The 139,147-nt window shown below is 54.6% G+C and overlaps 5 protein-coding genes across 9 annotated transcripts in view; 3 read left to right on the top strand and 2 right to left on the bottom strand.

The window, feature by feature from the left end:
* Positions 1 to 11,136, top strand: part of HIP1 (huntingtin interacting protein 1) — a 135,592-nt gene extending 124,456 nt beyond the window's left edge. For all 5 annotated transcript variants that reach the window (XM_075564877.1, XM_075564876.1, XM_075564875.1 and 2 more), the window contains exons 26-32: positions 581 to 681; positions 940 to 1,045; positions 3,728 to 3,851; positions 4,235 to 4,296; positions 6,696 to 6,804; positions 7,391 to 7,470; positions 7,823 to 11,136. In XM_075564877.1, coding sequence (XP_075420992.1) covers positions 581 to 681; positions 940 to 1,045; positions 3,728 to 3,851; positions 4,235 to 4,296; positions 6,696 to 6,804; positions 7,391 to 7,443 — 555 coding nt within the window. In that variant the 3' untranslated portion in view covers positions 7,444 to 7,470; positions 7,823 to 11,136. The remainder of the gene's footprint in view (positions 1 to 580; positions 682 to 939; positions 1,046 to 3,727; positions 3,852 to 4,234; positions 4,297 to 6,695; positions 6,805 to 7,390; positions 7,471 to 7,822) is intronic.
* Positions 11,137 to 26,502: 15,366 nt separating this feature from the next.
* Positions 26,503 to 44,538, top strand: LOC142462716 (nuclear envelope pore membrane protein POM 121C-like). The gene is made up of 13 exons (XM_075564871.1): positions 26,503 to 27,096; positions 28,709 to 28,924; positions 29,544 to 29,702; positions 31,986 to 32,066; positions 33,278 to 33,449; positions 38,014 to 38,105; positions 39,007 to 39,080; positions 39,356 to 39,480; positions 39,616 to 39,718; positions 39,909 to 40,091; positions 41,079 to 42,704; positions 43,803 to 43,925; positions 44,227 to 44,538. The coding sequence occupies exons 1-13, from the start codon at positions 26,537 to 26,539 to the stop codon at positions 44,322 to 44,324; spliced, it is 3,612 nt and encodes a 1,203-aa protein (XP_075420986.1). The 5' UTR covers positions 26,503 to 26,536; the 3' UTR covers positions 44,325 to 44,538.
* Positions 44,539 to 45,390: 852 nt separating this feature from the next.
* NSUN5 (NOP2/Sun RNA methyltransferase 5) lies at positions 45,391 to 51,525 on the bottom strand. The gene is made up of 10 exons (XM_075564872.1): positions 51,408 to 51,525; positions 51,173 to 51,295; positions 50,243 to 50,417; positions 50,050 to 50,158; positions 48,193 to 48,331; positions 47,969 to 48,084; positions 46,923 to 47,101; positions 46,536 to 46,746; positions 46,282 to 46,422; positions 45,391 to 46,196 (listed from the first exon to the last, which is right to left on the bottom strand). The coding sequence occupies exons 1-10, from the start codon at positions 51,498 to 51,500 to the stop codon at positions 46,067 to 46,069; spliced, it is 1,416 nt and encodes a 471-aa protein (XP_075420987.1). The 5' UTR covers positions 51,501 to 51,525; the 3' UTR covers positions 45,391 to 46,066.
* An 8,384-nt stretch (positions 51,526 to 59,909) lies between these two features.
* TRIM50 (tripartite motif containing 50) lies at positions 59,910 to 69,161 on the bottom strand. The gene is made up of 6 exons (XM_075528138.1): positions 68,763 to 69,161; positions 65,100 to 65,195; positions 63,216 to 63,446; positions 63,087 to 63,109; positions 61,439 to 61,563; positions 59,910 to 60,505 (listed from the first exon to the last, which is right to left on the bottom strand). Exons 1-6 carry the CDS (start codon positions 69,159 to 69,161, stop codon positions 59,910 to 59,912), a joined length of 1,470 nt encoding a protein of 489 aa, XP_075384253.1.
* Positions 69,162 to 73,887: 4,726 nt separating this feature from the next.
* FKBP6 (FKBP prolyl isomerase family member 6 (inactive)) lies at positions 73,888 to 103,420 on the top strand. Its single transcript, XM_075528137.1, has 11 exons — positions 73,888 to 73,935; positions 74,197 to 74,314; positions 74,917 to 75,006; positions 77,788 to 77,990; positions 80,566 to 80,685; positions 82,628 to 82,822; positions 82,940 to 83,049; positions 84,803 to 84,892; positions 86,036 to 86,046; positions 90,098 to 90,198; positions 103,142 to 103,420. The coding sequence occupies exons 1-11, from the start codon at positions 73,888 to 73,890 to the stop codon at positions 103,418 to 103,420; spliced, it is 1,365 nt and encodes a 454-aa protein (XP_075384252.1).
* The last annotated feature ends 35,727 nt before the right edge of the window (positions 103,421 to 139,147 follow it).

The following is a 139,147-nucleotide window of genomic DNA, read 5'->3' as shown; positions in this document are numbered from 1 at the left end:
GCAGCTTCTCCGACTATCAGACCCTCTGGAAGCGGAAAAGCCCATTCTAAATCCGCATTAAAAATCTTTGGTTATTGTTGTTATTGCTGTGTCTAGTCACCGTACACTCAGCTCACTTGGCCAAGCAGAGAGAGGGGCCAGACTCCCTCCAGATCCCACGTGACCCGGATCCGCCCATCCCTTGAGCCCACAGTGTAGAAATGCCACCTTAGACATGTCATGGGTCTGAGGCCCGACCCCCCGGAGGCTCCCGTTCTCGTCTGACCACAGGAGCTAGTGGAGTTGGGCCTGGTTAGTGCTCGGATGAGAGGAAGCACTGTAGGCTGGTGTAGCGGGAACACACAGGGATTCACATCCATGTAACCCCTGCAAGGCCTCGGGGCATGTATTTTGTCATGTTTTCCCTCTGTAAAATGCAGTGTGAGCCGGAGGTTGAGATTCAGTTGTACAACCCCGGTGATACTGCCTCCGTACCTCTGAGGTGACCGCGCAGACCGCCTGAGACCGACGGAGCAGACCGAGTCTGTGAGGGCACCTGGCGGGTCGCAGGCCATCAGGAAAGTTCTTTCCACCTCTCTAGGGTACAGCATCCCCGAAAGAGTTTTACGCCAAGAACTCCCGGTGGACAGAAGGGCTTATCTCTGCCTCCAAAGCGGTGGGCTGGGGAGCCACCATGATGGTGTAAGTGTGACTTGGGCCCAAGGCTCCTGGTCCCCAGCCAGCCTGCAGTGATGCCACCACCACCACCACCCGCCCCCGACCCCAGGGGAGGACAGGAAAGCACTGTGCACACAAAGAGTCTTCAAAGGACCCTGGGTTTCCTGGGGCAGCACCCGGGCAGGACAGACGGACATCCCTCCCTTTTCAGCCAGTGGGCTAGAGGTGGGATGCAAAGGCCTTGAAGCTGTTGGTGATGCCTTGTCCTTTCCCGGCCCTCAGGGATGCCGCTGACCTGGCGGTCCAGGGCAAAGGGAAGTTTGAGGAGCTGATGGTGTGTTCCCATGAGATAGCTGCTAGCACCGCTCAGCTGGTGGCTGCATCCAAGGTAAGGACCCTCCTGGGGCCGACCCGTTCAGGCCGGTCGAGATGGGAGACTGCTGCACTTCGGAGCGGGTCCGCCAAACAAGGCGATTGGTTTATCCAGGGGCCAGCTACTAAAAATTCTGCCCCTCAAGGGTCCCACACTCTTTCCCCCTCCAAAGCCCTCCCATCTGTCTCCTCTGTCCATGTTACCCCCACGAGCCCCTCCTTGCTCCCCTCTCTGGCTGCTGGTTTCTGGTTGCCCATCACAGCTTTGGAGGTGAGCACACATCAGGAACACGTGAACCCAGTGAACGGAGTGTCCGGCCTGGCTCTGGAAGTTCAGTGGCCAATGTCTGCCCCTCCTCAAGACTCTCCCAATCACCCCCCACCCCCACCCCCACCCCCAGCTTCTCATGCAGAACCTGTAAGCTTGCTCCTCTTGGGAGCCCATCCCGTAAGCACTGCAGCAAGCCTTCTCCCCAGTCCTTATTGTGGGCCCCAATTCGCCCTCCATAGTTGAAACTGTTTAGCACCACGTGCTAATCAGTGACGGGAGACGCGTCCCTGCATCACAGCGTCCATCACAATCACCAAGATACACATTCAGAAACAGAAGGCGCCTAAGTGCTCGTGAGCGGGTGACCTGGTAAACCATAGGCGGTGCGGACATGCGACAGAGTAGCAGGCCGCCCGCGAAGCATGCTGATGAGTCCGCAAAGAGCGATGCGGCGACCTGGAGGACACACCACTGTGCGAACTAGGTCTCAAGCACACAGGGACACCACACATTGTCTGAGCCCCGCTTGCATGAGAAGACAAGAGCAAGCCTTCCAAACACTCAGGGGACGACTCCGATGTCTTTTCGCTCTGTTCTTCCATGAAACCATTGTATATTCACCGAGAGGGCAGTGTCCACTGGCGGTTGGTTCCTTGGTGGAGGGGCTGGAGAATCACTCCCCTGATCATCTATGCTTGTTAGTTTGGGTGTGGGGAAGAGGCGGCACCAGGTGGGGGTTTGATGAGCAAGCACACCCTGGCCAAAGTACATAATGCTACGAAGTGCCCCCCAGAGAAGGTTTGTGCTAGAGAATTTGAGTTTGGCAATATACCAGTGTTAACACCGAAAAGAAGCCAAGTGCATGGTCTCATAAGTACATACCTGGACAGGTATGTGTAGGAGTAGGTACGGGTACGTACTTAGGTGCTCACAGAAGGATCTGTATGTACGTCGTGTGTGTAGACACATGGGCGCACACACATAGTCCTAAAGCACGCGGTTACAGATACTTCTCAAGGCATAGCCAGACATCCCAGGAGATTGGTTTTCGGAGTTGGAAGACTCAAGACCTCAGTCTAATGGGACAACTCAGCCCACCAGAATGGTCTAGTTCCCAAAGTTCACATTCTGCATCCCAGTGAGGTGGCATGCCCAGGGTCAAAGGTGAGATTTGTATTGGTCTCCACTTGTCAGGAGACAGGGAAAGAAGGAAGTCAAGGGATCAGAGGAGAAGCTAATGTAGAGAGATAAGAACCTGCAGGAGCCACCGCTGTACCTGGAGACCAGAGGAACTAGCTGGTGCCCGGCTCCCCCTACCAGGGCTCCAGCCTGGGCCACCATGGATGGACCTTGATGACATGGGAGGAAATCCTTAACATGATTTGAAACTGGAGAACTTCCTGAGACTGCCGCCCTGAGGTTGACTTTAAACCAGTGGTCCTCAACCTTCCTAATGCCGTACCCTTTAATACAGTTCCTCATGTTGTGGAGACCCCCAACCATAAAATAATTTTCATTACTACTGCATAGCTGTCATTTTGCTACTGTGATGAATCGTCATGTAAATTATCTGATAGGCAGGATGAATTTTCATTGTTACAAATTGAACATCATTAAATCATAGTGATGAATCACAAGAACAATATGTAATTCTGTATTGTGAAATAATTTATAATGGCAAATAATTGAAATTTTGTCTCGAAGCATGGTGTAGCATGGGTAAGTCTTAATATAACAACAGTAAACTGCATTGCTACATTTTGCAACAACATGCTTAAAAAGCCAACTTCAGTGAGAAGGTCGATAGCTTCTTTCTCACCAGATCAGCACATCTGCATGTGGGCGAACCTGCCTGGAAACGGATAGAGGAGCGGTGTTTCGGTTCCTAAGAACTTGGGAAATATGTGTTTTCTGATGGTCTTAGGCGGTCACGACCCACAGGTTGAGAACCACTGCTTTAAACCTTAAAACAATCCCAAGATCCCCTTGTCATGACCGAAGAGAGTAGCCCCTGAAAGCTTCCACCTGCGCATGCGGCACTCTCATGAAGCCGTCTACAGGAAAGCAAAGGTGGACAGTTCTCTGCGGTGCACAGAGGAGTAGCTCGGAGCAGAACAACCCGGACTCGAGAGGATGTGCACACATTCATGCAGAAATTTGCCACATGGAAACCTCATTTTCTAAACCTTCACCGACAATGCATTATATGGATAATGTGTGTATACTTTTATACATTTTAAGATATATATCGCAGTTTGGGGCCACACCGGGAATAAGGCAGGAGCTGACTATCAGCAGCCATTGTGGAAAAGTTGATTGGTGACGACGGTGGGCCACGCCGTGTCAGGAGCCGTCAGACCAGCCTCGTTGATGTCGCCCTGGCTGCACTCCATGTTGTGTGACCCGGAACCTGCTTTGTCCCGACAGGTGAAAGCCGACAAGGACAGCCCAAACCTCGCCCAGCTGCAGCAGGCCTCCCGGGGCGTGAACCAGGCCACTGCCGGGGTCGTGGCCTCAACCATTTCTGGCAAATCACAGATTGAGGAGACAGGTAGCCTTTCTGAAGCCAGGCTTCTCCTGGCCCACCCTATGTCGCTGTCCCAGTTCTCCCCCTCCCTGGCCCCTGTGCCCACCGCCTTGTTTCTAAAGCCTTTATTTTCCTCTCTCTTCTCCACCTCGATGCGTGCTTTCTTACAAGGGGGGATGCCACGTGAGTATGCTGCCTGTCCCCCTGTACCGCCCGGCCCTCGGCTAGCTTTTCCCTGGGGAGATGCGCTGCTGGCTACGCCGTAGCTGCACCTTCCTCAATGTCCTTCACGTGATGTGATCGGCAAAGGGCCCCAGCAAGCGTCTCAGCAGGGCATCGGCATTGGCCATCTCCGACAAGAGCCGGCCAAGGGCGTTAGGTGACAGTTTCCTCACTTCTCATTGCAGACAGTATGGACTTCTCCAGCCTGACGCTGACCCAGATCAAGCGCCAAGAGATGGATTCCCAGGTAGGCCCTGCATCTGTCAGTTCTAGTCTAGCCCTCTCGAGCGTGCTTTGAACGTTGACCGTGGAAGATTGTTCTCATGGAGGGGAGAAGCGCAGGTACACCTGCTAGCCCACGAAGGTGTATGTGTGTTGCTGGAAGAAACCGTGGAGGTGGAGAATGAGGATCAGTAACGATCAGACTCGTTAGCCCCCTGCCCATTGGCTTTGCCCCGGTGTTCCTGTAAATGCCATCACACATCGCCTCATTTTTAGAAACACAAAGGACAGCATGTCACTTTCCTGCTTAAAACCTCCGAATGGGTCCTGTGTGAGTCCAGGTGGACTAGAGCTACAAAATCATTAGGCACTCATATGTGCGTAAGAAAGAGCTTTATGTACAAGAGCAATTGAATATTGAGAAACCATCCCAGCCTAGTCCAGAGCAAGTCCATAAGTCCGATATCAGCCCATATGTCCGATACCAGTCTATAAAGCCCTCTTCAGATTTACTAAACACATGCAATGACACCGAATGCAGGAAGATCACAGGCCAGTGGGTGGAAAGTCTCGTGGATCCAGTGACTGTGGAAGCATCTCAGTGTGGACAGTGGTCTCCACGTGGCTCCTTCAACTCCAGGGCTCTAGCGTAGCTCCATGCGTCTCCTCAGCTGCAATGGCTCCCAGGGAGTGAGCACAGAGAGAGAGGGTGTCTCCCGCCTCCAGGGAGGAAGACAGAAGTTCCCAGGAGCCCCAGGAGAAGGCCCTGTCCACACAGAGGCCTCATTGGCTATGACCTGATTGACAGCATAGACTCCACCCCTTCACTCTGAATCCTCAAATTGACAATAGATTATGTAACTAACACAGGTCCTGTGCCCCCTCTGCTCCCTGGCCTGTGGGCTCTGGGTGAAATGATCCCGGCCCAGTTCTCCGTTTTCCCCTCAGGACCTTCTCCCACGCCAGCCATCCAGGACTTTGGCTCTCCCCGCGCCTCACACTCACTCCCGCGTCACCACCCTTGCTCCCACGGTGCCGCCTTCCTGGAATTGTCATTCCCCGCGGGGCCCACTGAACTGGCTGCTTGTAGTTGGCTAGGTGGCGGCTCAGATGTCCCTTCCCCTGAGTCACCTTTGCTGACCACCCTTCATGGTGTCTCGGGCTGCTGTGTCGTCTTCCTGACGACCGGCTCGTCCCTCGTTCACACGTGTGTCATTTCCCTGTGTGGGGGAACAGGGAAGGATCTTAGCCTGGCCACCTGTGAGAGCGCCTAGCTAGAGGACGGGTGCTCAGCAAATCACTCTTGACTTGACCGTGAACGGGGATCACGGAGATCCGACCTTTCTCTGGAGCTTCAGCAACAGACGTGGTACAGCAAAGGGCCCGGGCCTTTTCCCGTAGCAGTAATAACCCGCAGTCAAAGTGATACCTCAGAGATAAAGCACACACCTACCGCCACTGCCACCACCCACCGCCACCTCCACATCCACCTCTACCTCCACCACCACCTCCATCTCTACCTCCTCCACCTCCACCTTCACCTTTACCTCCACCTCCACCTTCACCTCTACCTCCACCACCACCTCCACCTCTACCTCCACCTTCACCTCTACCTCCTCTACCTCTACCTCCACCACCACCTCCACCTCTACCTCCACCACCACCTCCACCTCTACCTCCTCTACGTCCACCTTTACCTCTACCTTCTCCACCTCTACCTCCTCCACTGCCACCTCCTCCACCTTCACCTCTACCTCCACCTCCACCTCCACCATCTCCACCTCTACCTCCACCACCTCCACCTCTACCTCCTCTACCTCCAGCTTCACCTCTACCACTTCCACCACCTCCACCTCTACCTCCTCCACCTCCACCTCTACCTCCTCCACCTCCACTTCCTCCACCTCTACCTCCTCCAGCTCCACCTCTATTTACTCCATCTCCACCTTCACCTCTACCTCCTCGTCTACCTCCTCCACCTCTACCTTCACCTCTACCTCCACCACCTCCACCTCCACCTCCACCTCTACCTCTATCTCCTTCACCTCTACCTCCTCCACCTCCACCTTCACCTCTACCTCCTCCACCTCCATCTGGAGTTCTAGAGAACTGAGATTGAAGGAGAAGGAAACAGGTGCAGTAGGTTCCATGGTGGGGTGGGGGGGGTATTTATGAGGAGAGCACCAGGTAAGTCCTAGGCCCCGTGAGGCAGTGGGTCTGCAGAACAGCATCCGTTCCTAGCAGCGAGGCGCAGAAAAGAAGGGAAGGCCCCTGGGGTGAGCGCAAGGACAGAAGAGCATTGATGTGGACAGCTGGATCAGCCGTGGCAGCAGGATGGCGAGGCGGAAGCTGTGGAGGAGAGGGATGTCGTCAACATGGGAGAGTTCTCTGCTCAGAAGGGGCATCCATTTCCTCTCCCCACAGGTCAGGGTGCTGGAGCTAGAAACGAAATTGCAGAAGGAGCGTCAAAAACTGGGAGAGCTTCGGAAAAAACACTATGAGCTTGCTGGTGTCGCAGAGGGCTGGGAAGAAGGTGAGCCTTTGCAAGGGAGCCGCGGCTGCATGACGAGGGCATTCTCCCCATCCCCCCCACCCTGCTTTGTCAGAATAGGGAGGCCCCTACCTCTGCTCACGACGGGCCTTCTCTGGAGTTTGTCTAAGTCTAAACCAGAAGGGAGCCATTGAAAGCCATTCTCGTTGTGTTGAACATCAACCAGTAGGTTTTCTCCGCATTGCTCACTCTCAGCCATTTCCCCCCGAGGCCACTATAGCATCACATGGTGAAGGAGTAGTGGTCAGTGGCGACCTGGTACCTGGGCAGGTGTGTTTAGCCCTCCCCTGCCCTGTAGGGCTCCTCTGCATTGGCATCTGCTCGATGTTGGCGTTGGGTTTTCCAGTTTGGTCCCGACTAGCTGGTCTGTTTTCGATGAGCTTGACCAACTCTGGGAACCCGCCCTCGTCCCTTGTCTTTGGAAATAAAGATGAGTCCACCGTGGTGGAGACTAATGTATATCTAGAGCCCAGCACGGAGGCAGGTTTTTGTTTTGTTTTTATGGTGGGGAGGGGGCATGCATGCATGCAAGCAGGAAGTTGTATGAACCCAAATCCCTGCCTTCTAGGAGCAGAAGCCTCCCCCTCGACACTGCAAGAAGCGGTAGCCGAGAAAGAGTAGAGCCAGCCAACGCCCGTGTGTCACAGTGTGAGTCCTTGTCACCCATGGATGGGTTTCCCGTTCCCCAGCCACAGACTAAGCCAGCCCCTGACATTCCGGGTCCTCTGGGTGACCTCTGAGAGTCCTGACCCTTCCAATGACCACCTCCCTGCCATGACACCCTTTCTTCCTCGAACCCATTTGGTCCCTGCAGCCCCCTCGCAAGCCCTAGGAAGCAGGATCCCAGGCCACTAGGAAGGCCCTCTGTCCCAGCCCTGCCTGCCTGCCTCATTCTGCCCACACCAACCTCTGGGCCCGCCCCTGGTGGAGCCACCAAACAAGAGCTTGGGGAGGGAGGCGGGGGCGATCCTAGCCACGTTCTCTTCTCTTCCCTCCCCAGGCTTTTCAGTTCCTTCGTTTGCACAAACTCGCGAGCATCAGAGGGCTGGTGGATTCCAAGCTGAGACCCTCCCCTGGAAAGGTGCACAGGCTCAAGAGCAGCAGGCAGGCCCTGGCTGAGAAGGCCACGGCGGATCCCCCCCAACCCCCTTCCGGCACTCAGCCCCCTGGATTCCCGCTGCATCCTTATGGTGATTGGTTGGGACTTTTCTTTTTGGTTTGGTTTTTGATAGCCGACTCTTCCCCCAAAAGCACGCCCCCCCCCCACCTGGAGTGCTGAGTTTTCAGAGACCCCTGCACCCCAGCAGTTCACAGTCACGGTGCTGCCCTGCCATTCTCTTGGTGCTCCACGTCCACATCTACTCTGCGAGTCCTGCCAAGGGGGTCAGGGCCGGCCCAGGGCATCCCCCAGGGGTGGACAGAGCTGCCCTGTGGGACAAAAGGCAGAAGCCAGGCAGACCCTGGTTTAGAGCCTCTGTCTGCCTTCACCAGTGTGGGGGGGGGCGGGGAAAGCAGGGGCTATTTGCATTGCCCTGGTCTCTCGGGAACTCCTTGGGACCAGGCAGAAAAGCTAGCAGACACTGGAAAGGAGAGGTTGAGAATAGCAACATTAGTTCCCCGGCCGCTTCCTGTTGGCCTCCTCCCAGCACACCTGGCCCCAGCCCAATAAGGGGGAGCACTTCTGAGAAGGATTTCCAGAACCTTTCTCCAAATGCCTCTGCACAACCCCACCCCGCATTCTCTTGAACCAGAAGAAGACAGGTTCCATGTTCTACCTAATGAACAGGCCTAGAAGGTCAAGCTGACCTTCCTCCCCACACCTCCCGGGTCTGGCTTGGTCCTGCTCCTGCTTGGTTTCTTACTGATGCGCCCTCAGGGGAGATGCTCTGCGGATTAGCAGGATGCTGCGGCCGAGCTTGTCTTGCCACCGCAGTTTGGGCGCTCCAAGGGCAAGATGCCCGGGTGTCTGGATTGTTACAACCTGGGTCCCTAAGCGAACGTGTCAGGACACAAGCAGGGGGCAACCCCAGGCTCAGGCTCCGTTCAGCACAAGCTCCGGCTGTCTCCCCTGGACGGGAACCGAGGGCCAGATGAGTACAAGCCCCCTCGAGACGGCCAGATGACAGGCGGCACGTCCCTTCCCCACATTTAAGTGACCTTGCAATCTCGAGACCACCCCGTCGTCTTCCTTCTTCAGCGGTAGCAGCCCGCAGGGGGCCGGCACACACCTCCCAGGCAGGACCCGTCCCTGCTCCGGGCTCACCTGTCACATTTCACTACCCAACAGACGGTGAGCCTCCTGTCCGATCGATCACTGTGAACCCCACACACACTCACACACACTCCCTCCCTCCCTTTTCCGAAGCCAGCCCGCCTTCCGCCCATGCAGTTCTTAACAGCAAGCTCCAAACACCGTCTCCCAGATCCACAAAAGGCTGGACTTGGGAGGCATCTCTGCGGAGACTCAGGAGGAGGTGGGCCTCTGGCCCTGGCCTTGCCCCGCTCACTAGGGGCACAGGCGCTGCGTGTACGTCTCTGCCCCCGTGGTGCCGCTGAAATCCACCAGTGTGCTCTCGGTGCGGGCTCACCCTCGCCAAGGTGGTCTGTTCTCCCACCTGGGGTCCCAGCCTTTCCAAGGGCTGTGCTTCAGACCGCCAGCGGGGCGAGAAAGCTCATCTTTCTGGATCGGATCAGGATCCCTCGCTGGGCCGCTCCCTTCAAAACGAGGCCGCCATCTCCTCTAAAAACCCAGCACCAGCAGCCCCAGAGCAGCGGGGCCAGAGCCACGACACTCCCCGGTGCACAGTAGCTCCGTGAGCAGTCGGTCCACGTCCAGCCCCAGAGGCTTGAGCACCCTCGCTCGGTTCCCGAGTGCGCTTGTGCCTTGAGCGGATGATGGAAACTGGAACGGCCCCTCCAGGCGGCACAGAGCACCTCCACCATGAGCCCCGCAGCTGCTGGATGCTGGCTGCCCTGGTCTCTCAGTGCCAGCTCCGCCCCTCACCTTGGAGCATCACTGACTGACCCCATGCGTGATATGTGTCTCAGGCGAGGGTACGTGGGAAATGACAAGACGGCACCGACGGGAGAATGGCCTCAGATATAGGAAGCTGAGCCCCCTGCACCTGAGACTTTAATTTGGTGTAATGCAGGGCCCGAGATAGAGTAAGGAACCAGCCCGCCAAAAATGCCTGCGTGTATAGGATTCCCCCCACCCACCCCCGGATGCGCTTGGCAAGGGCGCATGCGCCAGGAGTTTAAACAAGACAGGGTTGGGTGGTCTGCTGAGCCCACTGCCCGGAGTGCTTGCCCTGCAGAGGAGCTCTGATCCCAGTGGCTGGGAAAACCCGGCGTCATCTGGAGTGTTGGTCCCTTCTCAGGATTTGTCCAGCTGCCCAGCCGGAGACTAGGGTCCCTACCAGGGCTCAAGGGACTGAGCCGTCTCCATCAGGTTAGCGTGCTTGAGCCTCTGGCTTGCCGCCACCCCCCACCCCGAGGAGCAGGTTTCAAGGCCACCCTCGGGCAGCACTCCATCCTTTGAGGGCAGCTCTGGTCTAGAGAGGTCTGCTGACTCCACTTTGCCCCGTCGGTCGTGATTGGCAAGTTTCTCAATACTCGACCGCCTTTCCAAAATCTCTGGAAAATCCTGTCTGCCAGTGGAAGAAAGCCTTGAATTAGTTCCAACGTTGAGCTTCCGAAAGCGAGGCAGCGTTTGCCTCCTCTGCACCACCCTTGGGTCCCCCAGGGGCCATGCCGTGTGTACCCCCGAGCACCTGCATCGTGAGCCCACCCACCACAAGCACCGCAAAGCCTGCTGGCCCTTGGCCGCCCCCCGTCTCCCAGGTCCACAGCAAACCGGGGCTCACCAGCCCCCAGGGGCCGACGGCCCTGCCTTGTCCCCCAGGGGCCCACGCAATGGGAACAGCGGGGTAGATGAAGCGGAACCAATCCTGAGCGGGGTTCCCCGGACACGTCTTTGCAGGTGACTCAACTACCTCAGGTGTGAAGGCCCTAAATTAAGCTGATTTCCCACCCACAGGGACAAACTGAGGCAGGGCAGTAACCTAATATTCTCAAAGTTATAACAACCCTCTGACCTTGAGGTTTGCAGGAGCAGCTGCCTATACCCATTTTAACCTTTACTCCACTTTGCCATGAGACTCGTCCCTAGGAGACGACTCCATTTCCCACAGAGTGCCTACCTGCCCAGGGCAGGTAGCCACCGGCTTTCTGTTTTATTACGGGATGAGGATCATTCTTTGTATAATAGAGCGCATCTGTGCTTTCAAGTTTTCAATAAATATATCCACCTGGCCACGGAGAGGCATGCTCACTAACAAGCCAAAGCAGCTTGGGGGGTGTGGGGGTGGGGGGCTGTGGAGTGAAGGGACCAGCAAAAAGCCGGCATTGGGGCCCGGAATCTGCCCTTCAGCACCGTGACTGGGAATTGGCCCCGAAGTTTTCTGGGCAGGTCAACTGCCGTCCAGTCTCAAACGCGTCGCATCAGGGAAGAGAAAACTAGGAGCGGGATCCTTAGGCCCAGGAGGCCGGAGAACCAGGAAAGGGGGCGTAGGCTGCAACTGCCAAGCACAAGGTGGACAGGGTGACACAGGAGATGGGGGTGCCCGCCGGCAGCTGGCTGGCTCGCTCCGGTCCCTGTAGCCTGATGCCAGGGTGTGAACCTGCTCCCTTTAATGCGCTGCTGAGAACAAATGGCCAGTGTTTGGTCACAGCTGTCTGCTCCAAGTCACTCCTGCGGTTCAAGTGGCAAGTTGGGTTCAGAAAGCCAAGGGGCATTTCAGTCTTGGACAGGCAGGAGTCTGTTGGCCTGGCCTGGCCAGCAAGGTCATCCATGAGAGTGGTCCTAGCTCAGACCCAATAGGGCCCATGGTTCCCCTTCTTCCCACACTCAGCATGACGCTGGGACTCCAGCCTCGGTCTTCCCGGGATCCTCTGGTCAGGCTGCCATTCTAAGAGGGACGTGTCCAGCTAGTGGACCGCACCCCCGGGAGGCGGGCACCAGACGGATGGGAGCTAGGGTTTCCATCACAGGCTCCCAAAGCGGGCAGTGGTTCTGACCCACAGCGACCCTGTACACAACAGAACAAAACACTGGGCCTGGACCGTCCTCCCGATTGTTGCTGCACTGTGTCAGTCCATCTCCTTGAGGCCTTCCTCCCTTGCTTCCTTGACACACCACCAAGCAGGATGTCCTTCTCCGGGGACTGGTCTCTCCTGACAACATGCTCAAAGTGTGCAAGACGAAGTCTCTCCATCCCTGCCCCTAAAGAGCACTCTGGTCAGACTTCTTCCCAAAATTATGTGGCCTACGGCCCCCTTTTCAAAGATAAGTGTTACTCAGTGCCCCTCACCCCGGCAATTTAAACGTGTGTGGCACCCCATAACCCTGGATCAAACGTATCTTTGCAGCCACCACACCCCGCACCCTGGACCATACCAGCACCCCCTCTGGTGGGGTCAGTATCTTCTACTTTGGGAATAAAAACCGGTTTCTATCAATGAGAAACATCCACTCCCATCAAATCTATTGTGACTCAGCCTATCTAGTTTTTTTTTTTCTCCCACAGAGCAAGTAATGGGTTCAAACTAGCAACCCAACGTTCTGCAGCCCAATGCATAACCCACTGCACCAGCAGGCCTCCTTATGTAAAGGAACAGCGTTGAAGTAGGCAGGATAGTGCGACGGTGTACTGGGTACAGTTGTGCTTTAGACTTGGCGAGCCTCCCCGTGGTCTCCACCTTGTCCTCCATCTCATGCGGCGCTGACTGGGTGGGCCTGTCCACCTTATTCCCGAATGATCAGGTGAGTGAGTTCTCTCCGCTGCCGCCTTAGTTAGCGACACACACTCCGTGCATCTCCTCGTTGTGCCGGCACAGCGAGTTTCACAGAAGCCCCCCTCCCAAATTGTGTTCATCTGTTCACCATTTGATGCCGAGCATCTTCTGGGCCTGATCCTGGGAACACCGGGGACAGCCAAGAACAGCCATAGTCCCATGCTCCTGGAGCTTGGAGGTCACTGGGGGAAACACGTCACCTGGAGGAAGCGGAAGCGGGAAGTGATGGCATGCCAGAGAAGCACATCCAGGGCTTACAGAAAGGTTTGCTTGGGAGTGAGGATGCAGAAGGCGGCGTGTTGCCTAGGCAATGTGGATGGGTGGGAAGCTCACTCCCCGGGAGCAGGGACTGCATGTGCAAAGGCCCTGCAATGGAAACCGAAGAGACCAGTGTCACTGGAGCCCAGGCAGAGAAGGGACCAGAGTGGAGTCTGGAGAAGGGGGGGGGGGGGACTGTTGAAGGACTCTGAGCAAAGGGGGTGATAAAATCAAGGTTTGCGTTTTGAAAAGGCCTTTCTAGCACGGGGTGGGACCAGAGCTCAGTAGAGCAGGAGGGGATATGGGGAAAGCAAGAAGGGACCCCGATCCTCCAGACAAAGCAGTGGCAGAAGAGATGGGGTGAAGCATTTGAAAGGTCACTTGGACAGGCCTTGACTTAGCAAGGGGCTCTGGAGGGGGCATGTCAAGGGCTCACAGGTTGTAGGGTTGGAAGGGTGGTATCAGCCCAAGAAACCCTCCCTTCGGCACAGGGAATCATTGAGTTGCCTTTGAGACAGCCAGGTGGAAATAAGGAGGTCCCTGGATTTCAGAGAAGTCCAAGGTGAGAATTGGATAGAAACGCTCACTGAGATGGCCAAGGAGAGTAACCTGTGAGAACAGGAAAGGGTCCAGAATGCACCTCGGAGCAAGTCCCCCTTGGAAAGGAGGAGGCTAAACATGCCCAGGACCCAGGACAGAGCAGTTTGAGGCGGGGAGGAAGCCCAGAAAATGCGAGGTGTGAGCACCCAGAGAAGATGGAGTGAGACACAAAACTGTGAAGCCCTGCTCTTTGGGATGCAGACTCTAAAGAGGTCATTCCAAAGTGGGCTGGCCCAGAAAGGCTGCAGAGTGTGAGGTCCAGCCTTAAAGCCGAGTGGGTCCTGAGGAGCGGTGCTGCGATTGAGGAGGAAAATAAGGGACAGCAGAGAAAGCATGCAAGGGCTCACCTCTTCCATGCACCCGGGAGCAAGAGAAAGAGCCCGCATGCGCATTCTCCAACAGGCTTATGTATATCTTGGGGCTAGCAAGTGTCATCAATCACAGTCAATCATGTATGTAACCAGGTGTCACCTTAGATCAGTGGTCCTCAACCTTCCTCACGCCGCGACCCTTTCATACAGTTCCTCATGTGGTGGTGACCCCCAACCATCACATTATTTTCATTGCTCCTTCTCTGCCATTTTGCTACTGTGATGAATCGGGTGACCCTGCGAAAGGGTCGTTCGACCACCAAAGGGGTCACGACCCACGGGTTGATAAGCACTGCCTTAGATGATCCTGGGGGAGTAGCCCGATACCAGCACTGGGGCAGGCAGAGGGGAGGCCACCACTTCTGAGTCGGAAGGACAATGTCTGTCCCTAGAGAAGGGTCTCCAGTCACTTCGTGACCAGCCATGTGCTTGTAAGGAATAATTTTTATAGAAGCACCATTAAGGGGTGGGCATGGGGAGGGTGATATTGTGGGGTATAATTTTTAGGAGGATGTGACGGATTCATCTCCAACTGACACATGGGAAGGCCTCCCTGCCCGAGTCTCAGCCCTCCAGACTCTCTCTTAGGAGCGTAGAGCATCTGTCCACTTACACTCTTCCCTGGCCTCAGCTTCCCCCCACATGGAAAGGGTGTTTTGAGTTATCCCCCAAAGGATGGATCTGAAGCCACCAGATGGTCGTCCTGGAAGAGGGCATGCTGCCAGGTAGGCGAAATGCTTCCAAAGGGATAAATACAGGCAGCAAGTGTAGAGACAAGCCTATAATCTGAAGCATAGACTTCCTGAGCAGAGCAACGGGAGATGAAGCATCAAAGGTCCCTTACCGCCAAGCTACAGAAATTGGGGGATGCTGAGCTACGTTTTGCTTGAGTTCCACACACAGTAAGGGGCACTTGCTGATCTTGGGAAGGGGAGGCGGAACCCTCTCTCACCCTCACTTCCTCACTGTGTTCAACGAGACTGGAGATCTTCCAGGTGCCCCGTATGACCCCCTTTCCTCTGCCTTCACCAATCGCAGATCAATGAAAGCATTCCTTCCCACTGTGCACCTGGCTGGCCTCTGAAGCCCTTTTCCTCCTTCCATGCGAGCTGTTTCCAGTTCCACCTCTGAACCCAAGAAGAGCTGGGAACACAGAAGGGCTGATTCTCAAGGAATTGGAAGAGTCGAAGTTAAAGCATCCAAGTCTCTCCCCCAATCTCTGAATCACCTCTAATTAAATATATTGCCCTACCCCCACCGCCAAGGGCCCGGTATTCAAAGTAAATTTTGGAAACAATTTTATTCAGTTTAATTCTACTCTCACTTTGTTTAGCATGAAAACTCATCTGTCTTCAGTATCCTTGTCATTTCCATTCCTACCTGTATAGAAGAGGCTGTAGGAAATAGGAAAGAGCAAGATACAGTCCTTTCTTTAAGGACCTTCTATCCCTGGAAGACATATGTACATTAAAAAAAAAACAAAACTGGATGGAGTCTGACTCATAACACCCCTATAGGGCAGGGTAGAACTGCCCCTGTGGGTTTCTGAGACTGTAACTCTTTGTGGAAGTAAAAAAGCCTCTTTTTCCCCAAGGAGCAGCTGGTGGTTTCGAACTGCTGACCTTTCGCTTAGCAGCCCAAGAAGAAACCCACTACACTACCAGGGCTCCACACACACACACACACACACACACACACACACACACACACATCAGGAAATGAAATATAAGCATGGATGAGAAATGAAGCAATCACCTGAGTAGGTCACAGCATCAGGGGAAGCTCTTTTTTTTTTTTTTCAAGATTGGACAAATAGAAATTTCCTTTCTCATAATTTAGAAGACAGTCCAGGAGCCCAGGTGCTCTCTCCCGGAGAAAAGAAAGCCTGCTCTCCCTGCTGACTCTGGTGGAGGCTCCTTGCCTCTGAGTCTCTGCCCCGGGACATCTCCAATTCTTGCTGCTGCTTTTTAAAGCTATGATTATTTGTTTTATTAAAAGATCCTATTTATTGGGGGCTCTTACAGCTAAATTATAACCCATACATCCATTGTATCAGGTCTATTTGTACCTACGTGGCCATCATCATTCTCCAAACCTTTCTGAAGCATTTTAGAGGAAGTGTAGAGACTCTAAAGTCACGAGGGATAGGGACTGGGTCAAAAGGGATCGCTACAACATCACAGAAACCTTTATTAAGCAAAAATATCAAAATGCGGAGCTCTTGTTTCATGGCGTACACTCCAGTCAGATCTGTACTCTTCACAAGGCGGTGTTTCCATCTCTTCCCCTAAAGAAGTCTTTCTTCAGTGGCATCAAGTAAAAAAGTTTGGGCATCTTCAAGACACCACATTGTGTTCTCTCACAAAGTTCATTGAGTTCAGGGTGAAAAAGGAAGTCTGGAGGGGCAAGATCAAGGTTAAAGGGCAGACGAGGTAGGGTTTGTCAAGGAAATTCTGGTAGGACGGCCCACATTACCCTTGAAGAAGAATGAGCAGGTACGTTATTGTGATGGGGAATTTCTCAGCGTGACTTACCTAGCCTTTGTCTCACCAACGCAGTTTCCAGATTTCTTAAGACTTCCTCATAATCGGTCCCCAGGGTCATTTACTGGTGTCCTTCTGGCAAATTCACCAAGCTTTCTGGTCCCCAAACAGTCGCCACCCCCTTCTGAACTGACTCTCTCGCCTTTGGATCTAGCCGGCCCAGCAAATCCCCTTGGAAGCCACTGTTTTGATTGGCATCTTTTTTGCCTTCTTCCAAGACTAATGTGTATTCTGAGGGGATTTATGTGCAGCTACTCACTGATTGCAGCGAGCTGCTTCAACATGTCTGGGATAAACCCATGCATGTATGAGCTGGACCCCCCATATATTGTAGTCTTAGAAGAATTGCCACCAGCGGTTCCTTAGAAGCCGGGGTGGCCGTGCTTTCGTTTGTTCACTTTGAACATATCAGAAAAAGGACCTATGGCTAGCAAACGTCACCAAAGCAGCCAACCCCCCCCAAACCCACAGCCATCGAGTTGATTGTGACTCGCTGAGATCCTCCGTTGGGTTTCTGAGTCTTGGCTCCACTTGGGAGAGCGGCTAGCCTTTCTCCTACCGAGCGGTGGGTGCTGGGACAGCACAGCTGCAGGGTGAGCAGCTGAAATTCTAACTCCTGTGACGAGCGCTGTGGAGCCACAGCTTTGTCCTTCGGTGGGCTATGTCTGGAATCTGCAACAGGACTGCCTGGAGACTGGGAATAAAGGAGGGAGTGCACATCCACCAGGGAGAAGGAAAGATGGTCTGGTGCTGGTGAGACAGGAGTGAAGGAGGCCTAGGGGCAGAGTGGCTAGACTGTATCTGACAGGCCTTCAAACCTATCGGCTGCTCTGCGGGAGAAAACGTGGCAATGTGCTTGCAAAGAGGTCGCTCCGCTCAGACTCCACTGCAACTGATGTGTGTGTGCATGCACGCGCAACTGGCTTAGAGAAGAGTCCTTACTGTTTGGGATCCAAAAGGGACCCCAAATCTCAAAAATCATTTAAGGAGAACATTTAAGTCTTTTTGTTGTTGTTGTTAATTTAAATTTTTCTGGGGTGACTCACCAAGATGATAACCACTCAATTTTATGATAGCATTGTGTTTACTTTAAAAAAATCATTTTATTGGGGGCTCGTACAACTCTTATCACAATCCATACAAACATCCATTGTGTCGAGCACATTTGTACATTTGTTGCCCTCGTCATTCTCAAAACATTTGCTTTCTACTTGAGCCCTTGGTATCAGCTCCTCCTTTTTCCCCCTCCCTCCCCGCCCCCTTCCCTCACGAACCCTTGCTAATTTATAAATTATTATTTTGTCCATTTATTAAGTCTTAAACAGGACAAGACAAGGGCACATTGCCCGAATGAGGTAGACCATTAGAACAAGGTTGTCATGGCATCCGAGGGTTTGTGGGAGATCTGAGGCTTAAATAGGACATGGGGCAACAGGGGAAATTGTCACAGAAGCATGATTGGTGGTATACGATGGGTACCCACTCCCCAAAAAAGGAATGTTTTCTCTTTTTTAAATCGTATTATTAGGGGCTCATACAACTCTTATCACAATCCCGACATACATCAATCGTGTAAAGCACATTTGTCCATTCATTGCCCTCATCATTCTCAAAACATTTGCTCTCCAACTAAGCCCCTGAAAGGGATTGTTTTTCAAAGCTATATATTTAAATTGTTTTACAGAACAACCTTATCACTTTCAAAGTACTCTCCATTACATTTAATACAGTTGTCAAATCTGCGATTCCATTCTTGGAAACATTTTTCAAACTCATCTGTTTGGATGACTGACAGCACCTCCCTCATTTTTTCTTCCCTTCTATGTCATCAAATCACTGTCCTTTCATATCCCTCCTCATTTATGGAAACAAAAAGAAGTTGCACAGAGCAAGATCAGATGAGTAAGGTATGTGGGACAAGAGAGGCATGCTGTTTTTTGCCAAAAACTGGGGCACTGAGATGGTGGCATGAGCAGGATCAATATTTTCATACGTTGGGGAAGTTAATGGATGTCCAGAATGAGGTGTGTCATCAATTAACATTTCACCTTTTTTGAAACAAGAAAACCACCTGTACACGAGTTTTCCCCGTAGCGTAAGCTGTGTTCAACATCACAACAGTTTCGGCGGCATTCCCCTGAACCCCACCCCACAAAAAAGCAGGAAACAAAATGTCACAGCAGCATACTGTTCTCTTAAATTGGCCATCACAGAAAAACGAGGTTCCAGTGAAACTGCTTTTATGAAAAAATTCACGGTGACCAAGGAAATCTTCCCAGATGCCACTGGGTTGACTAACTGGGAGCGAGTTGTTCCATGCTCACCTATCAGGAAAAATTCACCCAGCAGAGCTTTTTTCGGTTTGGTGGGGGGGAGGTCCCCCCTCATATGTATTTACATCACAGTTACCAGAAGAACTATAGAAATGGGACCATGATTGGGACTGGGGCACTTTGGTAGACAGAAGAACTTACAAGACAGGTCCATGCTTCTCCTTCAAGGACACACCCAGGCACACCCTGAAAAGAGACTGCCCCTCCCTGGGCTGTTTACTGGGTGTGGCGATCCACCTTCAGAAGCACTCTGCCTGAGGACAAGACCATGCACATTCCTGCTTTATGATCAGAAAGAATCCAAATGGAAGCTTAATTCACATGGAGAGTCTGCAAATGGAATCTGGGCTTACTGTTATCTGTAGCCTTCTGCAAACTTGGTGCTCACGGTTTAAGATCTAATATCATTTCGGCTGACAGATGAAACGTGAATTTGAAGTCGGACTGGAGGAATTTAAACAATTCCCAGTAAAATTAAAAAGTGAATCCGTTTGTGGTCAGAGAGGAAGGACTTCCAGGGTTTGAAATAACACAGCTTTTCATACTTAGACCTAGACATCAGGCACTGGCTGTTCAATGTTGGCAGGCGCTGGTGGTGGAATGAGAGAGAGAGAGAGAGAGAGAGAGAGAGAGAAGAGAGAGAGAGAGAGAGAGAGAGAGAGAGAGAGAGAGAGAGAGAGAGAGAGAGAGAGAGAGAGCACACTGCGGAGAGAGAACAGGGCGGCCAACAAAACTGCTGAAGGATGAGGACACCGAATGTATAAGGGTGCTTTACACAATTGATGTATGTATGGCTTCTGATAAGAGTTGTATGAGGCTCAATAAAATGATTTAAAAACAACAACAAAAAACTGCTTTCTAGGCAGCCTTAAAATAATTGGTCATTCTCAAAGATGAAACCTACTACAGCAGAAAACGAGCAATTGAAGAGGGGTCTGGAAGCCCCCTCGGTGAGGAACGCAGGAGTGAGCCTGCCCTTCCAGTGGTTGACCTCGGGGACAGCAGCACTCTGGTAAACCCGAGGGGCTTCTACGTGGGAAAGGGACGTTTCAGCCAGGACAGTCTCCAAAAAGCACACGCTGTTTCTGGAAAGCTCACAAGGCCGCGCGGGAGCCCTGGACTGAAGATGGACACTTCAGGAGAACGCGAAAAACCACGTGAATAGAAAATCGCGGAGCCCCAAACCCTGCTTTCGAACCGAGAGCAGAAAATCCCGGGGGAAGAAGAGAGGGAGCGTAACTTCGGGTCCCCCGCCCCACCCCCTCTGCGTCACTGCAGGGGGCGTGGTTGAGGGTATTGGCCACCCTCATTGGCTGCGTTCCGGTCACCTGTATGACATCACATCGCTGGTGCCTAGGTGTTTTCCCATAGGTGCCTCATAACCCTGTAACCCCTCTATCTGGCCCTGCCTGCTGATTTCCTTTAGCGCAGGCCTTTGGGGGAGACAGCCCCCCTTTACCCCTATTCTAAGTTGCCTGTCACACTGACAATGGGGACTTGCTGGAGATGGGCTCGTTGTCTGGCCATTGGCCGTTTTACATTGTTGTCCCGAAAGCCCCCCTGTAATGACATGGAAGCATGTGGGGACCATGAGGCTGCGGGCTGGACAGCAGAGAAGGATCCGGCCGACTGAGCAGTGGGGCTGGGGACAGGGTCTCTTGGCCCCAACTGGCCCAAGCCAGGACTTGGGTGCCCGCAACTGCTGGTTGCTGCAACATGCCAGCGCCTCTGCCCTTCTGTGTAAGACACCATTACTCCCCCTTGTGCTCTGTGCTATTTGCATCCGTTGGATTCCATCCTCTGTGGATCACTGGCCGATTTCCGAATCAATGTGGTGCTCTAAGGCAGAGCCTGTGTACCTTGTTTGGGGTACAACGTGATCTTTAAAAGGCACCTTCAACACATCATGGGGCTAGTGTAAATTGTTTAGTAATCGAGGCATCTGTCATTCCTTCGTGGCCTTCATCCCCATCTGGCCCCCCAATACCACGCCCCTGTTCTCCAAGGATCTTCTACACCCTGCCCTCTTCTACCAACAGGTGTTCAGTTAGCTCCTACACGGCCTAAGAAGGCCCCTGGGTGGGACAAATGGTTTCCACTGGGCTACTATTTACTAAGCCTGAAGGTGAGGTGTTCGAACCCAGGAGGACAGTCTAGTGATCAGCTTCCTTCAACGTAGCAGCCAAGGAAACCCTGGCCCAGATGGGCCAATCAAGGTGTAATGCCCACCTAGGTGTACCATCCCTTCCTGGCTGGAAGCTGGAACCTGTGAGCATGTGCGATGGACACCCCAGTCCCTATGCTAGCTACCCAACACCACTGAATTGTTCAAAGCCTTTCCACGGCTCCCAATTATCTTAAAAATAGAGTCCTCCCGCAGAATAGCATTCAGGTTCCAGATACGTGATTTTCAGGCTCTGAGACACATCATGAGTGGGTAGGAGAAGAAGCTGAACGGATGGAGGACGCTGGCTTCTCAACTCTGCATCCATCTTTGCCTTTATCGGTTTATTTTGTAACCTTGTGTTTCTATTTGAAAACATGGGTTCCACTATGAAAATGAAAAAGGGTTAAAACCAGTACAGTATATGATCTAGTAGGGATTCCCTAAGTGTTGATACTGTCCCCTGGGGCAGCTGGTGGGTACACTGCAACTAGGGGAGGGGAGGGTTGGCGTGGAGAGGACTGCAAACGCAGACAGCTATACTTTATCCTAGATTCTGGGCTAGAGCACAAACGTTTTAATTGCCAGAGAGCTGATGAGTAAGGTTTTCCTCCTAAAAATGGAGTGGTAGCCCAAATAAATTTGGGGAACTTTATTTCTAGTGGCAGCTCCCACTGTCTGCTTACCTAACAAAGTCTTCATTTCGTACTCTGGTAGAACACAACACATCCCTTTGACTGTGGGGACCAGCCTCCCTACCAGCGAATGGGTCCAGGGGGCCGTTGTGTAATGGAGACATGAGGTAGGCCACTGGAACTAGAATGAGGAAGTCATGTATTCGTATTCTTTCACGAGCTTATGTCACATCTGGCGCGCAAGCCACAGTAAGCACATACATAACAGGAAGGGGTTGCATTAGAAGCATACATGTGACAGGAAGGCACAGATGTAACAAGGGGGGCTGGTTCTAGTCAAGATGGCAGCCTACCCACGGTTGTCTCCGAGCTGACTTGACCTTAAATGGTCCCAAGCTCTTCTCCAGGGGAACAATCTATGATCCTTATCAGTAGGTAGTGGGCCTTACTTAAAGTGGGACAGACTATGGGGTCTGATGGCTCTGCTGCCAGACAACCTTCAGGCAAGTAGCCTTCATGAAGTTGACCTTCAAGCATATGTAGTAGCTACCATGTGCTTGCAGGTTATTACAGGGGACCTCGTGGGGAATGTATTTTAGTTAGGAGAATGTGACTGCATCGCATCAACCTACAACCGTGAAGGCCTCCCTCCACGGGAGCCCTGGCCTCCCAGGCTCCTTAACGTGTAGTGTTGACCGCCTGTCCGAAGCCACTCTCTTCCCAGTTCTGTTTCCCACATTTGACAAATAGCACCTTAGCATCAACTATGGGCCTAGCACTGTTACCTCGTGGAGATATGGCAGTAAGCTAAGCAGACTGAGCCCTTTGCCCTTGTGGCTGGGGGCTCTTACAGCTCTTATCACAGTCCAGACATCAATTGTAGCCAGCATATTTGTACGTATGTTGCCTTCATCATTTCCAAAACATTTTCAACTCAAGCCCTTGGTATAACTCCTCTTTTTTGCCCCTCCCTCCCCCCGACACCCTCTTGAATCCTTGATCAATTATATATTGTTATTAATATTTTGTATCTTACATTGTCTGTTGTCTCCCTTCACCCACATTTGTTATTTGTCCCCTTTAGGTGAGGGGGGGGGCGCTTTCTCAACCTTGTGTTGGGATCCCCCTTCATAAACTTGGGTTCTATTACACTCAAAGATCTATGTCAAATGTTGGCAGGAGCTTTGGAACGAGTATCTTAGTGTCTTAAGGCTCCCATAACAACAATTACAATAACAACAAAAACCCCACAGTGTGAAAAAGCAGATATTGATTTTCTACAGTTCTGGGAGTTAGAAGAAAAAGTGTGGATCCAAGTACATGGGAACTGACTAACAAGCCAAGAAAGACAGCCCCAAAATAGAACACTGTAGGCCACTGTCACGCATGAAGACAGATGTGAACATTCTAAGCCATTGGGCAAAAGAAGCGATAAGAAACCAAAAGTTTTTAAGAAGCCTTAGAATCAAATAAGAATGAAAAGGATGCAGGTCCGTTTATAGCACATACATCAAAAAGGAAGAGCCCAAATCAACAACGTCATGTCATTGAAACAAACAGAAAACGCACAGACGCAGAAGAGAGAAACCCCCAACCCCACAGTTATCAAAGAATGGAAACAGTAAAGATTAGCGCAGAAATAAAAGATACACACAAAGCAGAAAAACATCAACAAAACGAGAAGTTGGTTCTTGGGTCAAAGATCTAAATGTAAAACCTACAACAGGCAGGTAACCAGAATAGGGACTAAGGGGGGGTGGGGGAGGGATTGTTTCCCTAATGCCTGCGTGGGGCCACGACACACACGGGTTGGAAAGAAACCAGGCACAACAATTAGACACCTACAGAAAGATCCAAACAGAGCATGCTCAGATACAAGGCCCCTAGGCCCAGGTGGGAGGTGCACCTGGGTGCACAGACTAGGCCCAGCCACATGACATCCCACTCCTACCCCCCACCCCCACCCCACCCACGTGCTTAAACTTAGCCAATGAGGCCGGCCAATACCTTCAACCACGCCTCCCCAGCCGCAGAAGAGAAGAGGCTGCCATGGGAAGGCCAAGTCTCTTTACTCCCTTTTGACTCCTCTTTTACTCCTCTCGCTCTCAGATTTGCTCTGGCAGGTAGGAGGGTGACAGCACATGTGTGCTGCCCGGGCCCTGGGACCCCAGCTCCCTCTCAGGGCGCTCTTTTGGGATTTCCTGGGAATACCTGGAACTTCCCTTTTCTTCATAAGTCACTTGGATCACAAACGTGCTTCTGCCGCACGAATTCTTTCAGCCAAGCAATAACCGAGGTATAAAGATCATGCAGTAAAAAGTGGGGTCAAACTTTAAGGCCCTAGTTTATGGTATAAAATAATAATCTATCAAGCATAATGAAGAAGTCGTGGCAGCACACACTAAGTTAGATGGCGGGGACTGCCTAAAAGTTAAACCCTTAAGCATTTCAAGAGTAAAGAAAAAATATACAGACAAAAATATTTGGGCAACATTTGACAAAGTAATTTCAAAATTTATAGAAAATTTCAGTACTTAAACAAAAAAATACAAATAGTCCAGTTGAAAAGTCGGCAAAAGACATGAACGGATGAATTACCAAAGAAGTCAGGCAAACAAACCCACGAAGAGATCAGGATCATTAGACCCTCCAAAAACCTCCACTGCTGTGAGGTTTGTTCGGATTCATAGCAACCCTCTAGGACAGAATAGAACCCTGTAGCATCTGAAAGGGTTCAACTCTAAGGAACCACACCATCGCGTTCTCACATAGAGCAATCGGTAGGTTTGAACTGGCAACCTTTCAGTTAGCTGCCCAGTGCTTTAACCACTGCATCATCAGGTCTCCTTTCATCAGCCATGGAGCGATGCAGGTCAAACAACAGTGATATACTTTCACCCCAGGCATAATGGCAATGAAGGTACAGACAGACAGCAAATGCTGGCGAGGGTGTGCGGGTATTGGCGCTCTCCCACACTGGAAAAGTTAGCAACAGAGATGCCCTGTGATCCAGCAGCACCCCCTGCCGAGTAAGAAAAACAAGAGCACAAGTAGATATCGACAGGTAGATGTGCACACACCTGTTTATGACACAAATAAATGTGCATACAACCAGGGTCATCACGGCATTGTTCACAAGAGCAAAAAGATGGAAACCTAAGGGATGAGCGAATAAGCAAGTTGCGGTTACATGATGGAACGGTGCACGCCATTACAGGATCAGGATGAATCCACGCGGCATCGCACGGAGGACATTATGCTGCACGAAAGAAGTCCGCCACCAAAGGAGAGATACACAAGGCCACTCGTCTGCCGGTGCGTCACGCCGTGTGGCATCACGTCGCATGTGATGCTTGAAGCCATGCCACCGTATCTCAGCAACCAGCCGGGCCACTCACGATGAACAGAATTCAGCAGTGCTTCGAAAAGAAGGCCAGCCTAGGAAGCAGAAATAGCTTATCGACTTTGGAGGGATCAGTCACTGCAAGCTGGACAAGTGGCAGTGGAGCCTGGCTACATCGCTGGAAGAGGAGCGAAGACCTTGGAAGTACGACTGGGGAAGAGCTGCCTCCTCAGGGCGGAGTCAACCTAAGGGACATGGAGGGAGCAACGTTTTCAGCAACTTCATTTGCTGATAGAAGGTTAGAAGAAACAGCCGCAACATCCATCAATAAACGGGATATGGAAGGCGCAAAGTACGACTCTGGGGAAAATGGAAGTCATCAAAAAGCACAATGGAACTCCTAAGTGTGAGCGAGTGACCTCTTGAACGTGCTCAAGAGCAAAGACGTCGCTTTGAGGATGACGCATCTAACCCATGCCCCGGTACTGTCGGTCACTCCGTAAGTACGCGAAAGCTGGACTGTCAGTGAGGAAGGCCAAGGAGAATTGATGCATCAGAACTCCGCTCTGGATGAAGACCTTGAATATCTCAGAACAGCAAACCAATCTGTCTTGGAGGAAGACAGAATGCTACTTCGCAGCGAAGATAGGGAGACTTTGTCTGATGGACTTATCAGGAGGGACTGGTCCCTGGAGGACACCAAATGACTCAAGTAGTGAAAAAGAGGAAGCCTTTCAATGAGATGCACTGACCCTGTGACTGCAGCGGGCAGTGGTCTTCCATTGTTAATGGGGATGCGGTGAGTGGATCGCACCTAATCAGAACCGCTCTACATTTCACAGGGCCGCGTGGTGAACACATCCGTGCGCTATCTGCTGTGGGAGCCAGTCCCCTTTGGCTGCTTTACGCTTGAAAATCGGGAGCCTGAAAACCCAACTGCTTTTATGAGCGCTCATGGAAAGTGGTTGATAAGAATCTCTCGTAGGCAGCAGATATTAAGGGCTCAAGTAGAAGGCAACTGTTTTGAGAATGATGATGGCAACAAATGTACCTGTGTGCTTGACACAATGGATGGATGGCTGGATTGGGATAAGAATTGTACGAACCCCCAATAAAATGATTTTTTAAAAAAGAAGAAGAAGAATCTCTGGTAGGAGGGGAGGGCGGGGAGATTCAATTCCTTGCTGGAAGTTGATTCCAGCTCAGCCAACCTGGCGGGGAGGTTAACCTAAAAGAGCACCCCAAACAGCCTCCCTCCAGTCGATTCCCATTCCCAGGAGGCCCGTAGAAAACCTCAGGGTGGAGAATCAACGTGCAAAGACACGCATTAGGAATTGGACGAGGCCTTTCCCGACAGCATTCCTCCCCCGGGACCACCTCTGGGCGGTGCTGCGCCAAAGGACCCGGGAGAAACCAGAAGGCTCGGCCGCCCAGGTTCCGCAGCTCAAGCGCGCCGGTCGAAGCGGGCCCCGGGCTCCCGCGTTGCCAAGCAATGGCGTCGCCCCTCGCGGGCGCGTGCGCGTGCGCCGTGACGCAGCAGAGCGCGGTGACGCGGCGCGTGGCGCGGTGCACGCTGGGATATTTAAGTCTTCTCCGCGGCGCGGAGCCGCGATGTCTCCGGCGGCTGGGGCGGCCGGAGGAGGCGAGCGGCGGCGGCCGATAGCGAGCGGCCGGGACGGCCGGGGAGGGGGCTGCGGCGGCCCGGCCGGCGCCGTGCTCCTGGGCCTGTCGCTCGTGGGCCTCGTGCTCTACCTGGTGCCGGCGGCGGCGGCGCTGGCCTGGCTGGCGCTAGGGGCCACCGCGGCCTGGTGGGGACTGAGCCCCGCGCCCCGAGCTTCGCGCGCCTTTTCCTCGCTGGCCCGGAACGCCCGGCGGCAGCGACCCCTCTTCACGTCGCCGCCGGCCAAGTCGGCCGCGAACGGAAGTCTGCTAGAGCCGAGGACCCTGCTCGAAGGACCCGACCCCGCCGAGCTGCTGCTCATGGGCAGTTACCTGGGCAAGCCGGGCCCTCCGCAGCCTCTCCCTGCCCCGGAGGGCCGGGACCTGCGCGAGAGGCCCCCCCGCCGCCCCGCCGCCTGGCCCTCGCCGCCCGCGGTCCGTCATCGCGCCCTCCCGGCCCAGCCCTCGCCCCCGACGCCTCTCCTCCGCTCTTCAAGGTGGCTCCCCTCCAGGTAATCCTGCGCTCGCTTTCCTTTGGGGACCGAATTTCGATCATTTTCAGTTTGTTACTGTGTAGCCCAAAGTGTGGCTTTTGCCCTTGGGATAGACTTTCTGGGTGTGGCAGCCCATGGCATGAAATGATGGGACACAAGGCCAGCCCCTTTCCCCCCGTCCCCGCCCCCCCAAGTCCTTAAAATGGCCAGCATTTCAGTGCGGTATCGATTGAGCCCGGGGACACAGTGCTTAAGCGCTCGGCCTCCGTCCAAAAGTGGCGGTTGGTGAGGCGGTCCGGCTGGTTGAAGATTTACAAAGGAAGCACTGGAGAGCCAGCAGTCTGTCGCTTCTGGAGGGTCACTGAGAACGCAAGGGCGTTGTGTTGGGTCGGGGACTCAACTGCCATGGGGTCTGTGCCAGCTCCTAGCGATCCTATAGGACAGGACAGCTGCCCGTGTGAGTTTCCAAGGTTGTAGCTTCACAGGGTGAGGAAGCCTCTCTGTCTCCCCACAACTGCAGACCTGGGAGATCACAGCCCAACGTGTAACCACCAAGCCGCTGGGGTCTCTTTTAAGTCACCCAGTCTGTTATATTGTTGCCTCTGGACCCTGGAGAGAGACCCTTGCAGCAGATTTCAAAAAAACGGTTGTTCTAAAGAATTGATGATGGACAAAGATGATCCAATTAAAGAAAGCGCTTCATTGAATCCCAATAGCCGAGTGATGCAGGAGAGCATGACAGTTTGGTGACTGTTAGGCTCCTGATCAGTATACTTCAGAAGGTGACTGTTGAGATGTGGAAACAGGTTAAGAATGTTTTGGGTGTCCCATTTCTGATGTTTGAGCAGAGACCATAGAAAAGGCCCAAGAATTCTTGGTCAGCTCCTTCCTGGGTGCCCACCTCTCATTCCATTGCGGGGGCAGGGTTTCCGCTTCCCCCTCCCCCCAGCACAGACTGTTGAAGCCCACTGTGGAGGCAGCTGTCAGACAGCTGCCACTCTCTGTCCTGATGGAGTGGGAGAAGCTGCCATTATAAAGGGCAGCACCTCAAGCTCCGGGTCAAAAGCTCGTCCGTACCATGTGGCGGTCTAGCTGGGTTAGCTTTCTTTTCTTTCTTTCTTTCTTTCTTTTTTTAACATTTTATTAGGGGCTCATACAACTCTTATCACAATCCATCCATATACATCAATTGTGTAAAGCACATCTGTACGTTCTTTGCCCTAATAATTTTCAAAGCGTTTGCTCTCCACTTAAGCCCTTTGCATCAAGTCCTCTTTTTTCCCCTCCCTCCCCGCTCCCCCCACCCTCATGAGCCCTTGATAATTTATAGATTGTTATTTTGTCCTATCTTGACCTATCCGGCATCTTCCTTCACCCCCTTCTCTGTTGTCCGTCCCCCAGGGAGGAGGTCACATGTAGATCCTTGTAATCGGTTCCCCCTTTCCAACCCACTCACCCTCTATCCTCCCAGCATCGCCCCTCACACCCCTGGTCTGAAGGTATCATCCACCCCGGATTCCCTGTGCCTCCAGCTCCTATCTGCACCAGTGTACATCCTCTAGCTGGGTTAGCTTTCTAACGCTCCTTTGCTCCTCTGCTGAATTTCTGGTGTGTCTCCCCGTCTGTGCAGGGACTGTGGGACTTTCCCCAGTCGGTTGGTGGTAACACCTCGAAGACGGTACCCGATCCAGCAGGCCCAGTACTCCTTGCTGGGGGCCCTTCCCACAGTGTGCTGGAACGGTTATCACAAGAAAACGGTGCTGTCGCCTCGGAATTCCAAGATGGTGTGCAGCCCGGTGACAGTGCGGATCGCCCCTCCGGACAGCAAATCAATCCGGTCCCCAGGGTGAGTATCAGCTGCTGCGAGGACACGTTCCTTCTCTGTCCACTTTGGTCTTCCCTAGTCGGTCCTATGGCACCTCTAAAGCAGAAAGGTGAAGTAATGACTCACGTAGGAAAAGAATCCCTGAATTCTAGCCATCGAACTTTCTGTGGTTAGGCCTCTGACCAACAGAAAGCAGAAAGATACCTAAGTTTTCGTTTGAATGATTAAAAATCCCAAATTCTTATAATTGAACCTTTTTTCCCGTTTTTGTTTTTTGCTCTCCAACTGTAGCTTTCAAATTCCAAGGCCAGTTTCTATGGTGGTGTAAATTCTCTCTGCTTGCAATGCTCAGTTACGATTTTCTACTGATTTGCTTATGGAAGTGTCGCATAGTGGTTACACATTGGGCTGCTAACTGCAAGGTCAGCAGTTCGAAACCAGTAGCCCTCCTCGGGTGAAGATGGGGCTTTCTACTCCCATAAGTTGTCTCGAAAGCCCACAGGGGCCAGTTCTACCCTGACCTATAAGGTCACTTTGAGTCGACATCAACTTGATAACATTAAGGGGCTCTGTGTGTGTGTGTGTGTGTGTGTGTGTGTGTGTGTGTGTGTTAACTCCAGAGTCTTGTGTTACATTGCAGACCCGAGCAGATCATCAGCTCCACCCTGTCCACGCCATCAGGGAACGTTCCAGACCCATGTGCAAAAGAGGTGGTGCTCAGTGCCCTGAAGGAGAGGAAGAAGAGGACGGTGGAGGAGGACGACCAACTCTTCCCGGATGGACAGGAAAACAAACGAAGGTGACCAGCCTCCTGTGCATTTCTGGGCCTTCGTTGAAGGACCGTTCCCCAGTGCTATGGTTGGAGAAATCTGGAGCCTGCAAACAAAGCCATGGGTGCTGGTTCATTCCCGGGTGCGCAGGGAAAGTATATGGTGTGGCCTCCTCTCTCTAGGCTGACAAGAGCGATGCCAATGAGTAGTAACTGTATCAGCATCTCGCCTTTGCTTGCGGCGGGTGAGGTGATGTTTTTGAGAGAGGCCTGCTCCGAGTCTCCCCGTTACAGTCTTGGATTATTCCTTTGTCCGGCCAACTCCCAGTGGGAAAGCCATCTGTGTTCTCGAGGGAATGCCTGGGAGAAGGGAAGGGGAGAACACGGTGGATTTATTCAGTAATGAGACTCAAACCACTTTGACCATTTGGTATACGGGTGAGTTTGCAGAGCAGATGGGTTTTCCGGTCAGCAGTCGCTGGAATTGGTGATGCCGATGGCCGCCCCACGACATAACGGCCGTCTTTGTCCCGGCCTGCCTCCTGAGCCACTGCGGCCCCTCGCTTATTGGAGACACAGCCAAGAGTCTGCTTCCCGAATTAAGAGAGGAGGCTGAAGCAGCTAGTTGGGGTACAGAACCACTTAGGGCTTTCCAAGAAGTCAGTTCAGGATTCAGCTTGCTTTTTTAACTCCACAAATGTCTGCTGAGCACCCCGCTTACTCCACACCAAGGTCTGGTCTGTGTACTGTGTGTAGAACAGGGCACCAGCGTCCCTACACTTGCTGCAGAAGACCTTCGAGAGAGACATAATGAAGAAACAGTAAAATAAACCAGGAGATTATAGCCTGTGAGGGGTTGGGGGCACTACAGAGCAGGATATAAATAACAGGGTGGTGAACAAGGGGCGAGAATGGACCCCCCACATCTGGAAAATAATCCACTGGCCTAATTACCGGGACCGGTTTGTCCTAGCTGGCAGCCCCTTGGTACTACAGAGAACAGAACTGAGTAGAAGGCTAGAGATGGGAGTGTGCTGTGTGACAGGAGCCCTGATGGTGTGGTGGTTACATGGAATGCTGATGTAAGGTCAGCAGTTGGAAACCTCCGGCGGCTCCGAGGAAGAAGGATGAGGCTGTTGACTCCCATGCAGAATGACAGTCTCAGAGACGCCCGGGGCCATCTCTCCCTGTCATACAGAGTTGCTCTGCATCAGACTCCAATTGATGGCCTTGAACGCTGTTCTTGGTCACCTGCTTGTGGCCTGTGGGACTAGCATCTTGTTTTCTTTACCTAGGACTTTTGCCCTTTTCTTGTTGTAATCTTTAAACATTTTTTGTAATGTATCTGGTAGTGAAGGTGGCCTAATGGCATAGTGGGTCCTGCTTTGGGCCGCTAACCCAAGGTCAGCTGCTTCTCTGGAGAAAGACAAGGAAGGCTTTCTACGCTGGTAAAGATTTCATCTCAGAAACCCACGGGGCAGTTCTCGCTGCTCTGTAGGATGGCTGCGAGTCAGAATCGGCTCGATGGCGGAGAGGTAGGTGTTTGTAGTTGGTTTGATACTTTAGGTGCTCTAGGGAATGGTGACTGGAGGTACTGCTGGTGAGCAGTTGATGTGGAGACGTACCGGCAGGGGGATGATGGTGGGGACGCAGAGGCGGCAGCTCTTCTGAGGGTCCCAGTGGGTCTCTCGTCTTCTCCAGGAAGCTCCTTTCTCTCGACTGGGGAGAGCAGGGGTTCAGTGTTTGATTCTGTGTACTTAGCATAGGACTTTTTGTCCTATCACGAGTCCCCATCCCCACCACCCCCTCTCTACCCTGGCAGACTTGGCAGACTGGTCTCTGGCGGGACCCTAACTCATCTTTTTTTTTTCTTTTCAGTTTGTGGGTAGTGGGATGTCAAACACGTGGGTAGCACTTCCGAGTGCAGTTTGCAAGTAAATACTTGAATAGCGTGCAGGGCCCTGGAATAGTTCATACTGTCCTTTTTAAGGATCATCGTGGGTGAGATGTCCTATTGGGAATGCTTAGGGATGGGAAGCAACCCTTTTCTGGCATGCGACACATACACACTCCTTAGCGAGAGTACTACCAAGAACCAGACTCTGTTTGGACTCTTGGTGATCCTGTAGGATGGGAGAACTGCCCCGTGGGTGTCTCAGACCGGCGGGAACTCCTCCTGGGAGTAGGAAGCCCCCTCTCTCCCTTGGAGCAGCTGGTGGCCCGCTGTGCCATCAGGGCTCCTGGAGGCGGCATCAAAGAAACATGAGCAGGAGCTCCGAGGCCTAGCAGTTCCTTTCACTGCCTTTTCCTCAGGCGCCACGACAGCAGCGGGAGCGGACACTCAGCCTTCGAGCCCCTGGTGGCCAACGGCGTCCCTGCTGCTTTTGTGCCCAAGTAAGTGTGAGTCCAGCAGGACGAGGTGGGTGTCCACTCGTGGGGGAAGGAGGTGGGAATATTCCCAGAGTGTGTCCCTTTCGATTTTCCTCTCTGCTTCTGCGTGGCTGGCTTTGTTGATGTGCGTTCCATCTTAAACCTTGGAAGTCAGTGAGGGGTGTTGTGCGTAACCTAACCACGAGCCACTCCTGATTCCCTTTAAGACGGTGGGTCTCTGCATGTTATAGAGGCTGGATGACTGCTTGAGGAAAGGTGTGTAGGCTGTTTCTGTGGTATTGAGCTTGGGGCAGAAACAGTTCCTCTGAGCTATCTAAAGACTGTTGAATGCAAGGGGACTTCAGAAAACCAGTGGGAGCCTGGGATAGGGAGATACTGAGATTCTAGAGTACTGTGGACAGGCATAACACCCCCCCCTCCCATCTGATCAGCCCGGGGAGGGGCAGTACTCCTTCGGGGCTTGCCTGGGTGTGTCCTCCATGGCGGTCGCATGAACTTGAGCCATGCTCCGAGGCTGAGTGGAGGTCCCTGGACCAGTCCTGCAAGCTCCTCTGTTGACCACAATGTGTACCTCCCCATCATGGCCCGTCCCCGCTCCCGGTAATCCCACTTGCAACGATGATGTTTTGATCTGCCAGGTGCCAGCAAACGCAACCCATTTTTCTTAAACCTCCAGTGTCCCTTCTAAAGTTGTATATCACAGCAGACCTTGGGGCCCTATGACCCATGTTGGTGGTCTCCCCACCTGGATGTTTTGTTTTTTTGTCTCACCTTGTCCTGTTTAAGACTGTAACAAGATGTTCTCTTTAAAAAGACAATGGCATCTTCCTGCAAACTGAGCACCACCACCTCCCCCCCCACAGAGACATTGAAGTGCACACTCAAGAGACCGGTAAGACCGGTCCTGCCATCACTGTAGTGACCACACATGCCACTTCCGAGCACTTCCTTCCTGGTGTCCCTTAGAGAGCCTCTCCTCTCCTGTCCTCACATCCATCCCCCTGAGGCGTTTGCTGTCCCATCGAGCGGTGGCTTTTTCTGAGACCGGGATTGATGTGTTTACTCTTCAGATCATTGGCTTTCCCTCCCTGGCGTCCAGTGCCCCGGGGCCTGCTGTTGACAAGTTAGCGAGCACACCCCTGTCTGTGAAGGGCCGGGACCAGCTGGGATGAAGCCTTCACAGAGCTGACTGCCTGCCCTTCTCCCTTTTCTAGACCTGGGTCTCTGAAGAGAGGCTTCCACCCCCAGGGCTCCGATGACCACCTGACGAAGCGGTCCCGGACCTCGTCCGGGAGCTCCTTGACGAACACGTATGCAGGCGGCGTCCCCAGCTCGAGCCGCAACGCCATCGCCAGTTCCTATAGCTCGACTCGGGGCTTCTCCCAGGTGTGGTGGTGGGCTGGGGGGTCTCTCCACCGGCCTTCACTGATCCTGGGCTCGTCTCTGTGCCAAGCAGGGATGGCAGCCCTTGAATGTTAGCCCCCGCCCGTGTAGTTAGAGAAGCCCACTGGAAGGCAGAGGGCGGTGCTGCAGCAAGAGGACAAGGGAGGAACAGCCGGTCGGTGCTGCGGCTGCTGCTGCCTTGTGTTATCACGAAGGCAGCTGCATGAGAAACCTGGGTCTGCTTCTCAAGGGCTTCCCAGTGCTTTCCCCACGAAGACTAGCAAAGCGGTTAGGCACTGGGTTGTGAGTCAGAAGGTGAGCAGTTCGAAACCACTGCTCTGTGGGAGAAAGATGAGGCTTTTTACTTTATTTACAGTTGTAGGAACGCACAGGGGCAGTTTTAATCTGCCCTATAGGGCGGCTGGGAAGAGCCGTGGTGACAGTGCTTGTCTGTTGGGCTGCAATCCATACGGTCAGCAGTTCAAAACCACTGGCTGCTCCAAGGCAGAAAGATGGGCTTTCTGATCTAGTAAAGAGTCCCAGGTACTCACAGGGGCAGTCCTGCCCTGCCCGTTAGGAGCGTTTTGAGTTGGCATTGTCTCCCTGGAGTGAGTTGGGATTTTTGGAGTTACAGGGCCGCTGTCAGAACTGACTCGATGGCGGTGAGCTCGGGTTTTGGTTTGAACTGGTTCATGTCTTCAGCCCCTTTTTTCTGAAGAGCTACTGGTGGTAGCCCGTTTTCAAGACTTCTTCCTGTATTGGGGAAGCGTATGCCAGGTGAACAAGAGGGTGCGGTCTGCTCGAGCAGGGCTGCTGGGAGTATCGGTGAACAGGTTCTTCTAGAGGGACAGCAGGGCCCCACTTACCAATGTTACACTTCTGCGCGTTCACGTGTGATTTTATACTGTGAGTAGCTGGTGGGCTGTTCTTGAACAGGCCGCTGAGTCACCCCCCAGTCACTGCCCAGGAGAAAGAGGAGGGCCTTGGCTCCCGGGAAGACACACTCTCAGAAACGGTTGTCACTCGCTGAGTCAGAGCTGGGGGCAGTGGGGTTTGGTTTGGATGGTTCAGTACAGTGACACAGACAAGGCGAGTGGTTGTAGCTGCTATTTCAGTCTAGCAGGATCTTACCAAAGTATCCTGGGAGCCTGGTGGCATAATGAAATTAGAGTGTCCTAAACTCCGAGGTAGGGGTTAAAAAGATGAAGGCAGTTTACTAGGTACCACTGTGAAATGGTCTCAAAATTGTGCAGAAAAGCCCGGTGCAGGACGATGTAGGATCCATCCTGTTCTTAATGTTGCCGGTTTCCTGCATCCTGTGGTGCACCCAGAATAATGCTCGTGAGATCAATTAGCCAGTGTGTTAGGCCAGGTTGATTAGAGCAACAAACCCAGGAACACCCATATATGTATAAGGAAAACCTTTATATATCAGAGAGTAATTATACGTCAAGAAAACATCTTCGCCCAGTCTAGAGGAGTCTGTAAGTCTGATATTGGTCCGTAAATCCCTCAGCACACAGGAAGATGGCAGGCCGGTGGGTGTAAAGTTCTTAGTTCCAGGGGCATTGTGCCCAGCTCCAGAGCTCCAGCTGCCATCAGTGTGGCTCAGTGGTTTCTCTGCAGGAAGGTGAAGCAGAGAGAGTGTGTGGCCCGCCTCCAGGGAGAAAGGAGGAGGCTGGTCGCCATTAAGCCCCCTGCACTCTTCTCTCTACTCTGTCTGTCTTTGCCATTGTGATGCATAGAACCCTGTAGGACACGGTGGAGCTGCCCCTGTCGGTTTCTGAGACTGTAAAACCCTATAGTAAAAAACCTCATCTTTCTCCAGGGGGGAGGCTGTTGGTTTCGAGCTGCTAACCTTGCAATTCAGTGCAACAAGTAACCACTATGCCACCAGGGCTCTTTGGGTATCCCATAGGTGCTCATTGGCCATTGTTATTGTGTGCACCGGTACACGATGGGACCCTGCCATCTCTACCTTGCTGCTCTATCCTCTCCACTACATGTGTATGAGACCGACCTCTTAGAAACGTTTTCTTTTTAAAGGACAGGATAATGCCCAGAAAAACACAAACTCTAGGTGATCAGCAACTCCAGGCAGCCACTACCTGGGTGAAGTCAATCCACTTCCCAAAGCCAGACTCCCTCCCAGTTGCTGGAGGAAGCCACAGTTGAGGGGTTCTGTTGGGCTGTGAGAAGTAGCCAAGCAGCCCCCGGTTGTCGACCTGCGCAGTGCACCTCTATCACCCCTGAGCGTGGTGGGCGTTTCTGCGGGAGTGCCTCTCCTGCACGTCGATGGGTGTGAAATGGCCTGTGTTTGTTCCACGTGCTGGGAGTGAATGGTTCCGTCTACACACTTTCTGTTCTTCACAACTGCCATTGGGCAGTGCCCACCTCTGTGTAACGCCGTCCTGGCTTGTTTGCAGTGGCATCTCACAGGTTTTTAGTGCCTCTCTCTCTGTCCACTCACTCACTCACTCACTCACTCACTCACTCACTCACTCACTCACTCACTGACTGCTGAGCTTGAGGCAGAGGCTGGCTGTCAGCGGCTTCCAGTGTGGACTCTTCTAATCTGTGTAAGTTTGTTGCCACTCCCTAGATACAAGCCCTTTGTCCACACGCTCACACGCTCGAGTGCTGTTCTCTCTGGCTTGTCCGTTTGCCTCTTAAAAAGCTTTCTGTAGTGTGTTGCTGATACTGTGCACTTGGGAAGCGTTGCCTACCCAAAAGCCATGGCAAAAATCTCAAACCTTCTGGAAGCTGGTTTAGCTTAAGGCTTACAGTTGGGGGCGGAGGGGGCTTGTGTGCATTTTGTGCACAGAACAAATATCACACCGCATTGAGTTTCCGGGTTGTAGTGCCTGTCCAGAGAGACTGTTGTTGTTTCGGGCAGTCAAGGAGGCTGGCGCCGGTGCCCTCTGCCCAGTCCCAATGAAATGTTTCCGGTCCTCGGAGCCGGCAGATTTGCCCTCTACCCTGGCAGGGAGCCTTGTGGGATCTTGGTCAAAAGCCTGAGGTGCTTGTTGGGCCCCATGCACTGAAAGGCCCTGAGCCCCAAATGTTCACTTTGAGGCTGCTGCCTGGGGGATCTCTGGTTTGAGCCCCCCCTCCCAGCTGTCCCCGGCTGAAAGACCTGCTCCCCAGAGGCTTAGGCTCAGCCACCTGGAACAGCCCTGCTCTGCCCACGTCTCTGTGTCGGCAGTAGTGAGTTTGGACATGGGCAGCCCTGGTGGTAAGTACTGGGCTTCGTAGTTCAAACCTAGGTGCTCTTGAGGAGGGAGATGAGGCCTCTGCTTCCGCCAGGTTTGTGGTCTCAAACACTCTCTACAGGGGCTCAGAGTCCCACGGCATCCGCGTGGGCGGTGGGCTTGGTGGTCAAGACTACTGGACACTTTGCTTGGTCCGTTTTTGTCCAGGGTTGATCTTGGGACTGGCGGGTCGGTGTCCCCGACGAGAAGAGGAGCCCACGGTGGGGCTCAGCTGGGGCTCTTTGTCTCCTTCCTGCCTTCTCTCAGGCTTACCCTGAGTTCATCAAGATTCATCCCACTGGTCTGAAAGCTTAGTGAACCTGAAACCGAACTCGGACTTCCCTTCCCTGGAACAAGTCCTTCATTTCGTTGGTCGTTTCTCTAGAATGGGCTTCTGCGCCAACACTTTGTTCCTGCTCTGCTGTGGGCTAGCATTCTGTGCACACACACCCCACCCGCACCCTTCATACCAGCAGTCAGTTGACTTTCTCTTCATGGGTCTTTTTTTTACAAACAATGCCTTTTAACCACTTTAAAGGAAACTGCAGTGAAGAGCTCTGTGGCACAGCAGGTTAAGCATGGAGCTGCTAACAGAAAAGTCAGCCGTTTGAGACTACCAGCAGGAGGACGAGGAGGCTCTCTACTCCCACCGAGAGTCACAGCTTTGGCGGGCCCTCAAGACGGGCGGCGTGGAAGTGATGGTCCATGCAGGGTGCAGTGCAGCACTGCTGACGCACATAACTCTCCGCTAGCTCTTTAATGCGCCCTCCCCTGCTGTTTTGGTTTTAGTTGATGTCATCGGTCCCGTTAGGCCTGCATAGGCTCATGTGTATAACTAAGGTCACTCGGTGCATGTAGTGGAGCACTGATAGAAAGAGCTGGAGGGGCGGGGGTGACTGTAACCCCTCTCTAGAGGCACGGGTAGCAGAAGGACAAGTGCAGGGACACATTGGATGGTGTGAGACACTGGGGGGGGGGGGGATAGGAATACTATATTGTTATAACAAGGGCTCTTGGGGGGGGGGGTGAAGGGGAGCTGATACCAAAGTGCAAAATGAAACAATGTTTTGAAAATGGCACAATCATACCTGATCTGATTGAACTGTGGGTTGCTGTCACATCTGTAAGAACTCTCAGAACATGGGTGGGGGTTGGAGTTTACCGTCTCAGAGACCCAGGGTCATGTGTCAGAATTGACCAGATGGTGGTGGGTCTGGGGTTTACGTTTCTGGGCGGTGACGACGAGAGAAGCTCAGCATTGGGGAGGGTCGGCGGCTGTTTTTCAGGTGTGCGCTGGGACTCTGTTTGCCTTTCAGCCATGGAAGAGAAGTGGTCCCAGCTCGTCGCCCCTCTCGAGCCCAGCCTCCTCCCGCTCACAGACCCCGGAGCGGCCAGCCAAGAAGAGCAGGTGACCCGCATTCTTACCCAGCTGCAGTGTGCTGGACGGGGCTGGTGGGGTGCTGGCAAAGGAGAGAAGTTGACTGGGCTGGGCTCCGGGGCATTTTGCTGCTCTCATCTGGAGAGACGAAGGAATCTGCGTCTGGGAGAAAGCTCGTGAAGCACCCCTTTCCGGTGGTTCTCCGGCAGCTCAGACCTGCATGGTCGGTGCCGCTGACACCGTTCCTCGGGCCCCGGCCGTCACCTCCGCAGGCTTGGTTCCTGTTGTCTCCTGCTTAAGCCTCTAGGGCAGTGGTTCTCAACCTCTGGGTCGAGACCCCTTTGGGGGTCGAATGACCCTTTCCCGGGGGTCACCTAAGACCAGGAAAAGACATACCGTAAATATTTTACAATATATAATTGCATTGTTTTGTGATTCATCACTATGCTTTAATTATGTTTAATTTGTAACAGTGAAAATACATCCTGCGTAGCAGATATTTACATGACGGTTCATAGCAGTACCAATTACAGTTATGAAGTGACAGCAGAGATAATATTATGGTTGGGGGTTGCCACCATGTGAGGAATACTGAGGGCGTGCAGCCTGAGGAAGGTTGCACACCACTGCTCTAGGGGTTTGAGTCCTGGGGGGGCGGTCAGAGCAACATCTTAAGACTCCAGGATCTTGGCGGGCTCTAGCTCCAGCGTAAAAACCACTGTTTTAATGTGTAAGGGTCTTCCTGTGGCTCTGATGAGCCGCCTGCCCTTATGGTCTTCCCCGGGTTTGTTTTGGTTGTGTCCAGACAGACTGAGCTCTGAGATCCTGGGTGTTCTTGACTTGCGGCAATTGGTCATTGAGGAGAGGCCACCAAGTTATCCAAGACGCCCCAGTGAGCTCAGTTCTGCCCTTTATCCCCCCCCCCTTGCAGAGAAGAGGAGACGTGTCATCAGCCCAGCGCTGCACCTCCACCGGTCATGGACAGGGAGGCCCAGGGGGAGAGCGGTGAGCTGGGCAGCTTTTGACGGGAGGGAGAGGACGGGGCCGGGGGTGCAGGGAGAAGCTTGGCATGAGCGCTCCCCGAGAGGCCCAGGGAAGGGTGTCCAGGAAGTGGTGGGTTCTCTCTCGCTCTGTCTTCTGGACGGCTGGAAGTCCCCCAACCCCAGGAGCCCAGACTTTGGAAGATGGAGGCACCACTTCCCGGGGCCCTCTCAGGTGAGCAGGCAAAGCCTCCCTGTGGACCGAGGGCAGTGGGAACCAGCCGGCACTGCTCTCCTCAGTTGCAGATCCAGCCGCCCAGAAGAAGCAGGCCATGTGGACTTCCCCACCCACGCAAGGCAGCGTGGGGCAGCGAAAACGGAAGACCCCGCTTCTGCCCTCCAGGCGAGGGGACCAGCTGACCTTGGTAAGGGCTTGTTTACCTGCCCCCCCTTGTCCCAGCTCAGAGCTCCCCGAGTCCTCACTCCCTGAGGAGGGGTTGTCCTGGGAAGACGAGCGCCATCGCCTGTGGCTGACCCAGCATGCCTGGGTTTCTCTGCAGCCTCCCCCGCCCCAGCTCGGCTACACCATCACTGCCGAAGACCTGGACCTGGAGAAGAAGACCTCGCTGCAGTGGTTCAACAGGGTCTTGGAGGAGAAGACAGGTGAGGGGTATTCGACAGGCTGACTTAGGGACACCCTCTACTTGGGGGGCTGCTTAACAGAGGGCTTCCGGTGGGAGGGGCCCAGGGAGCGGTGCTGGTTTTCTTGTGCCTGAGATGCAGGTCAAACCGGAGTTACAGCGCCCCTCTGAGCGGCCCCGTCCTCTCAGCCTTCCTTCCGTCCTTCCTCCAGATGCTGCCCCCTGCCCTGTTGCTGAGAACACACCTGGCACTCAGCCACCTCTGACGTTCCCCACGCCTGCTGCTGGGCCAGCCGTCTCAGCGCCCACACTCCCAGCCACAAGCTCAAACCCGCTGCTGGAGAGCCTAAAGAAGATGCAGAGCCCTCTGGGAAACGCCCCTCCAGCCCAGCCTGGTGAGTTGGGAAGGAAGCCTGTGGGTTGCTGCAAGCAGAACCAGCCCTGGCTTACCTAACAAAGCCGAGCTGGGAGCACCTAGAAGTGGCGGGACTCCCTAGTTGCGTTGTTGTAAGGCAGGTGAACACGGCACGGGAGCTTCGTCTGGGTGCCGTACCCTTGACTATTAACTCGACCCCGCTGTCCTCGGCAGCAGCACGGCTGTCTGCTTTCCCAGAGCTCCCTCAGAAACATGAATGTGCTCCCTAGGAGACCATGCCACCCTCCCACGAGCTTCCAGGGGTCTGTTGGCTGTGACTGCCTCTCCTGGGGCCAAGCACTAACGTGGCACCCTCCACAGCCTGTGGGCCGAGTACCGAAGTTCAGGTGAACGGCATCTTCCTTTGTCCCTGTGTGCAGCCCCTGTGCTCTGGCTAGCGTGGTCTGCGGAAGGAGCTCTGGTTGAGTCATGGTTAGCATGTTGGGCTGTTCACTGCATGGCCAGCAGTTCAAATCCACCAGCCGCTGAATGGGAGAAGGATGAGGCTGTACTGCTGTAAAGCGTTCCAGCCTTGGAAACCCCAGGGAACAGTCTCCCCTCTAAGAGGGCTACTAGGAGTTGCAGCTGACTCGTGGGCATTCAGTTATTGAGTGTGTAGTCTGTGAAGAGTGCACCTAGAGGCTTTGGAGGTAAGGAACTCTGGTGGCATAGTTGTTACATGTTGGGCTGTTAACCACAAGTCACCAGTTTGAAACCACCCTCCGCTGTGTGGGAGAAAGACAGGGCTCCCTATTCCTATAGTTTGTCTCGGAAACTCAGAGGCCGTTCTACCCTGTCCTGTAGGGTCACTGAGGGGGCACTGAGTTTTTGTTTTGTTTGGGATTGGTATTCAGCCTGTGCTATAGGTGTCGTATCCAGGCTGGGCACGGGGAAGGGCCTCACACTGACCAGCATTACGCTGCTGGGCTCAGAAGTCCTGTTCTCAGTGAAGCTTTCTGTCTTGCAGAATCTGCTGAAGTGGCCACCACAGGGGCCCAGTCACCACTGACGACAACCAACCTGTCAGCCGTTCCTAGGGCCTCACAGTCGGGACCCTCTTCAGACTTGAAAGTCCCCGATGCGTTCCCAAGGCTGACTCCCGAGTCCACAGTTCCAGCCTCCAACACCATCATGTCGCCCCAGAGCCTCCAGGCTAAGACATCCACCCCACCCCCTGTCCCACCTGCCTCATCCCCCACCCCCAAGCCAAGTATCCTCTTTGGAATGCTAAATACCCCAACTTCCAACCCCCCTGCAGCTCCCCCGACCTCTTCAGCGTCTCCCTTGTTCAAGCCCGTTTTTGGGGTCCCACCTAAGAGTGAGGAGAACCCCCTGTCCGCCAGCCCCTCCGTCACCACTGCTCCACCTTCCAGCTCGGCACCCCCCGCCACGTCCAGCTCCTCGACCCCCTCGTTCAAGCACATCTTCAGCAACACAGGGCCACCAGCCTCGGGGTCCCTGGCGACACCTTTTTCCTTCAAGCAAACAGCTGCTCCTCTCTTAACCAGTTTGCCTAGTTCCACCTCCACAGCAGCCACTGCCCCCTCGGCCGAGGCTCCCAAGCCCACCTTTAGCTTCAGCGGCAGTGGGGGGCCCCAGGGTGGGGCTGTCGCAACGAGCGTCACCTCCGCTTCCCAACCTTTCCTATTTGGGGCACCCCCTGCCCCTGGGGCCAGCTTTGCCCCGGCCACGAGTTCCATGTTCCAGTTTGGCAAGCCCCCTGCCGTGCCCGCCTCAACCACAGCCACCACCTTTGGGCAGGCCCTCCCCAGTGCCGGGCAGCCAGCCCCTGGCAGCAGCAGCAGCGGCGGCAGCACTGTTGCCGGCTTCAGTGGTTTCGGAAGCAGCCTCACCACGCCAGCCCCCACAACCAGTAGCCAGCCCACCCTGACAGTCACCACCACCCCGGCCTTCAACATTCCTTTTGGCGCCAGCACCAAGCCCCCTCCCCCCTCGTACCCAGGAGCTACCTCCCAGGCCCCATTTGGGGCCACAGATGGACAGCAGCCAGGGGTCACCAAGCCAACCCTGGCCCCCAGCTTTGGCAGCAGCTCATTCAGTTTTGGGAACTCGGCCACGGCTACAGGTGCAACCCCCAGCCCCAGCCAGCCCGCCTTTGGAAGTACCACACCAGTAGCCTTTGGTGGTCTGAAGCCCCCAGCCTCCACCTTTGGCACCCCTGCCAACACCCAGCCTGCCTTTGGCAGCGCCACGGCCGTCTTCTCCTTCGGTGCCACTGCGGCTGCCCCGGCGGCCACCACCACCACCACGGCCACGAGCTTTGGCACCCCCACCCAGACCACCAGCAGTGGAGCCGGCAGCTCCCTGTTTGGCAGCACAACTCCATCGCCCTTCGCATTTGGGGGCTCGGTGGCACCAGCTGGCAGTGGGGGCTTTGGCATCAATGTGGCACCCCCAAGCACCAGCACCACCCCTGGGGCATTCAACTTCGGAGTGGGACAGAGCGGGACCACCAGTACTGCTGCACCTTTTGGGGGCACCTTGAGTCAGAACACACTGGGCACCTCCAGTCAGAGTACCCCCTTTGCCTTCAGCGTGCCCAATACACCGGACAGCAAGCCTGTTTTTGGAGGTGAGCCAAGGCCGTCAGGGAAGCCAGGGCAGCATAGACTGGAGAGCCTTGAGGGGTTGAGGTGGGCTAAGGAACTTGACACTCACAAGGGTCTGGGCATGGGGTTGAGGACAGGAGCATGGTGCTAGATGGAACAGAGGGGGCAGAGTGAGGAAGAGTGCTTGGGCAGGCTGAGATGTGCTAAAGTGGGGAAACCTCCATTCCATTTCTGATTTGATCAACTTCCGGAAAGCACCTCCTCTTCAGGAAAGAAAGCACTGTCAAAAGGGAGTGAAGTGGGGCGGCCTTGCCCCTTCACCCAGTGGCAGCTAGCCGTCAGGAGTTCAGCCCCTGGCGGCTTTCAGGGCTTCGCTTAGTGTTTGGGGAAATTGTGGGGTGTGGAGTTTGGGGGAGATGAGTCAGGGCAGGGAAAGGTTTCCCCAGCCAGGTTGCGTTGGGGTGTAGAAAACCCTGCAGGGCTGTTTGAACTGGACTGTATAAGGGGTAGGGGTGGGGGCAGAGACTGGTGTCCTCAGTGACCAGAGGTGTGGCAAGCAGGTCATATACTCCCTGCCATCAAGTTGGTGACCCCAGAGGGCAGGCAGCACTGGCCCCTGTATCACCTTCCTCCTATGGAGCCACCAGTGGGCTCCAACCCTTGGTCCTGGCACTGATGAGGGCAGCTGGCCTGGCCTGGGAAGGTGGTGGTTGGGAAGCAGCGCCAGGGAGCAGGATTTTCTGCAGCCCATGAGAAGGCCAAGCCTCCTCCATTTAGAAGGGCCGATGGGAAAGCAGTGTTGACACAGCCAGCGTCCAGGTGGGATGGAGGCAGCTTGACAATCACTAATTGTCTGGGTTGCCATGGGGAGAGTTGGGGACCACTTGCTGGAGGCCTCTGGTTTGGGGATGAGGGGCCCAGTGAGTGGAGAAAGAGACCCAGGAAAGGGGACTTGCAACCAACCAACCTAGGCCGCCATGACCCTGCCCCCCAGGTGGCCTGGGGGGGATCCTTTTGATCGATCGGAAGTGCTTTCTCTGCAGAGCACATCTCCCACCCCGGTTCCCTGCTGTGTGCTCTCCCACTGGCCTCAACTCCTCCGCCCTGTACTCTCCTCCTAGGCACTTCCACGCCCACCTTCGGGCAGAGCACACCTGCGCAAGGAGTGGGCTCGTCTGGCAGCGGCCTCTCCTTTGGGGCCGCCCCCACAGCCGCCCAGGGCTTTGCTCCCATCGGACCTTTTGGTAAGCAGCAAGTTCTGTTACCAGTATGATCTGATTGTCGACTGTGGAGGGTGGGGGGACCCACTTCCCACCCGGCCTTACCGGCGGAGGCGCCTGGCTGCTAAGCAGGGGACGCGTCCTGCAGCTGATCTGAGTCCCCCCTGGCCTGCTTTGTGGGGGCTTCGAGTTGCCATTTGTAGCAGTGCCTCCTGGCTCCAGAAGAGGGGGCCCCGGCTGCAGCAGGGCAGCCTACCCCAGCACACTCTGTGTGCTCACTGTTGAGGGCGGCTGTGCCCTGATGAGTCTTGTTGCATCTTTCCAGGATCGGCGGCCCCTTCCTTTTCCATTGGTGCGGGACCCAAGACCCCAGGGGCGCGACAGCGACTGCAGGCCCGAAGGCAGCACACCCGCAAGAAATAACCTTTGTCCCTTGTCCCTATTCCCCCATCCCTGCCTGAACTGGACCTAGCACCTGCTGGGCAAACCTCTGCCCCCTCTATTACTGCAGCAAGAAGCTGCCCCTGGGCCCTGTCTCCTCTGGTGTCGAGGGAGGAGGGACCAGGACGATGGGCACAGCTGTGTTCTGCTTAAACCTGGTCCCCCATGAGGCTGGAGAACTAAAGAGATGTCTGTACATGCTGCCGTTGCGTTCTTGACTCCTTAGTGTCTGAGCAGCCCCAGCCCACCTCGGGAGCACCTGCTGGGGAGCTGGCCGGCCTAAGCTGTCCAGCCCCCTCCCGCCCAGGCCGGTTTGTCCATCTTGCTGCTGTGCCCTCCTTCCTGTGTCCTCAGGAGCTGGAGCTTAGCTGCCCTCGAGGCCTCTGTGGGTGGTGCTCCAGCACCCCCCTCCTGCTGAGCCTGAGCCCTGTGTCTCTGCCAGCAGGGCCCAAGCGCTTAGTGGCTCAAGACTGTTAGCCGGGTGGTCTGGCTGGGAGAGCCGTCCTCCGAGAGGAGGATGCTGGCCCCATTGCCCTCCGGCTGTGGAGCCGGTAGGGCTGCTCCCTGCCCCTCACCACCCCCCTCCACACACATCTGTGTCCTTGGGCCTGGGCAGGCCTGGGGTCATGTGTGCACCTGTCCTGTGCGGCTGTTCTTGGTGAAGCAAGTGTGGAGGCAGGAGTGGGTTGTGCGTGTGATGGCATGTGGTGGGCACGCCAAGCCTGGTGGAGGTTATCTGATGGGAGTAGAATGTGGGGGGTGACACGCCTGGCTCCAAGTACTGACCCCCAACTTCTAGGGGCCGGCAGTACAGATGGGCCAGGGAGACCTCCCACAGGCTTCCCATTCCCTGGCCTCACCACAGGGCAGCCCCGGTGTCAGGAGAGCAGAGGGAAGGAAGTGTCCGTAGTTACTTGCAGTCATAGCCCCGTGGTCCCTTTCTTCCTTCGCTCCAAAAGCTACCCCAGGCCCACAAGCCTTGTGGCCGTGCCCTTGGAAGAAGTGTGGATGTGTGTCTAAATTAAAAGAAAAACTATTTAAACATTTTTTAACTAAATAAAAATTTATTTTTGTATGTAAGCTAAATGGCCTTTTAAATTCCTTCGAGCTTGGTTCCGCGGCCAGCCCGACGAGGAGTAGCTGCCGTGCATTTGGTTGTCCTGTGGGACGAACGTGGCCTTGCTGGGCCCCGGGGATCAACTTCATTCTTATTTTACGCCGTGTGACTGGTGTCCATAGTTCTCCCTCCTCGGCCACTAAGAGCCCAGTGCCTGCGTGCACAGAACCAAGGAGAGGGGCCTGCCCGAAGCGCCAGTCCCTGAGGGCTGTTAGGCAAGGAGGGGAATGTTCTAGAAATTCCATTTCTACCTGTACCAAGTGGGAGGTGGAGTTAGCCTTCCACAGAGGGGACAGTTGCCCCCTGAAAAGGCTTACCCTAGTATGGCTGAGTGTGTGGTGGTGTGTGTGTGCACGCGCAGTGGGCGGGGAGACTGGGGTTCCCCATGACAAAAGACGTGGGTCATGTTGAATCTAGGTGGAATTTTTAGTGACTGCGGTTTCCCCCTTGCTTATGTCATTATGAATAAAAGCTGTGATCTACCATGACCGTGCTGTGCTGCTGTCCTTCTGTGGGCATCATCATCTGGATGGGGAGGGGCCACAGGACGGGGCAGGCATTGCCTCCTGTGGCAGGAACAGTCTCCCACTGGCCGCTTGTGCCTGCGTTACATGCCAGGCTGCACGCTGGCACAGGCTACTGGCTTCCGCCGCCGCTTTCTCTTCCTCTTGAGGGCTGAAGCTGCTGTGCGTGGCTGCTCTGGTGTCAGCTCTGGTGTCTCAGTGGGAGAGGTAGAGCTGGTGGGGGGAAGGGAGGAGGAAGGCGCCGTTAGATGCGCCCAGAACCTCAGGTATCAGCTGAGCAGGATCCCACCTTCCTCACCTCAACACCTCCACCCGTTCCAGGACTGCAACAAAGAAGCCTCCAGTGAGCGTGGTCTCAGGGGTCGCCCGGAGACAGTGTTCGGCACCTGGAAAGGTGCCCAGTCCTCGGTGTGGCCAGGAGGGCAGGACAGGCACGAGCCTGGAGAGGAGACAGCATGGGCTTTTGGTTGAGAGCGGCTCCTCCCACCAGCCTGCCCAGCCCTACCTGAAGGCCCTAGTGCTTGAGTATGGGCCCAGGCCCTACCTGCCTACCTGAAGGCCCCGAGGCTCTTCTGCAAAGCCTCTTGCACCACGTCCTCGTTCTCTTCCTGGCACAGGGAGCACGTGGAGTAGACGAGGCGCTGCAGGGCGGGGAAGGTGAGTGCGTGGCACAGGGCTCGCTGCTGGAACCCTGCCAGGGCCTGCAAGCGCTCCTTGCTGGGGAGGCCAGCTCCGGGCTCCTCCAGCTGTCGGCCCACCATACCTGTGGAGCAGAGAGGCACTGTCCAAGCTGCACAGCCTGCCTGGCTCCACGCTGAACTCCATACCATCTTCCAGACAGCACACCAGGAGCCGGTGTTGGCCGGGGGGCACCGTTAGAAAGGCCAACTCAATCCAAGAATGGTTAGGCCTGGCTAAACCGCTGCTCCCCCTTCTCACCAGAGCCACTGCAGGAGGGGTCCAGCAGGATGTACTGGACCTGGCGGTACCGCTGGTCGGACGGGGAGACAGCCAGGAAGTCTCTCTCGGCTAGCTCACAGCAGGAGACGCCTGCCCGGGACAGCAGAGTAGCCATTGAGGCCAGCCGCTTGGCATCCAAGTCAAAGGCAAAGATCTTCCTAGGGGTGGGGAGAGGCAAGGTGAGCCACAGTGGGGAGAGGAGTCACCCGCCTGGGGCCCGGAGAGAACACACACTCACAAGTCCTGCCCCTCCTAAGGCGCCCTGGCAGGCTTGTGGGCTGCTAACCAACCGCTGGAAACCCACCCCCACCCCACCCGCTGCTCTATGGCCGCAAAAACGAGGCTTCCTCCTCCGGTGGAGAAGGACACTCTTAGAAACACACAGGAGCAGCTCTACCCTCTCCTGCTGGGCTACTGGGAGTCAGATTCGACTGACGGCAGTGAACTTGGAGTTTGCCCTGCGTCGGATTCCTGAAGGAGCCCTGGTGCCGTAGTGGTCAGCTCAGCTGGGGCTGCGATCAGAAAGGTCAGGAGTCTGAAACCACCAGCTGCTCCCAGGAGGCTTTCTACTCCTGCGAAGCGTTAGAAACTCACAGGAGCAGTTCTACCCCATCCTGCAGGGGCACGAGGAGTCATGGATTTCTCAGGCTGTTAACCTCGCCTGGAGCAGACAGCCTCATCTTTCTCCCTTGGAGCTGCTGGTGGGCTTGAACCGCTGGCCTTGCAGTCAGCAGCCCAACGCTTAACCTGCAGAGCCACCTGGGCTCCTTTCAGCAGCACGTGTGCCTAAATTGTCCAGCCCTCAGACCTACACAGTAAGGCAACGTGAAGCCAGGGCACAGGAAAATTATTAAAATGGTTCCCACGGTCCACGGTCAGATGCCTGCCCTGGGGACTCTTCCCCGTGTGTGTGGTCATCCCTGAGAACTTCCGAGGCCGAGGAGGAGGCGTTGAAGAAGGTGGCTTCTTTTGGTCCTCAGGACTATCCAGGGTCCCCTCCCAGCCTGCACGGCGGCGGCACTCACCCTTGATTCTTGAGAAGTGCAGCCAAGTGGCTGGTCTTGTTGCCCGGTGCAGCACACGCATCGATGACATGGGCGCCCGGCGGTGGGGCCAGCAGCATGGCTGGGAGGCAGCTGGCCTGGCAGAGCAGAGCACAGCAGTTGGGTGGACCTAAGCCCAAGCCAGGACTTGCCACGCCTCTGCCTCTGCCTCTGCCTCCCTTCTTCTACCGGCCTGCCTTCCCCACCTTGTCTTGGAGGATGAGGTGGCCGGCCTGGTACAGCGGGTGCTCATGCAGGTCCGTGTGCGGGGGGAACACCAGCAGCTCTGGCAGCAGGGGGTCCAGCAGGAAGTGTTTTCCCTTGAGGGCCCTCAAGTCTTCCAGGCTGCTCGGAGAGAGGGCAGGAGCAAGGGTTACGAACCGAGAACTCAGGGGTCGGTTCCCAATTCCTCCAGGACAGACGGACGGGACACATGCCGCTTTCACGGTGGATCTGTGGCAACACCTATTCTAAGCTGCTTTTAGAACCCCTGGTGGCTTGATGGCTGCTAACACAGCAAGGTCAGCGGGTGGGAGCCACCAGCCACCCCAGAGGAGAAAGACGGGTGCTCCGCTCCCCTAGAGTTCCAGGTCTCGGATGCGCCCAGGGACAGTCCTACCCTGTCCCAGAGGCTTGCTGTGAGTCGGCATCGACTCGGTGGCCTGAGCTTGGATTTGAAGAAACGAAGCAGGGCGGTAGGACAGCGGCAGTAGTCAGCTGTGAGGAAAATGGCTTCTCCAGCCCGATGGGCTGGGCTCAGCATCCCACCTCAGCCACTGCCGAGCGGGGGGAGGCTGGGCCAGGGAAGGGACCAGCCCTTGGCGCGCACACGTCTCTACAATGGCTGCTGCGAGGACAAACACTTAGAAGACTGCGTGGCCTGCACCGGCAGCCAGCGTGACCACAGCACAGCCACGGGCGGTGGATGAGCCCAGGGAGGAGGGGCGTCTGGGAAGGCAAGACTGGAGCTGACTCCGGAAGGAGAAGGCACTACGTGTGGGGCTGAGGGTCCGACAACAGGCCTTAGAGTGGGACTCTAATCCAAGCACAGCCATTCTCTACAGCTCTGCCCTGGAGTCCCAAGGGACTAGGAGAAGGAAAGAAAATTGGGTGTGGGGGCTGGGTGCCCTGGGGGTGCCTAGGTAAGTGGGCTGCCAACCAAGGGCTTGGTGGTGTAAACCTACTGGCTGCCCCACTGAAGAAACGTGGCAGCTGCTTCCGTCGTGGAAACCCCGAGGGGCACGTCTGCTCTGTCTGAGCGGGCACTGTGAGTCAGCTTTGACACCACGAGCCCGGTTTCAGTTGGGAGGGGGCAGCCAGACGTGACTTCTTGGGGTCATAGAAGGACAAAGCAGCAGGTGGGTGGGCGTCAGTCCCAGGGAGGGTGGAGGAGCATTCTGGGTGGAGAGCAGCTGCGGATGGTGCCAGCTGATGGGCCTGGCGTGGGAGTGGGTGGAGCAGCACTGAGAACCCAGGGAGGGTGGCCACGGGGCAGTGACAGCATCAGAGCTGGTTCTCAAGCTTTCTGCAGCCAACCACCGGGCTGGATGGAGCCAGGGCGTCTGCAAGTAGGGAGACCGGAGGACGGGATTCTTTGCCCAAGCCCAGCAGGAAGGGATGAGGGCCCCAAGCGAGGTACTGCCAAGAGGAGAACGGAGGAGTGGATCTGAGAGAGAGGACAGGAGGAGAAGGGGTCAGCCTCCAGCTGACTCAGGTTCCGGCTCCGGGCACCCAGAAGGGTAAGAGTGGTAGCCGGAGGTTACGCAGATGGTGCAGAGTCTAAGGAGGAAGATGCTGACGGCAATTTGACATCTGCCTCGACGATTTCCGCGAGACCCGTGGGAACCTGAGGGAGGAGGAGCCAGAGGACTCCAGCCTGGGGCTCAGGATCCATCAGGGTAGAGGTAGAAGACAGAACGAGCTTGGATGAGACTTCAGAGAGGAGAGCAGCCTTAGGAGAGGGAGACTATGCTGGGAAACAGGAAGCAAACCCACAGGGTGCCACCCCCCACCACCACCACGGCGCCCCTGGACTAGGCCGCACAGGCAGGTGTCACACTCACCTGGAAGCCCGTCCCTGGTACGAGAAGCCTTGTCTCTTGAGGTAATCAATGGCATCATCAACGCACGTCTTGAGGGTGTTCACCCGCACAAACCGAGGCATCTGGGGGGCTGCGAGCAAGCAGTGAGCAGCAAGGTCCTCCTCTCTGAGGACCCCCATGGCTAGCCCCCAGCCCAGGACACTTCCCAGCTCACCTGACCCAGGATTGGATCCCAGTTCCAACAGGTCCTCATTCCGGCTCACCCCTCGCTGAACCTTCAGCCGGGCCAACTCGGCCTTGAGCCTTGCCTGGTGCCGGGCCAGCAGTGGCTTCCAGCGACCCCCACCCCTTTGAAAGCCCTGTCCCAGCAGCAGCTCGTACACGAGTACCTGGGGACCAAGAAGTGGGAGGGATGAAGAGTAAAGCCTCAGAGCCAAAGTAGGAACCTTGGCGGCACAGTGGTTACGTGTTAGCCCGTTAACCGCAAGGTCAACAGTTCGAAACCACAAGCCAGCTCTGGGGAAGAAAGGCAAGACTTTCTTTTCAAAACCCACAGGGGCAGTTGACTCAATCCTATACGGTCGCTGTGAGCCAGGATTTTTTGGGGGTAGTTTTGTGTTTTTTAGAACTAAGATGAGCTAATTACTTTATCAAGGATCACACATGCATCTGGGGGCAGATCCGGGATGGGAACTGGCACGCCACCCCTCCTCTTCCTCCTGGACAGCACCTTTCTGTTTGTGTCTTCCATACTTGGTACTTGGGGTTGTGTGCACGCACACACGCACTGCAGCAGGGTCCTCCAGTCTAAGTATGCCACCAAGTATGGGCTCCTAACTACTAAAAAGTCCCAGAGCCAGGAGCCGCTCTGGGATCCCGTTTGCAGTTTAGACCAGCTGCCACGAATCACTTGGGACTCGCAGTAACGCGAGGGGCAGGGTGGAAGTGTTCCCTGGGCATCCCGCGGTTTGTAAAGCTTTGCGGGAGCAGTCTCGCGGAGCAGCTGAAGGGTTCAACCTGCCAGCAAGGGAGGCACAAGCGGCTCAGCCACGCGCAGTGGCGGCGGGTGGGCGGGGCCTCCAGGTGGGCGGTGCCTCTCGGTGGGCGGTGCCTCGCTAGTCCCGCCCCGAGGCTCGCCCCTCACCTTGGCCACGTGCGGCCGCAGCTTCTTCTCGGCGCGGAGGAGCCCCGCGCTGGCGATGACGGCGTCCAGCACGGCCGAGTAGCGCTGCGTCTCGCACACCAACGCGTACAGCTGCTTCACGTTCTGCGCGCGGCCGGAAGCGGACCCTGAGTCGGGGTCGGTGCGCCCAGCCCAGAGCCCGCCCGCGCCTCCGCACCCTGCACCCCCGCCCCGCGCCGCCTCGGACCCCTGCTACCTGGAAGCGGCTGCTGTACACCAGTCCCTTGATGGAGCCCTGGCGGTTCTCGACACCCGCCAGCACGGCGGCCGCGGCCCCGTACAGCGCCATGTTGGCCTGGCCGCGTGCTTTACGGCCCGACCGCAAAACGCGGCGTGTTTTACGGTTCTGTCGCAAAGCGCGCGCCCGCGCTTCCTGGGCCGGAAAAGCACGTTTTGGGACCTTTGATCAGTATTCCCCGAATAAACTCCCTAAATCCTTTTTGTCCCACCAAACCAAAAGTTACGAATGATGGGATTTTTAAGAAATATGTTAGTGTGGTTTGGGGTTTCTGTTCTGGGGGATCCCCCTGATCCACATACATTTTTGTGTAAGGTTTTTGGTTAAGTCTTGTTCTAGGAGAGAGGAGACCCTGAATGTAAATGTAATTTATAGAGACACCTGTGTTAAGTCTTACACAGGACAGAGACAATTCAACCCACATGAGGTCACAGAACCCCTGAGACACTTCTATAGAGACTCAAGACCACGTGGAAGGGGCTCAATGCCTTGCGGTCCCAGGCTGGATGACAAACGTGGAGTTAGGATTTGTCCCATGTGGTAGACTTGCCCACTCGCAAGAATGGTGAGGACCCTTAAAACGAGGCAGCCACAGGGGCGGGGGGTGGGGGGGCAGCTCCACCTTGTCCCATAGGATCCTCATGAGTCAGCATCGACTCCGTGGCGGTGGGTTTGAGTACCCCCAAATCCCATCAAACGTAAAATAAAAATCTCTGCACAACAGAACGGAATACTGCACGGCCCTGCGCCACCCTGACCGTCATCCTTATGCCGGTGCCCATGGGTGCAGCCACGGTGTCAATCCATCTTGTCAGCCGCCTTCCACTGTTTGGCCACGCCTCCACTTTACCAAACATGATGCCTTTTTCCAGGGACTGGCCTCTTCTGACAGTATGCCCACAGGATGTAAGAGGGAATCTTGCCATCCTTGCCTCTAAGGAACACTCTGGCTGAGTTTCTTCCAATACAGAATGGTTGGAATAGTAGAGCAGAGAACACCCTCCAAAATGGAATGACAGCCATCCTCATAGAGCCCAGCTACTACCCCACCGAAGGAATTCCATCTAGAAGGGCCATATTACCGGATTCCAGCTCAGCTGCTAACCCGAAGGTTGGGAGTTCAAACCCACTAGCCACTCAGGAGGAAAAGGAAGCTGCCTGCTCCCATGAAGATTGATGGTCTTGGAACCCCGAACCATTATCCCTTTAGGATGCACCTAAGCCTTGCCTTCCTCTTGGTACTCTGTGATCTGCGCTTCTAGTCTCTAAATTCTCCATCTGATGTAGCAATCCCCCCCAAGACCCTTCTGTAATGAGTGGCCCCAGGGTCCTCCCTGTTTGAACATGCACAGGGAATACGTTAGGTTTCTGGAGTGTTCTACCTCAGTTTTTGCTTCTCAACGCTGAAAGAATTCACGCAACAGAGCACTTTTGTAATCCAAGGGGAGCTTCAGGTAGTTCAGTCTCAAAAGTACATGCTATTTCTGGAAAGCATGCAAGGCTGCGTGAGGAGCTCACGGGTGTTCGAGACTGAACGTGAAAAACCACGTGGAAAGAATTCTGGAACAGGAGTGGGAAGCCACACATGTGGAACCAAGAGCAGGAAAATCCCCAGAGGCCAAGAGAGCAAGCACCCATACACCCACAGGCAGGAGAGATTTCCCCACCCCCTGTCCCGTCCCGCAAGACGTTCACCGTGGATCCTGGGGGAGAGAGTGGGAATTGGGGGGGTACAAGAGGCACGGAGAATGAGGACAAGACAATATCCTGATCAAGTCCTGTTTTAATGAACAAAGAGTCACAGCTTATAACGGCCAGCCAAGGGGGCAGCCTCAGCTGCACATGCAGATTAGGCACCTTGGCAACAGGCCAATCAGGGAGTTCAGGGGAGCGTGCCCTGCCCATGAGTCAGTAAGGGCTTACAGTCTTCAATTAGGTACGCAGAGGAGTGGCATGTACATGCAAATCAAGCATAGGGGAAGCCGATCTTTTGCCCAATCAAGGGGATGCAGGACAGGGGTGCTTATCTAAAGAGCATCACCCCTTGTTTGCTCAAGCTTTACAGCTGCAGTGCTCTGTCACGTAGGCTGGGGTAGAAGAATGCCCAGAGCTCAGGCTAATAAATTCCAAGTAATGGCCTGGCCTCATGGCTCCAGGCAAGTCCTAATAAATTCCAAGCAATGGCCGGGCCTCATGGCTCCAGACAACCCCCCTTGCAGAGCATACGGGGAAGATAAGAAGGCCCCAAGCTCTGCCCATAGTTGGGTTTTGTTCCCTCCTATCTCCACTGGCTGGGGAGGCGTGGTCGAGGGTATTGGCCAACCTTCTTGGCTGAGTTTAAGCACACCTGTGGGATGTCATGTGTCTTGGTTATGGCCAGGTTTAGCTTCACCTATGCCTAGGTGGCCTTAGCCTGCACATGCTCAGTCTGGATTTTCCCATCGGTATCTAATTAGTGTGCCTGGTTCCTTGCCAACCCCTTTATTGTGGCAATGAACAGCTAGTTTTTGATTAGCGCAGGCATTCAGAAAGACAACCCCCTTTGACCCTAATCTAGCGACCTGTCAAATACATCAGTATTCTTCAACTTCGCCCCACACATACCCCAAGAGTCGCTGGAAGGAGCCACGTGGTCTGATCCACTGAAAGGAGCCCTGGTGGCCTAGGGAGTTCCACCTCGGGCTGCTCCTCACAAGGCCGGCTGCTGGAAAATGACCAGACGTCTGTGGAAGAAAGCTGAGTCAGGCTTTCTAGTCATGTCACGAGTTACAGTCTTAGAAAGCCACAGGGGCAGGTCTTGGCTGTCCTGTAGGATCACCCGCCAGGGTCGGCGCTGACCCGGTGGCAGGGGTTGCTTTAGTTTGTTTCACCTGAGCCTATTTATGAACCAAGAGCTCCACCTAGAGCAGCGGTGCTCAACCTCCCTAACGCCTACAGTTCCTTGTGTGGTGGGGACGCCCAACCATAAAATGATTTCCGTTGCTACTTCCTCACGGTCATTTTGGTACTGTGATGAATCGGTTGACTCCTGTGAAAGGGTCGTGGGACCCCCAGGTGGAGAACCACTCCTCTGGAGACCCTCAGAGAGAATGTGGCTCACCCACCAGACAGACCTCCACTTACAGACAGACGGGTATGAGGGCAGGGAGGGGCAGGAAGGGCTCTCGGAAGCTGGAGGGATGGAGGACCCAGGTGTCTTCATCTTGGAGATACGTGGCATTTTGCTCCTGTCTGTGCAGACAAGAACTCCCCTTTCTGTTTCTTTGGGGGTTGGTTATGTTTGTGATTCTTTAGGAAGAAGCCCCTATGCACAGACCACACTGAATAATCGTGGGTGGGTCATACTTCTCCTCCTTGAGGCACCACCCAAAGTGCCAAACTCACTGCCATCGAGTCAACTCGAGGTCATACTGACCGTAGAGGACAGGGCACAACAACTCCTGAGTCCCCGAGACGAACTCTGTATGGGTGTGCAAAGTTTCCTCTCTCGCTCTTGGAGCAGCCGGTTGTTTTGAACTGCTGACCCTGAAGTTAGCAGCTCCGCGTGGTGTACCCATCCCATCACCAGGGCTCCTCTGAGGGGCACAGCAGGGACATGAATTACTGGGAATTCTGAGTGGGAGACTCGTCTCTTTGCCCCGTTGCCCCATCTGTGTATTTGAATCACTGGGTTGTGTCAATATGGACTCGCGAGTCTTCATCTTATACTTTGAGCTATACTCACAAACCAACGTTACCGTGTGCCTCGCCCCATTTTTCCCACTGTTGGCCCTCGGGGGCACGCTGAGTTGGCCCTTGGGTCCCCCTGACACACACACACACACACACATCACTGTGGGCTGCTTCGTCAGTTGTCTTTTGAGCAAGTCCTGCCTGCCTGGCACAACGGGTTCCTCCAAGCTTATCTTGTATGTCTTGGAAATCCTGTCCCAGTCCTAGACTGGAACCACGTCCCCAAGGAGCTCTGGTTCTCTGTGTTGGAGAGTCATGTTAGATGTGGGTGTCCGGTGACCTGTTCCTCACAGCCCTTTTAAATGTGCCGATTCACAGCCCCGACCGAAAAAACAAACCCACTGCCGGGCGAGTCGATTCGGACTCACAGGGCCCGGGAGGACAGCGCGGCACTGTCCCTCGGGCTGTAAGTCTTCCTGGGGGCAGGGTGCCTGCCTTTCCCCCGCAGGAAGTGTGAACCTCTATCTTGCATTTAGCCTGGCGCTCCCTCCGGCCTACCAAACCCTATTCCGGCTGGGGTGGCTTCCCATTCCCGGAGCCAATTCTCAGTCCCCCTGGCTGCCACGTGCAACCTGCTAGTGGGCCAGCCTCTGGTCTCCTGTCCATCAGTCTTACCTTGTCTTTGTCCCCCCAGTATCACGATGACCACAGCATGAAGTTCATATGCACTGAAGTAGCTCTGACAGCCCGCCCTGGTCCAGCCACGCCCCCCCCCCATACCCCCGCCCCAAGCGGTAGCATCTCCCCTGCTCCAGACTCAGAGGCTTTTGCGGTGGCATGAGATGTTTATATGGATCTTCCAGCCGTGTCTCTGGAATTCCCATCAAAGGACTGGAAGTAGTTGTCGTCGTCGTTGTTAGGGGCCATCAAGCTGGTTCCAACCTGCAGCGCCTCTGCGCGCAGCGGGAGGAAACACTGCCGTTGCGCCATCCTCACAATCGGTCCTGTGCTGGATCTCGTGGTGTCCATCCACCTCCTTGAGGGCCTTCCTCTGTTTTGCTCCACTGTACCCAGCAGGATGGCCTTCTCCAGGGACTGGGCTCGCCTGACAACATGTCCAAACTGCAGAAGACAAGTCTCACCAACCTTGTGTCAAGGGGCGCCGGCCAGTCCGCCTTTCAAACGGAAGGGTTGGGCGGCGCTATGCAAACAGAGTGTGTGACGCGAAGCGAGGGATTGGTCGGTTTTAGTTGCCACACCCCTGGCTGTCAGGATGCTGCTCTCTTTGAAGCCGAAGCAGAGCGAGCGCAATGCTGACAGATCACATTGGAGTCTCTGAGACCAGAGGCACCAGGGACTGCTGCACAGAGACCATGAGACAGAGGAGGAGGAGGAGGAGCAGCGCGGAGATATGGGGCTGTAAGAACAGAGGAACAGGCAGGCTTCCTGGCCCTGAGAGGCAGAGGTCAAGGGACCACGTGGCCGAGGAGAGGCTGAGGACCGCTGAGAAACATGGCTGCTGGCTGAGGACAGGTATCCCCGTGAAGCCCCAATTGCATCTTTACTATTTCTTGACTGTGACTTGTGGTAACCTAATGAACTAATAAGCCCTAATAAGCCCCCATCTCTGGGAGTTCTGTGTGCCATACAACGAGCTACCCAGCCTGGCAGAGGCAGAGTGCCGTGCCAGGGACAGCTGGTGTGAGAGCAGGGTCAAGAGGGGTGGCGCGTAGCAGTTGGCCTGAGCCCTGCCTTTTGGCAACAGGGAAGCCAGAGGAGGTCAGAGATGGCCTCAAAGCCGTTGACCGCAGCCCTTCTCTCTCTGCCCGTATCCCCCGCCCATTAGTTTCCAGGCTGATTCCTCCCTGGAGAATTAACTGCTGGTTCCTCTCCACATCGGATGGAAATCACTTAAGAGCGTTGGGCCAGAAGCCGCAGACTTAACTCTGACCAGCCGATCAGAACCAAAGGGATTGCATTCAATGCATTAAGTGGGTGGGGGCATCATCCGGCGGGCATGAGAAAGGAGCCCTCCAGCAGAGGCATGGCAGGGATGCTGAGCCAGGGCTAGGTCTACAAGCCTGGGCAACACTAGGGAACCAGAGATGATGCAGTACTTGGGGCTCCCAGAAGCACCCCGACTGTTCCTTTCCCTGGAGGGATGAAGGAGAGGCCCTCCTGGCAGGAGGCTTCGGTACAGGACATCTGTCAACCCATAGCCCGGTAGGCGGAAACAAGAAAAATAAGTACCTCAAGCTCCTTCTCCTGTCCCAGAGTTGGGGATGGGTGGGTGGGTAGGGGGAGCTCCTGCTGGCACCTTCCACACCAACTGAACTCAATGGATGCCTGAGGATTGACATTTCCTTGGGGCCAGCAGCCACCTTCCAGGACAGATAGTAGGGCGGTGAAGGTTCAGGGAAGACAGGAGGAGTCAGTCTTTGGTCCCATCAGACAATTGAAGGAGGAGCTACTACGGGGCCTGCAAGGCCTGAAACCCACAGCAGGGACCAAGGCTGATGGATTCCGCCCACAAAAGGACCACAAGCCACTCATCTGTTCAGAGAGTTTATGACTTACGTAGACAGCAAAAGACAGCATGACCGAAGGTTCCAGGTCCCCGTGGTCCTTGTCCCACACACCCAAAGGGATAACACCACCATCAAAGGGAGGCCGGCTGCATGGTGAGGTGGGGAGGACCCCACAGCTGATGAGCAAACTCTAGACCATGATGAGACATTTCATCATCTGCAGCTCTGTTCCAAGGAACGGGAGCAGAAAGCCTCTTACCTCATCAGAATGCTGACTGTTGGCAGTGAGGAGGCCTATTTCTCATGATGGCCTTCAGAGGGGTGTGGCAATTACATCATCTCCTGCCAACTTGAGCAACGGGGTGGAGTCTAGCCTGTCAATCAGGTCATAGCCAATGAGGCCTCTATGTGGACAAAGCTTTCTCCTGAAGATTCTGGGAACTCCTGACTTCCTCCCTGGAGGCGGGACGCAAACTCCCTGACAAGCCACGTGGCGCTACATTGATGGAGCCAGAGCCCTGGAGCTGGAGGAGCCACGTGGAGACCCATGCCAGCACTGAGGTACTTCCACTGACACTGGATCCACAAGACTTTCCACCCACTGGCCCATGATCTTCCTGCATTCGGCATCACTGCATGTGTCTAAACAGGACTTTATGGACTAGTATTGGACATATGGGCTAATATCGGACTTATAGACTTGATCTGGACTGGGCTGGGATGTTTTCTTAATATATAATTACTCTTTGATATTAAGCTGTTTCTTAGACACGCATGAGTCTTCTGGATTCCTTTCTCTAGTCCACCCAAACTAACACGAGAGGACAAGGGGGCAGCGAGCGAGGACCTTGAAACAGCCTCTCACAAGCCCTGCTGGGCTCCTGGACGTTCTGCTGAGACTCAGAGAGGCCTCATGGCCCTCACGGGGCCTGTGAGCTGAAGCGTAGGCAGCCCATGGGCCACAGTGGCAGAAGGCGCTGAAGTGCCCTGGCCACAGGTGACCCTGCTTCAACCATGCCCTCTCCTTCCACATGCTTCGGAGGGAAGGTGCCTGAGGGACAGGGACAGGACCGCCGTCAGCAGATGTGGCCTCTGGGCCCACTCCCTGGTGTCCAGCAGCACGCCCAGGGGGCCCCTCTCTCACTTTCCTTTGCAATCCTGCCATTTTCAAGCCTTATTTCCTCATCTACCTGAGAGGGTAACCCATAGAGACCTTTGGGGACACAGCCCCTACTCCTCTCCCCCAGGACCCAGGCCCGAGTCATTTGAGCCTCATGTGGGTCAATGGCCAGGTGGTCTGTGACTCTCCAGTACGGACCATGTGGGCAGGGGGTGGAATGGAGATCTGGGCCCCCAGAGGTTGGCCCTCATGTTAGCTGGGGGCCTCTCTCAAGAAACTCACTCATTCCGTTCCAACCTTTTCTCTGACTCTGAGCTCTCTGACGACCGCTGTCCCTTGTCTGAATTCTTGTGAGCCAGACAAGAACTGAGAGAGGAGAGGCCCTGAACCGGGAGCGGCCTCCCACGAATGCCGCGTGGAAGGAAAAGTCTTGGGTGGGAACGTTCGCTGTCGGAAGAAGCAGTACAGATGGCGTGGTTATTTGGACCTGGAGAGCTTGCTTGGAGGTTCTAGCTGGGGAGCAGGTGAGCCCCGGGAGTGTAGTGGTTACGTACTGGGCTGGGATCCGCAGGGTCCACCGTTCGAAATCACCAGCCACTCCTCGGGAGAAACGCAGGGCTTTCTGCTCCTGTACAGTTACGGTCCTGGAAGTCCACAGGGGCCGCTCTGCCCTGTCCTACAGCAGGGTCGCTATGAGTCTGAATCGCCTCAATGCCACTGTGTTTGGTTTGGTTTGAAGCAGGGGAGCACAGCTGCTCTGATACCCTTGACGGAAGGGCCGGCCTCCTTCTATCGGGGAAGGTCATCCTCTTCAATGGGGCTTGCAGCTCCAGGAGAGGGAGAAGCCCATGGAGCACCGAGGGAGGAAGGGGACACCCACCTTGGCAGCCAGATGAGCTGAGTCAACCCCGGCAATCAGTAGGGCGACAGATGTCGCATCTGAGAGAACATGGTAGCTATTTGGGACCAAGAGATACTCTGCCTGACCGCCCACTGTGGCCGGTCACCAAGGGCCAGACCCGCCAATGCTGGCTGGAGGTGACTTGGCATGGAGGATGGGCTGGAGTCTGGGGTCAGACAGCGTTTAAAGGCTCCCTAGCGAGGGAGGTGCTCCCTGCTCCTGGGCCCCTGGCGGCAGCCCTACCACTTGGTGGGCTGAGGGAGTGGGAGGGGGAGCGGACCAGGCCTGATGGGTGGGGGCAGCACCATGGGCAGGGAGTTGGTGCCCCTCTCATGCCAGCAGGTATCGAAGATGGGGAAGAGCTTGCCCTGGAAGTCAGCCCAGAACGTGTAGAGCACCCGCAGGTCGTCGCACCGGTCAGCGTCGAAGAAGGTGAGCTCCCCCTGCTCGTAGTGCAGGTAGACCCCGATGCGGTGGGGGTGGCCTGCCACGGGCAGGGGCACCCGCGGGCAGCCGAAAGCCTCGTACACCCGGCCCTCCTTCAGGCCGATCAGCCACACGCCGTGCTCGGGGGACCTGCTCAGCTTGCCCTTGCGGCTGGCCGTGCCCTTGATGACCCCCAGACGCCAGTGGCTCTTGCTGCCCACCACCACCTCCCAGTAGTGGCGGCCGCAGGAGAATCCCTGGCTGGCCAGGACACATGTGCTATAGTCGAAGCGCTCGGGCTGGCTGGCTCTCGGCTGAGGCAGGAGCCCGCATTGGACGACCGTGTTGCCCTTGGACAGCTCCAGGAGCGGGTGGGCCGTAGCCGGGTCCAGCTTGAGAGGCTCCGGGGCTGGGGGAGAGAGCCGAGGGGCAAGCTGTGGAGACCATGCGGAAGGCAGCAGACCCTGGAGAAGAGGCGTTCTGCCTGGCTCCTTTGCGTCCCCTGAGCTCAGGAGGCCCGGAGGCATTGTGGGCTACCCAGTGGGCTGCTCACCGCAGGGCTGGAAGTTCAAAGCCATGAGCTGCCCCTCGGGAGAAAGAGGAGGTGCTCTATTCCCATTTAGTTAGCTTCAGAAACGCACGGAGGCAGTTCTGCCCTGTCCTATGAGTCGGAATGGACTTGATGGCAGTGAGTTTGTTTGGTCTTGGGCTTAGGAGGAGCCGGCAGAGAGCAGCAGGCCCCCAGGCTGCTGGCGGAATGAACCATGTCAAGGGATTCCACCAAACACTGCAGCCTGCCACCAACATGCCCCTGCTCAACTCTCAAGGTCTTCTGGGGGAACTCATCAGCAACCAGCCTTGGTCCGTTGGTGCTCTTGGCAGCCACTCAGAGGACACACCCCACAGCTGACCTACTTGCTCAAACTCAGCTGCAAACCCCTGCCAACCCACCTCGGAGCAACCCTTCCAGACACCCCCTGGGGGCTGATGCAGATGAAGCCCCCCCTCCAGGTCCAGGATGTCCGTGAAGCCTGGCACCAGACCATGCAGCTCTTAGAGCAGTGGTTCTTGACCTTGCTCATGCCACGACCCTGTCATACAGTCCCTCATGTGGTGGTGACCCCCCCCCCAACCAGAACATTATTGTCGTTGCTACTTCATCACTGTCATTTTACTACTGTGATGAATCGGGGAATGTCAATGACCCAGGAGCTGAGCCCAAGTTGGCGGGGTGTGGGTGGGGGTAGGGGTGGTGCTCTGGTTCCATGTTCTCCCCTCGGACTTCTAACCAGCTCCCCCTGGGCAGTCATTCCTGGGGAGGAGGTTGGAGGAAGGGCCTCACCTGGCAGAACTTGGCGGAAGAGTCTTTTCCACACTGTCAACTTGATGTCGGCCTGGTGGAGGCCTGGCTTGAAGGCCACAGGGCTGAACGTACCTTCCAGAGGCCGGGCCTGCTGCAGCTCTGTTCTGGGTGCAACAGGTACAGTGAGGGCAGAGGGAGGCATCCGACCTGCTCATGTGGGCACCCAAACCCAGAGCTCAAAGCATCATTCCCTCGCCCCACACCCCTTCCCAGCATGGGTTCTCAAAGTGCCTGAGTCCAGCAGCAGCAGCCTGCCCACTCTGCACCCCGCCTCCCCCAGGGAATTGGTTAGAAATGCAAATTCTTGGGTCCTACCCCAGACCTACTGCATTAGGGACTGTTAGCTGACGCCCAGGAATCTGGGTTTAGCAAGTCTTTCTGGGCGTACTGGTACAAGCTTGAGATCTGCTGACCTCTACTGGGCAACCCTGGCCATCAGCCATGGCTGACTGACCCAGGAGTGGGTGCCTGCCCCCTACGGAGCCAGGCAGACACCCTGCCCATTCATTTACACCAGTATCTGTGCATGAATGCCCAGTGCTCTGTGTGGTCATCGCTGAGATCGTGCCCAGTATGGCACATGGCTCTCTGGCCATACCCCCATTTTGGAAGGAGTTCTCTGTAATGTTCCAGACAGCTTTAAGGTGAGATGAAGTCTGCACCTTAGCAGTTGATGTGAGCCACGTCACCTCCCTTGTTCCCTCGGGGCCAGGGTCTGCTGAGAGACAGCAGCCACCCCTCCATGAGAGCCATTCCTCTGTGTCCAAGAGCCAGCTCCGGCCGGTGAAGAAGCACGACTCTCGAAGCACATTCAAGATCTTGGCATGGAGTTGTGGCAGCCGAAACCAGAGGCTCCGGAGGCTTTGCCATGGAAACCACGGGACAGAGCAGAGGAGCCAGGTGAGACCAGGGGCCAAAGCAAGGAGACCATGCAGCAGAACAGAGAGGTCACCATATCTAAGAGTCTAAGAGCCTGTGAGGCAGGGCGGTGGGCTGGTTTCCTGGCCCATGTAGGCAGAGAGACCAAGAGATCATGTGGCTGAGTGGCTGAGGACCAGAAAGAAACTTGGCCACTAGCTGAGGAGAGGAGAGGCACCGCGGTGGGACCAACGACTGCATCATCCTGTTTGCCGATCCTGACTTGTCACCTACTAACTCCCTAATAACCCCACCCGCACCCCCGCCATAACTGGGAGTATGGGCTGGGGTTCCAAGTGGTCTTTGCTATGAATGAAGGGGTCGCAATGCAGATGTAGATACAGGGAGAGAAACATTTGGAGTATGAACAGAGTGCAGAAAGGGGGAGGGGGAGGCACATCTGAGCCCAGGGATGTCGGCTATGGCCCCCCGGCACCGTTTCCCCCATACTTCCCCATCTGCTCTGGCTCAGAGAGGTCAGGCAGCTTGCCTCTGTCACCCAGCCAGGAGGAGCTGGAAACTGGAGTGCGGAGTGTTTGTGGTCCCTGAAGGCAGGGACTTGACTTTGATCTCCCGATCTCCCAGGCTCCGTGCAGAGCCAGACGTGGGCAGCTACTCCAAAGCACTGACTAAGCCAAATTAAGGAACTCAGGGACTGGGGGGAGGGGGTCTCCCTTGGAGCCTGCGATGCTCCCGAGGAGGCCCTCACCTGGTTGCCAAGGCGTGGTACTTCTGTAAGACAAGAGGGATGGGGGAGGCCAAGGGGGAGGGTGGTTAGGCAGGAGGACACCCTGGGGTCCCGAGGGCCCAAGCCGGGGCCATTCCCTTGCCCACTCACTCGAATGAACTCCTGATCACTCCCACCGCTACACTGTTCCAGCACCTGCTCCGCCTGGGCCAGCCGCTCCCGAGTGCCCTGGGCCTGCTCCAGCTGCATGTTCAGGGAGGCCACGAGACCTCGGGTGTGGCCTTCCACCCTCGCCAGGCAGCCGGCCTTCTCCTCGTCCACCAGGTGGTGCAGCTCCTGGAACTCTCGGCGGATCACCCAGCTGAACACGTCGGACTCATTCTGGAGCGGGCAGGGGCCAGTCACAGCCGGACCTGTGCAGGCTCTGGCACCTGACTCCCAGGCAGGCTAGGTGGGCTGATTCAGTGCTCACTATACCTGGGAGCCCTAAGTATGGCAGGGAGATGTGGTCCAGGGAGGGAGTGATGGCAGACCCCCATTCGCACGTCAGACAGCAGGGCTCACTCTGAAATGTGTAGCTAAAACCCCAAACCAAACTCACTGCCATCGAGTGGATGCCGACTCATAGCCACCCTATAGGACAGGGTAGAACTGCCCCTGTGGGTTTCCGACACTGTAACTCTTTACAGAAATAGAGAGAAAGCCCAGTCTTTCTCCCGGGGAGCAGCTGGTGGTTTTGAACGGCCAACCTTGCAGATTGCAGAAACAACGAGTAACCGCTGTAACACGTGTGGTGAAGGACATGTTTTATCCCGGAGCTCCATGATGGATAAAAACCTAACATTTGAGAGATCCTCTGCTTTGGAGCGAGCCAGTCTAGGGCTTCCTGTGGGGCTGGAGTTGTGCCTCCCTCACATGGAGTCACACACACACACACACACACACACACACACACTCAAGGGTGATAAAGGCTGATAAAGCTCAGCGTGCATGAGGCCCTGCTCCTCCGCCACCTTCAGCGCCCACAGCCTCCACCCTCTCCCGCCCCGCCTTGACCTCTTGTGCAGACAAGTAGAAAGTGGCCAGGGTCTTCAGGGCCTGCACAGGCCTGGGCCCCATGGGACTGGAAGGGCCCCACCACCAACCCGCTCACAGCTGTGAAGGTCGAGCAAACACGGGTACCCGGGGAACGGGCAGAGCCAGTCCCAGGGGCTTTGGGTTGTTTACCTCTGGGGCTCAGATTCTGGGTTATCTCAGTCTCAAGGGCAGGAAGGACGAAAGTTGGCTTGGAGCCAGTCCTGACAGCGAATTTGAATTCTCCCAGTAGGGTTTTCACTTTCCCAGGCCACCCAGGAATGCCTTGAATTCAGGCTCTCTGTTCGTCTAGTAGGGCTGCTCACAGCAAGGTCGGTAGTTTGAAACCACCAGCTGCCCCGAAGAAGAAAAGGCGGGGCTTTCTGTTCCTACAAAGAGTTACTGTCTTGGTAACCCACCGGGGCATTTCAAACCTGTCCTATAGGGTGGCTTGGAGTTGGCATTGACTCAATGGCAGTGGGTACGGGACTCTTGGTGGTGTCGTGGGTTATGGGATGGACTGCTCACCACAAGGTCAGCAGTTCAAAACCACCAGCCGCTCTAATGGAGAAAGATGAGGCTTGCTGCTCCTGTGCAGATTTGCAGCCTTGGAAACCCACGGGAGCAGTTCTACTCTGTCCTCTAGGGGCTCTCAAGTACTCATATGGGGAAGCCCTGGTGCTGCTAGCCCCATGGTCAGCAGTTCAAAACCACCAGCTGCTCCTTGGGAGAAAGATGAGGCTTTGTCTCCCCTTCAAGAGTTACAGTCTCCGAACCCCACAGGGACTGCTCTCCTCTTTCCTATGGGGTCGCTGAGTCGACACCGCCTCACGGGCAGTGCATTTGGTGTTTTGAGTTTGTAGGCGGCGTGGGTTTGGGTGAAGGGGAAAAAAGGTCAGGACCCCTACAGACAGCAAAGGTGCTTGGTCCCCAGGGAGTGGGTGGAGAGGGCTCACTCACGACAATCCGGGTCCTGTTGTTCACTAGCTTGGCAATATGTTCATCCACCATCTTCTGCTCCTGCTTGAGGTCTGAGATGAGAGCCGAGAGCTCCTCCTGCAGGCACAGGGCCATGAGTGTGAGTGGCTGCCCCGGAGCTCACTCAGTTCGGGGGGCCTAGCCCTTCCCAGTGGCCACAGCACTGTGCTCCCCAGGGAAGGCAGCGCAGGGGGCCAAGCTATCCAGGGGCCCATCGCACCAAGGGATTGATGGTAAACATGACCAAGCCCAGGGAAGCTCTCGATGTCCACCTCCTCCGTGACATGAGAGGGATGTCAAACACGGGTTGGGCTATGACAAAGTAATCACCATACAAGAGTCATGACACCAACACTTCTTACATGGAATGCTGCCAGTCAGGCACCTGCTAGGTTGTCTAGTCAACTCATGCCACCCAAGAGGTCCAGCCTTAATGGGCATCTGGTCAATAGTCATTGCCAAAAGGTGGGCCCCAGGACAGGCTCATTCCAGGGCACATGGTATATTCTGTGGTGCAGGGCAAACCTGGTGACTCCTCATTCCTCAGGTCGCAACCCCGCAGGTTTAGGCCTCACCTGGATTCCGGGACCTCTTGAGGCTGAAGTCCGCTCCCTTCTCCTGGATTGCCCTGGACCCAAATTGGACATTGCCTTAGGGGTTCCCACCAAGACCGCCTGCAGACCTGCCCTTCCAAGTGACCAGAGACCTTTTGTTTGTACCCTGCGAGTGTACGGACACTTTAGCTGGGATAGTTCCCAATGATTCCGTGAGCTTTCAGAAGGGAACTGAAAAACTTAGGGGTAAGTAGACCTAAGAGTCCTGGCTGTGGGTCCTAAGGCCCTCAGAACATCTCCCACTGGCCCAAGAAGATCAAGGCTGATTATGGCCTTTCCAATCAAGGTACATTAACTTTGTCACAGAGAGAGATAACAGGATTATAGAAAGAAATAGCCCAGGATCCCAATAAATCCAAACTCAATGCCATCGAGTCGGTTTCGAGTGGGTCAGGGAAGCACTGCCCTTGTGGATTTCTGCGACGGTGACTCTATAGGAGGAGAAAGCCCCCTGTTTCTCTCATAGCGGCTGGTGGATTTGAACTGCTGGCCTTTCAGTTAGCTGCCCAATGTGTAACCTACTGCGCCACCTGGGGGTTCTCAAGATCCCCCACAGATAGGAGCAAACAGCAAAGCCTGGAAGGGATGCGACAGAGAAACGTAATATGGGGGCACCACAGGAAAGAGCCCTGGGGCCCCAGAAACCCAAAGTCCAAGTGGGGACCCACAGTGGGGCCCGGCTTCTTGGTTGGCAGGGGTGAGGCACAGGAACCTTCGCTCCTGCAGTCCTCCCCAACAAAGCTCAGTCTCAGGTCCATCCCCCCCCCCCACCCCGCAGCTGGCTTCTTCCTGCCACCCTCCCCCAGCGCTGCCTCTCCGAGGTAATCGGTTCTGACTGTACTCCTGAGAAAGAATGCTGCTCAGCCCAGATCAGACATCTTTCCCCACGGGAACGTGTCCTTCCGTTGTTCTGTCTCCGTGATTTCTAGGGGACCACACATAGCCGGCTTCCCTACCACTTCTGTCTCCCCACCTCCCCTGCCCCCTGCCCCTGCTCCTTTGGGTCCCCAGCAGTGTCTCCCTTTACCATCCCACAGTCTCTCCAGGATTGGCCATCCATTTCCACGCAGACCTAGATTATGCCAAAGTCCTTGTCATCAATCCCTCACGGCTTCCAGACTGTCCGCTAGATACCGTCTCATGACTGTCCCGTGGACACCTCACCCTCCACCTGCCCACTCTGAGCCTCCCCGCTCCCATGTTCCTTCCCAGTGTCTGTGCAAAAGGACCTGTCTTTCCTCTGTCCTCACCTGCACCCCCATATTTTTCCTTCCTACCTGCAAATGGTCCCTGGGAGTCCCTAGGTGGTGCAAATGGTTAATGTGCTCAGATGCTACCTGAAAGGTTGGAGGTTCAAGTCCACTGAGAGGCCCCTCGGGAGAAAGGCCTGGAGATCTACTTCTGAACCAGCAGTCTTGGAACCCCCTGGAGCACCGGTCTATACTGACACACACACGAGGGCTTCAAGAGTTGGAATCAGCTCAGTGGAAGCTATTTTTCTGTTTGTTTTTGCTTTTAATTATCCCCGTAGTCTGCCCCAGCTCTCCTTCTTACTCGGTTCCTGAAGCCCTCCCATTTTCTACCCCGTCTCGGTCTCACCTGCCCTCAGATTCGCTGGAATGATTTCTCATTCCTAGCGTGTGCCCTGCTGTTTGCCTCCTGGTCTTTTGCACCTGATATCTTTACACTAGGAGCCCTGGTGGCATAGTGGGCTATGCGTTAAGTTGCCGACTGTAAGGTCAGCGGTTCAAACTCACCCAATGCAGCAGGAGGAATTGCGCTGTCTGCTGGAGGGGCAGGGTCCTGTGAGTGGAAATCAACTCAATGGCACTGAGTTTGGTTTGGGCTGTTCTTGTGGTCTGCAGACCAGCTGGATCATAGAGGCAGGAGTTCATTGCTTGAGCTAATATGAGCCAATACACTTCAGAGTGCTTACTCTGGCATTCAGTGGGTAACAAAACAAAGTCCTTGCCTTGATGACCCTACCTGAGTGACAGGGGGTGGGGACAGGCACTCTAGAAACAAACAAGAGCGACACAGGAAAGTAAACCAGAAGGAGCTAACTGGTACCCGGGGCTCTCCAGCAGGTGTGTTACTAGAATCCCCAACATCTGGCTCTAGTAGCAGCTTAACCTTCAATGGATAGATGGATGGTTAGTTGGATGGTTGGATTGTTGGATGGATAGATGGATGGTTGGCTGGCTGATTAGCGGGATAGTGGATGGATAGATGGATGGATGAATAGTTGGATAGATGGTTGGGTGGATGGATGGTTGGATGGATAGATGAATGGATGAATAGTTGGATAGATGGATGGTTGGCTGGATGGCTAGTTGGATGGATGGATGGTTGGCTGACTGGCTAGTTGGATGGATGGATAGAGGGATAGATGGAGGGATAGATTAATAGTTGGATAGATGGATAGTTGGCTGGCTGGCTGGATGTTGGATGAATGTATGGGTGGATGGATGGATCGTTGGATAGATGGATGGTTGGTTGGCTAGATAGATGGGTGAATAGTTGGGTGGATGGATGGATAGTTGGGTGGATGGATGGATAGTTGGGTGGATAGATGAATGGATAGATGGATGGTTGGCTGGCTGACTGGATAGATGGTTGGATAGATGGGTGGATGATTGGATAGATGGTTGATAGATGGATAGTTGGATGGATAAGTTAATGGATGGATAGTTGGATAGATGGATGGATAGTTGGGTGGATAGATGAATGGATGAATAATTGGTTGGATAGATGGGTGGATGATTGGATAGATGGTTGATAGATGGACAGTTGGATGGATAAGTGAATGGATGAATAGTTGGATAGATGGATGGTTGGCTGGCTGGCTAGTTGGATGGATGGGTGCCTCCAAAAGGTCTGCTCCAGGGCAGGGCTGGAAGGAAACAGAATTTTCCTGCCTCATAACCCTGTTTTGCCCCGGGTGAGAGTCCCAAACAGAGTGCCCACATCCTGGGCTCTACAATTCATAGACCCTGACCCTGCTCCCCCGGGGTCCCTTCCGCCTTCCCACCTTCATGCGGCTGTGGACAGTGGAGACAGGAGTGATGCGATGATGCTGGTGGGAGCCCAGGAGGCCACAGAGGCCACAGATGAGCTCCTGGTCCTTCTCGCAGAAGAGACTGAGTGGGTTCCGGTGGTGGGTGCAGACTTGGGGCTCCGGGTTTCTGGGAAGGTGCAGGGCTTCAATCACCCAGGCCAGGGAAACGTTTGGCGGAGAGCTGCTGCCGTCCACCAACTTCCGACACACAGGGCAGTGCAGCTCCACGTCCAGGTGGCTGGACAGGGTGTCCAAGCAGCCCTTACAGTAGGAGTGACCACACTGCAGCACCTGGGGCTCCTTGAAGACCTCCAGGCAGACGGGGCACCGAAGGCGGTCCTCCAGCTCAGGCACACTCACCTGCCACGCCATGCACCTGCTGAGCACAGCAGGAGGACTGTCCCCTCCACTCCACTGCCCAGGGCTCTGCCCACCCCACCCCTAGGATGGAAGCATGCCAGTCTAGGATTGGAGTCCTAATCCACAGAGCCTTTGGGCCTCAGTTTCCCCAGGTGTAAAGCAGGGCATGTCAATGAGAAAAAGAGAGTCATTCTGGGTCAAAATTTAAATTTGGTGGTAACCCTGAAAGGGCCCAATTACAGGGGGATTTGGAGTGTTATTCATGGATGCAAGTTTCTGTCGCAACAGGAGTCCTGCCTCGACAGCACCTTCCACACCCTCCGTCCCACCCCACCCCCCCGCAAACCCAAGCAAAGGCTGTTTCTAGAAGCAACTCTTTGGCCTTCCCACCTTCTAGAACAGTTCCCATCCCTTGGAGCACCGGCTGGGAGGATTCTTATTATAAATCACTGGAGTTTTCCCTTTGAGATTCTGCCATTAGGGATCTGGAACACGTACGATAGAAACCCCGTGTCACTCTGCCTGGCTCCAGAGAGTCCTCCAGGGTCCCACCCCAGCCCCCAAATGATTGACCACGACAGAGAAGAATACCGGGCCTGAGGCTGAAACAGAGGCAGGCAGACACCCGGATGTGGTACTACCTGATTCTCTCACGGTCCACTGAAGTTCTCACCAGACACTCAGACCACCTGCCAGATCAGGGCTGAGGCCGGCAGGCTTGCTTCCTCCCAGGCGGGGCCCGCAGGCTCAGACACCTGGGCACTGCTGCTGGCTGTCCACTCGTCCACCCTGCCTCTGCCTCCTCCTCCTCCTCCTCCTTCTCCTCCCCTTCCCCTTCCCAGCAGCACCCTTGGGTTCTCAAGGTCACCCAGAATCAGGTGGAAACCGTACCACATCACGGGACCTGGGAGGCAGCTTCTGCTCAGCCAGTTCTGATAACGGCAAAGTCCAGGCGCTTGCTTTGACCAGGTATGGTCTGGAGGGGTGGCTCCCTGGCAGTGTGAATGTCCTGCACACCCCCAAGAGGAAAGGGCAAGTACGAGGATGGAATGCTGTCTCAATCTGTCTTTGTTTTGCTTAGAATGTTGGTCTTTTTATTCGTTTATTTGGAGTTTTAAAAATGGATCTATCACAGAACAGCCAGAATGCTCCCCAGGAGGCACTTTGGACATGTTCTCAGGAGAGACCAGGCCCAGGAGAAGGGCGTCATGTTCAGGAAAGCAGAGGGGTAGACAAGGGGTAAACAAGAAAGGAGGGCCCCCAACAAGATGGACAGACACAAGGGCTGCCCCAGTGGGCTCCAACAGAAGAACAACTGTGAGGATGCATAGGACCAGGCAGTGTTTCCCTCTGGTGGTGTCGTGGTTATGCATTGGGCTTTGAGCCACATGGTCAGCAGTTCAAGACAACCAGCATCTTTGAGGGAGAAGGACTGGGCTTTCTACTCCTGTAAATAGTTACAGTCTCAGAAACCTGTGCGGGGGGCGGTCACTGTGAGTCAGTATTGACTTGATGGCAGTGAGATTTTTTTTATAAATCATTTTATTGGAGGCTCATACAGCTCTTATCACAATCCAGACATCCATCCGTTGCGTCAAGCATATCTGTGCATTTGTTACCATCATTATTTTCAAAACATGTTCTTTCTACTTGAGTCTTTGGTATCAGCTAGTTTTTCCCCCTCCCTCCCTCATGAACCCTTGATAATTTATAAGTTATTTTTTTTCATGTCTTACACTGACTGCTCTCTCCGTCCCCCACTTTTCTGCCGGCCAGCAGTGAGTTTCGTGTTGTTAATGCGACCAAGACAAGTGTTTTCCCATGGAAACTTGTCTGTAGCCATCCAATGATTGGAGACAAGTTCAAGCATGCTTTGTGTATTTATGAACGGAATCCCAGCAGCGATGCTGTTTCTGTCTGCCTCGGGGGTGGGTGGGGACTGGTCAGAAAAGACAAGAGTGGAAGAGGCTCTTCAGAGTCGGCCTGAGCCCCTGTCTCCCAGGGAGATGGAGTCTCTACCCCAACAGAATGCAAGGCCAATGTCTGGGGTAGGCGGGTACAAAAAACCCAAAGTCACTGCCACTGAGTCACTGCCAATGCATGGTTTTGAACTGCCCATCTTGTAGATCTCAGTCCAGTGCGTGACCTGGAGGGCTCCTAGGCAGGTAGAAGCATATTTTGTTTATTAATTCAAAAATTTTTTTTAAAAAACCAAGTCACGGCCATAGAGTCGATGCTGACTCATCACACCCTAGCGGACAGGGTGGAACGGCCCCAGTGGGTTCCTGAGACTGTCACTCTTTACGGGAGTAGGAGGCCCCATCTTCCTCCCAAGGAGCGGCTAGTGGTTTCAAACTGCTGACTTTGAGGATCGAAGCCCAACTCGCAGCCAGTACAGGACTCCACTTCAATAAAGGTAGCGTGAAAATCTGCTAGGAATGGATCCCCAAGCTGGGTTTTAGGGTGACAGCAGCAAACAAGAGCAAGGTCCCCGTGCACCTGCAATGTCTATCGAATAGTGAGTGGGTGGTGGTGCTTGGTCAGAAATACTTCACCAGCACGGTATTGTCGGGTAATGGGTGATGGTGAAGAGGAGGGTGAGGAAGGCTCACCGTGTGAAGGGTCCCTTTAGAAAGGGGCTGGGCAACGTCTCCGAGAAGAAGGCAGGTGATCTGAAGCCTGAAGGGCCACAAAGACACCGGCAACTGGAGCCTCTGCGGTCCAAGCAAGAGGCTAGCAAGTGTGAAGGCCCTGGAGTTGGAAAGAGCCTGGGATTTTTGAGAGGAAAACCGGGTAACAGTATAGAGACGTAGAGGACACCAGGAAACTGGGGGATCGATTCTGGTGTTGGACCACAGCTGGTGTTGAGGACTGCCGAACCTATTCTGATACCTGCCCCAGGTGTCTGAATAGACCTGCCCGGAGGGTCTTCTTGACTTGACTCCTCATGGAGCTGGATCACCAGGCCTTTCTCCAGCCGAGCTGCTGGGATGGGGTGGACACATGTCTTTTATGATGTAAGGCCATTTATATAAAATGTATGGATTGTTCAGCAAAGAGAAATTGGCAAGATCTACACCAATGGCAAGAAAACAAAGATCCCTACAACTGGACCAATGGGGAACATCACGGTAAATGGAGAGAAAATGGAAATGTCAAGGGTTCTGTTGGATCCACAGTCAATGCTCGTGGAAGCAGCAGTCAAGAGATCAAACGATGCACTGTACTGGTTAAATCTGCTGCATGATATCTCTTTACACAATTGATATATGTATGGATTGGGATAAGAGTTGTATGAGTCCCTAATAAAATGTTTAAAAAATTTTTTAAATGATGATGGCAACATATATGTTCAGATATGCTTGATACAATTAATGTATGGAATATTATGAAATGATTTAAGACAACAAAAACATGAAAAAGAAAAAAAATCTATTTAAAGGAGTTCTCAACCTGTGGGTCGTGACCCCTTGGGGGGGGGCGTTGAACAACCCTCTCACAGGGGTCGTCACCCAATTCATAACAGTAGCAAAATGACAGTGGTGAAGTAGCAATTAAAATCATTTTATGATTGGGGGGTCACCACTACATGAGGAAACTGTATGAAAGGGTCACGGCATTAGGAAGGTTGAGAACCACTACTTTAAAGTATTGAAAAGAAAGGATGTTACTTTGAGGACTAAGCTGTCCCTGACCCGATCCATGGTACTTTCAATCGCCTCATCTGTTTATTATGAATGTTGGACATTGAATAAGGAAGATGGAAGATGAGTTGATGCACCCCAATTGTGCTAGAGGAGAACATTCAAAGTACCATGGACTGCTGAAAGGTAAATATATGTCTTGGGGGAGGTCTGGGCAGAGTGTCCCTTAGGGCAAGACTTTGTCTTACACACTTAGGACATATTGTCAGGAGGCACCAGGCCCTGGGGAAGGACATCCTGAAAAAGCGGGAAGGCCCTCCATGAGACAGGGTGACACTGTCTGCAGCAATGGGCTCAGAGGACCAATTGTGAGCATGGCGAGGGACAGGGCAGTGCCAATTTCAGAATGGACTAGTTGGCACCAAGCACGATGAGAAACTAGAACAAATGTGAAAGGGAGATCAAATGATCAGGTATCACATGTAGCTACGATGTTGAGACGGCCCCCTGTGACCAGAAGAAACAGCTGTAACAGGAAGTTACGGGGGCGCGGGAAGGGCGGTGCGCTTGTTTTAAGGCAGGAGACTTGAAAAGGCTTGTACAGCCGGGAAGAAAGGCTCTGATCCAGAAGGCGGGCCCAAAGGGGTCCAGTCCTTGAGCAGGTCATGAGGGACGGAGCCAAGGACCCACAGGTGGGGAGGGTGAGCACCCGCCATCATCTTCCTTCGCAGCTGCAGGGCGCAGGTGTGGCAGGTCTTGTGACTTTGCAGACGCGGAGAAGGCCGCTTGACCTTGAACTCGTCCGGAAGATAATGGAGAAGTGCTGTGTTAGAGGGCCGGACCCAAGTGGAAGTGGGTGGTCCGGGCGCCTGCTCCTCCCCAGCGTGCCCCCAACGTGCTGTATCCGCCCCCCACGACCAACGTCACGTGTCTGGCGTGCCACGCCCACCCGCCGGGAGGGCGCCCCACCTCGCTAGCACGCAGACGCTGTGCCACGTGACCCTCGTTCCGCGCACCTCCCCCGCGCACGTCCCGGGCCACGTGCGCTCCCGGCTGCCCGCTCGAGGGTTGGTGGCGGCGGTTGGAGCTGCGCCATGAGCGCGTCTTCGCGGCCCCTGAGCCGCATGCCGCCGTTGGAAGAGGTCGCCTGGGTACAGACGGCGCTGGGCCCCGGCTTCGCCGGGGGGCGCAGCGGGGAGAAGCCAAGGACTCGCGCCCAGCCCACCGCCGACGTGGGCGGGCAGCGCCCGGGACCTGGGATCCCTGGAAGGGGCTGTGGCCCCCGGCCCAGTGAGGGTGCAGGCCCAGGGGAGCCCGTGCGATTGCGGCAACGCCAGTGCAGCCGGCCCGGAATGGCGCTGGGCTCGGGGGACCCCGAGGGCCCATTTTCTGCTCTCCCCAAGTCTCCCTACCAGAGGCTAAGCCAGAGGATGCTGGACATCTCCGGGGACCGCGGCGTGCTGAAGGATGTCCTCCGAGAGGGCACTGGGGACCTGGTGGCGCCCGACGCCTCCGTCTTAGGTGGGCCTGGGCGCTGCGGAGAGCGAGTCCACTGTGCCATTCATTGCACTTTGCTGTGGAGGGAGGGGCGGTTGGGGGGAACCCGCCACCAACCCTCTGTGGCCGCGGTCCTCCACCACCTCCCTCCTGCCGCGACCCTTTAATACAGTCCTCATGTGGTGGGGACCCCCAACCAGAAAATTATTTTCGTTGCTACTTCATCACTGTCATTTTGCTACTGTGATGAATCGGGCGACCCCTGGGAAAGGGTAGTTCGAGGGTTGTGACCCCACAGGTTGAGAACTGCAACTCTGTGGTATTTTATAGGCCAGCAAGCGCTTGGTTTGAATTTGGATTTTTAGGAGAAAAACTAGCCTCCCCCCCTTTACCCTGGACCTGAGGCCACCCTGCCCAATTCAAGCTCCAAGCAGCTGGCCAAGCCCTGTACATCTGAGCCCCAAATGGGGCAGGTCTCCCAGAATGCCGAGAAAGGATAATTTCTATAGGGGGGTGGGGATGGGGGTAGGAGAGAGAGAGATGAAAATATAAAGGAAATGTGATTTTAGAGACACGGGGATCTCTAATGGCCTTTCTTGGCACTGAGTGGCTCTCCTCTTTCCTAGTGAAATACTCCGGCTATCTGGAGCACATGGACAAGCCTTTCGATTCTAATTGCTTTAGGAAAACGCCTCGCCTCATGAAACTGGGAGAGGGTAAGTTCAGATCCCCACTGCCATGAGCCAACCCGAGACGAGACATTGACGGGAGCTGGAGCCTTGTCTCTCCCGCGTTGCTGCTGTTGGGTTTGAACTGCCGGCCTTGTGTTTAGCGGCCCAGCACGATGCCATCCCCCCTTCCCTAAACCCATGGCCTTCCAGGCCTTTCTGACTCAGAGCCAACCTCTAGGACAGGGTAGAGCTACCCTGGTGAGTTTCTGAGACTGTAAACACCGCGCCCCCCCCCTCACTTTTTTTTTTGAAGACTTTATTTATGAGAGTAGAAAACCTCGTTTCTTGATGAACGGGCTGGGTTTTGAACCGCTGACTTGGCAGGCAGTAACCCGACTCGTAACCACTGTGCTGCCACCAGGGCTCCCCAGCTCCTTAAATTCAGAGCAGGAGCTGGCAAGGAAGGGCTTGCTTGGAGCAGCAGAGCACAGCGAATGCCCTGGGCCTGCGCGACTCCTGCCCAGTGCTCAGACCCTCCACGTTGGTTTTCCTGAGGTGGGCGGGGTGGCCCTGCGCTCCACAGTCTCCTGTGAGCACAGCCAGGTGTTTGGGAGAAGGTTGATCAGGCAATGTTTTCTTTGCAGCTTGACCTAACCACGAGCTGTGTTTCTTTGTCCCGTGTACTAAGCAAACACCTGTGGAATGCTAGCTCCACGTGGTGCCCAGCGAGGAGAGAGGTAGCCGTGCTCAGCTGACTGTGGGGCGCAGCTGACTGGGACACTTCGACCCTTGTGGACCTCACGGTGTGGTGGGGGAGGTGGGCATGCATGCAGACGGCTGATTCGCTAAAGCTGAGTAACGCGGCAGGAAGCCGTGAGGTAGGAGTGTTTGATGAAGGCATAGTAAATTGCACCTGGAGGCATTCGGGAAGGCTGTAGAAAAGGGGCCACTGGAAAGATAAATGTTTCACTCAGGGTAGAAGCTGGGGTTTGGAGCCCCGATGGCATTGTGGATGCATGTCGGGCTACAAGCTGCCAGGTTAGCAGTTTGGATCCACCCACCGCTCCTCAGGAGAAAGGGCTTTCTGCACCTAGAAACAGTGACAGCCTCAGAAACTCACAGGGGCAGGTCTACCCCGTGCTGTAGGGCAGGCGTCCTCAAACTATGGCCCGTGGGCCACATGTGGCCCACCAAGGACATTTATCCAGCCCACTGGATGTTTTTGCCCTGTTTGTTTTGTTTTGTTTCACTTCAAATTAAGATGTGCAGTGTGCATAGGAATTTGTTTATAGTTGGTTTTTTTTAAAAAACTACAGTCTGGCCCTCCATCGGTCTGAGGGACAGTGAACTGGCCCCCTTGTTTAAAAGCTTGAGGACCTCTGCTGTAGGGTCTCTCTTGAGTTGGCATGACCCGATGGCAGGGAGTGTGGTTTGGAGGACCTGGGGGCGGGGTGAGGAGGGAGACATGGCAGGAAGAAAGGACTGCACGGACAAAGACGCACAGACACCAGACTCACTGCCAATGAGGACATGCCGGCTCAGCAACCCTGTTGGGCAGTGCAGACCTGCCCCCGTGGGTGTCTTGAGACTGGTAGCCTCATCGTTCTCCCTCAGAGCAGATGGTGGGTTTGAACCGATGACCTTATGGTTGCAGCCTAACGGGTAACCCACGGTGCCCCCAGAGCTCCTGAACAAAGACTAGAGACCAGAAGACTGCAGGTCCCTGGTCGTGCACTCTGTTGGTTAAGCACGCTGTGGGTGAGATCAGTGGTTCAAACCCACCAGCTGCTCCTCGGTGAAAGATGAGGCTCTCTGCTGACGAAAAGATGTACAGCCTCAACCAGTCCAGGGGTACTGTGGGTCATGTGGTTCTGGTTGGGTATGACTAGATCGAGAGCCCTGGTGGTGTAGCGGTGGTGAGCTCGGCTGCTAGCCACAAGGTGAAATGTCAGGGGTTGGTTGACGCCACTTGCTGCTCCAAGGGAGAAGAGGCTGCGTGAAGGAGACGCATGGGGGGCGCTCTGCCTTTGGGGTCCCGCTGTGAGTCGGCATCAGCTCCGTGGCAGTGGGTTTGGGGTTTGCGGGAAGCTGGAGTTTGGGTGGGGTGAGGGTTGGGTGGGGGGATGGCAGTACAGTGAGCAGGGGCTCCATAAAGCAGGGTTGGTGCTAGTTCGAGTAGAGTTGGTGTTAGTTCAGGGAGAGTCTCGTGTAACAAAGAGCTTTATATACAAGAACAATTGAATGTTGAAACAACCCAGCCCAGTCCAGATCAAGTCTGTAAGTTCAACGTTAGCCCATATGTCTGTCTATAAAGTTCTCTTCAGACTCACAAAATGCATTCAATGACACTGAATTCAGAAAGATCACAGGTCAGTAGGTTGGAAGTCTTGTAGATCCAGTGGCGTTGTAAGCATCTCAGTGCTGGCAGGGGTCTCCATGTGGCTTCTCCAGGTCCCGGGTTCTGGCTGCATCAGGGTAGGTCCATGTGGCTTCTCCTCAGGCATGAGAGTCTTGAGTCTTGTCAGTAGAGGGTCTCCAAGAGAGTGGAGGGAGAGAGAAAGAGCGAGAGTCTCTTGCCTCCAAGGAGGAAATACCAGAGTTCTCCCAGAATCCTCAGGGGAAGGCCATGCCCACAGAGGGCTTTGACAGACTAGACCTCCACCCCTTCACTCTTTATCTTCTCAAATTCCACACCGACACCAGATGATGTAACTACCACAGTTGGATTACCCCGTGGGGTGGTCTGGACTTGGGGCCGGAGGGATGGATACAATTGGGACAGGAGCCTGGGTGAGCAGTGACCCCGTTTTCTGGTCCCCTCTCCAGATATCACGCTGTGGGGCATGGAGCTGGGCCTCCTGACCATGCGCCGTGGGGAGCTGGCCAGGTTTCTGTTCAAGCCGACCTACGCCTACGGGGTGCTGGGCTGCCCGCCCCTGATCCCCCCGAACACCACCGTCCTCTTCGAGATTGAGCTGCTCGACTTCCTGGACTCGGCTGAGTCCGACTCGTTCTTCGCCCTCACAGCCGTAAGTCCCGGGCCGCCCTCTGGTGCCACGCCAAGTGAGCGATGTGCTGCCCAGAGTCAGTGTCAGTGAGGTGGGCACCACTTAGAGCAGCCCTGCAGGACCCGGCGGAGCTGCCCCCTGTGGGCTCTGAGAGAGTTACTCTTCATGAGAGTGGAAAGTCGTCTCTCTCCCGAGGAGCGGCTGGTGATTTCGAACTACTGACCTTGCAGTTAGCTGCCCAGTGCATAGCCACTACGTCACCAGGGCTCCCTGGGAATGACCCCACTTCATTCTGGAGCACAGGCTTCACAGTATGGGCGTCTCATCTCCAGGGACACCCTGAAAAGAGGAAGGGGGGCCCAAGAATCTCCGGTAACTGTGGGGTGAGGGGGCAGATTTCCCCCTGAATGGAGGCCTGGTTGCCTCTGCATCGGCGATTGGCACTGCTTGGCTCTCCGTCCCCGTCCTGCGGAGCCCCTGTGTCTGAGCAGAGGGTGTGCAGTGGGGTGGGGCAAGGACTTGAACTCAGCCTTTTGGTTCGTGCCCTTGTGTTTAAGCACTGTGCCACCAGGGCTCCGGAGACGTGGTGACTAGAGGGGCTGGCTGTGCCTGGTGACTGAGGGCTAAGGCGTTTCAGCTCCCGGGATGCCTGCTCTCCCCATGCTCCCCGTGGGAACCGAGCAGCTACCCGGCTACTACTATGTGGTGAGAGGCCATTTGAGGCACCCCAGCCAGCAGACTGTCTGTCTGTCCAGGTGTCAAACAGCCGAGTGCAAAAGTCCCCACAGGACCCGAGTCAACCTCAGGGAAGCCCCTCAGCGTGGTGGGTGCGAAAAGCCAGGCCCGCCGGGCCTCCCCCCAATTCCTCAGCTTCAGAATGAGAGCTCTTTCCTGACACCTGACTGGGAACGGTTTGTCACTGGGCGAAACAGAAACCCAACCAAACGAGACCCACTGCCGTCCAGTGGATCGGGCTCATGGAAGTAACCCCTCCAGGTTCCAAGGACGCCTCCTCCCCCCACGGGGCAGCTGGTCGGTTCACAGTGCCGGCCTTGCCTGCAGCCGCCCAGCCCATAGCCCAGCTCCTTCCATAACCGTCCACAACCAGAGCAGTGTGTAGCTCAGCGGTTCTCATCATGTGGGTCGTGACCCCTTTGGGGGTCGAATGACCCTTTCACAGGGGTCGCCTAAGACGATCAGAAAACACATCTTTCCCTTGGTCATAGGAACTGAGACACCGCTCCTTTGTCTGTCTCCAGGCGGGTCCGCCCACTTGCAGATACGACCACCTACGAGGACCCGGTGTGAAGACTGTTCCCCAGGCTACACCCTGCTTCCAGACAAAATGTCATTGATTTGTCATTAGAAAGAAATATTTCACAATATAGAATTATATCTTGTTTTTGTGATTCATCACTATGCTTTATGTTCAATTTGTAACAATGAGAATGCATCCTGCCTATCAGATACATGACAATTCACAACAGTAGCAAAGTTACAGTAATTAAGTAGCAAAATGATGTTCTGGTTGGGGGTCACCAGCACACGAGGAGCTGTATGGCAGGGTCAAGGCGTGAGGAAGGTTGGGAACCGCTGGGCTAGCTGGAAGAAGAGACGTCAGCTCTGTGCCTGTACGACGCTCAGGAAAAGCCCAGTGAAAATCTCAGCTGTGGTGGGCTTGGCCTGGTCTTCAGGGGTGGGGTGGGGGCGGTGGGTGGAGATTATCTCGCGTGATTTCTGGATGCAGGAAACATTCCTCTTCCCATTGAACAACAGTGACGCCTGAAGCCATCCACTGCCAGATAACAAGTCTTGATTATAAAACCATGGGAATAAAGTTATGGTATTGACCAGACAGAGAACTGGGGGAATGTGTCTGGGAGTGACCCCCTCCCTACCCCATAAACATGCATTATGGGATTTCTGACAAAGGGGACTCCACAGTACAGTGGGGGAAGGGACTCTGCTGAGCCAGCCGGGGAGCCATGTGGGGCAACTGCTGCCGACAGCATCTTTCTGGGAGGGCAGGAGAGTTTCCCCTTGGGAGAGCCCAGGACGTCCGACCATCTGGATTCTTCCCAGGGCCGCCTGCAGTGCCTCCCCATCACTGGTCTGGCTGCGTGTCCTGCCACGTCGCTGTCAGAAATCTTACCACCATTTAAGGGGGGGGGGGGCGGGATCGTCACAGACGGTCTTGATGCGTAGCCAGGCTAGCGCGTCCTGGCCTTAAAGGCCAGCAGGACCTGGGCAAAGCATGGCGTGCCTGTTAGAGAAAGGAGGGCTGCGGGCCCCACGTGGCGTGTGGGCGTGTGTGTGTGGGCGTGTGTGTGTGTTTTGTGTGTGTGTGTGTGTGTGTGTGTGTGTGTGTTTTCTCAGAGAAGGATAGGAAGGTCCTAGGGAGGTGTCTAGTCTGTGGAAGGGAGCAGGGACAGCGCCCTGCCTGCCCTGGCTGCTGAGGGCTCTGCAAGGGCAGGGACAGCGCCTGGCACACCAGGCAGCCGACCCTCATGCTCACGGGCATGAACACCCCCCCCTAGGGGGTTGGGCGCTGGGGCTCCTGGTGTCCTGACTGAGTCTCCTTGTCTCTGGTCCTCAGGAGCAGCAAGACCAATTTCCGCTCCAGAAGGTCCTGAAGGTGGCCACCACGGAGCGAGAGTTTGGCAACTACCTCTTCCGCCAGAGCCGTTTCTACGACGCCAAAGCCAGATACAAACGGGTAAGCGCGAGTCTGGCCTTCCAGAGACCCTGCCCCGCCTCCTCTTAGGAAAGGACAAACTCCTCGTGACAAAGGGACAATGACGCGGGCAGAGGACACCAGGAGGCTCTGGGCACCTGGTGTGCCCTAAAGAGCCCCTGCTGGTGCTGTGGGCTGGCTGTCAGGTTGGCAGTTCAAATCTCCCCCCAGCCCCTGTGGGGAAGAAAGAGGCTGTTGGCTTCTGTGAAGATTTAGAGTCTCAGACCCTGCCTGGAGTCCATGTGAGCTGGAACCAACCCGGTCGGTGGCAGTGGGTGCGTTGGGAGTTGATAGCGTCCCATGTTTTCGTCTGGGTGCCGGCTGTCGGGGTGTGTCCAGGTGTGACGGTGCGCTGAGCCACATGCTTCTTTCTTGTACGGATCCATGTGTGTGTACACTTCAGTAACGGATCTTGAAGTGGCAGTTTTGAAGATTCCCATTGCAGTGTGAGGACGAGACCCTCTCCCAGCTGGTTTCTCGCCCCTTCTGCGTCTCAGTTCACGCCCCTAGAACAGTGGGGACGCATGGCTCCCTTGGAGGGCTGGCTCGGCTTCTGGTCACAACCTGGCCGCTTCTGCAGGCTGTTCTGACTGCAGCCCCTGGCCGTCTTTGGTCACTCATTCATTCAGCAGTGCTCGGGGAGCGCTTTATCGCGAGGAGCCTCGTGCGTGGCGTAGCGGTTACCCGGTGGGCTGCTAACTGCAAGGTCAGCAGCTCAGAACCACCAGCCGCTCTGCTCCCGTAAAGAGTTAGTCTCTGCAGTGGGTAAAGGAGAAAGCGTTGGTGCTTCAGTGGGCATTGCGTTTATGTCAACGGTGGTGGAATAATGTGGAAAGGAGTGTCAATGATTGTACAACACGAAGCGAATAACCATGGCACTGAATTGTACATGGAGAGCTTGTGGGATTGGAGAATGTCTTACATTTTTGCCACAATTTTAAAAAGTTACGTGACTAACAATGAGTTATTCACAAGGAGGAAAATGTTGTTGAGTTGATTGTCATGACTAATTGTACATCTCTTCTTGATTGACTTACTGAGTTGTACAGCTTGTGGACGAAGTGCCGAAAAACTTTAAAAGACTGGGAGTGGGTCTCAGGGCCTCCCGGGGCCGTTCTACCCTGCCGGTCGGGTCGCCGGGAGTCGGCATCGAGTCCCTGGCAGTGAATTTGGTTTTGTGCTTGTTTCTGCATGCTAGACCCCTGCACACCACGCCCCAGACACACGGTGCCTTTCTGCCGAGGCCACGACCCTCCCTGACACATGCCCCGGTCCTTCCCCTCCGCTTGCACCTTCCAGCCAGCATGCAGGGAAGCGTTCTCTGCCAGCCCCGTGGACACCGTCCAGGCTGTGCCTAAGAAGGAGAAACTAATGCACCTGCCACAAGAGTGACCATTTAGTGGGACCCTCCCCGGAGGGGGGTGCTGCATAGCCCACGACCACGATCTGATTGCACAACTGGTCATTGGCCCCCAAAGAAGCCCCCGCCCTTCCTGGTCATCACTGGCCATGCCCCTCTGACCCCCTGGCAACCACAAATCTCCTTTCTGTATCTGTGGGTTCCCTGTGATAAAATCCTCAGGACGAGGGAGCCCCAGAAAGTTGGGAGCACAGGCCACGATCCTTCCGGCCCCTCTCCCCACAAGTTCTCTGTGGTCCCCACAGATGCGGCCACCTGTGGCCGCCTCCCTCCACACCATCTCGTTTTCACAGTGCCTGTGGCGTCAGTCGGAAGGCACTTCCTTTGCCAGTGGTCCCCTCGCTGTTTGCTGGCAAAGAGTGTCCTTCTCAGGGACCGGTCCGGGCACCTCTGTCAAAAATCCGTGGCCCGCAAAGGTGTGGGGGGTGTGACGTGAGCCCGTGGGGCTTCTCTGCCGTCTGTGAGATGCCACTCCTCCGGACCCACTGCCTGCCCCTTTCCCAGGCCTTGCTGCTCCTGCGCCGCCGATCAGGGACCCTTGGAGAGCAGCACCTGGTGGAGGCCGACAAGCTGCTGGTGCTGCTTAACTTGTCCTTCACCTACCTGAAGCTGGGGCAGCACCCCCAGGCCCTGCGTTACGGCGAGCAGGCTCTCACCATCAACCAAAAGAATGCCAAGGCCCTGTTCAGGTGTGGCCAGGTGAGTCGGAGGGGAGGGACTTGGGGACCAACACCCAGGAAGAGAGAGCCATGGGGCTCCACTGGGGCCCTGCCCAGAAAGGGGTGGCTTCCTCCAATGTGTCCGTCTGTCCGGCAGGCCTGCCTCCTCATGACGGAGTATGAGAAGGCCCGGGATTTCCTGGTTCGAGCACAGAGGGAGCAGCCCTTTAACCACGATATCAGCAACGAGCTGAAGAAACTGGCCAGGTGCGGCCTCCGTGTGCAGGGGCTGTGGGTCTGGGGCCCCAGCAGGGTGGCGGTGTGGGTTTTGGGGTGGGGCAAGGAGGAGGGTTTCAACTCCAGGAAAGGAGCCCGCAGCGCCCTGGCCTCCAGCTGAGTGAAAGTGGTGAGAGGCAGCACCCCCTAGAGCTGCTTTCACGCAGCCCTCGGCCTGGGAGCCAGAACGCCGAGGGAGGGCGCCAAGCCTCCCCACCCCCCCACCCGGGACAGGCTGCTTAGAAAAGCCGAGGTCTCTCTGGTCTGGTTTCTACTCGCCAAACCAAAGCCCAGCGCGTGTCACCCAGTCGATGCCGACTCAGCGGCCCCATAGGGCAGGGCAGAGCTGCCCCAGTGGGCTTCCGAGACTGACTCTTTGTGGGACTAGAGAGGCCCATCTTTCTCCAGCAGAGCAGCTAGTGGTTTTGAACTGCTGACCTTGCAGATCGCAGCCCAGCACTAACCACGGGGCTCCTTGGCTCCTCAGAGTGTGCTTTTCCTGTGACCTGAGGGAATGACAGTTTTGCAGGAATGTAATTTTGTCAGGATACCAGTCTCCCCCCACCCCAAAACGTTGTGTTTATTTTATTGAAATGAATCATTCTATTGGGGGCTCTTAGAGCTCTTATCACAATCCATACATCCATTGTATCAAGCACACTTGTACATCTGTTGCCATCATCATTTCCCAAACATTTTCTTTCTACTTGAGTCCTTGGTATCAGCTCCTCTCTTTTTCCCCTCCCTCCTCCACCCTCGTGACCCCTGGATCATTTATGAATTAGTTTTGTGTTCACATCTTACACCGTCCGCTGTCTCCCTTCCCCGCGTCCAGACAGTTGACTGTGTGTGAGGTGAAGGCATACAGAGCAGGTCACCAGAGCATCGAATCTCCCAGCAGCTGGAGGCCCGGTTCCTCCTGGGGGATGTTCCTCTTTCCTTCCCCGGCACCAGTTGGGCTCTGTGTGGATTGCCTAGGACACTATGGGCTGCTTTGGTGGTGCCCTGTTAGATCTCCACGTCTCCCCCCACACCTGTCAGCCCCGCTGTTGTGACCGGAGCCTTCCTGCCAGCAGGTGTGATGGAGTGGCATCTTGTGCCACTGTGGTGCTGGGTGGTGGTTCTGTTGATCACTGGAGGGGCTTCTAAAGGTTCGTGGGGAAATGGAATAAAGATCATGGAGGTCCCCACCCCGCAAGCTTTTTGAAGCCCCTTGTGCATAACAGACCACATGCCCTTCCGACAGCCTTCGCCCACCCTTTTCAAGGATGTTCAGTGTAGCCTGCCTGCTGTTCCCCGGATTCCCAGCACCCTTCACAGAAGCTCAGTGTCACCTAAGCACTGTCCTCCTTGCTCCCTTCTTGCCCGCACGATGAGCCTTGTCCTCTGCACCCGCGCCGACTGCATGTGGCACTGCAGAGGAGCCCACGGCGTTTGCCTCTCCCATGGCACCGACTTCATGCATGTCTCCCGGGCTGGTCCGCATGCCGCAGGACTTCATTTCTCTGTGTGCGGACCTCACCGCGTTGACGTGGCAGAGGGACTGTCCCTTACAGATGGATGTCTGGACCGGGGACGGGGCCATGACTGGGCCGACACATGTGTTAGAGGAGCTGACAGTTGGGGTTCAGGGGTTTCTCGAGGCAGCCAGGCTGGCTCGTGGGGGCCAGGGACACACCCCGAGTCATCGGGTTCTCAGTGCTGCGTACGCCTCCTGAGGGGAGTTGTATGTGTCTCTCCACAGGGACTACAGGGTCTACACGGACAAAGAGAGAGAGATGTGCCACCGGATGTTTGCCCCTGAAGACGGCGGTGTGGCCCGAGAGGACGTCTGGTGAGCCCAGGCGGGGGTGGCAGGGAGAGTGACAAGAGCAACTGGCTGCCATCGGTCCCCTCTGTCACAGGACAGGGTGCACCCACTCCCCCGGGAGCTTCCCGGACCAGCTCTTTACAGGAGGAGAAAGAGCCTGGTCTTTCTCCTGAGGTTTCCAACAGTTGCAGCCCCGCTCACCCCCAAGACACCGCCTGGCTCCTTCCATGGGTGGCAGGAAAGGTGGGAGGGTCTTGCTCAGCCTGGAGAGGGGCTGGGGGCCATCCTGACCCCAGCAGCCAGTCGTACCTGTGTGCCACTAAGAATCGGGCAGGCCATGGTTTGCAGCAAGTGACCGGGGTACTAGTGCCAAAGGCACATGGAGGGGCCTTCTCAGAGCACGGGGCTATACTCCCAGGCCACTGCCCGCAGCTGGGGCTTCCGCTTGCCAGGTGTGGAAGGCCTTGACCTTGACAGGTCCAATGTTAATTATAAACTTTAAACATTAAAGTGTTTTCAAGACGCCAGTTCACACTAACGTCCCCGCCCCATAACTCGGAGTGAGAGACGGTGAATCTCGCCCTTGATGCGAGCTGGAGGTGATGGGAGTGTTTGTCTCAACTGACTGACGCCTCTGCCTGCCCCTCCCCTCCCCTGGATTCCAGTGCGAGCCTAGGAAGCAAGCCCAGGGGTGGGGTGGGCAAGGACTCCAGCCTCAGCGGGCTCTGCTCTTTGGAGAAGCTCAACAAGGGTTGGCACGCAGACAGCTGCTGCGCAGGCTGGGGGCCGAGTCGGCATGACCTTCGTGCCCGTTCCAGGGCCCACAGAGGAGGGTTGAAAGGCCTTTTTATGCCGGGCTTTCCCAGGGCGGTTGTCTCTGCCCTGCTGGCAGCAGAAGGAAAGGTTTCCTTCACCCCTGAGCCATGGCTCTTGCCTTTGTGTCACTGGAAAGAGGTGGGGTGGGGGGCAGAGGCGTAGCTGCAGATCTTCTGAGCTGAGGCAGGAGCCAAGGGTCTCTCGCTGGCCACAGTCCTGCTCCAGTCAAAAGCAGAGGGCTGTAGGCGGGTTTGCCAGGCCTCCCGGTCTGTGACCTAGAATGTCCCCGTCCTGTGGGGAGTTCCCAGCTGGGCAGTGGGCCTCTCCTACCCTCGCTGCCCCCCCCCCCAGCTCCAAAAGACGTAGGAGCCCTGATTCCCACTGGCGTCTGTCCCTTGTGGCTCGGCTCTGCGGTGTGGTCCGTCAGCAGGCGTGACGGGGTTGGGGGCTGCTCTGCTCTCCTGAAAGCGACCTCACTGTCAGATTCCGCGACCTCTCGAGGGTGTGACACACTTCAGCCTGCCCGTCCCTGATGGCTCCCTGCTCCCCTTGGTCACGTACAAACGCCCAGGGTGGCTGGTCCCGTGACAATCCCCTGTGGCTGGGGTGTGCGTTTGGGGGCCTGTGCTTTTAAAAAGCGTGTTCATTTTGTCTTTTTATGTCTCACTGAATCGGGCGGGGATTTACAGAAGGGCCCTGGTGGGGGGCTCTGGGTTAGGGGTTGGGCTTCTCACCGCAAGGTTGGCAGTTCAAATGAGCCGCACCGTGCAGGAGAACGCGAGCCCGTCTGCTCCCCTGCACGGCTGCAGGCTCAGATCCCCGACAGCAGCGGCTTTCAACCTGTGGGTCAAGACCCCTTTGGGGTCGAACAGTGCTTTCACAGGGGTCGCCTGATTCACAGCAGTGAAGTAGCAATGGCAATAATTGTGTGGTTGGGGGATCACCACCCTATGAGGAACTGAATGAAAATGTCGAGGCACGAGGAAGGGGGAGAACCGCTGCTGTGGAGTCGCGAGAGCCAGGAGGACTGACTGTCCGTGGGCGTGGTTTGGGTAGCTGGCGCCGTGGAGGCAGCACCAACAAAGGTGGGTTTGGAGCAGCTCTTGGGGGGAGTTGGGGGGATACACGGGCTGCTCACTGCGAGGCAGTGGGAGAGAGAAGGGGCTTTCCACTCCTGCAGAGTTCTGATCTCAGACACCCACAGGGGCAGTCCTGCCCTCCAGGGCGCTGTGAGTCGGCATCGACTCGATGGGCTTTGAGCTGTGAGCCACTGTGGGTGGAGGTGGTGGTTATAATTGGGATGGCAGATCTGAGCATATGCCACCAGGCAGTGTGCCCAACCGTGCCTGTGCCACCCAGGAAGCCAAGGAGAGGCCCTGGAGTACCAACTAGTGTGGCACTGAGGACCAGGAGAACAAGCCACTGGGGAGCCCGGAGACCTCACCAGGAGTCTGCAGTGGGCACGGGGGCAGGGATGGGTCCTGAATCCTGCCTGGAGATAATTGTGTAGCCCCCAGATGCAATCACAGTGATCACCTCTCAGGGTGGGGGGGGAGTGGGGAGATGAGGCCTACTGCTCCCACAAAGATGCACAGAGCCTCAGACACTGTTCCCCGGAATCCAAGGTCCGGAGGTGTCTCATTGCCCGTCAGTGTATTCTGGGCTGCCGGGCACTCGATGCCGTGGGAACGCTGCCTGTCCGACCCGGTCCTCCGCGCCCTCTTTGTCCTCGGATTTCCCCAGTAAATGCCCTGGGCGCTCGGTCCCCAGTCGCCTCACCTTCCCTGTCGTCTCACTTACACGTTCACACTCTTCTTTGATTACTGCTCATTATTGAGCATGATTATCAGGGCCTGCTGTCCTGTCACTGCCGGGTCTTGTTTCACAGGGACTGGGCCTCTGTCCCGGGCTGGGCTGCCCCCTCCGGGGGGAAGCAGCTCCCCTGGGATTCATGTGTCCCCCCTCTGTCTGCCCTCTCTGGGCTGCCCTCTCCTGGCTCGCTCTCCCTCAAAACCCAAGCCGGGACCCCTGGTGCGCTGCCCTGGCACCTCAGGGAGCTGTGAGCTCTCCTGCACTGCGCTCACGTGGGCTTCTGTGGGAAAACCCCACCCCGCCAACCTCCTAAGAGCACGTGGGTCTGAAGTGGGGTGCGGGCTGAGGGGGTCTGGGCTCCACCTCCCCTGGTTCTGGACGATGACCCATGTTCGTCCTGCTCACTTCTACCCACAGTCGGGCTTCTCCCGGAAGCCGCCGTGTCACAGACCAGATTGGACGCTGCCTGTTCTTTGTTCCCATGGGTGCTGTTTGGCGTCCCGTCACAGAAAGTCTTCGACCTCTTTGAGGGCTGAAGGGGCAGCCCAGGGAGCCGTCCGGGTGCTCCTCTCTGGCTCTCGCTCTGAAGACATCCCGATTCTCCACAGTGTTCAGGTCGACGTGCATGGGAGCTGAGGATCCCACTCACAGCGGGCCAGCAACCCTGGTTCCGTCAGTCACCACGCGTGGACAGTGTCGCTACTCTGTCCTCACGGCCCTCGAGCCGATGCCGACTCCTAGCAGCCCCGCTGGACAGGGTCGAGCCACCCCTGTGGGTGTCTGAGATTGTCGTCCTTCACGGGCGGAGAAAGCCCATGGTGGTGTCGAACTGCTGACCTGGCGGTTAGCGGCCCAGCGTGGAACACGAGGGCTCCTTCAGTTAGGTGGGAGAGGTTGGTCACTGCTGGGCTGTCCAAGTCCTTCCCATCCCCCACCCCTGCTCTCAGCTCTGGAGGGCAGCACGGAGACGGCCAGTTGCAGCCAGGGCTGGCCGGTCCCGCCTGCCGCACAGGGCGTTTCTGCGTCCTGAGCTTTGAAGCGTCGCCGGCCGGAGGCTGCACGGATAGGATAGGATCGCGGCGTCTTCTCCATCCGGGGACCCTCTCATACACAAGGGCTTTCTTTAGTTAACTCTTGCAATATTATTTCCCCTGAAGTCTGCTTTGTCTGATGTTGACGTGGTCGCCCCACTTTCTGTATCATTGTGTCCCCGGTCTGGGTGGGGAAACGGCTTCCTCGAGGGGGCCCTGGCCCCGCTTCCTCCTTGCTGGGATCTAAGGGCCACGGCAGTGGCCGCACAAAACTCTAGATGAAAGTGATTTTTCAGGCAGCGAGCGGTTGTCATGCCGGTGAGAAAGGCTCAGGGTTGGGTTATCAGAACATGATGCAGAGTTCTCGGGGCCGACCACGCCGCTGTAGGCCTCGGCCTCAAGCTCATGGCCAGCACCAGTGGAGTGAGTGCAAGGTCAAGGTTCAAACCCACCGAGTTCTCCAAGGGAGAATGACGAGGCTGCTCGCTGCTGTAAGGAGAGTCCCGGGACCTGAGGGCAGGTCTGCCTTGCCTGGGGGATCACCACGAGGTGGCCGTGGCCGGATGGCATGGGTTGGGGTTTGGGTGTGCTCCTAGGTCTGGATCACCATGTTTGGGAGTGACAGTTGGGGAGGAATGGTGGGCTGTAGTCCTGGCAAGACTCAAAACTGGGGTTTTTTTCCTTTAAAAAAACTTTTATTGGCCAATAATCCGCATACCATATAATTCAATGTTTTAATCATATCAATCTTTTAAAAATATCATTTTCACAATCCATCCATACATCCATTGTGTCGAGCACATTTGTACATTCATTGCCCTCATCATTCTCAGAACATTTGCTCTCCACTTCAGCCCTTGGTATCAGCTCCTCATTTCCTTTTTCCCCTCCCTCCCTGTCACCCCCTCCCTCGTGAACACTTGATAATTTATGAATTATTATTTTGTCATGTCTTACACTGTCCGACGTCTCCCAGATTTGTAAGGTAGAATTGGGATCATGATAGTGGTGAATAGGAAGCATTTAGGAACAAGAGGAAAATTGTATGTTTCATCGTTGCTACATTGCACCCTGTCTGGCTCATCTCCTTCCCGCTACCCTTCTGTAATGGGATGTCCAGTTGCCTATAGGTGGGCTTTGGGTCTACACTCCACACTCCCCCTCATTCACAATGATAAGATTTTTTTCGTTCTTGGATGCCTGATACCTGATCCCTTCGATACCTCGTGATCGCACAGGCTGGTGTGCTTCTTCCATGTGGGCTTTGTTGCTTCTGAGCTAGATGGCCAATCATATCAATCTTTACCATGATTAATTTTAGAACGTTTCCTGTCTTGTTATTACCTCTCCATTTCCCCCCGACCTTCCTTGCCACACCTCCCAGTTACTGTCTGTAGAGTCGCCCAGCCGGGTGGCCAGAACCAGACACAGCTGACAGCAGTGACCAGGTGGAGCAGAGAGAAAGCAGGACCATAAAAGACCAGAGGGACTTTAAGGTGAACCACAGGGAGATGGAACGCTAAGGTGCTCAGTTCCCACCTCACCTTCCCCTGGCCGGCCTTCCCCACAGGACCGCGCAGTGCTGCCCACCTCGTGCCCGTGTTCGAGGTGGGGAAGCAGAGGATCGTGTGTGACCTGTCCGAGGTCACACGGCGGGAAGCGGTGGGGCCAGTGAGTGGGAGCTGGGACATCAGCACCCATCGGGTGCAGGAAGAGCCAGCAAAGTGACTCGTAGAGGCACCTGTGGAAGGGTTGGTCTGGGTGACACCCTGAGAGGTCTGAGTGGCTGGTGTTTGCCACAGCTTGGTAGCCTCCTTTCAGAAAACAGCTGGTGGGGGTGGGATGTCGGGGCTCTCCAGAGTCACTGAGTGGCTTGGGGGATGCTGCTGCTCATGGGCCTATTGAGAAGGGCACTTGGCTCCCCTGCAGAGCTGGGTCCTTTTCTGTTCTATACAGGTGGCCTGAGACTGTATCCTGGATTCTCGGTCTGGGTCTGAAGTTCCAAAGGGGCTGTTTGAGTTGGAAGCCGGTTCCCAGCACCTGGTCCGTGCTGGTTGGGCAGTGGGGGTCGGTGCGCTGCCCCACAGCGGCCCCTCCTGACACCTGACTCCGTGTCACAGAGGTGCCCTGGCTGCTTTAGACTGTAGTGGACCGACGGGGTGGTTTACCGTGTTTCTAACTGTGCTTGACCTGCAGATGCTTCAGATTACAACAAGCAAGAGGAGTGAGGCTGGTGAAGCCCCCCAACTCCAGCTTAGGGGGACTTGCAGAGAGAAGCCCCCAAAGGGACCTGTTGGAAGAGGAGCTGCCATTCGGCCCCACACCACTGCCTTAGCACGACCCCCCTCCCACCCACCCCCAGGACGCTGCTGCTGGGTGCATTTGCCCAGGGGCTGTTTCTGGTGTCAGGTTTTGTGTTTAGGACTAGAGCAGGAGAAGGGGTAGGGACTGAGTAGAAAGCTGTTCTGTAAGGTAGTTTCTTTTTAAAACACAAACGTGGCATTAGTCCTGGACTTGCCTCCTAGTCTCACCCCACTCTGGCTGCTCAGGGCCCTGGCAAAGGCAGAGAGAGACTTGCTTTGTGTGTTTTATCAAGTCCCCTGTGTTGGAGAGAGAGGATTATGTTACACTGTTTTTGTTGTAAATAAACAAACCGCTTCCTTGTCCCCCGTGAGGTCTGGCACCCAGTACCTGTGGGAATGCCGTCGAGTTCTGGAGTCAGTTTGAGTGGCTGGGGGCCCGGCCAGCGGCAAAGACCCACAGGGTCAGCAAGACTGGAAACCAGGTTGGCCCTCTAGAGCCCGAGCCAATCTGCTCGGTTGACCTAATAAGTGCTGGGGACCAGGATGGTGGCTAACCCTCCTGGGGCCTCTGCCCCACAGACCTCGCTGGGCTGGAGTCAGACGTGGCCTCGGAAATGCCCTCCTTCCTCAGACACTGTGGCCTCTGAGTGTCCAGGCTGCTGAGCCCTTGGATTTCCTCCGGCTACCCGTGGGCTCCACTCTGTCCATTGTCTGCCCTCTACCCCTCAATCCAAGATTTGGACCATGTCAACCAGATCATGGGCCATGCTGGGAGGGTGGGGACGTCGATGTCGGGCCTCCAGCACCCACACTGGCCGGCTCCGCTGTGGCCGTGCAGCCCAGCCACCCAAGGGGCGCCCTGCTGTCTGCTATCTTTTGTCCCCACCACACGCTCCCCTGCTCTCGGCCCTGTCAGCACCCACAGTGTGCATGCACAGCACCCTGAAATGGTGGTGCTGGCAGCGGCCATCTCACTGTGCCCGTCCGTGGAGGTGTGAGTGACAGCCTGGGCAGCTGACTGACACAGTGGATGGCCACGCCAGGAAACTGGCTCTGCCCGAGACAACTTGACGCTCCGGGAAGTTTCAGCTCCCCGCGGACTCTCCCACCCGGCAGCTGGCCCACCTGCAGGACTTGACTCTAGGCGTCGCTGTTGACAGTGCGGTGAGGTAGAAATGACCATCGGTCCTTTGGGGTTCAGGACCAGAGGCCACTGTCCTTGTGTTTTCCCAACCGACATGTCCATAAGCACAGACTGAAGATGCTGCTCCGACTGCACCTGGGGGCCCAGTCTGGGAGGCACATGGTAGGTGGGGCTTCCCTCCAAGGTGGACTCGAGAGGCACTCACAGTCCACAATCCCCACCCACGGCCCCACAGGGCAGGGGGAACCCCCCCCCCTTGAGGGCTTCCAAGCCCCTCTTTCCTGGGAACGCCTGGTGGCTGAGCTGCTGACCGTGTGGTGGAGAGATTGTTGGGGCACCTGGGCTGTGAGGACCCGTGCTCTCTCACCCCGCCACCCCCCCCCCAGGGGCAGCCCCTCTCCTCTCACCCCTTGGGAAGCCCCGCTGACGTCTGCTGGGCAGACCGAGCACTAGGTGGCGACACAGCCCACGGCATGCTCTCTGGGCAGGCCGGTGCCCCCCACGTTCTCAAGTCCACCCCTCACGGGCAGTGGCCTGGGCTGGCCTGCAGGACAGCTGCCCTTGAGACGTGCTGATGGCGCTGGAAAGAATAGCATCTGCCTCTTGATGGTGTGACCACCACTCAGCCTGTGTCCACCCATCACAACCCTTCAGGCCAGGGTGAAACTGCCCGCAGGGGTTCCGGGACTGTACATTTTCACGGGGCAGCTGGTGATTTTGAACTGGTGATCCTGCGATCTGTGTATCCCACCATGCTGCCGGGCCCCATAGAGACCGCTCTGCTGGCTGCTGGGGCCCCTGAGAGCCTGGCCCTGCTTGCCCTCAGGCCGCAGGGAAGGGCCATCGCAGCAGCCCCAGGCACCCAGCAGGCGGCAGGGAGGGCCTCACCGCCCGGGCCCTGAAGGGCATTGCTCCAGGAGGAGTCCAGCCTGGCACAGAGGGGATGTCAGTCTGCCCTGTGGCCAGCACGTGAGCAGATGGCCATGCCCCAGAGGCTGAGGCGTCCGGACACCCCTCCCCGCGACCCCACTTCTGTCCGCAAAGGGGTCCTACCAAGAGAGGGCTCTGGCCCAGGTGCACACTGCCCTGGTGGGCACGCTATGGCATCCTGGGCAGGAGTGCTGGGCTGGCTGGGGAGAGTGGCAGAGCTGTTGATGCCTTCTCTGCCCTGACTGCTGAGAAACTGGCTTTGACCCAAAGCATGACAACACAACAGTGAGCAGTCAGGGAACCCCAAACGTGGGTGCAGTACGTGTGCTTGTGTGTGTGTGTGTGAGAGAGATGCCAAGAGATAGGCAAGGCAGTGTTTTTTTAAACCACGAAACATTTGTCTTTCTTAAAAATGTGCTCTCTGAAACCCAGGACCCTTCACACTAAAAGCGCACCTGGAGTTTGAAACGGACTTGAATCAACTGTCCGTGTTCTCTCGGGAGCCACGGGCCTGTAGAGCCGCCCTCGCCTTCCAGGTGTGGCTGGATCTGTCCTAGAATCGTCCAGACCAAACCCAAACGCACTCCATGGAGATTTAAACTCACAGTGACTCAGCAGGACGGCACAGAACTGCCCTTGTGGGACCAGACCCTGTCACTTCACCATCCCAAAGCAGGAAGAAGTCGGGGGCAGCTAGGGGGCTCTTGGAGAGAGGCTGGAGAACCAGAGCAGCTCCCAGGGACAGACTCCAGACAGAAGGCTCCCAGACTTCGTGGGTCTGCAGCAGTCCCTTTCTCAGAGAAATGATTGCTTAATCCCTCCTGGCAATTAAAAAACATTCGCACTGTAGCCCACAATCCAGGATAGAGTTTAGGCACCTGCTTCTCCAGCCCGCCCCCAATCATTCGAGCCCCACCCACTTTGGGAAACGGCCTCAGACCAAGGCAGCTTAGAAAAGGGGCCCCTGGGGCCCCAGAAGAAGCCCCAAACTTGGCAAAACTGCCAAGTGACTCAGCAGCTACTTGCCTTGGTGATGTGTGAGGGGACACACATGGCGATTGGGCCAGGGGACACCGCTGCCTGGCTGCAGGGCTTCCCCCCACCCACGCCGGCCAGCAGACGCCAGGCTTGGCATCAGCGAGGGAGGGGCGGTGCCAAGTCGGTGCTTGGTCCTGAAGAGAAGGCTTGCAAAGCTCAAGTTCATCATAGAAAGACTCCCAGGGAGTCTCAGGAGACGGCACTGCCACTGAGTTCACCCACTGCCCCCCCTTCCCTCACAGACAGCCCCACCCATGGCCCAGGTGCTGGAGTCAGACACGCAATGTCCTGCTACCTCCCCCCCCCCACTGCATCAGTTGGGCCTCGGGGTCCACTGCTGTGTTGTCACTTGTCTCCCTCTCCATTAAGATATCCTCTTCCACCCACTTAGCATCCTCCCATAGTCCCCAGAGGCTGTGGGGTGAGGGTCAAGCTCTCAGGATTCTCTAGGGCCCGCTCCCTCCAGCCACACCCTGTCAAGTTTGTGTCCCACCCTCCATGTCACCTGCATGCTCACCCTGACCCAGCATCAGGTCCACCCCCTTCCCACCATGTAACTCAGCTCCCCACCCTAATGCTCAGAACTAAAGATGTGTCCCCAGAAAGCCTGGAGAGCAACCCCCCAGTCCCACAGTGATGTCTTGGTCCTGGAAATGGCCCCAATTCTAGCCAATAGAGCCCCACAAACATTCCTCTGTTGTTAAAATATTTCCTCAAGTTTTTAAAAATCAAGGTGATTTCTTTACACGTGCCAGAGGTTAAGACTGCAGACAGACAGACTTCACTGCCATCGAGTTGGCTCAGACCCCTCATGATCCTACAGGACAGAGTACAACTGCCCGTGAGTCTCCCAAGTTGTAAATCTTTATGGGGTGTGTAAGTCCAGGTTGACCAGAGAAACAAATTCATAGACACTCGTGTGTAAGAGAGAACTGTATATCAGAGAAACAGCCCAGCCCAGTCCAGATCAAGTTATAAATTCTTCAGACTCACACAGCACATGCAATGATGCTGAACGCAGGAAGAAAGGTCACGAGCCGGTGGTGGAAAGTCTTTGGATCCAGTAGCAGGGGAAGCATCTCAGCGCTGGCGTGGGTCTCCACGTGGCTCACCCAGCTCCAGGGTTGTGGCTCCATCAGCGTGGTTCAGGTGACCAGATTTTAACATTGGTAAAGTGGGACACCAGCGGGACACCATTGGTAAAACTCATATCCTGGCGAAATAGCCACATGGCAGCTGAAAACCGGATACCCTAGCTTGTCGTTCATTCTTTAAAAAAAAACCAGGACTTTTAAAAAATGCCGCGGGACGCGGGGAAAAAATTGTTAAAAATCAGGACATCTGGTCACCGTAGGTGGTTTGTCAACAGGAATGTACAGGGGAGAGAATGGATCCGGCCTCCAGTGAGCTATTTATCTCCATTGCGCCTCCAAATGAGGTCATCAAGCTGCGACCTGATTGACAGGCTAGACTCCACCCCTTCGTAAATTGATGAAGATTATATAACTGACACACAGGGGTAGAAAGCCTCCTCTTTCTCCCTCGAAGTGGCTAGTGGTTTCAAACCGCTGACCTTGCTGTTGGCAGCCAGCTTGTGACCGACTCTGGCATCGCAAGCCCACCAACGGTAAAAGGTGAGTCCCAAAGAAATGCATAAATACGGAGAGAGCATAAAAGCTCGGCCTAGCCTCCACCTCCTCCTGAAGCCTTCCTGCCCACCCACCTCTGAGGTGCCCAGCTCCCCTCCCCCTGAGGCTGTGTTCCCCTCCAGGGTAGACTCCTAATTGACTTTGGCTCCCCACCCCCTGCACACTGCCTGAGAGTCGGGGTCCCCGGTTTGTTGAATGAATACCTGGGTGTAAGCAAGACTTGTGTTCACTATCTGCCTTCTGACGCCTTCCTGGGCAAGGCCGAGTGAAGGTGCTCTGGGATGTGTGGGCCAAGGCCTAGGGGAGCCCACCATGTTAAAGACACCTGATTCAAGGACCCGTGATCAAAATAAATAAATCAATAAGACAAAGGCAGAGGGTGATGGATGGTGAGATACTGTCATCACCCAAAAGGACGCAGCTAGTGCCGGTAGTGGGCACACAGAGCGAGGCCCACAAGGAAGGGAAGGCCCGTGCCCATGTTGGGTCACCCCAAGCTATGGTTCCCCAGGAAGGTCTGCAGGCAGACGGGGCAGAGGGTCCATGGGACAGTGGTTCTCAACCGTCCTCATGCCACGACCCTTTCATACATGTGGTGGTGACCCCCAACCAGAAAATTATTTTCGTTGCTACTTCATCACTCATTTTGCTACTGTGATGAATCGGGCAGCCCCTGGGAAATGGTCATTCGACCCCCCAAAGGGGTCGCGACCCACAGGTTGAGAACTGGTGCCCCAATGCCTCAGCTTTCTTGCCTGTCACACTGGGTGTTGCCCGAACGGCGGGCCCACAGTGGACAAAACCGAGTCGACTGAAGACCCGCTGAGGGTTCCGAGCCGAGGCAGAGGTGGTAGTCAGAGTCTTCAAGTTCCACCCATACTGAACCTGGTATCAAGACGTCTTTGCTCCTGCTGACTGAATACTCTTCCGTTGTATGTTATTTACCCATTCATCTGTTGGTGGGCTTTTCGTCTGTCTCTGCCCCTTGGGGATTGAGAATAGTGCTGGGATCACTATTGGTGCGCCAGTGTCTGAGTTGCTGCTTTGAAGTCTTTGGGGGATATACCTAGGTAGTGTTGCTGATCACACGGTAGTTCCGTTTGCAGTTCTTTAAGGACCTGGCACACGATTTCCCATCATGGCTCTGCATTCTGCATTCGCACCAGCAACGAAGAAGGGTTCCAATTCCCCACATGCTTGTGCCAGATCATTACTTACTGCCCTTTGGTGAAATGTCTATTCACGTCCGTGGCTCATTTTATGATTGAGTTCTTGGTCTTGTCATCAGTCTTTTTTTTTTTTTTTGGTAGATATATTCTGGTTATTCAACTCTTATCTAATAAACCAAACTCATGACCATTGAGTTGTTGCTCACTCACAGCGACCCTAGAGGATCCCTGTGAGTTTCCAAGACTGTAACTCTTTATGGGAGTAGAAAGCACCGTCTTCCCCCTGAGGAGCATCTGGTGATTTTGAACTGCTGACCTTGCAGTTGGTAGCTCAACTAGTAACCACTTGTCCCAGTTGTTAGCTTGCCTTTTCACTCCCCTGATGAAGTCTTTTGATGAACAAGAGTCAGTTTGGCCATTTGCTAATTATCCCCTCAATGGAGATAATGGTTTTCACAAGATATTTGCATATCCTCTTCTTCCCCTTAAAAAATTAGGGTATACTTTAGTAGCAAAAAAGTCACCTCTTTAATATGCATAATTCAATAGTTGTTAGCATATTCAAGACTCCTTTGTAATTCTCAAACGTTTCATTCCCCCTGCCCCCACCCCAGAAGAAGCTCTATTCATACCCACTACAGTCACTCACCATCCCTGCTCCCCGACACTGGCAGCCACTTACCCACCTTCTGTCGCTCTGGTTGATCTAGTCCAAGCATTTTATAAAACTAGCATCGTGCAACACATGTCCTTTTCTGCCTGGCTTCTTCCACTCAGCATGTTTTCCAGGTTCGCCTATCTCATAGCATGTCTCAGTCTGATAAGTAGGTTTATTGTGCCAACCTGGTCAATAGGAACATGTGGGATTAATAAGGTCACAGGCTGATTGGAGGGCAAAGAGATAAATGGCTTGGAAAGCCCTGTCCCCCTCTCTCTTGCTCTCTGGTGTTCGTACCAGTGTGCAGCTGCTTTAGCTAGTTCTGGGCCTCGACTTGTGAGCTACACTACCTGTGGGACACCCAACCCATGGATCGTGTCACTAGAGCTTGAGGCTCCTTTGAGACCTGCTTCTCTGTGCTGCTGGTGTGTGCATCGCTTGAGCTTGAGGCTGGTGGATCCTGTCGGCTTGCATTGCTTGAGTTCGATATCCCATTCAGGGCTGCTTTGCAAAGCTCTCGAACTACTGACTGTGGTTTCTCCTCCTGCTATTTGCTGCCTGTGGCAGACTGCCTGTGTTGTCCTAGAGAAGACTCAGCTGTCTGCTTTCTTGACCTTGGACCCAGCAGTATATTAACTGTTCTTGGGAAATGAGTTGAACTGAGCCCTCTGTACTGCTGTGTGGACCACTTAGCTGTGATATTCCTTCGTGAATTCATATATATACATATACATATACATCACATATACATATATATACATATACATCATAAGTGTCCTGGTTTTGTTTCTCTAGAGAACCCTGTCTAACACACTCAGTATGACATTCATTTTTATGGCTGTACGTATACACCACCTTTGGTCAACCCATTCAGCCTTTGACGGGCATTGCGTCTGCTTTTGATCATGTCACTTCTTGAATACTGCTACTATGAGCATTCAACTGCAGATCTGTAATGTGGACATCTAGTTTCCGTGCTCTTGGGTCTCTACTTCGACCTAGGAGTGCAACTGCTGGGTCTCATGGTAACACTAAGAAGCCCTAGTGATACAGTGGGCTAACTGGGACTCCTATCACAATGCCAACAGTTCAAACCCACCAGCCTCTCTCCGGGAGAAGGATGAGGCTGCCTGCCCTTGTAGAGACTTATAACCCCAGAAACCCTAAGGAGCAGTTCTGCCCTGTCGTGTAGGGTCACGGATTCCATATGGCAGTGAGTTTGGGGTTTTTTGCTGACGACTCTGGAAGTTAAGTTTTTTTTTTTCACGTGCTTGTTGGCCATTTATATATCCTCTTTGGAGAAAAATCTCTTCAAATTCTCTCCCCGTATTTCAATTGGGTTCTTTTTAATTGTTTGATTTTTAAAGTTCCGCATCTCATTTAAGTACGCGTCCATGACCAGCTATATGCTTCGCCCATCTTCTCTCCTGTCTTGTGGCCACTGGCTTTATTTTCTTGATCGTGTCCTGGAAGCACAACATTTTTCATTTTGTTGAAATCTAAAAAAAAAAAATTCGTATTCTGCTTGTGCTTTGGGTGTTAAATGTAAGACTCCATTGCCAAACCCAAGGCCTCCAAAATGCACACTTATGTTTTTTACTAAGAGTCGCACAATTTCAGCTCATATGTAAGTGTTTGATCTGTTTTGAGTGACTTTGTATTATGGTATGAGGTAGGAGCTCCATTTATTTGGAGGTCTATGAATGTGCAGTGTGGTCGCACCACTTATTGAAAAAGACTCTTCTCCCCTCATCGACCAATCCTGGCACCCTTGTTGAAAAGTAATTAGCCACGGGTGTATGGATTTATTTCTGGACTGTAGTCCATTGATCTGTCTGTCTTTGGGCCAGTACCGCACAATCTTGGTGACTACCGCTTTGTAGCGCGCCTGGAAACTGAGTGTGAGTTCTCCTACTTTCCTCTTCATTTTCCGGGTTCCTTTGGTTATTCTAGGTCCCCCACACGCCTTATTAATATTAGGATCAGTTCTCAAATTAAATCTCCTTCCTACACATACAGAGAGAGAGAGAGAGAGAGAGAGAGAGAGAGAGAGAGAGAGAGAGAGCTGGGATGCAGTCAACATTGTTCTGAACCTTTATATTCATTTGAGGAGTACAGCCATCTAAAGTCTTCCAGCCTATGAACCAAAGGTCTTTCCACTCACTTGAGTCTCCAATTTCTTCCCACGATGCCATCTTCCCCCCGGTGACACCCACGCTTGCCAGGCTTTCTGGCTGAGTTGTCCGTTACAAGGGAGGACTTCAACCGGTCTCAGAGATCTACATATAACCTCCTCTCTGGGGGATGGGCAACAGAAAAGTGGGTGAAGGGAGATGCCAGGCAGTGTAAGATAAAATAATAATTTATAAATTATTAAGCGTTCATGAGGGAGGGGGGCAGTGGGCAAGGAGGGGGAGGGCAAACAGGAAAATGAGGAGCTGATTCCAGGAACCCAGGCGGAAGGCAAATTTTGAGAATGATGAGGGCAACGAATGTATAAGGGTGCTTTAAACAATGGATGGATGTATGGATTGTGATAAGAGTTGTATGAGCCCCCAATAAAATGATTAAAACAAAAATAAGGGAGGGCTTCAAAAAGTTCATGGAAAAACTCCACTAGCTTTTTGATCCATTTTTCCACAAGCTTTCTGAAGGCCCCCCTGCTCGATTGCTCAGCTCCTCGCCCCTTGTTTCTGCCACACAGGGAGCCCACCGCCCCAGGGCAGTGCTCTTGAGGCTGATTATCCTGGGGCACCTTCCTCATGGCAAGAACTCCTGCTAGATCTTCACCTCTGGGACCACTCTCCACTTCTGAACTAACTCTCTCTCTCTCTCTCTCTCTCTCTTTTTTTTCCTTTTAAAAATAATTGTATTGGGAGCCCATACAGCTCTTATCATAAGACATACATACATTGTGTTAAACACATTTGTACATTTGTTGCCATCCTCATTTTCTTTCTTTTTGTAATCATTTTATTGGGGGCTCATACAACTCTTACCACAATCCATACATCCATCCATTGTGTCAAGCACATTTGTACATTCGTTGCCCTCATCATTCTCAAAACATTTGCTCTCACTTAAGCCCCTGGGGTCAGCTCTCATTTTCCCCCTCCCTCCCCATTCCCCCTCCCTCATGAACCCTTGGTAATTCATAAATTATTATTATTTCATCATGTCGTACACTGTCTGACATCTCCCTTCACCCACTTTTCCGGTGTCCGAACAATCCTTTCTTAAGATTCCTTTCACAGACCGCTCCTTGTGTTCTTCTGTCTCTTTCCTCTCACCTTCCTCCTCTCTCCTCCTCGGCCAGTCCCGCAGATGAGGGTCCTCAGGCACCATCTCTCCCACCTGTGTGTGTGCATCTGGGTAAACCCCGAAGGCCTCCGCCTCCACATCACACTGCATCTCGCCCCAGAGCCTCTCACAAGCCTCCAGCTCCAATCCCACCGTCTCTGGGGCTCTGGTCCCGCACTCCCCGGGTCCTCGAGACTGCCTCCCCCTTGTCTCTCCGGGCTCACCTGGGCCTCTGCTCACTTTGCTGAGCTTGGTTAATGGTCACTTCACTCGACTCCTTTCCTTGACCTTCGCAAACCCCAATGCTCAGCCTCCTAAATCAGCGGTTCTCAGTGGTGGAGTAGCAACGAAGATAATGTTATGGTTGGGGGTTGCCCCCACAGGAGGAGCTGTGTGAAAGGGTCACGGTGTGAGGAAGGAGGAGAACCACTGTCCTAAATCATCAAAAGACAGCTCTAAAGAAGCATGAGGCTATTCCTAGCTCCTGCTTTTCCTCTCTTTTACTTCGCTATTGTTGATATGTCTTTTACTTTTTGTATGCTTTTCTGTGTGTGGAACCCAGAATCGGTAAGTCTATAGAGACGGCAGCTGGATTCATGGTTTCTTGGGGGGTTGGCACCGGGGAGGGTGGGGATGGTGTGGTGGATGAGGAGCTAATAATAACAAGGAGCCGTGTTCTAATAATAATAACAAGCAAGTTCTAATAATATTAATAACAATGAGGAACTAATAATAACAAGGAGCAAAGAAAGGAGAAAATGGTCTAAAGTTGGTTGTGGGGATCTAAACCTTCTTAATCTGGTGGAACTATTGAATTGTATGATATGTGAATTAGATGCCAAAGAAACTGTCCGAAGAAAAGCAAGGAGAATCAGCAGCAGCTTACGGCAGGCTCCTGCCACCAGTGCCTGCTGCTGAATGCGGAGAAACAAGGTGGAAGCGTAGCCGCCCTGCCCTCAGTACCTGCAACACAAGCACCAAAGGACTGATGCAGGTTTCGACTTCTCAGGAGGGTTTGGGACAGCAGCGGGGACATGCGCTCCTCAGGGGAGGTAGGCGCGCGCACACTGGGCCCTGGAGGACCATGGCCAGCTGAGAGGAGGAGGGAGGGCTGTGGACACACAAGGCAGGGAGCTTCGCACTAGCCAGTCCCCAGGTGAGGGGAAGGGCAGCATAGGAGCCCAGGGAAGGTGGCTGGGTGGGCAGGGGACTGCCAGCTCCAGGCTCCTCCACCTCTCTCCCGGCCTATGGGCCCCCGGGCTCCTGATCTGAGACTGAAGCTTTCTGCTCCTCATGCAGCACCTGGACTGTGGTGAGAGGGCACCTCAGATGGTACCAATTGTAAACGGTAGGGGGCTGGACACTTGTCAAGGGGTCGGGGCCTGCAGGGAAGCAGGGTGCACAGCAAGAAAGGCCACGCCTGCCCAGGGCAGGCCTCACACTTTATTGTTCAGGTGGCAAGGAGGGTGTCAGGCACCACTGTCCAGTCCAGTGCCACAGCGTCAACTCAAATGGGCTCTGGAGGAGAGAATGGGTCAGCAGGCCAGGGGAGGGCTGCGGGCAGGCACAGTGGCCCCGGGCACCGAGGGTGTCTTTGCTAAGTGTGTCTCAGGTGGCCTTTCTTTGCTGCCCCCACCCCACCCCGTCCCTCATTTCTTCTCCGTACCACGGCCCCAGGAGCCTTGGCAGCGGCGTGGACACTGCTTGGCTACATGCCGCAAGGTCAGCCGTTCCAGATCCCCTGGAGAAAGATGAGGCTTTCGGCTCTCATAAAGAGTAGCAGTTTGGGCAACCCACGGGGGCAGCGCCACCCTCCCTGTCCTAGAACAGGATAGCCCTGCCTTTGGATTCCTGGCTGGTCCAGAACTGACAGCTTCAACCACGGGTCTTCCGCCCATCTTCCCAGGGAAGACTTTGATTGGCTCAGCTTGAGTGGTACCCATCCCTGAGCCAATCAAGAAGGTGGTGGGCAGAGGTCACCTGACAGGTAGGGTGGGAGGAGAAGGGTTCTCAGAGGCCAGGCTAAGGGACTGGGTCAACCTGGTCTGCCCAGGGAGTCTCAGGATTCTGAACAGTGGTGGATCCCCCTGAGAGGTGGGGGGCTGCGTCCTGGAGAGGGAGAGGAGGGCAGAAAGATAGAGGCAGTAACCGGCGGCGAGTGGCGCCCTGGCTAAGGCGAGCGTCGTCTTACAGAGCCAGGGACAGCTACCCAACACGTCTCCCTGTCTGCCAGTCGTCTGTCAGTCAGTCTGTCTGGAGCTGAATTCCCCAACAGCCCCAGCCTCACAGCGATCCTGAGAATAAAGAAGATTTGGCTGTGTCCATTTTCCCGGCACCATTGGGAATTGGCTGGAGGCTGTTGGCAAACCAGTTAGGGGGTTCTGCATGGGGAGCCAGTGCCCCAAGCGCTGGCTTCCCCCCAGTGCGTGGTTTTAGGGGTGGCCCTCATGCTGGTACACGGTGGCGAGGGCCCCCCCCTCCCCCGCCTCCCCCGCCTCCCCCGGCGGAGGCCAGCCCCTGGCTCGGCTCAGGTTTCCGAGGCCGCGGCAGCGATTTCGGCGCGTCAGCAGAGCGGAAGGGCACGCGGCGCCGGGCCGGGGCTCCGCGGGTTCGGGGCCGCCCGCGTTTGTGTTGGCAGCGGCCCCGGCTGCATGAAAGGGCCCTCTGTCTGCGCCCGCGCCGCCGCGCGCCTCGCCGCCTAATAGAATCTGCACTTCATTTGCGACCCAGCGGAGGTTCGCTCGGAATTTTCCCGCTGCTTCCAAAACTCCGTGCGCGCGTGTGTGTTTGCGAAAGACCCAGGGCGCTGAAGGTCGGGATTGTCCGGGGGAAGGGAAGTGTGAAACCCGGACGGAATGAGAGACAGAAATGTCTTTCTTTGCGTGCAGGGCCCAACCCCCTCCCCCGGCCGGAGTCCATGGGGTGTCTCCCCACCCCCAAGTCCTGCCTTGGGAAAGGGAGGTACGTCTCCAACCACCCCATCACACCAAAGGGCTCTTGGGTCAGCGAGGAGGGATCCCTGCCAGAGCGAGCCCTATCCCAAGCTGGCCAGGGGGTCACTGTGGCGGCCGTAGTCAGTTCCGCTGCTGTGTCTCAGTGGACAAGAGAGGAGGAACGTGCCTGGGTCCACGATTGACCATGGACTGAGTACACTGGAGGTCGCCATCGAGGGCAGAGTGGAGCTGCCTCCTTAGGTTTCCCAGGCTGTCGATCCCAGGAGCCACCCAGTGCATTCGAACTTTGGATCCTGAGATTAGCCGCCTAACTATGTGGCTGCACCATCGCTGCTCCACGGTCAGAAATGACCATCCTAGGAGGGATCTTAGACCTAGTAAAGATAGGGGCCTCCAGCTACCACTTCCAACTGTCTGTGAAATAATGCACTGGGTGGGGGGGGGGGCGGGGGGGGGCGGGGAGGAGAGGGAGGCCTTCAGCCGGGTTTGGGCCAGAGTGACAAGAATGAACTTGGGCTCCGTCTCACCTGGCCCAAACAAAAAAATGTCTGCTCCCTTCTTACCGGTGGACCCTCGCTCACCTGCGTTTCAGCATTAAATGGACTCTTCCCTCCAATTCTAGGGGCTGGTTACTTGTTCAACTGTGATCTGCAAGGTTGACAGTTTGAACCCACTAGCTGATCCCCTGCGGGGGGTACCAACTAACATTAAGTCATTGCCATTGAGTCAATCCTGACGCATGGCCGACCCTACAGGGCTGGGTAGAACTGCCCCTGTGAGTTTTCAAAAGTGTAACTCCTTATGGAAGTAGAATGCCTCATCTGTCTCCCGCAGAGTGGCAGGTGGTTTTGAACCGCTGACCTGACAGTTAGCAGTCCAAAGTGTAACCACTTTGTCACCGGGGATCTTTCTACCATGAGAATGATGGGGCTTTCTACTCCTTGAAAGAGTTAAGAGTCTCGGAAACTCACAGGGGCAATCCTACCCTGTCCTGTATGGTCACTCTGAGTCTGCGTCAACTCAGTGGCAGTGAGTTTGGTTTTTTTGGGTTTCCCCTTTGACCCTAAAACTGAGAAATTAGCACAAACCTTGGTCCCAAGCAAGTGGTGTGCGTGGGGTGCTCCACAGAAACAAATTTTCAACATGCTCCAAATAACAGCTCCCCAACTAAGCCCAAACAGGAAACCCCACCCCATGAAGGTACATTCACAGCCCACAGAGAAGGGAACTGTCAACCAGGATCAGAAGACAGAGACACGCAAACAGCAGGATCAAACACGGGCGCAATCCGGCAGAGACTATAAAAGATGACCACAGGCTAGGCAGTTCAGACTCACCGTGGCTGTAGCCGGAGTAGAACTCACCCCCACTGGCTTCCTGAGGTCGTCAACCTACACTGGAGCACATCGGCCACATCTGTCTTCCTGGTGGGTCCCAGCCACCAAGCTTCTACTTGGCAGCTGAGCACTTTAACCACTGCACTACCAGGGTGCCCTTCCAGCAAAATACGTATATTTAAGAGGAAAGGGGGAGAATTCAGAGACACGGGAGAAACATTGCCCAACGGGGGGGGAGGGGGAAATCCAATGGGTGGATTTGAGGAAAATCAAATTGAATTTATGGAAGTAAATAATAGTCTCATATAGAAAAAAAAATGCAGCGGATGGTTAGCGGACAAATTGAACACAGCTGAAGAGAGATTACGTGAACTAGAAGACAGACTTGAGATAACCCTCCACAATGGAGGACAGTTGTTGTTGTTTTATCATTTTATTGGGGACTCATACAACTCTTATCACATTCCATACATCCATCCATTGTGTCAAACACATTCGTACATATGTTGCCATCATCATTCTCAAAAGGTTTGCTTCCTACTCGAGCCCTTGGTATCAGCTCCTCATTTCCCCCTCCCTCCCTGCTCCCTCCTCCCTCATCTACCCTTGATAATTTATAAATTTTTATGATTTTGTCATCTCTCACACTGGAGGACAGTGTCTTTAAGGCAGCATGAAAAGGGGGTGTTGTAGATTACAGTCAACAATGAAGCAAAGATCCAGCCCAAGTGCGGCTTGGAAACTGACTACATAGTTATTTGGTACATAATCCTGTCCATCACCAGGGTGGACTAGGCTCAGCTGGGTAGTTCTGGTCTTAGCTGAGCTTAGATGTAATTGGCTTCCAGGCAACTAGAACTGCCTCCAACACACTCGTTGTCCTTGGTGTTAGGTGCCGTCAATTAGGTTCTGGCTCACATGCCACCCTGCCTGGTCCCATGCCATCCCCACAACGGTTAGGTGTGAGCTTTGCTTTGTGTATATAGTACTTTGTTATCAGATGTGAAAATGCTCATAATTGTTAAGGCTTCCTGATGGATTGGCCTTTTATCAGTATGAAATGTCACTTTTTATTCCTAGATCCTAAAACCGATTGCTACTGGGTCGACTCTAGCTCATGATAACCCTGCAGCGACCCTTCCAGACAGTCGAGCCACCTGCGCCCCGGCATTCCCAGGGCTGTGATCTTGGGTTGTAGCCAAGACGGCCACATCCTTAGCGGATTTAAACCACTCTTCTCCCAGGTAGTGCCAAACGCTTAGCCCAGTATACCTGTTTGGGCTTTTTAAAAATTATCACTAGTGACATTTTTTATTTTAAAGTCTATTTTTAGGGTGGATGGAGTTACAGTATGAGGATACCTGGTCAGTTGACACCACCCTCTTGACCCAACCTGAATCTGCTCTAGGTTTAAATATTTCTCACCTTTTCCATGACAGAAATGTTCTCTCTGGCTTGTCTTAAGATTGCTCATGGTCTTTTCTTTCTTCCTCTTTATTTTTATTTCAGTTTTTTATTTCCATTTTGTTGTGTTTTTGTTTATTATTGTCTCTAACATGTCTCCGGTGGATGCATGGGGACGGTAACTGATGCAGTGGTTTATTAGGAGTGGGGAGGGCGGGCGAGGGGAATTGGGGAGCAAATAATGAATTCGGGAGCAGAGAGGGAGCACTAGAACTGATTGTGATGATGAGTATGCAGCTCCTTTTGAAAGCAACTTAACTATGGGAGAGTATGATATGTGAACTTTATATCAGTAAAACGATACAAAAATAAAGTCTATTTCATCTGATACTAGTATAGCTGTGATGACACATTGGGCTGCTAACCACAAGGTCGGCAGTTCAAAACCCCCAGCCACTCTGATGGAGAAAGATGAGGCTGTCTACTCCCATGAAGAGTTACAGCCTCAATGACTTGCGGGGCCAGTGCTACCCTGTCCTATAGGGTCTCATCGATGCAATGGCAATGAGTTTGATTGGTTTTTGTTTTGTTTTTTAACAATTTATTAGGGGCTCATACAACTCTTATCACAGTCCATACATATAAATACATCAATTGTATAAAGCACATCTGTACATTCTTTGCCCTAATCATTTTTTTCTCCTCTTTTCTTTTTTTACATTTTATTAGGGACTCATACAACTCTTATCACAATCCATACATATACATACATCAATTGTATAAAGCACATCCATACATTCCCTGCCCCAATCATTCTCAAAGCATTTGCTCTCCACTTAAGCCCTTTGCATCAGGTCCTCTTTTTTTTCCCTCCCTCCCCTCTCCCCCCTCCCTCATGTGCCCTTGGTAATTTATACATCGTTATTTTGTCATATCTTGCCCTATCCGGAGTCTCCCTTCCCCCACTTCTCTGCTGTCCCTCTCCCAGGGAAGAGGTCATATGTGGATCCTTGTAATCAGTTCCCCCTTTCCAACCCACTCACCCTCCACTCTCCCAGCATCGCCCCTCACACCCCTGGTCCTGAAGGTATCAATCACCCTGGATTCCCTGTGCCTCCAGCCCTCATATGTACCAGTGTACAGCCTCTGCCCTATCCAGCCCTGCAAGGTAGAATTCGGATCATGGTAGTTGGGGGGAGGAAGCATCCAGGATCTGGGGGAAAGCTGTGTTCTTCATCGGTACTACCTCGCACCCTAATTAACCCATCTACTCTCCTAAACCCCTCTATGAGGGGATGAGTTTGATTGGTTTTTATGGGTCAGAGTATCCTGTTTCTTTAAGTGTCTCATAATTTTTCGTTGTAAACTGGACACATAACATAGTACAGTACAGATTGACCTCTCTCCTTCACGACCATTGACTTATTTGTTAGCGATTGGCCCGGGTTGTTTTAGCGAGATCTACCCTACTTCCCCACGTCTTCAGTGGGGAGCCTCCAATGTCACTGCTCAGCGGGGTGGACACTGGCTATGTCCACCATAAGCCTGGGATGACAAGGGTCTTTGCTGGTTTTTCCCTGGGAGAAAGACAGGACTTTCTACTCCCGTAAGCAGTTGGCATGTCAGCAACGCACAGGGGCACGTCTCCCCCATCCTACAGTCACTGTGCGTCGGCATCACCTCGATGGCAGGGAGCTGGGTGTGGTTTGGTATTGTCCCCCGACCACACTCACAGTTAAACTCCACTCAGCCCGGCTGGTGATTGTTTCCCACAATGCCCGGCGAGCAGCACTCCCCACCGACTGCTGCCGTCCAATTCGGGCTCATTTGAAACGATGGTTTCTGAAATCAGAGTATGGCTTTTCTTCTCACCCAGGGCGGGGGCTCTCTCTTTTCCTGGTTCTCCCTGACAAACCAGCCAGTCTCCAGTTTCGTCAAGGTCTCAAACGACTCTACCCATTGCCTCCCTGTCCCCTTGCACTGTTGGTCTTCCGTGTGTCCTTGGGCTTGAACTTCGCCACACGGTTGCAAAGGAAATCCTTGGGGGAGATATTTGGAGTTACTGCCCGCCTCCCTTATTGGACAGAACTCTCTGAGCCACAGTCTTGGAGCTAGGAATGGAAATGATCCGATGTTTCTTTCTAAGTGACGTCCACTCTCCCTCCTCTCAGAGGATGACCAGAGGGACCTTGCCTCTCCATGCGTGGAACCTGTGCCTGGTGACCTGGCGCCAAACCAACTGGGACCCGGTATGCTCACCCGTGCCCTTCTCCACAGTGGAGTCGCCACAGCGTGAGGGGAGCCGGACCGAGAGGAACCTCTTTTGGCTTCCCTCGCCAGAGAGGTGGCTAGCTGGAGGCAGAATGAAAAATGTTGTTGTGTTGCTCTTTCGGGAAGGTAGGGAGAGGGAGGTCTGAGTTCTTGGCAGTACCAATCTGGAGGGGAGTTTCCATCTTGCTGACCTCAGAGGGAGAAGAGAGGGAATGGGCCCTTCGTTTAAATACCAGACTCTCTGTTCTTACCAAGTTTTAGTAGATTTGTCTTGGCTAAAGGTTTCTTCGTTTTCTGTATGTTCTCAGGAACACGCTGTGCCTGAATGCTATATTGAGAGAAGCCCCACCCCGGTGGTGTAGGGTTTACACGCCCGGCTGCTAAACTGTAAGGTCAGCAGTTTGAAACCATCGGCTGCTCTGTGGGAGAAAGATGGGGCTTTCAACTTCTGTACAGAATTACAGGCTTGGAGGGAGGGGCAAGCGGGGAGGGAGGGGGAAAAATGAGGAGCTGATACCAAGGGCTCAAGTAGAAAGCAAATGTCTTGAGAATGATGATGGCAACAAATGTGCAAATGCGTTTGACACAATGGATGGAGGGATGGATTGTGAGAAGCATTGTACAAGCCCCAATAAAATGATTTTTAAAAAAAACGAATTACAGGCTTGGAAATTCACAGGGGCACTTTTCTTTTTAAAAAAGCAGTTTTGGACAGACAACAGAAAAGTGAGTTAAGGGATATGTCAGATAGTGCAAGACATGACAAAATAATAGTTTATAAATTATCAAGGATTCATGAGGTAAGGGGAGCAGGGAGGGAGGTGAACAAAAATGAGCTGATGCCAGGGGCTTAAGTGGAGAGCAAATGTTTTGAGAATGATGAGGGCAATGAATGTACAAATGTGCTTGACACAATTGATGTCTGTGTGGATGGTGGTAAGAGTTGCATGAGCCCCTAATAAAACGATAATAAATAAATAAAAAGCACTTTTCTTGGCACTTCATTCACATATTATACAATTCAGTCGTCCAGTCATCTCAGGAGGAGTTGTGCAATCATCACCACCATCCAATTTAGAACACTTTCTTCCTCCTTAGTGTGATGGTTTTTAGTTATTTTAGTCGTGGCAAAGATAAGCACAAGGAAACGCTCTCCGACGCAACAACCTCTGCGTGTCTAATCCAGTGCCATTGATGATACTCTTCATGGTGTGCAACCACACCACGATTGATGTCCTTCTCCAAACCATTCTTCCACTTTCACCTCCGCTCTACGCCCCCTAAGCCGCAGCTCTTCCTCCGTCTCCCGTGGTCACCACTGGTCCACTTTGGTTTCGTTGTCTCTCTTTTGGGTAGTTTTCTTGACAAAAAATTCACACACCATACACTTTCCTAGTTAAGTGACTTCAAAAAAGAGTTCACAGTTAGTTTTAGCATGTTCCCTTCCTGCTCTCACATTCATCGCGTGCTCCCTCATTCCCCTCCCTGCTCCCCTCCCCTTCCCCATCCCCACAAACCATTGCGGCAGGTCTTGTCTCTGCAGCTAGTCCTTCTGTGGGTCACTACCTCGGCAAGCGAACGGAAACAATAAAAAACAAAATGAAACGGAAGAAAAATAAATAACATAAAAATAAAGAGTAAGTGTAAGAAAGTGAAGACCACTGGCAATATTAAAAAGGCCAGAGATGAAATTTCTGTCGTGTGAAATATTTAACCCCAGAGCAAATTCAGGTTGGGTCAAGAAGAGGGAGGTCAACTGATCAAGTATCATATTATACTATGGTTCGATCCACCATCATCAAGCTTACAATAATCTCTGTTTGATAGGAAAGCTGTTGGAGGCCCTCGCCTGTGGCTAGAGGGGATGTGCCAGAGGCTCCTCGGACTAGAGGCTCTGCAGATGGATTCTGGGCTCCCACCGTCCTCCAGAGCCATCTACAGATTGGATGTTGACATTTTAAGCTCTGACATTTCCCTTCGTCATTTTTGGATTTGGTCATTGTCATCTTTAGCTCACCCAGGCTGGTGTGCTTCTTCTATGTGGGCTTTGTTGACACCTCACGAAGATGGCTGCTTGTTTGAATACAAGCCTTTAAGACCCCCTCCACATCCCCCCTCTCACACTAGTCTAGTTGATAGCCGGGCACCATCTGCTTTCTTCACCACACTTTGCTGTAGCACCCTTATCTTCGGTGATCTCTTCAGGAAGGTGAGCATGGAGCAAGGCCATGCTATAAAAACTGTTCTTGGATTGGGGCTAGAATTAAGTGGGAGCCCAGATTCTATCTACTGAGCTCCAGATAAGGAGCTGTGGTGGCGTAGTGGACTACTCACTGAGTTGCTAACTGCAAGGTTAGCGTTTCAAACCCACAAGTGCTCTGTGGGGGAAAGATGAGGCTGTCTCTGTCCGTAAAGTTTTAGAGTCTCAGAAACCCAAAGGGACAGTTCTACTCTGCCCTGTAGGCTTGGTAGGAGTCTGGATTGACTTGATGCCAATGAGTGTATGTAAGTCATGTAGACAAGTCACATGAAGGAGAAACAGATGGTGTAGTGCTTACAAGCTGGGCTGTGATCCACAGGTCAGCAGTTTGAAACCACCTCTGGGGAAGAAAGATTAGCTTTTCTATTCCCTTAAAGCAGTGGTTCTCACCCTTCCTAATGTCTACCATTCCTCATGTGGTGGTGACCCCCCCCCACCATAAAATTATTTTCGTTGCTACTTCATCACTGTCATTTTGCTATTGTTGTGAGTCAGGTGACCCCTGTGAAAGGGTCGTTAGACACCCCCAAAGGGGTCTAGACCCATAGGTTGAGAACCACTGCACCAAAGAGTTACAGTCTCAGAAACACACCGGGGCGGGGGGCAGTCCTACCCTGTCCTATAGGGTCATTATGAGTCGGCATCGACTCAATAGCAGTGAGTTTGGTTTTTGTCTGTCTGTTTCAAGGCACTGAGGGTAAGGAATTTTTTGTTGGCTCAGCACATCAGATTCCCTGGAAGAGCCTGTTGGCATGCAGAGTGCTGGGTTCCACCCCCTGAGCTTCTGGCCCAGAAGAACCAGGTTGGTGCTGCGAATCCGCATTTCTAGCAAGCTTCCAGGTGAAGCCCTTGCTGTTGACCTGGGGACCACCTTTTGAGCTCCACTGCCCCAGCCCATTGTCTCTGATATGTGGGGTCATTGAAGTGTTGCTGTGTTCACCTCCCAACAGCACGTGGTCTCTGGATCCCGAGCAATCGCGTTGTTATTGTTCGGTGCCGTATCGAGTTGGTTCGGACTCTATGCACAACAGAACCCCCGCTGCCCCGTCCCCCACCATCCTCACCATTGTTCCCCTGTGTGAGCCCACTGCTGCAGCCCCTGGGTCAGTCAAGGGTCTTCCTTTCTCACCGCCCGTCTACTTGCCAGGCACGGCATCCTCCTCCAGGACTGGTCTCTCCGGACAGCGCATCCCAAGGAAGCAAGGCATAGTCTGACCTCCTTTCTAAGGGGGCATTCAGCAAGAACGGGGCTTCAGGAACGGATGGACTACCAGTTGAAAGGTTTCAAGCGGCCGATGAAGCACTCACTCATCGATGCCAAGGCATTTGGAAGACAGCCACCTGGCCAGCTGGCTGGAAAAGATGCTTCTTTGTGCCCATTCCAGAGAAAAGTGACCCAGCCCACGCCCAGACAATGTCGTGGACAGCGCACGCAAGTACAATTTGACTAAAGCTCACTCAGCAAGCGGCACATCAGCCAACGGGGAGCTGCCAGAGGCTCAGGCTGGGCTCAGAAGAGGATGTAGGACGAGGGAGATCACTGCCGCTGTCAGGGGACCGTGCTCAAAGTAAGCGACCTTGGGATTATTAGTGCTGTGTCTCGAGGCCTGCTGCCTATAAATGGTAAGACCACTTACCCTTTTACTGACGTGACCCAGGTGACTAGACTTCCAGCCCTTTCTGGCTGTCTCTCCACAACTTCTCAACCTACCTGAGCCTCACACCGCTTGCTGAGGAAGATAGCCGGTCATCCTTGCACCCGTTTGTGGACCTCAGCGTGCCCACCGGGCGGGAAGGAGCGCCCTCGCTCTCCCTCGGCGAGGGGGCCTGGGCTTTGGTGCTTGTTCCACCGGGACAAGGCGCTTCCCTCTTTCGGTAAACACAGTGCCGAACCACAGAGTGGCACCGCCACTGCCATCGAGTCCCTGCAGCCTCCTAGTGACTCTAGAAGGCAGGGTCCTGCTGCCGCTGGGGTTTCCAAGCCGCTGCCTCCTTACCGGATGAGACAGCATCCCCTTTCTCCCGCGTGTGGCCGGCAGTTTCGGACCGCTGCCCTTGCGTTGGCCAGCAGTCAGCAGACCCACGGATGACCCAGTGGCCATGCGGAGCCCGCTGCCTGGGGCGACGGGATATGGGAGCTCTGTCTCCCCCGGGATGGTTGCCCGGGGTCCTTGAGAAAACGACGTGGGTTTTAAAACGGGCACCAAGCTTTAGAAGGACTTACGTGCCGAAGCAAACAAATGATTTACAGCCATCGATGAGGCTTCGCTGTAAGGAAACAGCGTGGGATGCACTCTTTTCATCCAGAATTAATGACATGTACATTTTCTCACCTTTATCTCCCACCGCCTTGCCATCGTTGCCCGCCTTTCGCTCGGGGCACCGAAGCACGAAGAAGAGGTCAAGTGTATTGTTCAAGGGCATCCAGGAGGCCCTGCACTCACGTGGCTCAGGAGCGTCTGCTGTCCACTAGCATGGGAGTGCCACAAGGACAGGGACGTGGCCTGACTTGCTCCTGCCCCACCTCCAGCCCTGCGAGCGGACCTCAAACCCACTGCCATCAAGTCGACTCTGAGTCACAGAGGCCCCGTGGGGTACAGTAGGACCCTCCCCGGGGACTTCCCAGCCTGTCGCTCTTTGCAGGAGTGAAGGCCTCCTCTTTCTCTCATGGAGCGGCTGGTGGTTTCCAACTGCTGACCTTGCAGTCAGCACTCCAACTCGTAGCCACCACGCCACCAGGGCCCCTCAGCCACAGGGGCTGTGCTCCATCACTATTTGCAGAGCGAACGGAAGAATTCCCCATCGGAAACGGGGTCCGTTCATGTGTGTTCCTCAGGTCTTTGCCCTTACAAAGGAGGCTCACAAGAGCCACTTCTCTGAGGTCGTGCAGGGTGGGGTGCGGCCGGAAGCACCACCCTAGTCTAATTAGATGAATGAAGTGCCTGCAGCCTCAGCCAGCGGCCCTCCTCTCTGCACCTCGGGCCTGGCGAGGTTCTGCCGGGCAGAAGCTGCTCACTGCCCAGCTCCAGGGGGCCAGTGCCAGCAGGGGGAGAGGGAGGGCAGCGTGCCACCCCCTGGTCTGGCAGAGGCTGGCTGCCCACAACTTGGACGTCATGAGAGACGCTGACAGCAGGCAGTTCTGAGCTTTGACCCAAGAAAGAACTGGGGAGTTTCCGTGGTGAACCCGGGGCCTGGGCTGTGCTGAGGGAGACCCTGGTTCACATCCCAGCTCCTGCCCTGGGGAAGCTGTGTAACTTTGAGGACGGCTTCTGACTCTGGGCTTCCTTCTCCCGTGGGCGAAACCCCTCTAGGGTCATGATGAGTCAGAGGGGGCTCAGTGGCAGCGAGCTTGGCCGGGGTTTGCTTGTTTGATCATTTGGGGTTTGGCTGACCCAGAGGCAGCCCAAAGGGGCAGGCCCAAGAGGGAGGGCAGGAGGGCAGACCAGCGAGGGGCTGGCCCGCTTCTGTCCTGCTTCCCACCTCCCCAGAGGAGCCCTGGTGGCGTGGGGGTTCACATCGGGCTGCTAACGGCAAAGCCAGCAGTCCAGAACCACCAGCCCCTCTGAGGGAGAAAGGCGGGGCTTTCTACTCCCGTAAAGAGTGACAGTCTCAGAACACCGGGTGTGTGTGTGTGTGTGTGTGTGTGTGTGTTCCACCCTGTCCTCCACAATCGCTCACCATGGGCTGGAGTCCACTCAATGGCAGCACGTTTGGTTTTCTTTTTTGTTCTCCCACCTCCCCAGGCCCCCATCTCTCAGTGGGGTTGGCGGTCCCACCTGTGCCTCTGAGCCGTAGACAAGCCTGCTGACAGTGGGCGGGATGGGTCCCCTGGGAGTCTGGGTCTCTGGGGGCACTCGGGATGTACACTGGAATCTGCCCCTCCCAGATCTTCAAACTGAGGGCACTGGGGAGGGGTCTCCTCCTAGCTCCCATTCCAGGTCAACTCACAGCCATCTGTTGATTCCGACTCATGGGGACCCTACAGGATGGGGTGGAACTGCCCCCATGCCTCGCCTTTCCCCCAAGGAGCGGCTGGTGGCTTCAAATCACTAACCTGGCCGTTAGCAGCCCGGTTCGTAACCACTGTGCCACCCGGGTGCTCACTTACTAAACTAGGGCTTTCCCCAGTGGTTGGATTCCGCTGGTTCACATGGGTTTGGCCGAACCGATGCCTAATTTTTTTTGATGAATTTGATGAACCGGTGGTTAAAACGGTACTTGTAGCCAGGGTCCGCTCTAAGGCTGGGCAGCCGCATTCCTGCCCCTTTGGGATGTAATCTGCGTGTCTTCCAAGCGCCCATCCACAGGCACACAAATTAGACAGAATTCTACTTATAATAGGATTGAGGAGCACCGATCAAGAAGCAACATGGAGAGATCTTGAGTCACAGAGTTACTGTTTTTGTCAGACAGTACTTAACGTATTTTCATTAATATTTTAAAACTCTCTCGTATTACATCATCTAGTTTCGTGGACCTCTTTTGTTGATCTTATTTAAATATGAACGGTCTGAAATAATAAAACTACCTTTCGGTGTATCTTTTTTTTTTTAATACCTAAAACGGCCGTCAGAGCACTGAACCAGTTGTTACCTTATTTGAATCCCTCCCTTCCCCCCCCTCCCCCACACACACTGATTTTCACCTGTGCCCTCAGGCCTCACCTGTGCCCTCAGGCCTCACCCTGCCCGGCTCAGCCCTTCCCCACCTTGACTTTGCCTGGACTCTGCTTCCGTTCCTCTTCCGCTGGCCTGAACCAACCCCGTCAGTACTCTGCTCCTGGCTCTCCTCCTTGGCTGGGGCATGGACAGAGCTGCGGGGGACCCACCCCACAGTGCTGCTTGGGGACACCCCCCTCTTTGGAGATGGGGAGGGGCAGACAGTAGTCCTGGCACTGGGGACTGGGATGGGGGTGGGGGGTGGTGCCAGAGGGCAGGGCAGGGGCCCCCCTTTGTTCCATGCTGGAGCATGTGCACGGGCTATTTTTGCTCCTGCGGGGGAAACAGAGTGATCTGTGAGAGGCCCGGTCCCTCCAGGGCTGGGTTATAAATATTCCTGGCCCCATAGGCTGGCTCACTGTGTGCCCTCTCAGCTCCTCCTGCCAGCCCTGCATGTGGCCTGCCCTCCTCTGTGTGGTTGCCTGGCTGTCCCGCCAGCCAGCCATGGGGCCTTGCTGGGGGTGCACGCATCCCGTCGGCTGCTCTTGGGATGACTGTGGCCAGAGAGCTAGCGGGCTTGATGAGGACAGGGGAGGGGGCCACAATGACTGCTGCCAGGGGCCAGCTGCTTTGGAGTCAACCCTGACCCACAGTGGTGCCAGACGAGAGCTGTGCCCCAAGGCTGTGCCCGGTCAGAAGCAATTATCAGACCTTTCTTCTGAGAGACCTCTGGGTGGGTTTCCACCACCAACCCACCTCCCAGTGAGTCGTTGGGCCCTTAACTGGCTGTGTCATTGAGGGACGTGAAGGGGACAAGCCTGGGCCACCAGAAAGGGAGAATGGGACAGGGCAGGGGTGAGCACTAAGAAAGACACCATCTCTCTCCCAAGGAGCACCATCTGCAGGAGGGAGCAAGTGCAGGTGGATCCGTTCAGGGGGAGGGGGAGTCTGCACTCACACTTTGGAGAAGAGGGGGTGGTGTGGGGGTGGTGGAAACGGGGCTGTGGTCTCAGCTCCCCATCCCTCTTACTGCTACAGGACAGACAGTGTGTCCTGTGGTGGGGGCTGCAGGCTCAGCCACACCCCTTACCAGCCTTTCCATCCCCCACACGTCCTGTCCCAAACTTCCCCGCCCTTGAGTTTCCTGTGGTCTGTTGTCTGTGACCTTCAGGCTGGTCTGGGGGAGCCTGATAGGAGCAGGGGCCTCAGGCTGGTCTGGGGGAGCCTGATAGTAGCAGGGGCCTCAGGCTGGTCTGGGGGAGTCTGATGGTGGGGGCAGTATTCAGGGCAGGCAGCCCCTGTCTGACCCCCTCCTCTTCCTCTCTGACAGCAAGTCCCACCCCTGCTCTTGGCCCGTGGGTGAGACTTTCACAAAAGTTTTCGAAAGGTACTGATTCTAGGCTTAGCCTTCCAAAGTGCCTGACCAGAGGGCGCTGGTGCCGTGGGAAGAGACCACCTGGGTGGGAGCTCCCTGTACCCCAACGTCCTTGCTGAGGTGGGAGCGGCACGCTGCTCTTTCCCTTACCAGATGTTACCTCCCATGACTTGGAGCCCCCTCCCCCCAATCCCTACCCCACGCAAGGATCTGCATCACCTGCTGCCCCGCCAGCAGCCTTCCTGGGGAGTGTGAGCTGCATTTCTGCTATCTCTGGATCCTTGTCGAACACAAGGTCCTGCTCCAGCTTCCCAGGCCCAGGGCTGGTCCAAGGCCCCATGACTCCCCCTAAGCTCTCAAGGCCCCATGACTCAAGCTGCTCCTGCCTCCACTCCCAGTCTCTGCTTTCCCCTCCCTTCAATCAGAACTCTTCACTCTATTTGTTTAAACACATGGGACCAGCCCCTTGGCCCACAGCCCAGAGGGATCACCAATTCATCTTTGTAATCCCGTTCCCCTCCCCAAAGCCAACTTCAAAAAAGCCAAACTCACCACCATTGAGTCAACAGCAACCCCATAGGCCGGGGTAGAACTGCCTCTGTGGGTTTCTGAGCCTGTGGCTCTTTATGGGAGTAGAAAGCCCTCTCTCCCAGGGAGCAGCTGATGGTTTTGAACTGTTGATCTCACAGATTGCAGCTCAACACATAACCACTATGCCGCCAGGGCAGACAGTAGTGGGACCTTTCATTGCTCTTCCATGTCTTGGCTGTTCTTTGTGAACAGTATTTGAACCCCAAGTTTCTGCTGACCCCGTGGCCACCCAGTTCCTCTCTTGGCTGCTCTTGCTGGTAGAGCCGCAATCAAACCAGTTCTTGCCAGCGAGTGACATGCAAGAGAGTCACTTGTTAGCTTCGGAGACTCTTCCTGAAATACACTCACCTGTCCCCTTTGCCCCTTCCCAAGCCCTGTCCCCATGGCACTGCCCGGAATTTGCTCGGGAAGCTGGGGTTCTTGACGACTGCCATCTTGGCCCACGAGGACAAGGCCCACAGGTGTGTTGGGGGTGTGGGGGTTGGTGAGTGGGAAAGAGCCTGGATCCCTGAGTCGAGTCGCTGTGCTCACCTCTGGCTTTTCGTGTGAGCGACAGAAAGAAACTTCTGGCTTATGGACACCTCTACTCATTTCCATTCTTGATCTCAGCCCCTGAGCTTCTTTGAATGGCCAGCAGGAGCCCCAGTCACAGATCCAGGTCCTTGTGCGGGCTCTTCTCTCTAGAAAAGGTCTTCCTCTGACCCCAGCGGAGCACAGCAGCCCGAGACACTCAGGTCACATGTCACCTTCTCTGCAAAGCTGTCTCTCCCCTCAGTGCCCTCAGAGACCTGGCTCTCTGACCCAGCACTCTGCCTAGACCATGCAGGTCCCCCTAACTCAACCCTGTCAGAGACCTGCCTCTCAAGGGGGCAGGGGCAGCACTTGGGCCACAGTGGTCCCTGCCCAACCCCTATCCTCAAATCTATCTGTATCAGTGACCTAGGGGTGGCGTTCATCGATCCCCCCAGGCCCCTCCTGAAGTCCTCGTCATCGGTGGCGTCTGGTGGGTCAATCACAGTGGCTGGGGGCAGGGGGTCTGGATTCTGAGTCCGGGCCCCATCCCGTTTCTGTCATTCTGCCTCCCCCACACCCATCCCAGGCTGGAATCAAGCTTGACCTTGTCAAGGATTTGGGTTTGCTCAGATCCGCAGTCAGTGTTCATGGAAGCAGGCGTCAAGAGATCAGAAGACACATGGCATTGGGTGACTCTGCCTCAGGAGGCCCCGTAAGAGGGCTCAAGAGCAAGGATGTTGCTCGGGGGACTAAGGTGCGCCTGAGCCAAGCCAGGGCGTTTTCAATCGCCTCGTGTGCACGAAGAAGTTGGGCGTTCCGTAAGAAAACCCTAAGGAGCATCGTATGTGGATGGTGGCACTGGAGAAGCATCTTGAAATGACCACGGACGGCTTCAAGGACAAACCGATTGGTCTGGGAAGGGGCATGGCCACAGTGTGCTGAGAGGCAAGGATGGCGAGGCTGCATCTAGAGAGCGGTCCTCCACCGTCCTCAGGCCGCGACCCTTTCCCTTTCAGACAGCTCCTCATGTGACGGTGACTCCCAGCCATAACATGATCTTCGTTGCTACTCCATCACTGTCATTTTGCCACTGTGATGAATCATCATGTGAATATCTGCCAGGCAGGATGCATTTTCTTTTTTTTCTTTTTTTTAATTTTAACAATTTATTGGGGCTCATACAATTCTTTTCACAGTTCATGCATATACATACATCAATTGTATAAAGCACATCTGTACAGTCTTTGCCCTAATCATTTTTTTCTCTTTTCTTCTTTTACATTTTATTAGGGACTCATACAACTCTTACCACAATCCATACATATACATACATCAATTGTATAAAGCACATCCATACATTCCCTGCCCCAATCATTCTCAAGGCATTTGCTCTCCACTTACGCCCCTTGCATCAGGTCCTCTTACATTTTCATTATTACAGATTGAGCATCCTGAAAACCTCGTGATGAATCACAAAAACAAGATGTCATTACATATTGTGAACTATTTATTTCTAATGACAAATCAATGAAACTTTGTCTGGAAGCGTGGTAGCCTGGGGAACAGTCTTCACGCCTGGTCCTCATAGGTGGGCGTATCTGCATGTGGGTGGACCCGCCTGGAGACGGATAGAGGAACCGTGTCTTGGTTCCTTAGACCATCAGAAACGCGTGTTTTCTGATGGTCTTAGGCGACCCCTGTGAAAGGGCCATTCGACCCCCAAAGGGGTCTCGACCCACAGGTTGAGAACCGCTGTCTTAGATCCTTTGGACATATTGTCAGGAGACGCTGCACTTGGGGCGGCGCCGACGAGATGATGGGTGCAGTGGCTGCCTCCACAGGCTCTAGCATAGAAACCATCGTGAGGACGGCGCAGGGCCGGGCCTGTGTGGTTCTGTTGTGCACGGACCAAAAGGTGTCGGAACAGCCGAGGTGGTCCCTCACAACACCGACAACGCTGACGACAAGGGAGGAGGGCGGCACCAGACGGAGCAGGGACAACGGTGGGGGGGGGCGGGGGGGGACCCGCACACCCGGGTCTAGCCAGAAATAGTGCTGGGCAGTCGGAGGCCTCCGAGAAGAGGTACCGTGACCCTGGTTCTGGGGGTCACGCCAGGGGCTGTGGATGACAGGCCAGGTGTCGGGGCTGGGGAGGAGACGATGGGGCCGGGTGTGGGAAGTGGGGGTTGATCCTCTGCACCTTTTGCCCCCCACACCCTGAGCAGACAGGCTGGGCGTGATGCTCCAGTCATAAGAAGGGCGCCTCTGCTGGCCCCTCTCCATCCTCAGCTCCCTCTCTCCAGCTGGTCTCCTTGCTGGTCATGATTCTATCAGCGGGCTGCTCCCAGGGGGGTCTCCAGACGGCTCCCAACCCTCCCAGACGGTCCCCAATTCCCCGGCTCTTCAGTCTTGCGGTCTCAGCTTCAGAGGGCACCCTGCTACTCCGGATGTCAGTTTGCCAGAGAGAAAACCCCTCCACCCTCTGCGGAGGACTGAAACAGCACCCCGGCCTTGCCCCACGCACTGACTAGTCTCTAAAATCTACAAGAGCATGACAACTCAGCAATGACAAGACGAAGAGGCCAAGTAAGAAGTGGGCAGATGAATGCACAGAGAGGACCACAGGACCAGCCCCACCACGAGACACGGCACTCCTTACTGACCCGTGGCATCATGAGGCCAACACTGGAGACACACGGCAGGAATTGTGCCTGCCCTGAACCACCACGCCAAAGCCAGGCACTGGGAGCAGCAAGGGGAGCAGAGCAATGAAGTCCCCAGGGGACACTAAAAATAGACTGTGGGGCCAGGGCGTGGCGCCCTATCAGACTCGAATGGAGAACACTCGTAGGGGACAACAAATAGACCTTGAGCTATTTATAGGGTTTGTTTTGCTTTTTGTAGTTGTCATCGTTGTTGTTACATTTTTATTGTTGTAGCTATTGTTTTATTTTCTACTGTTGCTTCCTTGGGCTCCGTCTTGTGTTGGTGCATAAGTTGACACCGCGTGGCTATCTAGGAGGGATAGGCGGGATGGACAAGCTGGAAGAGAGAACAACAGGATCACAGTTCAAGGGGGACCTGGGAAAGGGGGAGGTGGGAGGAAAGGAAGTGGGTGTTAACAAACCTTGGCACAAGGGAACAACAAGAGACTGAAAATCAATGGTGAGGAAGGTATAGGGGTCTGGTAGGGCTTGATCAAGGGCAGTGCAACTGAGAGGAATTACTGAAACCCAAATGAAGGCTGAATATGATCGTGGGACAAGAGGAAAGTAAAAAGAAATAGAGGAAAGAACTAGGAGGCAAAGGGCATTTACAGAGCTCTAAATACAGGCATATACATATGTAAATATATTTATATATGACGAGAGGGAAATAGACCTATGTACATATATGCATAGGTTTAGTATTGAGGAAACAAATGGACAGTGGGCCTCTACTCAAATACTCTCTCAACACAAGAACACTTTGTTCTAACAATTCGGCATTCTGAGGTGCTCACCTTCCCGGCATGATCACTGAAGACAAAGCGAGTGCGTAAGCAAATGTGGTGAAGAAAACTGATGGTGCCCAGCTATCAAAAGATACAGCATCTGGGGTCTTAAAGGCTTGAAGATAAACAAGCAGCCATCTAGCTGAGAAACAACAAAGCCCACATGGAAGAAGCACACCAGCTGGTGTGATCATGGAGTGCCGAAGGGATCAGGTATCAGGCATCAAGGAACAAAAAATCAAATAATTGTGAATGAGGGGGAGTGCGGAGTGAGGACTCAAAGCCCGCTTGTAGGCAACTGGACATCCTATTACAGAGGGGTCGTGGGGAGGAGACGGGCCAGTCAGGGTGCAGTGTAGCAATGATGAAACATACAACTTTCCTCTAGTTCTTTAATGCTTCCTTACCCCCCACCCCACTATCATGATCCTAATTCTACCATGCAAACCTAGCTGGACTGGAGCATGTACACTGGTACAGAAAGGAACTTGAACACTTGTTCATCCAGGACAGATGAACCCCTAAGGACAGGTGGAGAGAGTGGTGATACTGAGAGGGTGGAGGGAAGGTGAGAGAGAAAGGAGGAAACGATTACAAGGATCTACATATAACCTCCTCCCTGGGGGATAGACAGTGGGGAAGTGGGTGAATGGGGATGTCAGACAGTGTAAGATATAACAAAATAATAATAATTTATAAATTATCAAGGGTTCATTGGGGAGGGGGACCAGGGAGGAAGGGGGTTGCAATGAGGAGTGGATACCAGGGGCTCAAGTAGAAAGCAAATGTTTTGAGAATAATGAGGGAAACAAATGTACAAATGTGATTGACACAATGGATGGATGGACTGTGATAAGAATTGTATAAGCCCCCAATGAAATGATCTAATAAAAACAAGTGGGCGGATGTGGTAGTTACATAATCTGGTGTCACTTTTAGAGGAGTCAGAGCGAAGGGGTGGAGTCTTGCCTGTCTATCGGGTCATAGCCAATGAGGCCTCTGTGTGGGCTTGGCCTTCTCCTGAGAATTCTGGGAAATCCAGTATTTCCTCCTTGGCGGCAGGCGACACCTCTCCCTCTGCTCACTCTCTGAGAGACCTTGCAGCTGACAAGACACATGGAACTATGCTAGTGCCTTGAGTTGAAGAAGCCATACAGACCTACCCTGATGCAACCAGACCTCTGGAGCTGGAGAAGCCACATGGAGACCCCTGTCAGCGCTGAGATGCTTACTATATCACTGGACCCACAAGACTTCCAACATCAGTGCATGTGTTGTGTGAGTCTGAGGGGGACTTTATAGAGAGTTGTCGGACATTTGAGCTAATATCAGACTTACGGGCTTGGATTGGACTGGGTTGGTATGTTTTCTTAATGTACAATTACCCTTTATATGAAACTCTGCCTTATACGCATATTAGTTCCTTTGGGTTTGTTTCTCTAGTCGACCCAGAGGGACACAGCAGAGGACACGTGCAGGCAGTTCACCAAAGATGACATCCAAATGGTCAACAAACATATGAAGAAATGATTCACCATCACTGCAGAACAGAGCAGCCATGAGGTACTGCCTTACACCAACGATGAGGGCCAAGTTAATGCAAACACACACACACAGAGAATAACACATGCTGGCGAGGCAGTGGAGAGATGGGAGCCTCGTGTAATTATGTGCAAGCCCTGAGGAGAGCAATATGGCGCCCCTCAAACAACCGGAAAGAGAGATTGCATATGCCCCAGCAACCCCTCTGCTGGGCACCTACCCTGAAGAGGCAGGAGCTGTAGCACATACAGACGTATAGATTCCCGGGTTCAATGCAGCCCCGTTGGCAGAAGCAAGATGGAGGCAACCTCAATGCCCATCGGCGGAAGAACGGGTAAAGAAAGAAACTCTGGTCCAGGCACACAATGGCATCCTGTGCATCCCCGAAAAACAGTGACGAGCCCACCAAGCGTCAGACACAGGTGGGCCTGGGGAACATGATGCTGAGTGAAACCAGCCAATCACAAAAGGACAGATCGGGCATCATAATAAGAAAGAAGGGGGAAATATAAAGACTTGTGTACCAAAGGCCTTTGGAGTTTGGCAAGGGGTATACAAAAGAGGAAACAAAGTCTTGTGGATCCAGTGGCGGTGGAAGCATCTCAGTGCTGGCGTGGGTCTCCACGTGGCTCCTCCAGCTCCAAGGCTATGGCTCTATCAGCATCACTCCATGTGGCTTGTCACCAGGAAGACGCACTATGTTAGGGCGTCTCCTGCCAGAAGCCCGGCCCACCCAAGTTGACCAAACCCCAATAGCACAGGTAGCGTGGAAACTAGACCCCTGGCTCCCATAGGAACAGTGTTAGGAAAACTCTCACTTAAGAAGCTAAAGCGTTGGCTTCTGCAAATGTGTTTTAATGGGAGACAATGCCAACAAAAGAGAGTTTTCACTGCCATTGATACATGGCCCTCTGAATGCTATTGAGATGAAAATGTTTGATGCTTAATTCTTCAAGGAATTCGAGAATCTCCTCAAACACATCTTCGGGCCTAGACTGTGAGCCCCACCCCCAGGACAGAGTAAGCACAGAGCGGAGGTTGGCTACGTAGGAGATTTTATTTATTTTGGGGGAGTGGAGGGGTGGGGCGCCTGGGGGAGGGGCATGGACGGGAAGTGGAGACAGGAGAGAGAATTGAGGCAGGCAGCCCACTCGGGCAAAAGAAAGCGCCCACTGCCTTTGGTCTGCTCAATTTCGAGCAGGCCTGGAAGCTTCCATGATGTGGAAGGTCCCAAAGTGCACGAAGCCCAATTTGATGGTTGGACGGGGCCGTGTGTGTGTGTGTGTGTGTGTGTGTGTGTGTGTGTCCAGTGGTTTCAAGGAAAGCGGGGCATTTTGTGGCCAAGGCTTCGTCCTTGCTCCAGAGCCCATGACAAGCGCTCTGTCAGAAGCCACAAGCCTGGAGGGGCCCAGGGGACCTGTCCCTTGCTACCCTAATTTTATAGATGAGAACAGCCGAGTTCCGGGCTGAGGAAGCAAACATTCCCAGGTCATGGGAACCCATGATGGCAGTACCCCGACCCAATCCAGGCCGAGCACTGGGCACTGCCATCGCCCTTCACTCACCGCCATCAAATCGTGTCCAACTCATGGGCACCCCAGAGGACGGGGTGGGCATGCCCCTGTGGGTCTGCGAGGCTGTCGGTCTTTACAGGAGCAGAGAGCTTCATCTGTCTCCGCAGGAGAGGCTGGAGGGTTCAAACTGCCGACCTTGCAGTGAGCAGGCTGAGATGTCACCACTACACCCAGGGTCCCTCAGAGCTGCAGAAACTCCAGCAGCAGAGCCTGTTGTCACGGAGGGTGTGCTGCCCACAGAGACTGACATCCTTTCCTGAGGGGCACAGCTGGGACAAGAACCCAGGGGCTTGTCGTCCCGCTCAAAGCCCTTTCTGCCTGTACAGCTGTCTCCTTGGGAATGCCCGTCCCCACCCCCATCAGGGCCTCCTGAGTTGAGCTTCCTCTAGGGGACAGGCCCCGGACGGACGGCAGGCTGTTCCTCTACCACAGCCCCTGGGACGACTGACCCGGACTCTCCAGAGGGTCAGTGGAACTCCCTCTGGCAGGAGGCCAGGGGCCCAGTCTCCCCCTCACTGGCCCCGTGGACACGCACAGCCACCAGGATTCAAGGGTTGGAGGAAGGCGGGGAGAAACCCCAATAGCCCCCTTCCCACCTCAGTCCCCAACTTCTCCATATTTGTTTATTTACCTTGGAAAAGGCCCCAAGGCCCAGGCAGGAAGTGGGCCAATTCCAGGAGGCTGGCCGGGCTGGGAAACAAGGAGACGCATTGTGCTCAGGCCGGCTGCTCCCCAGCCCGGGCCTGCCTGCAGAGAGCCCAGCGCAGGGCTCGCGTGGGGGCCAGGCAGGAAGGAGGCCCATGAAAAGGCTTCTGTGCGGAGTGTGGATGGGGGGCTGCTACGCCCTGTCCCCACCTGGGAGTGGGCAGAGGCCAGGCCAGGGGTGAGGCAGGATGCCCTGCTGGGGATAGCCCCTCATTTAGCCCCCAACTTCCAAGCCCAGGGTGGAAGGAGAGACCAGGGAGGGACCTGTCCCTGGTAGCAGACCCCTCTCCTCTGTGGTCCGGAGAAGGACCTGCTCGCAGCCCCCCCTCCCCAAGGGTCCGAGCTCAGGTCTCCCTGCCCCGCCCTGGCCTGCCCTGGAGGCTGGTGTGTACTGTGGTCAGGGCCGGGCTGGCGGGACCCAGGCTGCTGGGGCTCCCTATCATCATGGTGGCAACTTGGAAGAGGGGAACAGCCCACAGGCTGAGGCTGATTCTCCCCGATGCGCAGTCTTCCTACCCGATAGGCTGAGAGGCCACATGGGCTGGCCAGCCAGCCAGCACACCAGCTCCCTGTCTGTTGAAAACACATGCGCGTGCGCACACACACGCCCCCTTCTCTCCTGGTGGCAGCCTCCTGACCAGCCTCCCCTTCTCCCCACTCCTCCAGGCTATTCCCCCAGAAATCTGTTCCCAAATGCAGGTCTGATGGTGTCACTCCTGTGTCCAGAGCGCTTTGACTTCCCACTATTCCAAGGCAAAGATATGAGAAAGGGTCTCTGGGCTCCGGTGGACCTGCTCCCTCCATCTCCCACCCTGCATCGGAGGCCCCAGAAGGCCCTGCTCTAGGCTCCCCAGCACAGGTAGGGGAGGAGGGACCCTGAGGAGAGACGGGGGAGGATTGAAGCTGTCGAGGGTTTCCTCCAGCTCGGTCCATAGTCAATGCTCACGGAAGCAGCCACGAAGAGCGCAGAGGGCACGAGCCGACCTGATGCCCAAGACCTCTCTTCCGGTCCCCGGGGAGCAAAGACCTGAGAAAGCAGGTGGCTCCTCCCACCCAGATCCCAAGAAGGGTCCTGGAGGGGCTTGTCCCTCCAATTGACCCCAGAATTGGGACTAAGACCCAGTCTCTGAAGTGTGTGCCGCCCAGGTGAAGGACAGCCACCAGAGCGCAAGCCCCACCTTTCTCCACAGCACCTCAGGGCACCAGCTGCCCCTTTCCTTCCCCCTCCGCCCCCCCCACCCCGTGTCTCAGGGACTGACTGGCTCCTCAGCTCCACCGACAGGGAGCCGGTCTGTCCCCTCACGCTGCCCCAGATGAGGACCACCTTAGGGGCTCAGTGCCTGTGTGCTCACTGAGGGAGGGAGCGCGGGATGGAAGGAAGGAGGGAAAGAAGAAAAAAGACCTGAATAAAAGGAGATGAACTGCTGGGTACACTCAATATTGTTTAAATATGTATGTGGGTGGATCTAGATAGATAGATAGATAGATAGATAGATAGATAGATAGATAGATAGATAGATAGATAGATATAAATGACAGAGAGATAAACCAGGACAGATGAACCTACCGAGTCAGCAAGTGGAATCAAGGTTTGGGGGAGGGGGCACAGAGGTGGTGGGGGATGTGAAGGGCGATGACGTCAGGAGTCCAGATGGAAAAGGGAAGTTTGGAAACAGATGGTGGCAGTAAATGTATGATCCTGCTGGGCGTGATCGAACTACGGAATGATTTGATATATGTATCCATCCCAATTGAATAAATAAAACTTTTTTAAAAGCACACGATGCACATGGGAAAAAGTGGAATTTCTCCTCAAAGGAACAGCCTCTAATGTTTGGACTGAAGAAGCCAGACTGGCCGTGGGGTCTCCTCGGGGGAGGAGAGAAGACGGGATTTGTGCTGTTTTTCTTTATGTTCTTCATGCGCTTCTGTCTTTTTAAAGAGCAAGAGCCCCCAATAAAATGATTTTTTTAAGATTAAAAAAAAAAAGAGGAGCTGATACCAAGGGCTCAAGTAGAAAGAAAATGTTTTGGAAATGATGATGGCAACAAATGTACAAATGCACTTATACAATTGATGTATGGAATCTTATAATAGCTGGAAGAGCCCCCAATAAAATGATTTATTAATTTTTTTAAAAAAGCAAAATTCATCAGCGTAGAGAAAATTCAGCAAAACAAATTATTCCATGGACAACTTGTTGTGAAACAAACATCTGTGTGAACCCGGAGACCAGAAGAGCTAGATGGTGCCCAGCTCCCATGGCCAACTGCTCTGAAACAGAGTCCATGGGAAGATCCTGGATGGAGTGGGAGAAAGAAACGAACAAAACTCAAAATGGTAAAACATACCCCCCCCCCAAAAAAAAACAGACCCGTGGGTTTGTTTTGTTATTGTTTTGTTCTGTTTTGTTTTCACAACAAAAGAAAGACAAAAAGATTAGTCAGATAAATACAAGATTGGAAGATAGATGAACACGTTTCCCAGAAATAATTTAAAAGATACAATGCAGACATTTGAAAGAAGAGAAAACTGGAGCCCAGTCCAGGAGATCCACCGTCTACCGAAGAGGAACCGAATTCCAGAAATGGAAAACAGGGGAACCAAAGTCAAACCAAACTCGCTGCCATCGAGTGGATTCTGGTTCACAGCGGCCCTGCAGGGTTTCCCAAAACCAAAATCCTTGGGAAAGCAGACAGCCTCCTCTACCTCCCATGTGGTAGTTAGCAGCCCCACGCATCATTAACCGCTCCACCAGGGTTCCTTAATAGAGAAGGCAGAGACGAGGGAATGATTGAAAATACACAACTCATGAACTTTTTTTTCTGAAGGGCGTCAGTGCCCAGGTTAAAACCGTTTGAGGGAGACCTCAGACCTCAGAGGCGAGGAGACCGTTCCGAATCCTGGGGTCAGAGACAGAAGCCCACACGGTCTAGAACAGAAGGGGGACAGAGGCCAGGACACGCGCAAAGGGATGCGAGACGCAGCCTTGGAAATGTCTTTAGACTCGGCGGCCAAGAGGTTTGCCAGCTACTTGTTGTCTTGCCCGACAAGCCATCAATGACATGCAAGCAAACAATAAAGATGATTGCCAGACCTGGCAGATCTCCAAGCGTTCGCCGCCCATGAACATTTCTTGGGCCGATGCTGGAGGACACGCCTCTCCAACGGGAGACAGGGACCATGGAGGCGCCTGTAGGAGAGGGGAGGCGGAAAGCACCAGGACTGGAGCCAGAGGAAGCCCAGGACCACAGGGATGGCCAGGCCTAAAGGGTACAGGAGTAAAAAAACCCGAGGGGGAGACATAGATGGGCAGATGCTTCAAGGGCAGACTTCCTGGGCATCTGTGTTAGTCCAGGTAGACAAAAGACACAAATTTATAGACACACATATGTGTATATGAGAAATTTTTATATAAAGGGTAATTGTACATTAAGGAAGCATCCCAGCCCAGTCTAGTCCAAGCCCATAAGTATGATATTAGCTCATATGTCTAATACCAATCTATAAAGTCTTCTTCAGACTCACGAAACACATGCAATGACGTCGAATGCAGAACGATCACAGGCTAGTGGATGGGAAGTCTTTGGATCCAGTGGCATTGTAGGCATCTCAGCGCTGGCAGGAGTTTCCACATGGCTTCTCCAGTTCCCAGGGCTGCATCAGGGTAGATCCAGGTGGCTTCTCCTCAGGGATGTCTGGCAGGAAGTGAGCAGAGAGAGTCTCCAAGAGCAGAGAGAGGGTGTCTCCCGCCTCCAGGGACGAAAATACAGGCGTTCCCAGAATCCTCAGGAGAAGGCTGCGCCCACATAGGAGCCTCACTGGTTATATCTTGATGGACAGAGTAGACTCCACCCCTTTACTTTTAATCCTCTCAAGTCCCAAATTGACACCAGATGATGTAACGACCACAGCATCTTTGAGAAGAATTGGCAGTACAGGCATAACAAAGTACACCAATTTAGGGGGGTGCGGTGGGCATGGCGATTATTAAGTTCTGAAGAAGCCTCCATTGCTTGACTGAGCCCGGCTGGCCTGGCCATCACCTTATGAAACACTAAACAGTCATTTAATCGGAGCGTGGAAAGAACTCTCTTAGGAAGTTGGGGAACAGGAAGCAGTAGGGATGGATGAGAAAGCCAACCCCTTCTCTTCCACCATGATCATTCGTTCGTCAATGGGTAAGGCCCCAGTCAAGAACCTGACAACTTGGACGACACACTTGTTGTGTAGAAATAAGCAGGACTGAAAGGTTGCATGGGGTTACTTCTGAAATGGGGAGGGGTCCATAGGCGTGCTGGCTTGTCCTGAAAAAGCTTCCCGAGCCCCAAACCCACTGCCACTGAGCCGCATCCAAGTCCTAGGCCCTCCTTCCAGGGTTGCTTAGATGGGGGTCCTCCTGGGAGCAGACCCTTCCTCCCTGCTCTCCCAGAGGGTGGCTGGTGAGTCAGAACCGCTGACTCTGCTCTTGCTTACCAGCCCAAGACCAACCCACCGGCCCACCAGAACTCCTTGAAAGATCCACAACACTCTCTGCGATTTATTTTTGCTTTTTGCTTTATGAAGCTCTGTCCTAGGACCCATCAATTCCCCTCCAGGGGCCACTACACGTTCAATAATATTCATAGGCTTATGCATCAGAGCCCCAAACTGGAAAGAATCGGGAGTGTCCATCCCCGAGGACCAGATACGCCAACTGTGGGGGGCCTGTGGAATGCTACCCAGCAATGTAGTAAGGAGCAGGGACCAGTTCCCCGGATGGGCACTTGAGCTGCTCCGTACACACAGCCCATGGCTGCTGCGGAGTCAGGTGGGAGACAAGCGGACAGGAAAATGGATCAAAGAGGAACAGATCAAGAGGAGGAGATCCAGGAGTCCGGGGGCAAGGTGGGGCTGGACTCCCAAGTGTCCAAGAAGTTGGCCCAAATGGAGCCTCTTTTTCTCTTGGGGTGTCCAACACCCATTTCCAGAGATGTCACTCAACAAACATTTCTTGAACCCAACACTGCTGGGGGGATGACAATGACTTGGGGGTTGGGGACAGGTGGTGTGTTGGGTCCGGTGGTGCATGGAAGTCAGGGTACCAGACGCAAGCTAAAGGGGGAAGCCGGAACTGCTTCTTGGAATGGGTTGTGCCTGGGCTGAATTCTGAACCTCATGACGAGTTTAAGTCTCAGGAACCCACAGGGGCCGTTACAGGGTGCTCTAGGGTCGCTGAGAGTTGGGATTGACTTGCTGGCATGGCGGAAGCTGAGGCCGGCGATGACGTGGCCCGGTTTAGGGGAGGAGCAGTGTCTCGCCACCCCTGGTGCCAGCATGTGGCTGCTGGGTCGCCGAGGGGGCCGTGGGGGACGAGGAAGGGAACTGCCCTGCTGGAATCAGAAGTGTGAAGACGGGCTCGTGCTGGGCGCTGGACCCTCTGGGCTGTGCAGAGTGGCGCAGGGTGACTTGGAGATGGGCCGTGCACCACGCAGTCTGGGTTGGATGATCCGGGCCATACACCCCAGTGACGTCCTCTCTCTGCAGCTCAGAGGGCAGAGCAAAGGTGTGGAAGGCAAGGGCCCTACAGCCCCCAGCCCCTCTCTAGCCAGTATACCCGGGACCAGGGGAGGGCTGTGGCAAAGGCCTATCTGTTCCCTGGGGCTGGCCCTCCACCCTAGTCACCTGGGTGGGGCGGGGAGCTACAGCAGGGGAGGAGAGGCGGCCCATGTTAATGGAGACGTGGGAGGCCCTCCAGGGGACACAGGAATGTCTGGGGGCCATGACCATACCACCTCTTCCACACGTCCACAGCTGGCGGACAGGTCACACAGTCTGGAGCGGCCAAGGGTCACACCTCTGATCTGATGGCCTGTTCCGATCCCCAACGGGTTGGGCTTCGGCCCTGGCACCTTGCGTGTGAGGCCAGTGTGGCCCAGAATCAGGGTCCTGCATTGGCCCAAAGGCTGAGCCTGGGAGCCTGGGCTGGGCCAGCCAAGCCGGTCAGGAGAATGGCTCAGGACAGGGTGGGGCGGCCTGAGAGCTCTGTGTGTGTGTGTGTGTGTGTGTGTGTGTGTGTGTAGGGAGGGTGCCCACAGGGGGCCCGGGAGTCCCAGTGCAGGGGCTGAGGGAGGCCCCTACTTGCTCAGGCCCACAGCAGCTGGGCAGGCTGAGGCCCTGCTCAGGGCCAGGCCTCTTGCGGGGCTGCCCGAGCTGGGTGGGGCGGCAGGAGGGCGGCAGGGGCCGGGCCAGGGCCTCCTTCCTCGGGCGGCTTGGCAGCCGGGGTTACTTTCCCCCTGGCCCGCTGCTGAATTTCCTCTGAGCTGGGTAAATAGGCAGCAGGTCCAACGCCAACGAAACAGGAGCTCCAGGGCGCTGCACAAAGGCAGCTTTCAGGCACAGGGAGCACCTCCAGGCCTCCATGCCGCAGGGCGTCAGCGGGGCGGCTGTCACGACGTGGGCACTCCCCACACGCCCCTGCTCAGCAGCCGCTGGCCTGCTGCCCCTGGGTCCCCCACCATGGGATGGCTCCATCCTCCCCACCTCTGCCTCAAAGAGGCCCGAGGGTGCCGTGCTTACGTGCTGGCCTGGAATCCGCAGGGTCAGCAGTTTGAAAGGACCAGCCTATCCTCCCTTCCTGGGAATAATCAGTCTCAGAAACTCTCAGAGGCAGTTCCACCCTGTCCTATCGGGTCACTATGAACTGGCATCACCTGGATGGTAGTGAGTTTTGGGTTTGTTTTTTTTAATTTCCTTCTGCCTCAGAGCCAGACCCTCCCTCCCCAGGATACCCTCTCAGTCCTGTCCTGTGACTCCCACAGCCCAGCCTGCTGCCAAGCTCAAGAGTTCCAAGCTCACGGTCATTAAGTCATCTCCCACTCCCAGTGACCTAGAGGACAGGGTAGAACGGCCCCATCTGAGTTTCCAAGACTGTCACTCTTTCTGTGAGTAGATAGCCCCTTCTTTCTCCCGAGAAGAGGCCGGTGGTTTCGAACCGCTAGCCTTGTGATTCATCCCCGCTGGGACCCCACGCTCCTCCCCAGCCTGCCACACAGACTGTAAAATAAAGCAGACACCACGTGACCCAGCGATCTCGCTGCTCGGCAGAAGCCCCATAGAAAGAAGGAGCGAAGTCCGCTATTCATTACAGCAAAAAGATGGGATCAGGGAGAAGGATGCCGCTTGTCGGAGGACAAACAACCTTCGGACCATGCACACAGAGAATGCCACAGTGATGTCAGATACCTGGCCGTGACCCGGTTGAATCTGGAAGACGCTACGGGAAGTGAACCCGGAGAACGCTTAAGACAATGGTTCTCAACCTTCCTCATGCAGCGACCCTTGAATACAGTTCCTCGTGTTGGGGTGACCCCCCCACCACAAAATTATTGTCGTTGCTACTTCATCACTGTCATTTTGCTACTGTGATGAACCATCATGTAAATATCTGATATGTCGGATGTATTTTCATTGTTACAAATTGATCATAATAAAACCATAATGATGAATCACAAGAACAAGATGTCATTCTCTATTGTGAAATAGTTATTTCTAATAACAAATCAATGACATTTTGTCTTGAAGCATGGTGTAGCATGGGGAACAGTCTTCAGGCCAGGTATTCGTAGGTGGACCTATCTGCATGTGGGCGGACCCGCCTGGAGACGGATAGAGGAGCAGTGTCTCAGTTCCTAAGACCATCAGAAATCTGTGTTTTCCGATGGTCTTAGGCGACCCTGCGAAAGGGTCGATCAACCCCCAAAGGGGTCTCGACCCGCAGGTTGAGAAGCGCTGCCTTAAGGACAAATACTGCATGTGGCTACTGTTATAAAAGACCAATCAAGAAGCAGGGTTATTTTCCCTATCAGACGAAATCGACTTGGGTTCCAGGGAAGAGGGTAGAAGCAAGGAGGGATTGGAAAGGCTGGGGAATAAATGCAAAAATCAATAAAGAAAGACTCCCAGGAGCCACCCGGAGAGCCGGGAGGGAGACCAGAGGCATGAAACCTGCCGTGAGGTCCACTGTTTCCGGGCATGAACTGGGCTTCAGTTGATGACAGCGAATGAGTTCTGCACGGCTGGTAAGTTGTATGCCCAGGCCAAGCTGAACTGCCAAAATTTGTATGATGGGCATAAGAATGAAAATTCAGTGAAGGGATTGGCCGACTATGTCAGATCACGTGGAGGCCGGGGAGGTGATGCCGCCATCATATACCTGCCCAGTGGCACCATTCTCTAACACCAAGCACCCCTGAGACTCAGGACCCGGGCAAGTTGAAAGAATAAGTAAATTGACAATTCATGGAGAATTGACGCACACTCCCAAGCCCACGCGCGCCCCACCGTCAGAAGACTACCCTAGCAGGAGACCCCTCCTTTGGTCTCTCCAGTGCCTTCACAACGTCTGTTCCCTCTGTCCAGAACACCCTTCCCTCTCTCCCACTGGACTTTGAGACCCAGGCCAGGGATTGGCTTCTCTGGCCTTGGGAGCTTAACTAGGGAAGACCTGACTGCAGAGAGACCTGGGGGTACAGAGCAGCTAAGAGGGCCAGCCTGGTTGGAAGCGCTCCTGCACTGGAGGAGGGGGGAGAGGCTCTCCACCTTTCTGGAAACCTCCTTTCCAGACCTTGCCTGTAGACTTCCCAACCCCGGGGGGTGTTCCATCACTTCCCAGGGGATCCTGACTCCAAGTCGCAGCCTTTTCTTTTTTTAAATCATTTTATTGGGGGCTCATACAACTCTTATCACAATCCATCCATCCATCCATTGCGTCAAGCACATTTGTACATTGGTTGCTCTCATCACGCTCAAAGCATTTGCTTTCTACTTGAGCCCTTGCTATCAGCTCCTCATTTTTCCGCTCCCTCCCTCTTCCCCTTCCCTCAAGAACCCTGGATAATTCATAAATTAATATTATTTTGTCATGTCTTACACTGTCTGACATCTCCCTTCACCCACTTTTCTGTTGTCCATCCCCCAAGGAGTGGGTTATATGTAGATCCTTGTAATCAGTTCCCCCTGTCCACCCCACCTTCCCTCCACCCTTCCGGTATCGCCACTCACACCACTGGTCCTAAGGGGTTCATCTGTACTGGATTGCCTGTGTTTCCAGTTTCTATCTGTGCCAGTGTACATCCTCTGGTCTAGCCAAATTTGTAAGGTAGAATTGGGATCCTGATAGTGGTGGGGAGGATGCATTTAAGAACTAGAGGAAAGTTGTATGTTTCATCATTGCTTCACTGCACCCTGACTGACTTGGCTCCTCCCCTTTTTTAACCTCCCAAGTCAACCCTGTACATTTGAACTGTGACGCTGGCAAAGGATTCGCAAAGAACCATGGACTGCCAGAAAACACACCCAGATCGGTCCTGGAAGCTGTACACCCGGGATGCTCCTTAGAGCAGCCTTCTTAACCTGTGGGTCACGACCCCTTTTGGGGTCAAAGGACCCTTTCACAGGGGTCGCCTGATTCATCACAGTAACAAAATGACAGTGATGAAGTAGCAACGAAAATAATTTTATGGCTGGGGGGTCACCACAACCTGAGGAACTGTATTCAAGGGTCACGGCATTAGGAAGGTTGAGAACCACTGCCTTTGAGGCAAGGATGGCTAGACTTTGTCTTTGGCGAGACATGCACTTTGGACACATTATCAGGAGAGACCAGTCCCTGGAGAAGGACATCGGGCTTGGTAAAGTAGAAGGACCGTGAAAACGAGGAGGGCCCTCGATGAGACCGATAGTCACGGCGGCTGTAACACGAGCTTAAGCACAGGAACCACGTGAGGCGGAAGCAGGCCCCGGCAGTGTTTCCTTCTGCTGTGCATTGAGTTCTGAGTTGGAACCAGCTCCTAACGGCAGCAGTCAATCCCACCGACGGACGTGGGCCTGGGAGTGGTTCATGGACATTGCGATGCATGGTTGACCACTATAGGTAAGTAAGAGAGGCGCCCTGGTGCCATAGTGGTTACACATTGGGCCGCTAACCTCAAGGTCAGCAGTTTGAAACCATCAGCTGCTCCACAGGAGAAAGACAAGGCTTTCTATTCCCATAAAAAGTTAGTGTAAAAAAAAAAAAAAGTTACAGTCTTAGAAACACCCACAGGCTCAGTTCTACCCTGTCCCATAGGGTTCAGCATGAGTTGGAATCTACTTGATAGCAGTGAACATGGAATTGACCTGGAAAGACACCCATGCTAGATAGTTTACCCCACACATTGCTTGATGAAAAATGTTCAGTAGACAGAGAAACGGAAAGAGTGCCATAGGGAGATACCTGGCTGCTACCAGAATGGTGGTGAAATTGGTGACCAGAGGCCAGTCTGATCTCCAGCTTCGTGCCGATCCTCCGTCTTATTCCTGCTGGATTTAGGGATTCGTGTCCCGTCACAACACCCCTGTGGAGCAGAGTTCCAGTCTGACAGGTGGAGTCTCTCTGAGCTGAGGTTGTCTCGTAGCACCAAATATTGTTACTGAGAAACCAAACTCACCGCCATCGATTGGATTCGGACTCACAGCGACCCTCTAGGACAGGGTAGAACTTCCCCGTGGGCGTCCGAGACTAGCTCTTTCCGTGAGTAGAAAGCCTCCTCTTTCTCCCTTGCACACTCTAGGCTACAGAAGCAGAATGAGTGCAAACTTTTTCGCAGTAAGAGCCGGACAGTATCTGCCGTGGGCTCCGCAGCCCACTTGTTCTCTGTCTCAAGCACTCACCTCTCGTCAGTGGCAGCTCACAGGCAACCACAGACCGCAGCACCAGAGCCGATGAGCATAGATGGCTACGTGCCAATCCGGTGTTAGAAAAACAGGTTGGGTTTGGCCAGTGGGCCATAGAGTGCCAAGCTCAAGTCTGTTAGGGGCCATCAAGTGGGCCCCAACCATAGGGACCCTGTGCACACCAGAAAGAAATACTGCCCGGTCCTGCACCACCCCCACAATTGTCTCTACGTCTGAGGCCATTGTTGCAGCCACTGAGTCAATCCATCTCATTGAGAGCCTTCCTCTTTTCTGTTGCCCCTCTGCTTCAGCAAGCAGGGTGTCTGCCCCCGTGTCCCACACAGCGTCGCTGTAGATCGGAACCAACTTGACACCCCCCACCTACCACCACCACCTGTGTGTGTGTGTGTGTGTGTAGTCTAGAAACAATCATCCAACGAGATGCCCAATGTCTTGATACTGGTTACCTTGGGGCTGAGCATGCCGGGGAAGGAAGAGGGCTTTCTCTTATATCATGTGGAATTCCCTTTGCAATTAAAAAAAATCTTGTGATAAGAGTTGTACGAGCCCCCAGTAAAATGATTTAAAAATAAATAAATAAAATTGTAAAATTAAGAAAATCAACAAGGGATTATTTAAACATTTCCTTAGGAAGAATGAAACCACCTAGTCCAACCCTCCCACCCCCACAAAGGAGCCCCTGGGACCCACATCAGGAGCCCTGGTGGCATAGCAGGCTATGAACTGGGTTGCTAGCTGCAAGGTCAGCAGTTCGAAATCACCAGGAGCTCCGTGGGAGAAAAATGAGGTTTTCTACTCCCATAAAGTTACAGTCTCAGAAACCCACAGGGGCAGTTCCACCCTGACCTATCTGACTCAATGGTCATGATTGGTTTTTTTTAGTTGAAGGTCCATGGCTTTGGGGTCCTGGGCACACGTGGGGGAAACTCACTAATCGCTGAACCCCTGCGTGTAGCCGGTATGTGTCTGCACACAGCCACACACCCCTCTGGAGTAGCTGCTCCCACACGCCAGCACCCACCTCAGGTACCTCACACGCTGGGGTCTCAGCACCCCACCCCTGGGATTGCTGCACACCCTGTCCTTGTCCCAGGGAACCCGGGAGTGTGTTAGGGTCCCTGCAGGAGCCAATGATCATGGACAGCCTTTCCTGAGGGACGTCCTGGGCACGTGGGCAGGAGCAAAATGGTCTCCTCCTGACACCTTTGGCTCAGGGGGTGTCTGAAGAAGCTGTTGAGGAGTCTGTCCTGGACCTGTCTGAACCCCATTGACCCCCCAGATGCTCTCAGACTTGCGTTGGAGTCTATCCTGACCCAGAGTGACCACTAGGACCGAGGGGACCTGCTCCTGTGGGTTTCTAAGATTGTTAGGAAACCCAGTGAATCCCCAAGGAGCGGTTGGTGGTTTTGAACTACTGACTTTGTGGGTCACAGCCCAAGGAGCAGTCACTGTGCAGGCACCAGGGCTCCTCCGTGGAGGTGGTGTGGCACCAAGAGTGGAGGAATGAGGTCGCCCTGGAGGAGGTGACCCCAGGGCAGAATTGGGGCGGGGAGGGAGGGACTGACTTTCCTCAGGCAGCAGCATTGGGGAAGGAGGGGCACCAGGGTGGGGGAAGACTAGAGGGGTCAGTGGGACAGGGTAGGAGAGTCCCCATCCCCATATGTGCAAGGCATCTCGGTAGCCCCCAGCCAGTGGGCCCTGCGGAGGGAGGCCTGTCCCCCTAGCCTGGGAAGAGGGGCCATTGACAGGGAGGGCCCCCTCCCCACCTGGCCTGTCCCTCCCAGTCCTCCTCATAGTCTCCCTTTCAGGGAGCGTCTAGGCCATTGTTCTGCCATTGTAAAGAGGGGGATCGAGTGACACAGCAAGTGACAAAGCCCGTGGGTGGGCAGGCTGCCCGAGAGGCCTCTTCTTTCCCAGGAAGCATCTGCATGGGGGGAAGGGCTCTCCCACCCCACCCCCACCTCTGGCTTTCCAGGAGCAGCTGTTGCCATGGTGACAGGCCTGGCATCCTACCGTTCCAGGGCACCCGCCCCCTCCCCTCTCCCCCCATGGCTGCCAGAAGGACGGAGATGCTTCTCTGTCCTTGGGGGGTGGGGTGGGGGCCATAAAAAGTCCCTGGAGGTGGGAGCCTCCCCCTGAGGCAGATGACCAGCAGCAGGGCATCTCCAGCGAGCCCCAGCTCTGATGACCCCTGGTGTGGGGGTGTGGGGGTAGGGACACACTTCCCTGTGCTCCAGGCTCCCAGGCCTCTTAGAGGCCAGATACCAAGCAAGAAAACACTCGGTGGTTCTTGAGCAGCTGCCAGTCTTAGGGGGAGGGGTGAGAACACAAGTGCTGGGGCAGCGGGTGGGTAGGAGGGACCCTGGGCCCACAGAGCTGAGCCTCCAGCTGGCCCAGGAGAGAGCCAGGCTACCCCTGAGTGGTGGCCATGAGAGCACAGAAGAGAAAGGGCCTGTTCAGGCCAGAGAGCCCAGGCAGAGGCTAGATAGAGGCAGGCCACTGGGGCAGGTTTTGCTAGGAGGAGAGTGGGGGAGGGGGACTGGAACATGAAGAGATGGGTTATGGGCAGGCCTGGAGGAGCTTCAGATTCCACCCCAAGCAACCAAGCTGCCACTGGTGGTGTGGACATGCCCATCTTCTCTGACCAGGTGATCAAAAGAGGGCCCCTTTTCAAAGGTAATGGGAGCCTGTGTGGTGCAGTGGTTATGCCCGGGGCTGGTGACCGCAAAGTCAGCAGTTCAAAACCACCAGCCACTCTGTAGGAGAAAGAGGAGGCTTTCCACTCCCTCCGCGTTACAGTCTCGGAAACCCACAGGGGCAGTTCCACCCTGTCCTAAAGGGCTGCTGGGCGCCGGATTGACTCGATGGCAGTGCGTTTGGTTGAGGTTTTTGTCCTCGTCCTGCTCTGTGGTTATTGTCAGGTGTGGTTATCGAATCAGGTGCCACGCATGGCGACCAGAGAATGAAGCGCCACCCAGCCCCAGGCCAGTTTCACAGGTGTTCTTACGTTTGAACGCACTGAGGCAGCTCCTGTGC

The sequence above is a fragment of the Tenrec ecaudatus genome, chromosome 12 (genome assembly GCF_050624435.1).
Source record: "Tenrec ecaudatus isolate mTenEca1 chromosome 12, mTenEca1.hap1, whole genome shotgun sequence".
Classification (NCBI taxonomy): domain Eukaryota; kingdom Metazoa; phylum Chordata; class Mammalia; order Afrosoricida; family Tenrecidae; genus Tenrec; species Tenrec ecaudatus.
This window is presented reverse-complemented; position numbering and strand designations above follow the sequence as displayed.

Coding starts and splice junctions, on each gene's coding strand:
- LOC142462716 (XM_075564871.1), top strand. CDS start 26,537: ATGTCTCCGGCGGCTGGGGCGGCCGGAGGAGGCGAGCGGCGGCGGCCG. Junction 39,481..39,615: donor GAGGGGACCAGCTGACCTTG/GTAAGGGCTTGT, acceptor GTTTCTCTGCAG/CCTCCCCCGCCCCAGCTCGG. Junction 39,719..39,908: donor GGTCTTGGAGGAGAAGACAG/GTGAGGGGTATT, acceptor TCCTTCCTCCAG/ATGCTGCCCCCTGCCCTGTT.
- NSUN5 (XM_075564872.1), bottom strand. CDS start 51,500: ATGGCGCTGTACGGGGCCGCGGCCGCCGTGCTGGCGGGTGTCGAGAAC. Junction 47,102..47,968: donor GCACTTCTCAAGAATCAAGG/GTGAGTGCCGCC, acceptor CCCCACCCCTAG/GAAGATCTTTGCCTTTGACT. Junction 46,197..46,281: donor GAACGGGTGGAGGTGTTGAG/GTGAGGAAGGTG, acceptor TCCCCCCACCAG/CTCTACCTCTCCCACTGAGA.
- TRIM50 (XM_075528138.1), bottom strand. CDS start 69,161: ATGGCGTGGCAGGTGAGTGTGCCTGAGCTGGAGGACCGCCTTCGGTGC. Junction 65,196..68,762: donor CTGTCCACAGCCGCATGAAG/GTGGGAAGGCGG, acceptor CTGTGCCTGCAG/GAGGAGCTCTCGGCTCTCAT. Junction 61,564..63,086: donor TACCACGCCTTGGCAACCAG/GTGAGGGCCTCC, acceptor TGTTGCACCCAG/AACAGAGCTGCAGCAGGCCC.
- FKBP6 (XM_075528137.1), top strand. CDS start 73,888: ATGAGCGCGTCTTCGCGGCCCCTGAGCCGCATGCCGCCGTTGGAAGAG. Junction 77,991..80,565: donor CGTTCTTCGCCCTCACAGCC/GTAAGTCCCGGG, acceptor TCTGGTCCTCAG/GAGCAGCAAGACCAATTTCC. Junction 90,199..103,141: donor GGCGGGAAGCGGTGGGGCCA/GTGAGTGGGAGC, acceptor GCTTCCCCCCAG/TGCGTGGTTTTAGGGGTGGC.